General features: G+C 46.4%; 6 protein-coding genes across 12 annotated transcripts in view; 4 read left to right on the plus strand and 2 right to left on the minus strand.

Moving 5' to 3' along the window:
• Positions 1-10,558: 10,558 nt before the first annotated feature.
• On the plus strand, positions 10,559-50,707 carry BOC (BOC cell adhesion associated, oncogene regulated). 5 transcript variants are annotated; one of them, XM_082773339.1, is made up of 20 exons: positions 10,575-10,680; positions 25,231-25,380; positions 33,881-34,054; positions 34,374-34,652; positions 37,497-37,643; positions 38,100-38,243; positions 38,495-38,788; positions 39,470-39,742; positions 40,255-40,553; positions 42,275-42,443; positions 43,199-43,309; positions 43,998-44,204; positions 45,012-45,193; positions 46,259-46,364; positions 46,560-46,682; positions 47,273-47,494; positions 47,894-48,117; positions 48,674-48,753; positions 49,258-49,451; positions 50,023-50,707. In XM_082773339.1, exons 3-20 carry the CDS (start codon positions 33,970-33,972, stop codon positions 50,205-50,207), a joined length of 3,324 nt encoding a protein of 1,107 aa, XP_082629465.1. In that variant the 5' UTR covers positions 10,575-10,680; positions 25,231-25,380; positions 33,881-33,969; the 3' UTR covers positions 50,208-50,707. The 5 variants fall into 5 exon arrangements, with proteins under 5 accessions (XP_082629464.1, XP_082629467.1, XP_082629466.1 ...); XM_082773338.1 differs by lacking the exon at positions 25,231-25,380 and having other exon boundaries at positions 10,559-10,680; XM_082773341.1 differs by lacking the exon at positions 25,231-25,380 and having other exon boundaries at positions 10,559-10,680; positions 42,275-42,437.
• On the minus strand, positions 50,643-94,469 carry CFAP44 (cilia and flagella associated protein 44; the record flags this gene model as incomplete). The annotated part of the gene is made up of 37 exons (XM_082751459.1): positions 50,643-50,657; positions 52,227-52,478; positions 52,849-52,983; positions 54,303-54,463; positions 55,185-55,386; positions 56,320-56,436; positions 57,573-57,703; positions 59,095-59,205; positions 60,172-60,364; positions 60,797-61,000; positions 62,320-62,823; positions 65,019-65,196; positions 65,842-66,004; positions 66,404-66,597; positions 67,578-67,708; positions 68,038-68,200; positions 68,628-68,683; positions 70,556-70,826; positions 71,761-71,906; positions 72,385-72,603; positions 73,462-73,614; positions 75,324-75,434; positions 76,799-77,008; positions 78,786-78,880; positions 81,129-81,228; positions 82,224-82,271; positions 82,642-82,797; positions 84,025-84,189; positions 84,699-84,813; positions 85,644-85,860; positions 86,183-86,285; positions 87,344-87,506; positions 88,531-88,702; positions 89,401-89,502; positions 89,944-90,030; positions 93,917-94,017; positions 94,456-94,469. 37 exons carry the CDS (start codon positions 94,467-94,469, stop codon positions 50,643-50,645), a joined length of 5,658 nt encoding a protein of 1,885 aa, XP_082607585.1.
• Positions 94,470-95,001: 532 nt separating this feature from the next.
• ILDR1 (immunoglobulin like domain containing receptor 1) lies at positions 95,002-110,545 on the plus strand. The gene is made up of 8 exons (XM_082758361.1): positions 95,002-95,057; positions 96,718-96,888; positions 98,219-98,368; positions 99,074-99,193; positions 99,347-99,493; positions 103,776-103,907; positions 105,311-106,119; positions 106,906-110,545. Exons 1-8 carry the CDS (start codon positions 95,012-95,014, stop codon positions 106,945-106,947), a joined length of 1,617 nt encoding a protein of 538 aa, XP_082614487.1. The 5' UTR covers positions 95,002-95,011; the 3' UTR covers positions 106,948-110,545.
• Positions 110,546-112,659: 2,114 nt separating this feature from the next.
• On the plus strand, positions 112,660-114,172 carry LOC309891871 (apovitellenin-1; the record flags this gene model as incomplete). Its single annotated transcript, XM_082784754.1, has 3 exons — positions 112,660-112,720; positions 113,060-113,219; positions 113,889-114,172. 3 exons carry the CDS (start codon positions 112,660-112,662, stop codon positions 113,986-113,988), a joined length of 321 nt encoding a protein of 106 aa, XP_082640880.1. The 3' UTR covers positions 113,989-114,172.
• A 15,708-nt stretch (positions 114,173-129,880) lies between these two features.
• On the minus strand, positions 129,881-131,067 carry GPR15 (G protein-coupled receptor 15; the record flags this gene model as incomplete). Its single annotated transcript, XM_082758701.1, has 1 exon — positions 129,881-131,067. One exon carries the CDS (start codon positions 131,065-131,067, stop codon positions 129,958-129,960), a length of 1,110 nt encoding a protein of 369 aa, XP_082614827.1. The 3' UTR covers positions 129,881-129,957.
• Positions 131,068-137,390: 6,323 nt separating this feature from the next.
• The window catches only part of CLDND1 (claudin domain containing 1), an 8,098-nt gene continuing 4,497 nt past the window's right edge, over positions 137,391-140,991 (plus strand). For 2 of the 3 annotated variants that reach the window (XM_082780626.1, XM_082780627.1), the window contains exon 1: positions 137,546-137,757. The gene's annotated coding sequence lies outside the window, so the exon portion shown is untranslated. Of the gene's footprint in view, positions 137,415-137,545; positions 137,758-140,991 lie in introns of those variants that run through there. The other variant, XM_082780628.1, reaches the window with a different exon arrangement.

Here is a 140,991-nt window from a genome sequence, read left to right on the forward strand (position 1 = left end):
GCCAGGCCCAGGCCCACTGCCAAGTCTCAGATCCATTAGCGAGGTGCCTCGCTGACTGAAGCACAAATCAGGATGGATCCGGGTGCAATTAACAGCTTCTAGCACCTCATCTGGAAGGCATTAGCCTGGCTTTTGGGGGAGGGGGTTATGGGTTGGGAGGAGAAGTGAGAAATAAGAGGGAATGGATATAGATGCCAAACAGAATAAATAAGCTATTTCTGCCCCTCTTAGGAACCACCATCCAGCATCTGACAGCAGCACACAAGCAGATGTGCAGTCACCATCAGCGGGGAGTGCAGTTACTCCCAATGATGTCCCAAAGCAAGGCTTGTGGTTATGGGACCTGTAAGTACACTTTGGTCTACCTTGTCCGCATCTTCCTATGGTACTCTATTCCGTCTGGCTCTCAGTGTACTAAAATCCCTAACAGCATGATGCTCTGGTGTCTCTCTTGCACTAGGAGAGCCAAGACAGACCAGCATATATTGGTTATGGTGGCCCATAGGTGTGTTGTAGACCAAGAAGCCACAGATAATACAATTCTCACCTGTACAAATACATTGGCCTTCACCCAGCCTCATACATACCATCGAGGAAACCTCTGGTAATGCTCTCAGCAGAGACAAAGGCCAGCCCCACTCCTCACCAGCTTGCTTGGGATGCACAAATGCACAAGTGTCTGTGGCTCTCGGGCAGCCTCAGCCCTAATCTAAAGGGATAAGGCAAGCCTACTTGTGGTGTAGCCGTCACGCTCCCAGACAGGGCATGCTGTTTTCTAAAATGGTGTACGCTGGGGGGAAAACAAACACCAATTGCCCTCTCCTCGTGTGGCAGAGCCCGCTAGCCTGCAAGGCAAGGGAGCCTGGCTTTTATTTACACATCTGGGTGCGATCCCAGTGCCCAGGCGCCAACTCCCCTTGCCACAGCTCACAAGGTTTTCCACTTCCAGGGCCACCTGCTGATGGCCAGAGGCTGAGGAAGCCAAGGCGTCCTCCGAGCCAGTGATCTCATGTTATTCCTGCACAGGCAGCAGCTGGAAGTAGCTGGAGACAGCCCTCAGAGTAATTTTTCCTATGCCGGCTGTTGCCAAACGATGGTCTGTGGAGCCCTGCTGGTTGGTGAGCTCATGGAAAGCCATCTGCACCTGGGCTCGGGGGCCATCCGGCCGAAACGGTGGTGACATAGGTGCGGGGCTGCGTAGGGGAAATGTGGAGGGCTGGTATTTGTTGGTTCAAGGAGCCCGGGACGTGTTGTTACAGCCGGTGCTCTCTGTCGTGTTCCTGCTGGCAGACACACGTATGGCAAGTGGATGCAGAGGGCAGCGAGGGGGAGCGGATGCGCTCGGCCGTGCCTTGCTGCCTGCGGAGGAGGACGCATGCTCGCGCTCGGCCGGCGGCTGCCTGCACATATTCCCTTGTTTTCCCGGCTGGGATGGAGGGAGAAGGCCTGGTTTCGGTTAAGCCCTTGGTCACACGAAGATGCCTTTCCTATTACTCTTTTGTTTTCCCTTCCCAGTACTGTTCCTGTTTAACTCTTCCAGCTCTCCCCTGGGGTGCAGCTCACCCTTCCCGAGGGATGGCCCCAGGCAGGGGCAATTCGGGAGCAAGGGGGGGTCGTGGGGGTCCAGGGCTGGAGCCCCCCAACTCCACATACAGGCTTGAAGAAGCTGGTGCAGGGGAGGATGACAGTGCTGGGAAGAGCTGGGGTGCCAGGAGGAAGATACTCCAACGCCACAGTGCTGAGCTGTGGTGAAAATACCTAATGAGTCAGTCACGGTGTTATCATGGCTGAATTTGGCTCCAAACTCCAAATCTGCGAAGGGGGAGCGCTGAGGGGGGGGGCAGAAAAGAAAACATGTGAAGGCCTTTTCAAAACCAAAGACCACAAGAAAAAACTTCCTATAAACAAATCAAATGGAAATATTTTTTTAGTTCTATAAACATTTCCCCTTGAAGCGTTCAACCCAAATATTGCATCACTGTGCTAAGACATAAACAAAGCTTACAGTGAAAGAGATGCACACCAACAATAGACTAGCCTGTTTGCCTTGTCCGGGCTGTGAGAAGTGCAAAAAATAAACAAACAGGGCAAAGAGTGACAAGCAGAAGAGAGAGATGCCTGAGGAGTGCTTGTCTGAGCTTTTGAGGGAGGGGAGACCCCCCCCCCCCACCAATTCCCACTGAAGTTCAAGGAGAAAATTCGGCTCCTTCGGGGTCCTGAGGAAATCCCAGGTCACAGGACACAGGGCAAATCAGCCAGATGGCAAGGTGGCCCCAGGGTTTTCCCCAAATACATTAACCCTTTGTAGGGTTGTTTAAAAAAATGTGTTTTACGCAAATATCTCTTGGGTAGAGATATATTAATTTTGTGGTGATGGTAATGGTGGTAGCACGAACAAAAACGGCCAAGCTGAGCTGTGTTTGATACTGCTGTCGTGCTTCCCTACAGGAAGTCCAGCCTCTTGACCATGGAGAGGTTGTTGTCCTCTGAGCAGCAGCGAGCAGCCTTTCAGAAGGGGGCAGGGTCTGGGGGCCTGGCTTTCAGTTTGGATGCACTCTAAGAGGAAGAATTTGGCACTAAATGAGAAAATCTGACATCCCCCACACACCCAAGAAACGTGCCTGAGAGGCAACAGCGTTGGGTCATGCTGGGGGCCTCAGGGCTGTATTTTGCTCTGTCTTCTTTGGGTATAAGTACCTCTAATATGGCACAGCCTCATTTTTCATGTTTTGGAGACATGCTTTGACCCCACGCGCGAAGATCCTCAGTGATGGCACACAGAGAGACCTGGACAAGGACGGGATGGGAGGATAAGGCAGCAGATTAGGGATGAGGTGGTGAGCACCATAGCACGACCACACGAGACAATTCGGTTATCACTCAGTATCATGGTCTAACTGGGACTGGTATATCACTCACTCCTCACGAGCACGCTGTAGGATCTCCTGTTATGTCTCTCCTACCAAGAGAGACAGGCAAGGAGCTGCACAAGGAGCTGCTCTGGTGGGAGGGGAATTCCCTGTCCTTGCAGCTCACGCAAGGGACACTGTAGGAAAGGCCACAAAAAAAAAAAAGCAAGCTGCCCCGCAGTTCAGTCTCATGGGAAAGTTTCACTACCAGAAAGCTGGTACAACTTGAAACCTCTCAAGCAAACTGACCCTATATTCTGATGAGAAGAAAGGGGAAGGAGATTATGCTTGATCGCTCAGCTGGGGTCACTCTGCTTGGTCAGTGCAATGAGCAGAAGAAACCTGGATTTCCCTGGTGGCTTTATGCCCTCACTCCACGAGTGCTCAGCGACCCCAGCCACGTGGTCTGCAGGCCTGCATGGTACAGCAAACCCTCGGAGAGCATTTGATCTGCCCAGGCTTCCTACAAAAGCTTCTTGATGCGTGCTTTGGTCTCGTCAAAATGACTTCAGGTGCTGCTGCAGGAGGTGATTTACGAGAGGAGGCCAGAAGAAAGGGCCTCACACACTTCTCGCGTTACATTGCCTCCACACCTCTGGGAATTTGGGGGCGCCTACACCCGGGTAGCTGAGGGAGAACTGGGCCCAAACTCAGACTATCTGCCTGACCAACAGGCAGGACCAAAGGGCTGTGAGCACTAAGCAGGGGTGGTCCAAAACAGCAGGCCCAAGTAGGCCCAGAAGTAACGAGGAGAGCTGTTCCTGTCCCACCAAAAACCCGAGTTGTATGAAAAGGATTGCTCCCCTTTTTTGCCTTCCACAAGGAGCCTGCGGGCATGGTCTGTGCCAGGCAGGAGGGGACTGCATGGATATTGGCCTCGGTGCCACCTGGCAGGCTACGCAAGGGTGTTGGGAGCACCGATGGCTTGCAGGGCTTCAGGAGGTGGTCCACAACTGGGTCACAGCATCCTCCTCCGAGTCCTCCCCCCGTACCCTCATGCCTCGTGCAACATCTAACACATGCAGCCAAATGAAACAGCGGCAAATAAAAGCAGCTGGGAGAAATGAAAAAAAAAAAAAAAAAAAAAAAAAAGCAGAATTTCAAAGCTTTGGCTGATCTTTCTTTGGCAGCACACGCTGGCTGCTGTGTGGTATCACTCTGTGAAAGAATCTGTGGATTTTTTATTATTTTTTTTTCTTCACCCAAAGGTTAGTTTGTTCTCTGGATTAAAAAAGGCTCAGAAACACTAAGCTGTATAACCTTTTAAAGTCCATCTAACCCTTGTCCTCAGAAACCATATACCCCTGAGCACCACGGCCTTCCTATCAGCCGTGCTTCTCTTTTCTAAAGGGGGACCTGGTTTCTAAAGTTACAAAGAAATGCCTGGGAGGTGCTTTGCTATCCTGCTCTTTAACATGCAACGGGAGTGTGTGTGTGCACAGCCTAATGAGAGGACAAAACCGGGCAGACGCGCAGAGAGGCACGGAGCTGTAAGAGCAGCTTTCTTTTACACGGTCCGCAGATTGCAGTGGGGTGTCAGCCTTCGGTTTCCAAGACAAAAGTAGCATTTTGGAGGGGAGAGTGTTAAAGGAGTAACGCAGGCAGGCAATGCGTAGCCAGCCTAACCCAAAGGAGAGGCACTTAAAGCAGTTCAGAAGTCAGGGGCTGCAAGTCTAAACACCAGAGGGCTGGGATATTGCTGAGGGTGGTATGAAAGGGTCGCTCCAGGAATAATGAACAAAGATAGAAAGGCAGGTCGGTACCATGATGATATTTTAGGACATGCCTCAGTCTGAGCTGGACAAGAGCACACCAGGGAGCACCCCTCTCCTAGGGCAGTCTCTTGCGGGCTCACAAGGTTTGGCTAGCTGCAGGGACACGGCTGCACAAGATCAGCTTATGAAGGGTGGCATCTCTGATGTTCCTTGAGAGGTGAGTAACCTCCCCTGGCCAGGGGGGCCTCCAGGAGAGGGGAGTTGTCCTCGAAGGACTAGGGGCTAGCCGAGTAGGACCCACCTGCACTACGGGTGCTTCCCCACATGCCTTGTCATCTCCAGGCTGGGCTGTGGGCTCACAGATTTTTTTCCAGGCTGTTTCTCCGGGATCCCTGACAGAGCCCATCAGAGCTGCCTTTTATCAGCACTGCATGCCCTAGCGAGCCTGACCCAGCTCAAAAGTACTCTGTGCAGGGTCAATCCGGACGGATTTCACACTGGGGATGGCAGGGTGGGGGCACGGGGACAGGCAGGGGGCTGGCAGGGATGAGGACTTTTTGGAGGGCTCTTCTAAGGGGCAGAACAAGGCACAGGTGATGAAAAAGAAGGAAGGCAAGGCAACAGGTGTGTGGGGAAGTGGTGGAGGAGGAGAGATTACGGGTAAATAATAGGTGAATAGACCGACTGCCACAAAGAGAGAATGTGATGTAAAGGAGATCTGCATGCCTTAAAATGTAAGCTCCCTTGCTGATAGACATGACAGGTAGCTATTTATCATCAGTGTAATTACTCGGGGACTGCACCCCAGCTAAAGGGGTCTTTTCAGCCTTCAGCATTAACCCAGAACACCTTTAGGATGCCTCCCTATCTTGGCTGTTGATGTCTGTAAACCCCAAAAGACTTACTTCAGATTAAGGGAATCAGTAAAAAGTGTGAAATCCTAAACCCTGTAGTGATGGGAATAAGACTCCTATTGACTATATGGTAGCACCAGATTTCCACGCAGCATCTCCACAGAGAAAAAAAAAAAAAAAAAGTGGTTCCTCTGGCATGAGAAGAAACTGCTTTTTTGCATCACTGTCCCAGCAAAAGAGGAAATGCACGGCCTTGATTTTATGTTCTGTCCCATCAGGCTTATAACTCTGAGGTGGATTTTGGTGATGAAGCCACAGGCAGGAGGGCAGGTGTTGAAGAATCAGCGTGAGCTCTTTCTGCACACACCAGGTTCGTGGTGCTCCTGTGTCCATGCTCAGGACTTCCCATACTGCTCTGTGGTCATGATCATAAACGTGGCTGCATTGGCAGGATCCTGCATTGGAAAGCAGGATCTCAGGGGGAAAAAAGGCTGTTTACTTAGGGTGTTTGAGCTCCTTACTCAAGCAAAAAGTTTTGCCTTTTGCACGGGATTATTTCCAATTAGCAAAGGCTTTGCTTAAAACCCTGTCCCCCACCTAAAATGCTTAGTGGCATTGTAAAGCACTCCCCAAACACAAGATGATCTCTCCAACTGTAGATTCCTGAACTTTTTAAGACGAGGAGACAAATGAACATGAACTTGACCATCTCATAGACCTGGAAGCCCTGGAGTCCAAATATTTTGTATCAATGAGCCAACCACTAACAGAATGATACTTCTTTAGAAAGTCCCCATTATGCATATAATGCGACACCAGGAGTGTAGGCACAGCTATACCTACATGTAACACATTTTATACCAATATAACTTTCACTGTGCAAAAGGAGAATGACACATTTCTGGGGGAATCTTTCTTATATGCTGGTTTTACAGTGTCTGAAATAGGGACTGTACTGATAAAACCACCCTGTTGCCAGCCCCTACCCGAAACCAGGCAGATCTACCACCAGTTTACCCCTCAGGTTACAAGAATTACACCACACACGTATTCTGAAATAACATCTCAGCCAAAGTGGGACATCTCTGTCCGACATCAGGGCGAGCTTCTCACAAGCAAGTCTAAGTCCCTGACTCGGGCCCTAGTGGTGAAACTAAACTGACCTCAGGCTGGTTGAGTTTACTCCAGCACAGATTTCCTAATATAGCCAGGCCCTATCTCTTGTCATCCCGTCCCACCCCCCCTCTTTAATTTGGCTCTCTTGAGTTTTGATGACTGAATCGCTTCCTTCTTTCTTTCTCTGATTACTTTCTTAATCTTCTGCCCCTGCAAGATGCTTAGATCCTGAATCCCTGTACAAATACACTTTCCTTTCTAAGCTGTTCACCAGCCAAACAAGGTTTTATTTGTTTATTTAATTTGACAAGCTGGGAGAGAAATGATCCCATTTCCTATGGATTATCGAAGTAACAAATAGCTTTACAAGAGGGTAAACAAAGCAAAACTCATGCTGAAACCCCTTTGAACCAGGGGCTTCCCATTTTCTTCCCCACTTGGGTTGGAGGCTGCTGCCCTCAGACCGGCCAGCTCCTGGAGATGCATCCTTGCCACTTTCTTGTCCTCTCTCATCAGACTCACCATGAATTCCCTACAAGGCAGCCACATGGCTTTGAGGGGGGCTTTCTGCACCTTGCCTTTGGCTCCATGGCCCAATGCCTCCTGTGGGAACAGAAAAACCTGGGGGCAAGTCCAGGAGCCTCGATGGAGGCAGGAATGCTGCACGGATTTTTGCTGGGAGTTTCACTTGACTCAAAGGCTGGGCCTGGACATCTGGAAGCATCACTGTGCACACACCTCCTGCAATGTGTATTTCTGAAATACACATTGAGAGAGGCACAAATTTGGGCTAAAATTTACAGAGAGTCAGAGTTAGTAGTGCTGATTTCCCCAGGAAAACAGCCAGGACAGCAGCGTGCAGGTCACCATTTTTCGGGGAGCCCAGGTTTGGGGGCTGGGGGCTGCCCGTCTCTCCCCCACCCCCAGCATCCCCGTCTGTTTATTGCTCCGTCCATAATTGGGAGGCATGTGTGGATGAATTAAACATAGCAGGGCGGATGAGAAAACTCTCCCTCTTAGCTGGCTGAATGAGCAAATTTAACTGAGCCTGTTACCCACTGCGTATCGTGCCGACATGCCAGGGTCCGGTTTCCTTTGAGCTCGCCCTTTCATGCGGAGTCCCTCGGTGCCCCCCGCCTTGCTCCGCACAATGTCAAACAGCTGGAGCTCCTGCGGCCCCGAGGAGGAGCCTTTGCATCCGACAGCAGCAGCAGTGGGAATTTTGCCTGGGATCGCAGAGGGCTGGGGCCAAGGATCGGGATGCTCCGGCACCTCCCGAGGGGGACGGGTCCCCCCCAGCCGCAGCTTGCCCATGGTAAAAGCTTCCTTAAACCCTACAGAATGGGGCTAAAGGAGGAGTTTTTGGCTTTATTGCTGCTTTGAACTTCAGTCAGGTCAATGACAACCTGAGGGCAGTTCTGGTGGGTGGTTTTTTAGTAAAGGGGTGCCAGCCTAGAGCCGGTGAGCTTGTCTGTGGGTGCACAGGGGGCATGGCTGCATGAACTAGCTTCCTACTTCATCCCCAAGGCATTTCTTAGAGTGATGTGGGAAGAATAGTAAATGAAGGGTGCTGCTGCACCCCACGTTTCCTCCTCCCTGTGGATAAACAGGGAATGCAATCCTGTGGGGCCGCAATCCTGGCCTTTTTTTTTTTTTTTTTTTTTTTTTTTTCCTAGCACGAAACAAGCCCCAGGGCACTTCTTTGCACGGGGTAGCTTTAATTCTTCTCCCTCACCTCTTTCTTCCCACCTCTGTAAGCCTAAAACTCGTCAGGGCTAATTCAATTCCTGTTTTAATTTAGGACAGTTTACGACTGCTCTAAATTAGGAAACCGCTGCTTTTCAGATAAGGCAGGTGCTAGAGGTCTCAGCACTTGTAAAAATTAGCCCACTTAGTGAGGTGTCTACATATGGATTTAGCACCTAAGGGCTGTGTTGCTGGGCAATGAAAAGAAAAAGCTTGGACTCTGGGAAACAGATCTTTAAAAGATAATTGGACAGCAAAGTTAATGCTGGGGAGGAAGGAAGTTTGTGTTCAACTTGGTAAGCCTGCCCATTCATGTGCAAGTCGAGGAGCCATCAGCACATATTTCCTTGGAACTCCAGAAACCCTGCAGACGAATCAGTTTTGAAATTTTCCGTCATAAACTGTGGAAATGAGAAACTCAAAACCAAGCAGAAACAACATCAACAACAAAAATCAGATTTAAAAACTGTATCACGCGTATCATCTATGCCCTGTGCATGGCAAAGGTGTGAGAAACCTGTTCATAGTTCGTAAACAGTCCTAGTCTGACCTTGCAGCGGCAGCAGATTTGTTTCAAACTTGTCTTTATTGCAGGACTTTTAAAGGATTTCCCAGCACCTCTGGGGTAATTTTACTAGCTTGTGTGTTGTTGGGCACATATACATCCTTTGGAGTGGAGGGAGGCAGGGAGCAGGAGCTGGTTTGGTTTAATCGCAGGGATTGGTGTCTTTGCCTTTTTTGAAGATTTGTGCCTGAAATGATTTACCCAAGGGTAAGCACTTGCCAGGGGGGATGGTTGGAAGAAAAAGTCTTCTTCTTGTCTCACTTTTCTCCACGTCCCCTTCAAAGAAGCTGTATTTGAGGGTTAATTTGTGGAGGAAACTGGTCTGCGAGGCAGCGATGGAGATGTTTGAACTCCATTCACACAACTGGGGAAACTGAGGCACGCAGTGTCGACCAGGACTTGCCCAGTCGCACCCTGCAAGCCATCACCAGAGCCTGGAGGAAGGATCTAACTCTCCTGCAGACATGCAACACGCAGAGCTGAGCATAACACAGAAACCTGGCATGGCTCGGTGTTGGCATGTTTGCCAGAAAGAGCAGGGATGGCTGAAGAAGCTGCCCGGCTTGTGAGGCTGCGGGTCAGGGCATGCCGGGGCACGGTTGCTCGTAGGTACCTCCGGCGGGTGCCTGCTGCTGAGCTGGCAGACCCGTAGGAAAGCCGTCCGACCCCTTGAATTTCAACAGGTGCTTGGCGAAACTTCCACACAACTTTCCCAGCGTGGTCCCTACAGGGCGATGAGGTCAATCAGAAGGTCTACCACAACACCTCATGTGATATCCACCCCCAGAGGCTCTCACAGCCTGAACATCGCCTCCTACAACCCCAAACCCCTCAGTCCCTGATGCCCACGGTGGCACTGCCCGTCCCTCCTGACCCCATGCCGAGGCAGCCGCTCCGTGTGGTGAGCTCTGGCGGCCATCTCCCCTTCGGGCCTGGGGGAGCCATGGCCCTGCCGCCACCATCCCGCTGGCCACCCCGTTGTTGCCCTAGCCGCCACGGTGGCCTCCCTCCTTGTCAGGCCAAACTTTTCGGCCCAACTTTCCCGCTTCCGCCTGCCGGGGGGAGCGCGGCAGCTGAGCGGGCAGCAGCCCCGTGGGTGCCGGCGGCCTCCCTTCGGGGTAGGCAGCGGCCAGATGATGCTGGTTATTGTTATTGCTGGGTGTGTGTGTGTGTGTGAGGGTGAACAAGCGGCCGCTGCCTTGCTTTTTGGGGAAGGGAGTTGAATTTTGTGTTTTCTCCCTCCTCTGGCTCCTCCTCTTCATCCCTCCTCCTCCTCAGGGGGAGGGGAGGAGGGAGAGGCGCTGGGGCAGGAGTAGCCGGAGCAGGGAATTGTTTGGGAGTTCAGTCATCCAAAAGCCGTCTCCCGTATGGAGGGTCTGGCTCCCCGCGTCCTCGCTCCCCTTCCCTCCTCCTCCTCCTCCTCCTCCTCCTCCTTCTCCTCCTCCTCCTCCTCCTCCACCCGCGCTGCTCTCCCCGCCGTGCCTCAGCTCCGCATATAACCAGCCGCAAAACACCGCCGGCAACCCCCAAGTCAAGGGCCCCCACCTTCCCCTCCCTTTTTCCCCCAAAAACAGGCTTTTTTTCCTTTCTCTCTCTCTCTCTTTTTTTTTTTTCCTCTTTTTATTATTACTATTTTTCTTTTCTCTGTGTGTGTGTGCTGAATTCCCCGCAGATCCGGCCTGGAAGTTGCCAGCTCCTGGAGTTAAGCCTCTTTGTTGCTTCGCTCAATTTCGGGCACGGTCGCGTTCCCCCCGCCTGCTGGGCCGGAGCCCCCGGTGAGTGAAGCGGAGGGGAGCGGGCCAGGGGGGCGTCCAGCCAAAGGGGCGAGGGGCTTTCCCCCTCCTCAGCCCCCCGGCTTTGTGCCGGAGTTGGGGAAGTTGCCGTCGGGATGCCGGGAAGGGGTCAGCGGGCGCGCCAAGGAGGTGACAAGAGAAGAGCGATGTCCCGCCGGCCCCAGCCTGTGTGGGGTTTGGGTTTGTGCTGGGGCAGGTGGGATTTGGGGAGCGGGTCAGCCTCCCCCAGCCCTTCCTCCTCGGCCAGGCGGCGTTAATGGAGGGCCCGGAGCACATCCACGCCGCGGTGCTCCGGCGCTTTGCTTAAAACTTCCCCTAAGGCTTGGTCCACGACATCTCCCTGTCCTCGCCACCGGCTGGCCGAGGAGTGCGGTGGAGAGAGGGAGAAGGAAAAGAGCTGTGCAAAAAAAAAAAAAAAGAAAATGTTTTCGTCTCCTGTTGCTCCAGCTCTTGTCAAAAGCAGATGGGAGTTTGCAGGCAAGTCGCGGCCCCTGCAAACACAACCAAATACACTTTGGTTTGTGCTGTGTGAAGGGGCTTTGCTCCTGCAAAGACGAGCGTGGGTGGGTAATCTGTGAGCAAAATTTCAGTCCTTCTCTTGTGCAACGGTAGATTTTTATCGCTGGTGCAAGGACGAGGCGCGATTTGGGTTGGGGGAAGTGACTTTCTGCTCTGCGGCGGGATGCTGGAGGAGTCGTGCGTGTGTGCCTTGCTGCTGGTGCTGGAGCTTTGGCAGGTCTCGGTGGTGGCTGCAAATCGCAAATGTGCTGGGGACAAAGCGGGATGCAGCATTTGTAGCCGTGTCCAAATGAGACTTTTCCCAGTGCTCTGCATATGCTAATCATTACTTTGAAAAGTAACAAGGGGCTTTTCCCAATACCTCCAGCTGGCAAAAGGTATTTAATAGAAATCTGCTGTCTTTGAGCGCTTCCTCGGCTAATTCTGGCACCCTGAGTGTGATTTCACTGGCATTGTGGGAAAGACAGTTCAGGTCTATTAAAGTTTTTTTTTGTCCTTGTTTGTTTTAAAGAAACTCTCTTGACCTCTCTGCAGCATTATGCAAGTGGGATAACAGGCTTCCACACACACTGTGTGCCCGCCCGTAATTCCAGGCATGTCTTAAATTGTTTGATTTCCTTGGTGTCCAGTTCTAATTTCTATATCCCTACCACGGTATCTTTTGGGTACGTTAATTCGCAATCTGCCATTAAAGTTTATTTTCCCATGGGCTAAAAAACTATCGTGGAAAATATTAGAAGAATGTGGGTGCTTTTGCGAGTAGGGCTTTAACTTTGTTTTCTTGTTTTGAACTGCCTCAGTGTGCCTACGTTTGAAGGAGGGCTCCTACATATATATGCATAAATACATACATGCACGTGGTTTTTTCAGTGGGTTGGATATTGAGGTTTATGGCTCTGGCAAGGACTTCAGCAGAAACATTTCACGGGTTTGCAATGAAGATTTGTTCTGTTTATTTAAGTGACCTAAAGAAATGAAGGTGAAATAACTTCCCTCGCTAATGGGAGTCATCTTGGGACCTTCTAAAGTAAATAGGACAATTAGGGAGAGCTGTGAGCTCCCTGCTGAGTGAGTGATATTCTCTGACAAGAAATAAATGGAGTTTTGTTCTATGTACTTTTTTAAACCCTCCCACCCCCTCCCAGCTACAATTACAGAGGCTCATCCCACACTACAACACAGACAAGAGGTGTTTGCTGTGAGGGTTGGAGTCAGGTAGAGAGCAGTCCTCCCTGCTGGGGAAAATGAGGCAGGTTCATCTGAAGAGTGCACAAGGGTCCCGTGGAGATTTGGAAAGTAAGTTCAGTTTCTCCTCTCTCTCATACATACATGCACACCCATGACACCTTTCTTTGAGAGATATCCCAGCACAAACAGCTGACACCACAAACATTTCTTCTCTGCTTGGTGCAAAGGAGAACTTTTACAGGTGAATATATGCACTACAAACTGGCATGTGAGTCTTATGGATGCTCTGTAGCCCTGTGGTCTGGAAAATATAGCTTTTTTGTATCATGTAATGACAGGATATTCCCAGTAAGTACAGGACGAGAGGCTCTTCACCACTGCAAAGTGAAGCTGGGTGCCCGGTGTTTGCAGAGGCCTTCCCAGCCAGTTGGGTGTGAGACTCTCAGTTTGGAGTTTTGCTCTTTTCGAGGACAGGTGAATTATTGCCCAGTGCAGGTGGGGTTGGGAAGCGAGCAGCCTGCTCTGTCCCCACTCCCCCCAGAGATGCTGAGGGGACACTTCCTTCCCTCAGTTAAGAAAGCTAATCTGTTTAGAGCAGACCTGATATTTTACTGTTTCTCTCCTTCCTTACTGGCTGACCATGCTTGACTAAAATACCAGGCAAGGTATGAGCGACAGGGGAGGAGAGACAACCTTCAGGTGGACACAGAGGTTTGGATGTTGAGCTGTCAGGACTGTGACCAATGCACATGCGTTGCATGAGCTTAAACAATTTTCCTCATAGCCCCGTGCCTCAGTTTCCCCCTGCAGGAAATGGGGCTGAACCCTGTGCAGGTGGGGTGAGTTGCCACCCAAATTGCCATCAAGAGCAGTGTCCCTTGTGTCTCAGGGCAGAGCTCAGACACACCAGGGGACACGAGCTTGGCCATGCTCCTCTGCACCTCCAAAATCTTTCCCTGTGTGCAGGTGGAGACAGGCCATCTCCCAAAGGGCCCCTTACCTACCAGGTTGGTAAGTCTCAATCACTCAGCCCTCAAAAAGTCCCAGCAGCAGTAGGCCAGAGTAACTCTGGGTTAACACAAGTTTCTTGGGCAATAAATAATGGTCAGCTGGTCATTTTAGTGCCTGAAACTGTGTGCCTCAGATGTATGAGGAGCAATTCCCCTGGACTTCTTTGACGTGCAAGGGTATTTTGATGTGTTACTGCTTGCGTCTTGTGGACCAGGGATTGCAAACCTCTTGGTTTAAACCATAGCCTCCCAGCCTAGGAGCTCTGCCCTGCAAAGTCTGCTGCTGGGATGGGGTATCCCACAACGCAGAAGCTCTCTTGCAAAACCTTCAGAGACTTCCTGTTTCTGGTTAGACTGAAAACATCCTGAGGGAAAAACCTGCTGCTGTGTACTTTGGTGCTCCTGTGGTCAAGGCTCAGCTTAAAAGGTTGTTAAGTATTCCAGCTCCTAGGCCACAAGGACAATTTGCAGGGTAATGAATAAAGGGATTGCAGGTCCCAGTGAAGACCGGCTTCCATTTTTTATTTTTTTTTCTCCTAAATGTATTTTTGAGCAACTGTTCGACCAAATGCATCGCAAACATCTTTCCTGATTTCCTGGTGCCTGGTTCAGTCCTTCTTGGCCCTGAATCCCACGGCATTGTTCCCGCTGCTCCCTTGGCTGAGCGCAGCGCTCGCAGGACGGGAAGCCTCCAGAATTTGCTTTGCACGCACATTTGCGCGCAAGGCTCCTTCAAATCTGCTCTCCACAGGAGCGTGGGGTGGGCTCCAGCAGCACAGCAGAGACAAAAGGGGCTGGAGCACGGTGGAAGCGGAGGAGCTCGGAGAGTTGTTTGTTGTAGGGGAAAAGCCTGCGGTGCTGAAGCTGCCGCGGGCAGTGCAGGGTTTTGTACGTAAACAGGGAACGACAGATCCCTGCCCTGAGGAGCCTGCATGCTCCTTTTATTAAAAGGGCCCCTTTTCTTCCCTGCAAGAGGACGAGCAGGCTGAGGGGCTCAGCTGTGCCTGATGGAGTTGTTAGCAGAGCACCTGGCACAGAGGAGGCTCAGTGGCTGAGAGGGGCTCTCGGGCTGCTCTTGTGCATTACAGGAGGGCTCGAGCAGGAGCCAGTGCCAATTTATTTTGGCTCTGCCGGGACTGATGGAGGAAAATGTGCTTCGGGGAGCGTGTGGGACGTGCTCGAGCTTCTTCGCCCTCTTTGTGGGCAGCGTGCCAGCGCAGAGGTGAGAGCCAAATTTTACCCTCCCTTTCAGCTCGGCTGCTCCGAGGATGCTGCAGCCCCGTGGCCAAAACTTTCCCCGAGCTCCCCTCAGACGTGGGGCTGGCGACTGCACCTTGTGCCCGTGCAGCGGGTCGGAGGCTGGCTGGGCATCGTCCAAACCACGCAGCAGCGTGTTGCTGCTATGAAAACCCGCTGCCGTGGGGATCACAAGAGGTTTGGGGCCGTGGTGTGTGTCTGTGAGAGCCAGATGGTGGCCTGGAAAGCGGGCACCTTCTGTGAGCTCCTGCTCCTGGCAGAGGGAGCGAGTCTTTCACCCCGAGCCCCGTGATGGCAATGCCATTTTTGCTCTGCAAGGTCTGCGCTGGATGGAAAAGGGATTAGCCAGCCAGTCCTGCACTTGTGCAGAGCTGTGGCCCCACAGCCCTGCCAAGTGCAAGGATGGGTTTGCTGCCTGCCATGCCAGCGAGTCTGAACAAGCTTCTGTGTCTAAAGGCTGTGCATCAGGCTCTTCTGCCCCTTAAATCCTAAAAGTGGAGAGAAAAAGGGTGTGAAGGTCCCTGTCAGAGTTGCGTTGGCAGCTTTCAGGTATCACAGGGAGGTTGCTTTTTGTTTTATTGCCTAATTAACAGAGGACAGGTGAGGCAGAGCTCAATGTTGGGCTTGGTGTGGTAAAGAAAGCTTGTGCAGAAGCAAACCTACTGAGGTAGTGTTTGAGAAATAAACCTCAAATGTGGGTGCACTGGCCTGAAATATACCATTTATATGCAAAAAGCAGCTTCCTTTGGTAATGTCACTCTCACTTATTGTGCTACTTTGAGGAAGAGCAGCTACCCGGCTCAGTGATGCCAGCCTTTTAGGGCAGGAGAGCTGGCTTTGGTTCTTTGCATCCCGATTCCCCCCCGGCTTAGGGCAAGTTTCCTCAGTTCTCCACCTGCACAACCTGAGAGCGGCGCTTCCCTGCCTCCTTGTGGTGCCGAGGGTAGGGCTGCTGGAGATCCACAGAGGCCGTGGCTTTGCTGGCTGCCACAAAAACCCTCTCGGATTAGGACCGCCGTGGGTTTCGGCTGCTGCGGTCGCCTCAGGGGACGTCCACCCGTGCGTGCGGGGTGGATGTGGGCTCTGGTTTTGCTCTGGGGGCAGGCTGGCTGTCCGGCTGGAGAGGAGCCGCTCGCTGAGCAGGACCCGTGGGGAGCCTAGCGTAGGTAGCAGCCCTGCAGCTGCAGCAAATTTATGGCTGCAGCCAGCGGTGGTACAGAGAGGCCATTGTAGTCTTATGTACTACTGTACAGTGTGTATCTCGACAAGCAAAGTGGCTCCTGTTTTTTTTTTGTTTTTTTTTCCCTCCTCCTCTCCATCCCTCCGTGTCTAGCTTTATGAAGTTCCACCCCTTAAATTGCAAATTTGGCCTTATCTTCAAAGAAGCCCTCTGGTGCCAAGCTTTTAAAGGTAGGTAGGAGGCAAGAGCAAAAACATCAAATCCATTAACAGCCCGGTTGCCAGAGAAAATGTTTTTTAAAACAAAATCTGAAAGTTTAGTGTTCGAGATCCAACACCAAGATTGAATACAAGTATGGGCCTTGTCCCCGGAGAGTGGCAGTACTGGGAATATGCTGGCAGAGACCACGGAACGAGGATTCTTGTGCATGCACGCACACAAATAGACAATTATTTGGAAGCCAATGGCGTTCTGGATGCTGAATAATAATTTACTTCAGCTAGCGCCTTCTGTCCCAAGTTGCTCCCTGGGCTGTAGCTGACGTGGAGCCTTCTTGTGGCTCCAGCCCTCTGCTGGATGGCAGTCCCCTCTGGGGCAGGAAGGTGGTGCTTGCTTGCACGTTTCTTGGCCGTGGGTGGTAAAAGGGACGAGCTGGCCCCGCTTCTTCAGAGCCCGCTGCTGTGCCTGAGCGATTCCTTTGGCCCCCCTGAATCTAAGCTGATGGTGAATGTGATTTATTTGTTGTTTTTCCCCCCTCACCGAAAGCTGCTTGTTGAACAAACCCAAGCACTGTCAGGTTGAAGGGGTGGCTTCGAGTCACGGTGTCCGGAGATGTTTTCAGAAACGCGCTGGGTGGGATTTTTCAGGAGCACCTGGCGTGACTTAATGGCACGGTGGAGAGTATCTGCCAGCCTTTGCATCCCCGTGGGGACTTCCTTACCCCTCAGCTGGCCAAACTGGACATCTGGCGTGTAGCTCTTGGGCACCTCTGGAGCCTGATGCTTGTGGGGTGAGTCAGGGCTGTGAGAAGACGGAGCACAGAGGGCTCCTAAGAGAGGCATGAAGCTGCTCTAGATGTGTCCATCATCACCAGGGACACATCCAAAGCTGGAGCTGGCCTTAAGAAGAGAGATCTTTGCTTCAGAGGAGGCGAGGAGTAGATCTCGTGTGCCAACCTGTGCCTGAGCACTTGACCTAATGGTGTAGAGGAAGAGTGTGAGGCAGCGCAAGGCTGACTTGCTCTGGAGGACCTTGCCCCTCTTGCACCACCTCAGCAGTGGTGAACATTGCACGAGTAGCTTAGTGCCTTGGCACCTGAGCTCCAGGTCCTGTTGGAGACTTCTGCCCAGCCAGCAGAGAGGGAGAAGGTCTCAGGTTGGTGGTCAGCCATGCTCGGTGACCGTGCAGCCCGTGGGCTCCACAAACACACAGTACAAGCTGTGGGACCCTGCTGACTGCCTCATGGAGTCTGCTGGCTTTTGTGCAAGCAAGGGTCAACTATTTGTGTTAACACACTAGGTTAAGCAGGAACATACATGCTGTTTGTACAGTGGTAGGGTTTTCCTCATGATTGCCTGGCTGCAGATTTGGGGTGGAGGGAGAAGAAGCACAAAGTGGACAATGTCAAGAGCAAAGTGGCAAGTCCATGTTTATCATTGATGCCTGACCACCTCGCCTGCTCTCTGCCCTCTAATCTGCCTCCCCTGGGATAACTTTGGACACCCCTAACATCCGAGCCACTTCAAAGAACCACCTTCCCAAAAATTTCCCAAACGAGTGACCAAGCAAACAAGCACGGATTTCAGCAGCCACAAAAATCTGAGCGTAACCCAGTTTGTGCGTAGCCAAAGCATTGAAGATAAGTAGAGGTTTCTTAACACTGGCTCCCTGGGCAAAGGCCTGAGGAAGGTCTGCCACGCCACCACTGTATTCCAAAACCTAAATTATTATTTGTATTGTAGTAGTGTCTACAAGGTTTAACTGAGACGGGGACCCAGCCACGTTAGATGCTGTTGAAACAGCAAGACAAAAGCAGGACCAGAGATGAAAATAAAGGATGAAGAAGGACTTGTGTGCCTTGAGATCACTCGGCACGTTGGGGCTGGAGCTTACTATGGACACTGTTGCCTGATACCCAGCCCTGTGCTGCATCCTCCACCTTGCCCTGCTCTTCAGAAGAGCATCACTGGGGATATTTTGCCTCAGAGCTCTCTTCAGCTGAGAGTTGTCCATAGCAGAGTTTCATCTTCATTAGCCCTTGCATCAGTCAACGAAGGATGGTGGCTCCAGTGAGTGGTTGTCCAGCTGGGGCTCCTGGCACCGCAGGTGTTGTTGGTAGTGTCTTGCCCCAGCAGGACTTGGTGGCTGAGGGGAAGGGAATGACTTCGGTTCTCTCCTGTCAGCTGGTTTTTGGTTGTGGTGTGGTGCTTTGAAGGATAGCTGGGAGAGCGGGGAGCCAGCGTAATGAAAGTGCGTGCTGCGAGCAAAACGGTCTCGCTGCATAAATACCGCGTGCCTTCTTTCTCCAGGGGTCTGGGACCGTGCTCCTCCTGCTCTGGAGGCACTTAATTTTAGCACACGAGCCAAGGATGAGCTCTAGCAGACACTGCCAAGGCCAAGCCCACATGCTGCAGCCCAGATGCAAGAGGACGCGCTGCTTGCTAATCTGCAGTCAGCACATAAATACCGTGTGTTGCAGGGAGGTGCAGGAGGAGGGATGAGGAATAAAAGAGCTGCTCTTCCTGAGAGCTCCCGACCACGTTGAACATTGGGCTGGGGACATGCTGGGTGTCTGGATGTTCAGCTCCTGCTTGGTGCAGGTAGCCCAGGATGCTGTGGGGTGGGGAAGATATCAAAAAAAAAAAAAAAAAAAAAAAAAGAAGGGTTGTGCCACCCATCTCTCCTCATGCTTAGTGAAAATAACATCTCTCTTCTTCCCAGCATACGCATCCCTCTCAGTTCTGCTTTCTTCTCGGACTTGGCAATGGGAAATGATACTGGGATTACAGTGGGTCCTGCGAACGCGCGCCCGTTCCCCAAGCACGTGCTGCCTCCTAAAGGATGTGGGGGCTGCTGCTGGGCCCTCATGCCTCCCTCCTTCCCAATTTCCTGGCTTCAATTCACCCTCTTCTGCCTGAGGTCCCTGTGTTGGGGCCGAGCAAGGCTTGTTGGGCCATATCCCGAGCGCCCCTGTCCTTACTTGTTCTGGGGAGGGCTGATAAGGCACCGCTGGCGGTGCCTCCGCGCTGCTGGAGCGCGACCCGAGGCGAGCGCAGGTCGCTGGCGTGTCGGAGCGGGTTTGGGGAGCCCTTGCCCAGGCAGGCAAGGCTGCAGCCTCCCCAGAGGCCGCTCTTGGAGACAGACCAGCCTCCCTGGAAAGGGGAGCCATGGCTCCGCTTCCCTCCTTCCCCTCATTACCCGCAGATTGGGGCCCAGGGGTCCAGAGGTGAACTTATCAGCATTTCAGATCTCCCGACGCTGGGCCTGGAGGTGTTTGTGTGGACCCAGCTCCCTTCAGGTGGCCGGAGGAGAGGCTCAGCAAGGCTGGCAGACACGGCATGTGGCAGGCCAGGAGGCCTCAGCAGGACATCTCTGAGCCATAGCAAGGCAGCCTTGGCAGGGAGCCTGCAGCCTGGAGCCTCCAGGGCTTTCTGCTGAAGCAGTCGATAAGTAAAAGCTGCTGGTAGATAAGGGATAGGAAGGCAGATCCTAAAATAGAGAGCATTGGAAAGTCACGCCTGGGGTGGCCTTCGAGGGATCGCCTCCACCACAGACTCCTCGCGTGCTGTTCCTGAAGGTCTCCTTAACTACTGAGGCCCTTATTGGGGGCTGTAAAATAAATAAATAAATAAATAAATAAATCGTTTTCCATGTAACACTTCTGTAGTCAATAGAGAAAGCTGGCAGAGGTTTCTCTGTGGCTTTTATAGCAGGGGCTCCCCAGGGGCTTTGCTGAGGTACAGAGCCCCAGAGGCTGCGAGGGGTCTGTTCCCCTCTTGCACGAGGGAGGACGCCCCTACCAGATGTTTGTTATCGGCAGGGCAGGGGGGGCTGGAAAACAGACAGACTTCAGCTGGCGAGAAGCACAGAGGGAAATTATCATCCTTTCCCTATTAGGCTTGTAGAGGGAGTTCTGGAAGCTGCTTTTTGTCCCGTTGTTACACTTCATGTTTAGATAGCTTATCTCTTTCATGAGAGACTTAAATCCTGAAGCGTGTTGTAGATGTGACTACCTGAGAGTGGTTTGCTTTATCCATCCCAGAACAGGGCATGGCAGATGCCCAACAGGACTTGAAATCGTGGAGCAGCACTTCCTCAAAACTGAGGGGTACTTCTCATCCTAAAAGAGTTTATGGCATTTTGCAAGTTAACAAATGATCAATGTTTTCCATACTGATACGTCTGAGATTGGATTTCCCTTGTATGGACGAGTTTGCCCAGTTGCTAAAGAGTGAGGAAAAAGTCTTTCTTCCTTCTCAATTCTCACATTGCCTGTGTGGTCTGTAGCAAGTGACGGTATATAGTGTACTTTGGAGGGGATGGTGTTGGGGTAGGTACTGAGCTGGTCTACAGATGACTTTGCACGGAACAGTGAAAGTTTTTTCTAGGGGTATTTGGTGCTATGGGACAGTCACAGACTTCCCTTCTCAAAGAAGGCGTTGACAGGCTCTGTAAGCAATTAGAGAGGCATTCTTTGAGGCAGAGGATGTCTTTTTATTGCAGTTTTGTAGAGTACCTAATGCTGTTGTCTTAAAAGAACATCTGTAAAATAAGAGACTCGAATGTTCCCTATTTTCCTTTACTGGACAGGTAACGTGAGGATCTTTGGAAGACCCAAAGAGTTTTGTTTCTTTTTCCCTAATAGACAACTGAGCAAATACCAGAGGCCGCATCTTTCAAGAATTTCTTGTGCTCATCGGCGTACATTAAGAAATGGATGCTAGATTCCTGCCTGCTCTGCATCTCCCATTGCCAGCCCCCCAGGGCCTGGTGGCTGGTTATGGTGTGTCACTGCTTCTGCCCGGTCTCCTCCCTGGGTACAGTCCTCTCCAAAAGTGACTAAGCACATAAAGCAAGGATTGGGTCATTGGTTTTTTGGTCTATTTTTTTTTTTCTTCCCCTATTCTAGCACAGACATTGACCACAGTCATGCATTTGTTTTTTCTCTCTTACTTCCAAATGCAGTCACATAACAATAGCTTGGAAAAAAAAAAATATTGGAAGCAATTTGGTCGTGGATTTGTTTCCTTTTTTGGGCTAGGAGAAGTGGCTGAGCGTTGGGGTGAGGAGGCCTGGAGCTCCGAGCCATCTTTCTCTGGGTTTAATGGGCTCCATCCTGCTCAAACGAGAAGCGCTGTGGAAAGCCATCCTTTTGGGGGCAAGCACTTCCATTGCTCTGTGTGCAGGGCCTCGGGCTGGGGGCCTTTTTTTCCTCAGCTGGCTCCAAGACATGATTTGCTATTTACGTAACAGCCAAGTCTTGCACAGACGCTGCTGAACAGGCTTTGTCTGGCGGACAGGGGAAGGGCTGGGGGAGAAATGCTGCTTCCCCTGTCAGACTTCTTCTCAAGTGGGTGGCTGTTTGCTTTCCTTAGTAGATCGCTAATAGAAGGTGGTGGGTGTTGTTGTAATCCTTACTATTTTACGTAGGACGTCACGACAGGTGGTGGTTTTGAATATTTATTTTTTTTTACAGCTGTAGAAACAGATTACTTGCTAAAAGAAGTTGACAAGGATGGAGGAGTGAGAGCTGATGAGGGATGGGATGATCTGGTATGAGGAAGACAGGTCAGGGTGCTGGGCGGTACCCTCACAAGGAATGGGAGAAGTGTTTTGCAGACAGGACTGGGGGATATCTTTGGGTCCTGAGAGAAGGCACCACCTTTTGCAAGACAAATAGAAGGCCATCAGGTGGGACAAGAACGAGACCGGCACGCTGGTCAGGAGGGTGCTCGGCTGTTAAAATCCGAAACAATGCAGGCAATGAAATCCTGAAACTTTATCCATGGTTCAGTGGATTTGGTCCTTATGGGAGGGGAAGCGTCAGCAAGCGGAGCTTACACATACCAGAGAGGGAATGCCACTTGCAAAAGGCTAGAGCAGTAGGTGAAGTTCTCGGATCACAGGAAGTTTCCTTAAAGTATTTATTTATTTATGGCTTTGCTGAAAAAAAAAAAAATAAAAATTTGCAACCAGCTGTGTTTAAAAATATACCAGTAACGAGATACTTAAAGAAAAGGAGTCAATCTCTCCCCCTCCTGACGTGTTGACCACGGCAGGGCCCGGCAGCCTCCAGCGCCAGCCTGGGGCTCTGGGGGATCGCCCTCTGGCCCTGCTCCAGGGGCAGCCAGGGCTGGCTTTGCCCGGGCTGCTGAGGAGCCTTGAACTGTCTCTGACAGCCCCAGTGGGGAAATGCGGGAATGAGGAGGAGGAGGGGAAGCCGAGGGCTTTTGTAGTGAGGGAACAAAAAAACATCCTCCGCGCATCCCCGGCTTCAGGATCCGCAGGCTGTCCAAACTGGCTTGCGTTTTCTGTGGTGATTTTTTTTCCCCCTCTCCTTAAACGCTTCTTTAACTGATGTGATTGTTGTGTTTTTGGCTGGAGGGTGTCTGTTTGGGAGCCTGAAGCCGTCTGGGGCTCATCTTTTGGCCCATCCAGCTGACCTTCAAAGTACACACAACCCTCTTCCTCTAGGACTCCCGGTGGCTTTGCTGAGGCCAGGCCTTCGTGTTTGGCGCTGAAGGCAGAGAGGCCACCAAACAGGCCAGCTGGCTGGGCTGCGTCCTCCAACCTTCTTCCCATGAGGTCTCAGGGGGTGGTTTGGCCTTGTGGCAAAACCTTTTGGGGGTAAAATATTCAGAGTGTGGCCCAGGGACCAGCACAAGATAGGAGCATTTGGTCTCCACCAGCCCTGGGTGCCCCTTTCTGCCATCCAGGAGAGCTGCAGCTATGGGAGAGGTGAAAAACGTATCCAGTGGTAGGCAGGAAAACATGAAAACATTTTGAGGAAGAAGGTGCTTCTGGTGACGGTCTGGACAGGCAAAGCAAGTTAGGTTTGGGCCTAGGTGGAGGGTTGCATGGAAAAGTCTTGTCTCCTCTGGGCCCGTTGGTTTTGGCCCCAAGATGACACGACATATCACAAGGGAAAAACCTCTCCCCTCTGTTTCCTTTCTCCACCACTGGTAGCTAATCAAGATTCAGTTTTAATGACTTCCCTCTACTCTCTCTGCTTCCTCTCCCCCTGCCCCACACATGCCTTTTTTTATATTATTTTTTAATGCATTTCTTTTTGGCAGGAGTTAAAACGCGAGAAGCATTTGGACCAAGATGAAACCAGTCGAGGAACATGTTGGGCAGTGCAATGCTTTGTTCTGAGTTCAGGGGGAGAAGAGGGGGAAGCGAGGGGAGGGAGGGATGTCATTTCCCAGATGGGGACCCTGCCAAAGATGTTCTTGCTTTGGAAAGCAAAGAGCGGTTTTGAGGTTATACCAGCTTTAACCCTTTGTCATTCCACTTCTGTCACACAGGGAAGCTCCAAAGTTGTAGTCCTAAAATGTTGGCTGCTTTTTGCTGTGTAGCCCAGGTGACCTGAACAGTCCCAAGCCAAAGTTTGCTCTTGTGACTGAGGACTGACGGCAGCCCCAGGTTCTTACTGCTGGAAAACAGAGAGTGGATGAGAAATCTGCGTTTGTTTATCAACAAGGGTCCAGAAATGGTGTGGTTGCTGTTCAGAAAACAAAATCAGCTTTCTCTCCATGGGGAGTCAGGACCGCTGTGCCGTTTCCTGCCCTGCCAGAAGCACCTGGTGGGATTTGGGATGCTGCTGAACTCTGCTTCAGCTGTTCCCATCAGGGGGCCTCACGATGTGCAAGACGCTTTGGAAACACCTCGTCCTTCAGCACCTGGGGCCAGAGGAGCCCTGCCAGGGGGGCATTGGAGGGCATGGCAGGGTGTGAAGCCTACACAGGCACATTCTGCTGTACAGGCGACTGCCTTGGGCCACAAATACCGCCACGGTACGTGGGCTGCTGATTTAATTGCCCCAGGGATGTTGCCCAGTAGCTGAGGGTGAGAATACAGGGAAGGGAAAGTTAAAGCCACGGGATCTTTTCATTAAGATGTTTTCTTGCAGCACTTATGTCAGGTCTCCAGAGGAGGTCATGCTCCTCCTGATTAAAAACCCTAGGGCTCAAACTGTGGTGTTGGGCAGTTTGATGGTGTGGAGACTTGGACCAATGGCATAAACACCCTGATGATACAAAATGCATAAATGTCCCGTAGTATACACCCAGGCAGATAGTTCGTGGCTGCTAAACCTGAAAGATCTTTCTTCATGGGGACCAGCAGTCTCTCTAGCCCTCCAATCTCTCATAACCCCCTTTCATCCAGATAAGGGGAAAATAACTTCCCTAATCCCCCCACAAACCTCTTGAACATAGCCACGACCTTCATCTCCAAAGAAGGTGTCAGTAACTTTGGTCTGGAGACCATAAGCTTCCTCTCCCCAGCAGCTGTGGCAGCAATGTGTGAATTTTTGGTCTCTTGCACGTAGCTCAGATGGTCCCAGATGTGCCACAGGGTGGCTACAGCAGCAAGGCTGTGGGCGCAGTGGTCACCAGGAGCAATGTGCCCAGTGCTGGCCTTGAAACATGCCTTGTGTCCTGCGTGCTTCTTTCTAGGATGCCAAGAGGGGCCTGATCTGGAGCTAATGAATATCTGTGATATTGGGTTTCACCTGTCGGGGCGGGGTGGAACCATGGATAGGGAGCACTGACCGACGGGCAGGCTTTGGAGTGAGTGGGAAGCAAAGTTTCCCTCCTATGCTCCACTGCACGACTAAAAGACGTTTCCTTTGCCTCCTCAGTCTGCTCTGCCCACACCTACCTGGCTCTCTGACAGTATTTTGAAGGCGAGACTTGCTTCTCGTTCTGCTGACCTAGTGGTGGTCTTCCTCTTGTAGCTCAGCCCCCTGGCTCCACAATGGGCTCGGGTGGGCTGCGACAGCTGACCACGGGGCACTGGCACACGGTGGCACGTTGCCTCGGCTGCTGCTCCTTCCTTCCCTGTTTGCTTAGTTCTTGGCAGCCGGCTGTCTGAATGTTTGTAGCTCAATGTTGTTTGAACGCTGCAGTGTTTGCTTGACAAACACTTTCCCCGGAGTCTGTGATTACGGAAAGTTTAGTCTGACGAGGCCTGCTGAATTATCCTGTTCTCTGTTGTCAATAATCTCTTGGATGTTGTCTCCCTTAACCGCAATATTTTGTGTGTGGTGCAAATTCTTTTCTTTCCCCTTGTTGTAATCAGCCTGCCCCTCCCTGCTTGGTTCAGCTGATGAAGCTGTAACCCTAGGATGCTGACATCTGTACTTTGCTAATCCAGAAATCCTGGGGCTACCAGGAAGCAGGATAAATAATAAGACCGCATACCTGTCTGGCACCTGAGAATCCCAAGCAGCCTGACGCACGTACTGCTTGCACCGCCTGGGGTTTGCCATTCCTGTTTCCTCAGCCCGGGAAGCTGAGGCACAAGGTAGGGCCATGTTTTGTCCAAAATATGAAGTTAAATGTGGAGTCATAACCTCCGTGACCGAGTTGCTGTCCCTCTTTGTCTTCCAAAATGTGAACCCTCAAAAGAAAGCGATTGGAGTGGGCTGCGCGGTTTCAAGCAAGACTTTATTTGCAGTGATCCACGGCCGTTTTGGCACCCCAAAAATCCAATCAGAGAGAAAAAAAGCAATTGTGGGATTTCTCCAGGGTAAGTTGCATTCCTTGGCTGCGGCCAGACATCCCTAACATGGCTCGCAGGAGGGGCGATGTCAAAGCACCGTGTCTTGTGGTCAGCTCGGTGGTTTGGAGAGATGCTGAGGGACAAGCGCTCGCGGCGGTTCTGGGGAGGGGAAAGACCTCGCTGTGCTTCAGGGGAGGTAATGAGACCCCTGGAAATCTGGCTGCAGGGGGCCGAGTGGCCAGGCTGGGCCGCTGCTGGTTTCCTTACCACCTCCAAGCCATGGGCCTGCCAAAATAACCAGGGCTGGCTTACAGCTTTGGGTGGAAACCACAGGCAAACCACGTCGAATCGCTGGACTCTACCCCAAACCAGGCAATGTGCACGGGCTCCTGTTTAGCATCACTTGGGGATGACGGGGAGAGGAGAGAGACGGAGGAAAGCTGGGGTGGCTCTGGCGTTGACATGAGGCCGTAGGTAGCCTGCAAATGCCGTTCCCACGGCTGGATCATACCGGTGAGAGCCGAATAATGCCCCAGCAGACGTCCCCAGGGAGCTGGGGTGTAAGAGGAGGAATATTTTGTCTGCAGCCCTTTCAGAAAGGGACAGTTGGGGGGTGAGGGGAAGGAAAAAAAAAAAGGCTGGCGAGATGAGGATTAGGGTGAATGCGTGCCCTCGAGGCACGTAATCTCCGCTGAGGCTTTGGGGAAGTTGGGTCGGTGATCCCAGCACCGGGGGCCGACCCCCTGCAGCAGGGATAGGAAACCCTCGGGCTGAGCGAGCCCCGGGGGGTAAAAGCGTATTTGTTTTTCTCCTGCTGCATCAAGAATATACATGGCAGGGAGGCAAGCGTGTGCAAAAACACGCTATAGGGAAGGGGGGGATGAGCACGGTGCTGAATAGCTCAGGAAATGTGCAAGAGCTGCATCCACGCAGAGCACGAGAGTGGCACCCTCACGTACATGCCCGGGTTTTTAATGCGTCGCACTCTTCCCTTGGTGCTGGGGCTCCCCCAGCTCTTTTCACTCTGCCCTTTCCTCCTCTTCCCCCTTCTCCCATGTGCTTTTATTCCTCCCGCGAGCAGAGCAGCGTGCGCCAAATCCAACTTCACAGCTGGCTCGGCTCCACGTGTTTGTTTTCTGTGCCTGCACGGCGCTTGCCAGCGCCGCTTGCGCCCTTGCTCCGAGGTGGAGGCAGGGGGGGGAGAGAGCAGGGGCGGTGGGGAGGGAAACAGGAGCAGGCTGCTGCTTTCCAAACCCTTATTTGTTTAAAGCTTAAGCCTGTTTGAGAGCGCCTTTTTGGAGTGAGGGGTAAGTGGCAGGGGCGGGATGTGGGGGAATGGAGAAAGTAAACTGTGTGTCAAGGAAAGCAAACTTTGCAGCTGGAATTGCTGCTGGTGCTCATTGTGTGAAGGGGCCGGGGAGGTGCCTCCGGCTCCGGGGACGTGCCGGCCCTCTCGGCGCGGACACGAGCGTGAAAGGATGAGGATGGAGAGCAGGGAGCTGGCGAGGGACCGGCACCGTGCCACAGCGCTGGCAGCTGGCACGTGGGTGCTGCTGCCCAGCAAGCGCTGGTGGGGGGTCCGCATCGAGCACGGCAGCGTTTGGAGAAGTGTTCATTACTGGGATGATAAATGGGGCAGAAGGGTGCGCAGAAATTACCTTAAACAACAAAAAAAAAGCATCGGGATGCAGGGCAGTGTGACAGCTGGGTGCTGAGCCCGTGCCCCACCTAGGTGCTGGGCACCAGCCGGGGGGTTTTCTGTGGGTGCTCATCAATGTCCCTTTATTTTGCTGCCCTCGAGCTTCCTCTTGTGTTTTTTGGAGCAGTGACATGTTTTCCTGGGGAAATCAGTCCCAGCAGAGAGTCCTAGAGGCTTTTGACCTGCTCCCATAACCAAAATGATGATTGCTGGTGAGAAGCATTTGAGTGACAGCAATGGAGAGGAAAAACTCCCATTCATTACCAACCTCTAAAAAAAAAAAAAAAAAAAAAAGGTAAAACCCCTCTTAAATACGATCTTCAAAGGCCAGGAAAAATGGACTTGTGCTCTTTTGCATCCCAGCAACAAGTCGTTGCTGAAAGGAGTGCAAACGAGAAGGCAGTTTTTCTTTATGGTGGTGATGGGGATGCCTCTAAAGCCAGCCATCTGGGGATTAAACTTTGTATTGACGTTACTGGCGAGCACTTTGTCCTGTCTCTTTTGTATGCTCTTCTGGATTTTGATGTCAACTGTGTTAAACTAGCCTTGCACTTGTTAATGCAATTTCTGGGCCTGCTCCCATTGAAGTTGTGGCAAAGATCACGCCGAGTTTGGAGGCAGCAGGATCAAGTCCTCTGATACGATCATCTCAGTGCGCTGTTTTAGCAGGTATTTCTGACGTGTATTTCATATAGGCTTGGTTGTTTTTTTTTGACTGTTAATGCTGCAACTGTTGTAGGTGCCCTCGCTGCCAAATACACCCAGGACAAAGGCTCAAAAGCTAGGAAAGTAGCCAAGGCTTCTCTCTGCCCCATCAGGAAACTTTCCCCATTGCCACTGCCCCCAAGCAAAACTTAACAGTTTGTCGCTGGCACTTTCTATGGGCTTTTCTGGTTTGGGGAGGGTTGTTTGTTTGTTTGCTTTTTCACTCTGTTATTGTTCCTAATTTGACACGGTGAAGATTTTTCTATTGTTCTTAGACAAAGAATTTTTATTTTAAAAAAAAAAAAAAAAAAAAAGGAGTTTGGAGGTAGGTTCATGCTTAAGCATGTAAAGAAAAGAGGGCTGCTCTCGGCAAGAGGGGTTTGCTCTCTGCGATGAAGATCCCACAATTAAGCGAAGTGTAGGTGAGCCCTTGACTTCCTCGTCGCTGTTTAATTGTCCTGATTCGAGCTTTCTGCCACCTCTGTTCCCCGCTTTCCTTTGGTGTCTCACAGGGCTCTCCCCCCGTGTTATTTTCCCTGCTTCTCGCCGGGCCTGTCTCCTCGCTGACCTCTCCCTAACCCAAGAGGCAATTAAAGCCTCAACCTCAAGACTTCGAGTTTTGTTTTTTTGTTTGGAGAGGATGAGAAAGGAAAAACAAAAGCGGTGGTGCCCTGACTCGTGTAAACTAGCCACAGGCACATCTGTGGCGGCGCGATGACGGCTCCCGGCGGGAGCTGCCCGGCCCTCCCGGCGCTCTGCTCCCCGCGGCTCTTGGCGGAGGGGGGGGGGACGACAGCGACCTGATGCCCCACTCGTGTCTGGGGGAAATTTGGGCTCCGTGGCAGGCAGGTTGTGCATCCTTCCCACCTCGAGGTTGGTACCAAGTGGCTAGGGCCTGGTGGAAATGGCTCGTGGGGGTGCTTTGCAGCCCTGAAGCCCTCCTGATGTGTTAGGAGGTCTGTGCGGTGCTACCAGCAGCTCTGCAGAGCTGTGAAATGCTGGCCGGCCTCTTAGGGCACGCCAAAGCAGAGGCAAGTGCTTCATGCTTGGCCCTGCCTCTCCAAGTAGGAAAAGACGTGGATGGATAAGTTTTTTGTTACCCCTTGCATCAAACATCCTAAGGCGAGTAGTGCTCCTAGCCTGTGGTTTGAAGTCTCTAGGGCGTGGGGTGGTTTTTGCTCTGCTTTGTGCAGCATCTGTCTGCAGCTGTGCCTGCACTGACAGTGGGCTCTGGCTTGAATTGCGACGTGAATGATAAAAACGAGTGTCATTTGCACAAGGCTGGGGTGCCGGGGTTGACCAACAAGCATGCAGTGCAGTACATTCCCAGGCTGGTAGGACGGATGGTGGTTTTCACAGCACACCTGGGGCAGCGGGTGTGCTGTGAAATTCCTGCTCCATCCTCCGCCACAGAGCTGCAATGCAGAGCCCCACATCAGCCGGCCTTCCCTGCTGCTCCAGGAGCTGGATTAACACCACGATAGCTCCTCAGGTTGGACCCAAAACAGGACCAAGCCTCAACCCCAAAGTGGGGCTAAGGCTTTCAGCTGGAGGCGCACCCCGTGGCAGCCCCAGCGAGCGCTCTGGGCGCGCCGTAGCGGGTTGGAGAAGGAGCCAGCGAGCCGCCAGGCTTGTTGCAGCAACAACATCTGTTTCCTGGGTGCACTTTGTCTCTGAAGAGCCCGCTCAGCACGCTCCATCTGCACCCTTCTTGTTTTTTTTTTTTTTTTTCTTGTGCCGCGCTTCGAAGCGCCGGCCGGGACGGGGGCTCTGGGGGTCTGTGGGGCGCTGGGAGAGCCTGGCCGGGCAGCCCCCATCCTCGCCCCCCTGTCCTCATCCCCGGCCATCCCTTCTGGGAGCCCCCAACCTCTCCAGATTAGAGCTCTCCAGGGACTGGGGGGGGGGCTTTTGAAAGGAAGAAAGGGAAAAAGGGGGGTGTGGGGTGGGGAGGGGAGGGAGGAAAAGGGAGAAGGGAGGGGGGGGGGAGGAAAAAAGAAAGAGGGGGAGCAGAAGAATGAAAACAGACCCAAGGGGCAATAGTCCCTCGAGCCATTTCACTGCATTACAATGAATATGGACTCTATTAAGCTCCGTTCTGCCTGTTAGTGTTTCCCAGGGCAACACAGCTCCCATATGGCAAGCATGCAGCAGATTAGGATGGGCCTCCGGGCTTCATTGAGGGCCCGGGGCTTGACTGGCAGTTGAACCCCATTCCTCCCCCCCCCCTCCTCCTCCTCACACTTGACACTGCCTGTGTTTATCTAAAGGGGAAAAAAAAAAAGGGGCCGGGGTGGGAGAAGGGGGCATTTGGGGGGTTATTGTCCTGGGCAATGGGAGAGGGCAGGGAATAGGGGTGGGAGGGGGTCGGGGGGGGGGGGGGGGGAGGTGCAGCCCCTCATACATATGCAGGAGGGGCCGTGAATGGGCAGAGGAGAAATAAAGCAGATGGAATTCGTGTTAAAGAACAGCCACAATCGCCCTCGGAAAACCAGCAGAGAAAAGCGGGCGGCCTTCAAGGAGCGCGGGGAGCAGCGTTTATCCAATTAGCAGGGTTGTCAGATTGAATTTACTCAGGCCGGAGCCGGGGGGGGGGGACGGGGACGAGGGAAATTAAGTGCCGAGGGCATGGTGGGGGGGGTTCCTTGGCTTGGCTTGGCTGCCTTGCTGTGGTAGTTTGGTCTTTTCAAGGGCCTGAGGTGGTTTTGGGGCTCTTCGCGCCCTGCTGCTGCTTCCAGGCCCTGTGATGCCACCGGGGGCTGGTGCGGGAAGGGGTTGCCCGTGGGGCTTCGTCCTGAGGAGATTTAAGGAGAAAGTCCCAGATCGATCACAGTGAGTTGTGTTTGGTGGACGTGAGCAGCTCTGCTCAACAAGTAGGAGCTGTTTTACTTGCCAGATTGTTTTGTGTCCTTTAGGCAGGTGTCTATCGCCACTGAGTTGCTCAGGACTGGCCTGGGGGAAATCTGTGGTGTGTTTTTTTTAGGGCCAGCTGGCGCCCAGGTGTGATCTGCAGTTAGCAGGCCAGCTCGCTGGTTTGCAGGGTGGTGGTGCCGTGCCAGCTTTGGCTCTGGGTGTTTTCCTTCCCCTAGCTGTGAGCACAAAGTTATCCCACAGAACTGCTGACCTGCGCGGCTGTCTCACCTTGTGTGGTGGCTTTTCTCAGAGGAGACACCAGCGATTTGGGGTCCAAGAACCACTTGCCTGCTGGGGTGGACATCCCAGGAGGAAAGCTTTTGGTTTCCAGCCCTGCCGTTGCTTCATGACAGGGCTTTACACAAGGTGGGCTTCTCAGCAGGCCCTCACGTTACCTCAGCTGTGAAGGGAATGGGTGCTGCGGCTCTTCCTTCTTCACCTTCTTTATCAGTGCCTTAAGCTCTGATAACCAAAAACCACCCAGCCCTCTCTTGTATTAGAAACTGAAGGTTACAGGCAACATTGGCATGATGCAAAAAATGCTTCTTATGAGGAGCTTGAATCCCAAAGCAGAGATCTGGGTTTGCCCCTGCCCAACCCACTAGTACCTGGCCTCAGCCCCTTCCCCTTCACCCCATCCGTCCCCACCTGCAGGCAGGCTGTGTCCCCATCCCCCCCGTCAGGTTTTGGCCTTTTCTGCGTCTGCCCATGCTGCTGGGGACAGGCCAGGGGCTGGTTTCTATTTGGGCCCCTTGTAAATCACAGGCGGCGTGGCTGTAACGAGGGCTGCCCGGCCGGCCCTCGTTAAGCAGGAGGGGGCTCGGGGCTGTGGGCAGCGTTTCCTCAGTAAAACCTTCAGCTTCTAATCACCCAACACCTCTCACCCAACGCCTTTAATTCGGGCCCCTTTCCCCCTTCCAGCCTTCGCCTCCGTTCCCTCTCACGGCCTCCCCTCGCCGTCCCCGTCCCGCTCCTCGCCCTCAGCGAGGGGGGCTTCGGCATGGGGCAGGGGGCTTTGGGGTGGGGCGGGAAGCGGAGCCGACAGGTTTTACACCCCCCTGCCGTCCCCCCCATCTGACGAAGCCCTCATTAATTCGGTTCTCCTAATGGCCCCTCCTTTGATTTACTGGGCTGGCTGAGGGGAGCTTCGAGCCTTCGCTCCCCTGACAGGAAATTGTTATTTCAACCTGACAGGAAAGAATTAAAAATAAATAAGTAAATAACTCCCCCCCCAACACCAGCCCCCCTTTGGAGCTCTTCCCATCCCTTTAACTCCTTCTTTTCCTCCAGCAGAGGCTGGTGGCCACAGAAGTGCCAGCAGCCGGGGATGTTGCACCCGGGGCCGCCGGGCGGATCGAAAGCCGCCCGATTAATAAAGTTCCTCGCTCTGCACCACTGCAGGCTGCTTAAGGGCAGCGCTTTCAAAAGGGGTCAGCTCCCATTTAGGCGTCAAAATAAGTTGGTCGCCTATTCAGGAGAGCTCAGCATGTCAAGCACTGAATGCTTTTGAAAATCTGGCTTCAATTGTGGAAGCTGAGAATTTCGAAATCTGGCCCCGGATCCTAATAGTCCTTTTTGGAGTTGATGTTTTCATTCATTTTCCTCATTATTTTTTATGCCGGCCATTTACTTTTTGTCCTTCGCTCAGCTGTGAAAGAAATGGCCACATGTCCCCATTTGGAGCTCATATTCTGCTTGGAGGTTTGGGGAGGCACCGTACACTTGTTGTAGCACACCTTCTCTCCTCGCTCTCCGCTCGGTGCTGGTCCATCCGCCAAATTTTGGCCTTACCACCCCCCACCTATTGCCCTTCTTCTCTCCACAGACCTGGGGACGGCCAGTTGGGTCCTTGCCTCCATGTGCCTGGGTGGTCTTTGCTCGTGAAGAGTCCATCGCGTGTCTGCGCCCTTGGCTCTGCCCCGCTGGCCAGAGGCGTTGCTGCAGGGAGGTCTGGTTGGGAACCTCTTCGCCGCCCCCCTCCCCCTGCATGGGCTCGGAGGAGTCCAACCCTTTTCCGTCCAACATTTTCCCATCCTGCTGCCAAACCCATCCAGAGAGGGCGAGTGAGTCAGCTTTGCTCCGTGGGTTTCTTCCAGCACCGAGGAGCAAGGCTTGAGTCCTACCCCAAAATGATTCTTCTGCTTTGGTGGAAGGCTGGCCGTCCCCGGTGTGCCTCCTGGGGTGAGGTAGAAACCCAAATTTGAAGCCTAACCCAACGCAAAGTCTTTTCTAGGTTAAGGTGGCACATCAGTGGTGTCAACGGAGGTACTGCTGTGCTAGGGGAGGACCTTGGGCACTTCTACTGCCGTGGTCAGTGGTGGCTGAGGCACAAGGGAGGATGCTTTGGTAGCTGCCTTGGGTGGAGAAATGAACTGGAGTGACTCAGATGCTCTCCATGCCGATAGCTGGAGAATCTCCAGCCACAGTTTGTGCTGGTTAGCGGGCAAAATGCCTCAAAGCCAAATTCTTGAGGCTCTTTCCTCCTCAGGGGAGGAGAGTGGTGCTGGGAAGGACAAGACACGTGGGAGGGAGGTTGCCGTGTTATCGCTTTGGTGCTGGTGGTTACCCACAGAGGATTTCCACATGTCAGGGAGCTGTGGGCTGCAGCAGCGTGGCTGCAGCTGCCCTTTCTGGGAGCCTGCAGGGTCTACAGCAGCCCCTAGGGACATACCAAGCGTGACCTAATTCGCCTCTCGGCAGAGCTTGTTATCTTGGGCTCTTTTTGACCGGGATGGGTATGGAAAGAAGGTGCTCAAACTGGTCCTTGCTTGAGCCATGTAGATCTTTGGTCCCTCTTGCCAGCTTTGTTCGCGTTGCTGTTCGTTCCTTGCGATGGGTGGCCTTGGGCTTCGCGTTTTTGGAAGATTGTTGATGCCTTCAAACGTGAACCTGGTGGTTTGTCCAGGCAGGTAGTCAACTCAAAACGGGCTACGCGTTTCAGGCTGAGTAGTTAATCTGAGCTCTGCCATCTTTTTTTGTCACCTGCAGGAAGCCGCTGCCGCACCTCCACCACATCCCTTGAAGCAGCTTATGGGACCCTTCCCTGGGCGCCTCTGCCCCAGGAGACACCGCATGGGATGGCAATGACACGTGGAAAGAAGAGACCCATGTCCCCCGTCCCTTGCCTCCTCCTCGCAGCCGCTAGCTGCTTTGCCCAACTGAGTGAGTGTTTTGCTCTTTTATATCCTGTTTTATTTATGGTTTGTCTCGAGGCAAGCTGAGCTGCTGGGATCCCACTTCTTTCTGGCTTCAGATGCTCCTCAAAGGGAGAAGGGGTGACAGGTGGGGCAGGACATCCCTGCCAAGGAGAAACGAGGCTGTTGTGCATCTCCAAGTCCTAGTAGGGGAGGATGAGGAGCTGAGGGGAGGGTGAGGCACGCGTAGAAGCGATGGGGAATGCAAAATGCAGCAGCACTGCAGGTTTTTCCTTTTACCGAGACTCACGGGGCTTTCCTCCTGCTGTTTCTTTCTCTCCGTGCAGGTGAATCTCTGCAGGTCACCGTGCAGCCCGCCTCCATTGTCCAAAAATTCGGGGGCCCGGTCAGCCTGGGGTGTGTGGTGGACCCACCTGGCGTGAACCTCACCTGGAGACTGAACGGGAAGGAGCTGGCCGGGTCGGACGAGGCGCTGGGTGTCCAGGTCGAGCGAGGGAAGCTCGTCGTGGCAGCCCTCAACAACCACACCGTGGGGCGGTACCAGTGCATCGCTCGTGTGCCCGAGGGAGTCATCGCCAGCGTCCCCGCGGTGGTCACGCTAGCTAGTGAGTAGCTTCGGCCTTCTGCCACCCCCTGCGCTGCCCAGGCCTCTGCTCACCCATCCTGAGAGGTTTTCATAAGCTCCCTCGCTCGCTCTGGCAGGAAAGGAGGGCTCCTTGGACTTCTCAGGACACTTTGCCTTCACGGCAAGGGGGAGCGTGGGGCTAAGCCTTAAGAAAGCACCGAAGTGAAGATGTTTGTGCGGAGTGGGGGCTGGTTTGGCTTTAAAGCCAAGAGCGATTGGCTTGTCACTGATACATTAATCAGAAGTGAAATGTTTAGGCCAGGCTGGGTGGGAGGAGGAGGAGGAGGAGGAGGTGAGGGGGAGTTGCTGCGCTCCGAAGCGGGGCGGGAGGGGGCTGTCACGGGGCCGAACCCGTCGGGGGATTTGGCCCGAGCTCCGCGCCGAGATTAAGTTTCGGAGAACGCATTCCAGAGCAGAAAGGGGGCTGTGTGCGCTGGTGGCCTGATAGAGGGGAGGAGAGGAGGGGAGAGGTGGATGGGGTTACCAAGGACATGGTTTGCATTTAGGAGAGCAGAGCACGGCAGTTTGGGGGTCTTCCTGGGTCTGGCGTCAGTGCTGGGCAGGGGACAGGTCCTACAGCACCAGAAGGTCCCCGAGGTTGTGTGGCTGCCTCGGATGGGGAAGGCTTGGAAAGCTGTGAGTGAAGAGAGAGAAGGGGCAGCCCTGGAAAGAAATAGGGCTGAAGGTGTAGGAGGGGCTGACATTGCCATTGGCACCTTGGGCTTCTCCCAGGGCACCGGCTTCAAAAAGTCTTGGGAGAAAACCCTCTGAAAGTCTTGGCCCCAGCCTGAAATTACTTTTGGAGGTGGAGGAGAGAAACTGGAAGGTGAACGAAAAATAAGCAGGAGGCAGAAAGGAGTGTTTTCCAGCTTATGATTTCAGTTGATTTTGGAAGCGGATCAGGACTCGCTGGAAAAAGCGTCCTGCTAGGTTTCGAGGGGCATAGGTAACATCTGGCCAACTTTGGGGCTCTTTCTCGCCTCCTCCCTTGGAGGAAACCCCCTCGAGTGCCCCAGGTGCTGCGTGCCAGGTCCCTCAGGGCCCCCTCGGCCTCGCTGGCGACAGCCTCAGGGCCACGGGGCAGAGGTGGTGTGAGGAGGGGAGAGAAGGAAAACACAGGTGCTGCCTGCGAGGCCAGGGGGAGCGGGGCTCAGGGATGCACCTGGGGCGCGCAAGCGAGCCGGGGTCTGTAGGGCAGCCCGGGTGTGCCCGCGAGGGCCGAGGAGAGGACTTTCACCTCGAGGGCCTGCTTTTTATTTCCTCAGGCTCCTTCTCCCGCGTTATTTATGGCCTCCCATTCATTTAATCCGCTCCGTCTTGCTGCTTGGCCCCCGGCCGCGGGCCGCAGCTGGTTTCGCTCCCCACTGACAGCGGCGCAGGCAGCTTGCGGGGCTGACCCTCCTCACGCCTCCGAGCGGGCGGATGGATGCGAGCAAGGGCCCTCTACTCGCGCTCCTTCATGCTCACAGACACCAAAATCAGAATAATTGTAAGCCCCGTTAGCCCCTTTGCAGCCGGGAGCAAGTTTCTCCCAGCCACCGGGGTGCGGCGGGGCCGTGGGGCTGCGCAGAGGCCATGTGCATGTGCAGCTCCCTGCCAGCGGTGCTGGGGCCGATGCCTTGGCTCCGAAATCTTCGTTTGGCCGTGATGAGCGCAGACCACCAAGGCGCACATTAATTTCCCCGATGCTCGTTTATATTTTGGCGATGGGAGAAGCATGTGCGATGCGGGCAGGCGGACGCTGGGCTCTCTCTCGTCCCTTCTCCACCTCCTGCCATTTCTGCGGCTCTTGCTCTTTTTTTATTCCTTGATCGAGGATAAAAAACAAAAAGTGAAGAGGGGAAAATGCCCGGCACCCTGCCCCTCCCCAGCGGGAACTTTCGTTGCTGGAGGAGCGCGGGGCGCCGCCAGCTTTTCACAAGTGAAGAGTTAACCTTCATCTGGCTTTAATACCCAGTGGAAACATGGCTCCCCTCCTCGGCCTGTCTTAAAGGATTAATGGCATTGCTGCAGCTCGCCCTTATTCCTTCTTTTTGGTATTATTATTTTATTATTATTATTTATTTTTTTTTTCTTTAATTGAACGGTGCCAAGAAATTCCAGGAGTATGAAAGCATGTGCGCTGCAAATCATTTTTATGACATTGCAAAACCTCCCCTCCCCTGCTCGGCCTCCTCCCCTCCCCTCGGACCCGGGCACGGGAACACTCGCTCCCCCAGCAGCCGCCCGGCAGCCCCTCCGCGCCGCCTTCGGGGAGGCTTTCTCGCCGCCCTGCCAAGAGGGCTGGTTTTTATTTAAACCCCATCAAGGATCTTGCTTTAATCAGAAAGTCTGCTTGAGAAATTTCATGTCACTTTTCCATGACTGTGGGTGGGAGAAGCTCGGAGCCAGCCTTGTCTCTTGCTCTTGGAGCGCTGCTATGTTTCCCAGAGAACAAAAACACATTTTTTTGCCGGCTCGGCTGCCAAAGGCAGGCTGCGTGGAGCCCGCCCTCCACGAGCCCTCGTGCCCCCCGGCTCTCCAAACTGCCCACGGGCACTTGGATGGGTTCGGAGGGGCCGGCCGAGCGCAGGGCGGGTGCCCTCATCCTGGTGTAGCAGCTGCTGCCTGCCCTGGCAGGGGCAGGTGCCCCCTATTTGCACTTTCTGGCTCCCTGTTTCCATATTTCTTTTGTACAAAGGGTGCCCTGAGCAGAGAGGCCGGCTGCTGGAGCGCTGGAAGAGCACAGGGCAGCTCTGGCTGCAAGAGCTGCTCGCTGGGAACAGCTCCCGTCCTCTGCCGGCACCAGGCAAGCAGCCCTGTCGTTGTTTTGTTCCCCGTGCAGATCTCAAGGACTTCAAGTTTGACGGCCAGCACGTGATCGAGGTGGACGAGGGCAACACGGCCGTCATCGCCTGCGACCTGCCCGAGAGCCACCCCAAGGCCCAGGTGCGCTACAGCGTGAAGCACGAGTGGCTGGAGGCCTCCCGAGGTGAGCACCAAAGGGTCTGTCCCCCCGTGTCCCCCCACAGCCTCAATTTTACCTTTCCCTGCCAGCAGCAGCACTGTCTGCCTCCTCCTTGTCCTTTTTTGGCCAGTTTGAGGACGGGCTCTTTTAGGGTGTAACACCAGCTTGTGGAAGGGGGAAGGAAGCAGAATTAGGTGATGTGCCATGGTGCTTTTCATTGGGCATCCCTGTACGTCCGTGCAGCGTTCCTCTAGCCCAAGATGTTTCTGGACGTGGGAAATTTTAAAAAAACTTGAGTCTCGATTCGACAGCTTCACTCCATCTGCTGCAGGCACTTGTGGCGAGCTGGCTTCAGCCGCGGCGCTCTTCCTTCCACAATTGCATCACTGCTCCTCCTGATGTGTGAACAAAAAGGGCACAGTGTTTCTTCTGGGACACACACCTTATGACCATGCACCATTTCCTCTTCTCTCCCTGCAGACAATTACCTTATCATGCCATCTGGGAACCTGCAGATTGTCAACGCCAGCCAGGAGGATGAGGGGACCTACAAATGTGCTGCCTACAACCCCGTGACGCAGGAGGTGAAAACCTCCGTGTCCAGCGAGAGGCTCCGCGTGAGACGTAAGCCGCTCTCCTTTCTTTGCATGTCTGAGCCATTCTGGCCCTGGCTGCACATACAAAGTATGAACACAGTATGCTCCTGGGATCGCTGTGCCTTCCTCAGGATTTATTTTTGGTGTCATACGAGGAAAGGTCCTCAGTCGTTCAGCAAGACTCCTTGGGAAGACTACAAAGTCATTCCCTTAAAGTATGACTTGATCCTGCACTGCCGCCTTCCTTCCCACCTACCTCCTTCCTCCTCTCGTCGCCAGGCTCCACGGCGGAGGCAGCTCGGATCATCTACCCCCCCGAGGCTCAGACCATCATCGTCACCAAAGGCCAAAGCCTCATCCTGGAGTGCGTGGCCAGCGGGATCCCCCCGCCGCGGGTCACCTGGGCCAAGGACGGCTCCAGCGTCTCGGCGTTCAACAAGACGCGCTTCCTGCTCAGCAACCTCCTCATCGACCCCACCAGCGAGGAGGACTCGGGGACCTACAGCTGCACGGCGGACAACGGGGTCGGCGAGGCCGGAGCCGCGTTCATCTTCTACAACGTGCAGGTGTTCGGTGAGTGCTGCCGTAGCCCTCGCTTGAGGAGGGGCTTGGGCTTTCCCCGCTGCTTGCGGGTTCCAGTTCTGAGGAGACGGGATGAATTCTGGCTTGAGGGTGGTGGTTCCTCCTTCCTGGCTCCCAGCGTGAGCTGGAGGTGATGGATCCTCCCTCCTGTGGGGAAGGTTTACTCCAACACTCTCTAGTGGAGGACTGGCTGCTTCTCAGATATATTTGAGCTAGATAACAGCAAAGAGATGAGAGTGTCCTGCTTTTCACTCTGTTCTGTAGGAAAGCTCTCTGTGGGGTGAGAAACATAAGGGGTACCACGCCTTACATGTTTCTACCACACATCCTTCTCCTTCTCATGAGCATTAGGGAGGATAAGCCCATGTTTTGTTAGATTTCGTCTCATCCAAGTGCTGAAGTGTTATTGGCACGAGCACAAGCTTTGCAGAGCGATGTTTCAGCTAAGAGAAATGGGACTCATAGGTGCCTGCTGTCATCATGTGGCTCAGAGGGACACCTCTGTGCGGTCGATGTGGATGCTAAAGGGGAATACCACATCCATGTGGGACCCCTCAAAGCTAGCAGGACTGGCAGGGAGGGTCGAGAACCTACAGAGAACAGCGCAAAGCCACGACGCTGCCGTGCTCCCTGCCAGGCGCTGCTCAGCAGCCGTGCTTTTTCCCCTGGCAGAGCCCCCGGAGGTCACGATGGAGCTGTCCCAGCAGATCATCCCCTGGGGCCAGAGCGCCAAGTTCACCTGCGAGGTGCGGGGGAACCCCCAGCCCTCCGTCGTGTGGCTGCGCAACGCCGTGCCCCTCTCTGCCAGCCACCGGCTCCGGCTCTCCCGCCGGGCGCTGCGCCTGGTCAGCGTGGGGCCCGAGGACGACGGCATCTACCAGTGCATGGCAGAGAACGAGGTCGGCAGCGCGCAGGCCATGGTGCAGCTGAGGACAGCCCGGCCAGGTCAGTCCCTCTCTGGGAGCTTGTGGGCACTCGGTGGTGGAGCCCTAACGCACGGGGAAAGAGCAGAGGGGAGCAGGAGAAAGTTGGGGTATCACCCTCCTGCTTGGGTTTGAGCTCTTCCTTCCTTTTCACCCTACACTCTGAGGGTTTCTGGAGGTGCCACCTGTTTCCTTGGACCCTAATGGACTTCTCCAGGGTATGAGAGGCTAGGAAGCCCTCAGAGAGGTGTAGGAAGCCCTATTTGGCCAAGGCCTGTTCTGGGAGAGTCCCCAGTAAGACATTATGTTTATGCCAGGAGAGAAAGCTTGTTTCTAACACCTTTTGGCGTGGCACAGCCAGCAGCACCACCTGGGACCTGATACCTCTGAGGGACTTGTGGTGCAGCGTGGGGATAGCTCTGGTCTTCGGAGAGGAATCTGGGGGCTTCTCGCAGCTCTGTCCTCGCCACAGGACTGGGTCAGGCCTTTCCCCTGCCCTCACCACCCATTCACCCTCGATATCTTGCCTTTCAGGAGCTACCCTCAACCCTGGGCGAGATGCCCGGCTGGGCTCGGCTCAGCCACCCACACCACCTTCCTGGGAGGGTGCCTTAAAGCTGCCCCTGGATAAAGCTGGGCTGCCGAAGCCTGGGAGCACCCCGCTGGCAGCGGCTGCACAGTGCGCAGCCAGCAGGGAGCTGGTGTCTCCAGCCGAGGCCCCCGTCATCCTCAGCTCTCCCCGCACGTCGAAGACAGACAGCTACGACCTGGTGTGGAGACCCCGGCCGGACAGCAGAGCCCCCATCCTCTACTACGTGGTGAAGCACCGCAAGGTAGCGATTGCCATTTTGCCCTACTCGTGTTCTTTCTTCTGTGCCGGTCTCCAGGTGGGCTGCGAGCCTTGGATTTGTTTGTTTAATACCTGTATTACCTTTGGGTAGGCAGAAGGTTGCAGGGGAGAGGTAGGTTTTGCTCTGGGCTTTGAGTACGTTTCAGATCTGGTGTGTTTTTGATTCCCAGCCACTGCAAGGCACCATTTTGTGTGAAAATATGTATCTATTTTCCTGGAGTTGCTTGACTTCATGAACATACAATGTAACAGAAGGCTTCTATAACACCACCATGTTCTTGATTTCTTTCTCAACAAAACTTAGGCTGAGGGTTTCAGCCATCTCTTTACATAGCCCTTTAAAACAAAGACAGAAGATGCCAACGCAAGAGCACAACAGGGCAAGTTTAAAGAAAAAATAAATAAAAACAACACAAAAAATGCCAAAATCCTCACCAGACTGCAGGGTCTAGTTGTCTGCCAGGAGGAGGTTTGTCCCCCAGTGGTGTATCATGTAACAAGCAGTGCTGCCTGCAATCTTAACTCGCAGGCTGGAGTTTGTCCATATTTTATTTGTTTTTCAGCGCTTCACCTGGAAGGGGCTGCAGGGCAGTGGAGGTCACCATGGGTCACTGCAGTTTGCAGTAATATGTTTTCAGTGTAGTCCAAATTCTCAGCTGGAGACTCTTTCTTGGGACGCTGAAGGATTGTGTGGAAAGGAATTAGTCCCAATAACCCTTAAACTTGTTTAGAAAGAGGTTCTTTCTATGCGATCTGTAGGATCAAGTTATATAATGATCTGGTTTTAACATCTCTGACTGGAAAAGCGTGTTTGTGGAGAGGGAAGGAATCAATTCAGCAACAAAAGAAAAGGCTCTTTGTGTGAAAGATGGCTAAGGAAAGTAAAACCTAATGACAGGAGGCTTAAAATTGTGCCGGGCAAGGGTCTGTTTCTCTTCTGGAAACTATCTGCGGCTGTCTCTTTCCCCTGTTCGTGCGCTGACCCTAAATTCTCAGCAGCCTGCAAGCAGTCAGATGCCGTGCAGCCATTATCTTTGTTTCTTAAGAATTTCTCTTTTTCTTCCCTGGATATTAGCAGTCTTGAGGGCTCCCCTCCCTGGCCTCACAGCTCCGCGGGCTCAGGAATAAAAATAAAACGAGGCAGGCATTAATCAGTCAGTGTCAAATGCTGGGAGAAGATGAATGATACAGCAGAGGCCTGGCATTTCCGTTTTGTTGCATTGCCTGCATTGCTAATGCTCCTTTCGGCACCGGGTCACTTCGGTGTCCTGTGTGTTTGCTTGAAAAAATATTATCCTTGCAGCTGGGGAGAAGGAGGAGAGTCCCACCTTCCCTCCCGCTCCTCATGGGGCAGCGGGACATCACCAGAAAATATTATTTCCATGTCTTTGTGGGAGCTCTGGGAGTACGTGATCTGTTCCCTGCATAAGGTGCTGTGGTTCCACCACAAAATGTTGGAGGAGAGGCTTCAGAGCCTTAACTCTGCCCTTCACCAAGCATCCTCCAGCTTTCCCAAATCCTACTGCGTAATCAAAGCCCGGGCAGGCTTTGAACACTCCCTCAGCTCTGCAAAATCGGGCTGAAAACATCTCCCCCCTGCGCAGACAGGAGGAGGTTTAGCCCCACTCGATCCACGACCCCAAGGGAACGTTTCTGGGCTCGGTGCTGGCCCCCAGCTTTGCGACGCCTGCCTCGGTCTCTCAGCAGGTCACCAACGCCTCGGACAGCTGGGCAGTGAGGGACGTCCCGGCCTCGCAGCACCGCCTGACGCTCACCAGGCTGGACCCCGGGAGCCTCTACGAGGTGGAGATGGCCGCCCACAACTGTGCCGGCGAGGGACAGACGGCCATGGTGACCTTCCGGACTGGTAAAGGTCCAGCCTGGCCCCGGGTGTTTTGCTCTGAGTTAAGGGAGGGCCCCTCCAAGCGTCCTTCCTCCCTCCGTGGCTCAGTTGGACACCTGCAGAAGCGAAGCAAATAGGCCTGGGGGGGCTGTCAGGAGGTTGTTAATCCATCCTGTGCCTTTGGGGGTTATTCCTGAGCTGTCTTTGTCCAAGCTGTTCGTAAAACCTTGTCCTGCACTGAAGGGAACTGCAGGCCCTCCTCCAGCAGCCTGTGTCATGCTGAGCTGGCTGCACCACCGAAAGGCTGCTCCAAATGCCTAAGCTCAGTCTCCCTGTCCCATGCTGCTTATTTTGTCCCCCAGCAAGGGTGGGGAATGGCATTCCCTTCCTTGAAACCTTCCCCATGGTGCTGGGCCTGCTCACGTATCCTCTCAGGCCCCTGCACTGTGCTAATTACCACCTCCTCGGGCAGCAATCTAGCAACAGGATTTCCAGAAAACCAATTAAAAGTTTTTAGAAAATTAAATATTAGCAGGGGCAAAAAAAAAAAAAAAAGAAGGAAAGAAAAAAAAAAAAGAAAAAAGCAATTAACAGTAGAACAGCTCTGCCCCTTTAGCTTCGGTTCCTGGCTGCAAGTTGAGCACGTTGAAGCCCTAGGGCTGTTTGAGTCCAAGGAGTATTTACCTCAGCATCACAGCTGGGACTCTTTTCTTTATTCACGACAGCAACAATTAACTCTGACCTGCATTACCGTGTCCCTGATGCCATCTCTCCTTTCCGTGCAGGCCGGCGTCCAAAACCAGAGATCGTTGCCAGCAAAGAGCAGCAAATCCAGAGGGATGACCCCGGCACGAGCACCCAGAGCAGTAACCAGTCCGACAACAGCCGCCTGTCCCGTAAGGCTCTGCCTGGGCTGGGTGGGCACGGAGGGAGGGCGAGGGGCCCCGGGTTGGTGCTGGGGTCAGAGTCAGTTAGGGTAGGAGGTCGCTGCATTTGGGCATTTTGCTGCATTGGAGGAACACCAGGTCCTGCCTGGTTAATCTAATTTGTTGTTTCTCACCCTGGGCCCACCTCTGGTAGTCACCGGTGTCATCATCCCTTCTGTAATTGATGCGTTCCCTTTGCTTTCATCCCCACAGCTCCGTCCATCTCTTTCCTTCCCATCTTTTGACTGTTTTTGTATCAGGCTTTATTTCTGCAGTTCAGAACTCTTCCATATTTCCTCCTCAGCTGGTTTCTCTCAGCCTTTCTTGTTTTCACCTCCTACACCTGTCTGTCCCCTTCCTGTCCAGTCGGGCCTCTCCCCCTCCGTCTCCAGCCCTGTGTCCACATCTCTCAGTGCTGCCCCCCCTGTGATGGGTATACACACCACAAACCTCATCTCTCCCTGCTCGAGCTGGGAGGGGAAAAGGAGCGAGGTGCAAACAGGAGTAAAAGATGTCTGGAGAGACTGAAAGGAGCAAGGATTTGGGGGTGCCAGCTCTAATGAAGAGGCAGTCCTTCACCCGCTTACCTCTGAGCTACGGGATCCTCCAGACACGGTGAGAGGAGCGTGTTTCATGTCTTTGATGTCCACTTTTGCAGCCCCAGAGGCCCCGGATCGTCCAACCATCTCCATGGCATCGGAGACATCCGTGTACGTGACCTGGATCCCGCGGGGGAACGGCGGGTTTCCCATCCAGTCTTTCCGCGTGGAGTACAAGAAGCTGAAGAAGCTGGGAGACTGGGTCCTGGCCACCAGCGACATTCCTCCCTCCCGCCTCTCCGTGGAAATCCCCGGCCTGGAGAAAGGTAGGCAGGTGTTTTTCTCCCCACATCCTGGGGGGCTGTGGGAGAGCTCTGCGGCCCCTGTAGGATGGCCAGGCAGCTGCCGCAGCTCACTTGGCCCTGCCCTGTGGGATCCGAACAAAGCCGCCCCAGCTCCAGCCTGGGCTGCTTGGGGAAAAGCTGCAGATGCTTCTCCAATTTCTCCAGCTGCAGAGACCAGCGTAGATTTGACCTCCCTCAGGGAGGCTTGCACATGCTTTTCTGCCTTACAGGACAGTTACTGAAAGCATGAGTGCCTTGTCTGTGCCTTTTACTAGACAGGACAGAGCTTTCTTTCCTTAGCCGCAGGCAAGGCAGACGGACACACAATTCCCATTGCACTTCAGATGAGAAAAAAGGCATCGCTGAGTGGGACAGCTTTAAAGGACAAAATATCTACCCAAACTAAAAGAGCGAAAAAATGATGTTTGGTTAAACGTTATTTAGGCTTAGAGCTTTTATCTGAGATTTCTGTGCCTGATTGCCCCGTAGTAGAGGACGGACACCATCCCATAGCTGCTCAGGGGTAAGGACAGCCTTTCAACCACCCCCACATACCTTCCATAACTGCGACCCGGCCTGTAGACCATCCAGACAGGAATTGGGGGAGGCAAATAAAAGCAGGCTCAGTCTAGCACGTGGCTGAAATCTGGTCATGCAGTATTTATATTCAATCAAAGTCTGGCTGTAGTCTCTCCACCTTCTGGAGATGTGGCCTGTGCTGACAGCAGAAGCCTTGGAAGACATCAGCGCTGTCTGGGTCAAACTCTTATCTCCCATTTCCTCCCCTAGGCACTTCCTATAAGTTCCGTGTCCGAGCACTGAACATCCTGGGGGAGAGCGAGCCCAGTGCTGCGTCCCGGCCGTACGTGGTGTCTGGGTACAGCAACCGCGTCTACGAGCGCCCCGTGGCCGGGCCGTACATCACCTTCACAGATGCCATCAACGAGACCACCATCATGCTCAAGTGGATGGTAAGGTTTGTAGGGAGGAAAAGAGCTCTGAAGGTGCAGGCGTGTGGGGGCTACCTGCCTGGCTTACAGATCTTCCGGGTTACCCCACTGGAGCCTGTCGGCAGCACGAATGGATTGGAGAGCTGACAGATCTCACAGACAGCAAGGGTTGGGCTTGGGCCACGTAGAAGTGGAGGAAGTCAGAGAGCCTAGGAAGCTGTTTTCATCTGAATTCAGCGTTGTGCACAGGAGGCATTTCAGTGGATAACCTCAGGGTCTCGACCATTTCATCCAACAAGCACGGTTCAGCCACGCTGGGAGTGGCTGCTTGCTCCCCTGGCCAAATTCCTGGAATCCATTAGCACCTCTGTCTGCTCCTGTAGCTCCCAGCAGATGTGTCCTTCACTGTCACTTGCTGAATAGCAGCTGGAAGTGCTGGTAATCGTTTACAGCAGTCCAGCCCAGAGGATTTTTAGGAGCGGGCAGGATCTTTCGGATCACAAGCCCAGATCTAAGTGCTTCCAACAGCTTATTCAGAGGGGTGCATCACCCTCTTCTCTCCCAACTTCTTCTGGCTCGAAAATGCTACAGGGCAGGATGGGCACTGCTGTTATTGTAAACACAGTAGCTGATATGGTACTGGGTGACATGCAGCACGAGCACATGGAGCTGGGGCAGTACAGCTTCGGGTGGAGGAGGAGCAGAGCTGTCCACACAAACACGAGACTTCTCCAGTCACTGGCTCATGGCAAGAGAGCTGCTGTGTGTCTGGAAGCAGTGAGACTGTTAGAGTCAAGGTGAAGGTGTGTTTGTCCTCGGCCAGCTGAGTCACTGCTGCTAGGTGCAGAGTATGGGATGTTTGGGTTGACAGGGACCAGATTTAAGGCCTGCCTGTTACCTGAGAGCATAAAATAGCAATGACCTCCTGGAAGGAAGCCCTTACTGTGAAAACCAGCGGCAAGACAAGGAAGAGCTCCCTGCAGGTTTTCCTCCTGCCTCATCCCTTTTATCCTGACTCTTCCTTGCCCAGCACAGTACAGCACAGGCATCGCTGCTAATTTCTTCCCTCTCTCCCATTCTCTGCAGTACATCCCTGCCAGCAACAACAACACGCCCATCCATGGCTTTTACATCTACTACCGCCCCACCGACAGTGACAACGACAGCGACTACAAGAAGGACGTGGTGGAAGGTAGGAGATTTTGGAGATTGGTCCTAGCTCTCGATTTCTTCTATAAGAATACCTGGCCAGAAGGAGCCTTGTATACCAAAGGCACGAGGCTGCTGCTGCTGGCTGGTCCTGCTTCGCTTAGCTCTGCTGCAGTAGTGGGCCAGCTGCAAGTTCCCCACAGGAGCTAAAGACACCTCGTGTGTGTTCCCTCCTCAGGAGACCGCTACTGGCACTCCATCAGCCACCTGCAGCCAGAAACGTCATATGACATCAAGATGCAGTGCTTCAACGAGGGCGGCGAAAGCGAGTTCAGCAACGTGATGATCTGTGAAACCAAAGGTGAGCAGCTTCACAGGTACCAGCCCTGCCTGACCGTACGCCATCCACACTCAGGCAAGGAGGTGGAGGTGGAACAGAAGAGCAGGCTCGGCTTGATGCTGGCGCTCAGTTTGTGTATGCACCCGTACCAGTACTCACATCTGGTGCGGCCCTGCGAGTCCATCAGCATTTCCCTCAGAGCAGCACTGACCTTTTCCTAAGTGCCACGCAGATGGTGGCTGGAACCAGAAGGGCTAACTCCCCCTTGCTGGTCTCAACTGCTGTGCTTGATTATAAGCGAGTCCCATCTCGTCTTCCAAGCAGCTGCACTGTTGCAACAGGGACAGCATTAAGTCCAAGTGGGTGTTTTGGTGGCTTTCCCTTTTTCATGTGCTTTAGCAGCCCAAGAGCCTGGCAGATCTGTAAAGCAAGCACAAAGAACTCATCTGTATGGCAAAATGCTTCAGCCCGGGAAATCCTCTGGCATCCAGAAGCGCTTCTTCAAAGCCACTGCAGAAGCCTGTTCACTCCACAGAAGTGCAGACATCCCTGGAGAGTGCTGCTCTTGCTCCTGCCCTGTCTGTGTCTCACTCTGTCTCTTTCCTTCACAGCTCGGAAGTCTCTTGGTCTGCCAGGTCGTCTTCCACCCTCAACGGTGGCCCCCCAGCAGCATCCCCCGCTCAGCGGCGGGCACAGCGGCCTGGGGACAGGAGCCATGGTGGCCCGTTCCAGCGACTTGCCGTACTTGATTGTGGGCGTCGTGCTGGGCTCCATTGTGCTCCTCATCGTGGCCTTCATCCCCTTTTGCCTTTGGAGAGCCTGGTCCAAGCAGAGTGAGTGTCCTTTCTTGAGGGCTGATGTACAAGATGTGCTCACCCTGTGGGTTAGATCTGATCCTAGGTGTAATTGGGTCAGACATAGAATGTGAGGGCTGCACCTTCTGGGAAGCAGGGAGAAGGGTGGGCAAAGGACAAGTTCCAAGTGTCCTGTAGAAGTCCTCTGTGAAGAGAAAAGATACCGGTCCGTCCCTTGTCCTTGTCCAGTCCCAGAAGGAACCCTGGGACTAGAAGAGGCAGCACTGCTTTTACTTTTGTCCGGGGTCTCTTTCCACCATTTGTCTCCAAGGGTGTTTTGAGTGCCCGATACCTGCCTGACAGGACAGCAGCTCACTTCAAGAAGCTCAGCTTTACCTCTGCTTCTGGCCTCAGAGTTCCTTTTTCTCCCCTCTGCAGAGCAAACCATCGACATGGGCTTCCCGGGAGCTGGGCTGCTGGTATCATCCTGCCAGTACACCATGGTGCCCCTGAGGGCCATCTCTGCTCCTCGTGCCAACGGCCACCCCTACGTCAATGGGCAGCCCTACGCCAACGGGGCGCATCTGAATGGCATCTGCCCCTCTGCTGGAGTGGGCTATGCGAGCACCAAGCCCCGGGACTACAGCCCAGACATGCAGCAGGTACGGCCGCAGCTGCAGTTAACAGCTGATTCGACTTGAGCTGGAGGCCATGGTTGCACTGGGAGGTTTGTAGCATGCAAAAGTGCCCAAACTGGCTCCTTTCTTACATGCGAGTTCCCCAGAGACCTAGGTTGAGCAGGAAGGTCTCCAAACCACTCATGATGAGGTGGTTTCCTGGGGCAGTGGCTCTTAAAGTACAGAAGAGGCAGTGGGCAAAAGCTACTCTTAATGGAAATGGTTCCTGTTTCTCCTAAACAAAGCTTAGAGGGACTGGCAATGTTGAGGATTCTGTGTGTACATGGTAACATAAAGCAAGGCAGTGCCACCACTGAGACTGTGCATTGGTTATCATGAGCCAGTAATTCAGCAGTAAGCATGAAGTGAGTTTTTCAGCTCAGTTCTGCTCTATCTGCTATGGCAAAAGAAACAGTTTTGGCTTTACCTACTAAGCAACAGCTTCACCATTCTGCCCCATGGCTCTGGTTCTGCTGGGGATCAGCACCTACCTCTTAATGCTGCTTTGTGGCACCACTGAGATTCTTCTCTCTCATTCCAGTCACACGAGGAGACCAACGCCTTGCTGCAGGCACGAGTGCTGCAAAACGGGAGTGCCCAGCGAGACTACCAACCCTCCAGGTTAGTCCTGGCTGATGGAGGGGGAGGACGGAACGATCCAGTGGGGCCCACCAGAAAATACCTGTTCACAGAAGTTAGCCCTCAGCGTGCTCTCTTGTCTGTCCCAGTTCATTTGGGAAACAAAACTATGCTTCTAAGCAGGAGACTAAAAAGTACAAAGAGAGAAACCAGCATCTGTAGCTGGATGCTGATAAACAGATGCTCAGAATCTGGCTAGTCGCAGGCGCTCTGTCTTGCTGTTCACACTTCAAGTCATTATTTATTCCCCCGCTCCCTGGGAGGCATTACTCCTCCCAGCTCCTGTGGCACTCACCAAGTTTGGAATGGTTGATACCAGTTTCCATCACCTCATTCCCATCCCACAAGTATATCCCAATTTCCCCTCATTTATGAATGTTTTGTCATTCCATTGATGCAGCTAGCTGCTACATAGATCATCTCTTTCAAGGAGGAAACATCTGTGCATAGTACTAAACTTCTTTCTTTGTCTGTCTGCCTCCCCAGATTGCCCAGTTCCAGACCAGAAGACAGCTCTTTCCTCTACAGCCTCCCAGATGACTCCACTCACCAGCTTCTCCAGCCACAAGACGACTGTCCTCACCTTCAAGAGCACTTCATTGGCCTGCATCATCCAGTGATGGGCAGCAAAGTTGGAGGCCCTAGTTTGGATGCTCGGCGGGATCCGCTGTTCCACCAAGGTCAGTGGGCTGGAAAACTCAGTGCTCATTGGTTTAGGCTCATCTTGAGGGGAAATCTTACCAGAGAGCCTTTCTGATGGCTTTGTTCAGGCTCATTTCTATAGTGCAAAGACTTAATAATGTGTAGAGCAGCTTAAAAAAGGCCACACCAGCAGTTGGGGACTGTAAATTGCCTGGGACAGTCGTACAGAACAGATTTCTCAGTTCTCTGAGAACATGAAACTGTATGCTGCTGGAAGGACACACACCTACCTGCAGTTGCAGCAGAGGCACTGTCCCTTAGTCCTTCATCACGCATCTTCCAGACCACCAGTCCAGCACCAAAGTCCCTGAAGAATTACAAGAATCCCTTCCCCTAGGACATGATCCGTTGATCCACCCCTCCTGTAGCGTGGATTAAACTCATTGTGTGCAAGCATAGGTTTAAACTCTCACGTAGATAGGCCTTTTAGAATGCAGCTCTTTGTCTTTGATCAGAGCACCTGTCCTCATAAAATGGACTGCTGAGAAGACCACAGCACCTCTCATTTCTGCGTGCATTTTAAAGATCTCTCGCTCCTCTGTCTTTCAGGAAGCCCTTGCTGCCTAGGCCTAGTGCCAGTTGAAGAGGTAGAAAGACTAGACTGCTGCCAGTCCAGAGGAGACCTCCACCCCCAGAATCCAGTCATCACATCCTTGAGTCAGGACCTACCAGGACATCTGAACAGCAGCCCGCCACCGCTGAGGCCCTTAGAGACTCATTCTCCTACCAGTTAGGGACCAAGCTGCCTTTTGCAAAGACTTATTCTAAAGAGAAAAAGAGAATGGGTATTTATTTTTGTATAACACCCCTATTTATATATTTATGCACTTGTATATAGATGTATATGTGCCTTTTATAATGCTACGGAGACAGAAGGTATCCTCAGCAAGGCAATGGGAGGGCTGAAGGAACAAGGCCACAGCTATCCGTGGCACGGGGCTGTTGGTCAGAGCACAAGACTGAACCAGCAGCACGAGACATCGCAAGACACGGGGCCAAACAGAGCTGCCACCACCGAGATCTAGCACCCTCTTGCAGCGAGGGCTTCACGCAAGATAATGCTACCAGGAAGGTCTTTTCTCCTCACCCACAGGACGACATTTCCCAGGAACACGCTCCTGCGGGTGGCCTGGAGTTACGCACTCTGCCTAATCAACTTAAACAACCCTTCACATAGACGCCATCTGTAAAGACAAACCCACGCTTTAACACCTAAAATAAAGGCTTAAGTCTTTTCTGGGGCTGGCTGTACGCTAAATCCTCCCACAGAATGAACCTACGCTTTTTTTTTTTTTTTTTTTTTTCCCTTGCAGGAATATAGCAAACAGGATACCTGGGGAAAGGTGACATCTCCCTGCAGCTAGAGTTTCCAGTAGGCCAGCCAAGTGAACCTTCTCAATGCTGAACTCAGGAGAAGAGGGACTGCCAGTGCCTGTGCCAGTTAAGTGATGTGAGACCTGTAGGGGGAGCAGAGCTAGAGGAGATTTTAATTCATCTCCAAGGATAGATACATAAAATTTAGGGTGGACACCCAAATCCCTGACCCCCCAACATCTCTGGGGTTTTGTTGCTTCAGAAACTTCCAGCATCCAGATTTGGGGATAAGGCTGTTTTCTTTTTCCCCTCCCTGAGGAAACAAAATGCACAGCACCTTCATAGGGACCACTGAAAAGGCTGCCAGCACGAATGCCTTTCACTGGGTTGTGCTGAAGCCAGCGGGGGCAGTTCTTGTGCCTGGCAAGGATACGGTTGGATCCTGCCTCAAGGTATACCTAACAGAGGAGTAATGACCAGGGAAGGAGCAGGGAAGAGGAGCAAGAGCAGCTGTGGGTTGTTCAAGCTGTTTAATTTAAAAATAGCTACACTTCCAAAACCTCCCTGTACATTGTTAGAAACTTTGCAATGTTCTTACGTTGCAACAAAACCGCTCCACTTTGGAGCTGAAGGAACTCTTCACGGTAAGACAAGGTAAGTGCTATAAATGGTTGCTCACTGTCAGCATCCCAAGTGCCAGAGTTAAAACATTATTTTTATATATATTATATATATATGCATATATAAAAAAAACTGAAAATAGACAAAGCCTGGCTCTGCTCTCAGTCTGGTGTACTGCTGCAAGCCAGAATTAAAGGCTAACTTCACTGCCCACCTGTTGCTACAGCCTCTTCATGCCAAGTAAGTCTGACACCTGCACTGTAGTGAGTTTCCCACTTCTGTAGAGCGGGCAGGTCTCTAATTGGCACCATACCCATCTGAGGACGCACTGTAGGCCCAGGGACAAAGGTCTCCTTGCCTTCTCCAACCACACAGCACTTCCCATCTCAAGAAAACTGCTGTTGCTGCTAGGATGTTCAACAAATAATAAGATGCATGCCCAAGACAGACATCCGTTACCAGTTCTGAGAACACAGGTACCAAAGATAGTTTCAGATGGACAAAACTTTCTCATACCCAGCCTTCCAAAGCCCCTTTTTGTGCTGAGAGCTACAAACAGGCATACACAGCTGCACATGCAATACACATACACAGAGCATCTGTCCAGTGCAGAGCTCTGAATGGATTGATAACACCATTTACTGGTTGCATTTGCCCATTTTTATTCCACATCTGCCACTATAGTCATATTTTGACAGGGAAAACCCTTTACAACTAACCCCCTGCTTAGCCAAAACAATACATTTTGCACTTCTAGGTATTACTACAGCTGCAGTTAAATACATCCATTTTTAAGGGACACTGGGGCTGTTAGTTACCGTACATGGTGTAAGAACAGGGAAGGGTTCAGAGAGTGTCTCAGAGTCCTGTGGTGATGAAGGCTGTAGAAAGAAGCACCCATCTTTTCTGGCTAGGAGACTGAATTGTTCTCTCACGCATCCATCTTTTCTTCTGAGAAGATTGATTTCTTCCCGTAGGAGGGCAATGTCATGAGCCCCGTGTTTCAGCAGTGACTCCATCCTGGCCTTCTCTTTGATGTCCGTACTTCGGGGGCCCTGAAACTCTGCTCCCTGTAAAGAGAGAAAAAATAGCTCCTATAAAACACTCAAGAATTAAGAGTGGAAACATATTTCCTTTGGGAAAGTGAGGCTTTCCAAGACCCATGACAGCTTCATGACTATGCCCCAGTCCAAACTCTTCCAAAGTCAGATTGATGGACTGTCAACTGAGGCTCAGTCTGACTTATTCCCTAATACTTTGGTCTCAAAGAATACACCTTAACTCATTTGGCTGTTTGCATGTATCAAAGGAATAATTTTGACTTCATGCAAGACATTTTCTAATTAGAAATAACAGGAGTTTGTTTTGGTATCAGAAAGCATCTAAGAAATTACCAGAGAATTTAAAATATGGCCTACTTTAGGGAAATAACAAGCTTACTAGATCATCATTTAGTGAATCCAGCATAGTTTCAAGTTGCTGCTTTTCAAGGCAGAAGCGGTTCAGCTGCTGCAGCTTTCTGGTATTTTCCTTTGTCAGCATCATCAGCTTCTGCTGCAGGTCAAAGGTTCTTTTCTAGAATGATTAAAAAAAAGTTGAACTAGGTTGAGAAAGGATAATCAATGTGAATGAAATAGGGAACAAGTGCTAAGCAGAATATGTCACAGAAAGAGGTAAACAACAAACTGATCCTACATACACCAATGTGATCCCACAATATGTTTAATGCAGTATCTTTTTTTTTTTTTTTCCTATTATTGCAAATAACTAAGCATTTTGTTTAAAGCAGTTAGGCAAAAACATGGGAAAGAGAAAACTGTTAGGTACATACTATGCCATATGCATGTGAGGTATTAAGCTGCCTCCTACACCTGCCACAAACCAGCATAAAAGACACAGAAGTCTGGGGCTATGACTTTCCACTTTGAAATCTGGCTCTCGTACCCAAGTCCAGGAGGAGGAGGGGGTTCTTTGCATAGCTACAAACACAAGACAAGCAGGAGAGCAAGGAGCTGCTGGAAATCTGAACACTCTGCCTTCCTGAAAATGTGTCATGCTGTATAAACATGCAAGGAACGGACAGGACAGTTCATTACAAACCAACTTGTGCCCTTCTGGAGTTCATTACAGAAGCCTTAAAACACATCTAGATGTGTGCTGTGTTGAATGACACCAGACTCACTTCCGTAAGGAGCAATGTATATCCCACATCAAGGCTAACCTCAAAACATGGTAGCGATTTACATGAACAGAAAAAAAGTAGAAATCATGAAACCTATTACGTACATACATACATACATACATATATATATAAAGGATAAAGGTGATGATGCTTTACTGCTCAGGAGGGGTGGGGGAAGATCTCAGTCAAACAATTTAAACAAGACATGATACTTGCTCATAGAGATAGTTTCTGGATCTCTTGAGATCATCACATTTTCTGTTTATTCTCTCCATATTTTTAAAAAGACAATGACAGCACTCTGTAAGGCCAGCATAAGAGCGTTGCCTGTTTGTACTACAGTAGCTGCGCCTTAGGCCTCCCAGACAGGGACAAGCACTTTTCATACTGCACAGTCTAGTGTCTGAGACATAAGCCAGCACTGCCCTGCACTCAAATAGTTTGTCACCAGATGCGATGGGAGGAGGCAGTAGGTACTGAATGCCAGCTGAAAACCAAAGGAAAGCTCTCTGGAAGAACTGAAGGATGCATTTGAGGAAAGTGCTGTTGTTTAAAAAAAATAATAATTAAAAAAAAAAAAAAAAGTGTTGTCAAGACAATAGGATGAATACATTCACAAAAAATGTTAGTGTAGCTATTCAGCCCCAGCAAATGAAGCCCTAATAGAATAACAGAGTCAAATATATGCCCTCCTCCTATTCCTGCTCCTTACCTCCCACTCTTTGAGTTCCTGGGAGTGCTCATATTCTTTCTGCATTATTTCTACTTCCAATTCTTCCAAGCATATGTTAACAGAGCGTGCTTGAACTGCTTCAAAATCAACCATCCGGCCAAACTTCAGCATCATTATCCGATTGCACTCCTCTTCCAGTTCTAAAAGAGAAGGCATGGCACAAATGGTAGAACTGCTTTTCATTGATTAATAAGAATTTACCTCCAGCTTTCTGTCTAAGCTTGGTGGCATACGCTATAGAATAAATAATTCACACAAAGCTACACAGAAATCACAACAGCATATTGCCATTGGTTCTTGCCCGTGATCACACCTGTGTTGTCACAAAGCCACACTCTCAGCCAGTCCTAGTGAGCCACCTCCACACCACGGACTTCATAAAAGGCTTCAGTGGGCTGGGAGAAGGGGGTTTGGTGGTGGTAGACACCAGAACATCTCTGGGTCTGTTTCCCCATTTTATGTTTGTAATTGTTTTGAATAGAGCTTTTATAGTTCTTATGTTACACGGATAAGGAACTTGCATGAAAAGCTTATGTGGCTTTTCCAAAAGAACTTTTTTCTAGCAGCTCCTGCATAGAGCCAGAAATAGCAATTGTGTGTCCTGATTCCCAGTGTCTCATCTCAGTCAGCTCTCCTTTTACTAAGTTCCCAAATTATTTAACATAGCCTAATGACTCTGCAGTGCTGGAGAACTACCAATACTTCATCAGAACAATCCACCCGATCCCCTCTGGTTTATTTTCTGCAGTAACCAGCTGTGACATTTGGGTGAGAGTAAAGACAGACATCTGCTGAGTGACCCACACCCAGAGAGGGGACAGCATAAGCACTAGAAGGCTGTGTTTGGAGTCTGTTACTCACGGCGAATATTTATCTCCATCTCCTTTTTGTCCTGGATAAGTTGCTTATATTGCTGCTGTGCCTTCTTATACATCTCTCTCTGCATTATTTTTTCATTACGTAGGTCCACAATTCTCTTCTGCAGATACTCTAAGGACTGGTTGGTAAATACCAGGGCTTGGGAGAGGTCACTGGGTATCTCCCCATTAACGAAGTATTCCACCTGTCAGAAGCAGAAATTACCCATAAACAAGGCTAATTTGACTTGTTAAGGGCACCGATGATCACTCTGGACAACAAATGTATAAGAATTTGAAAACTAAGGAATGAGATAATAGCGTGGGCACAGTTCTCATGTTTTGGGCCAGGGAATTACTACCACTCAGCAGCTCAAAGGCCACTTAGACCTGTGATGATTCCCTGTATACAAAGCTCTCTTCCTTTCTGTAGCACTGGAAATAGAGTAGGGGACTCCCTGTTGAGTGTCTCTGTGCTTCTGAATGAACTGAGACCTGCAGAACTGCACAGACAGAAGAGTGACAGGCTCTGCTTTCTTACCAACATTGTAATGCAGGTAGGGAGAACAAATGGAGAGAGCTGAGTTTGCTTCAGAGGTGTATGAGCCACAAGAGGCAAAAGCCTATGTTTTGTCTCTGAGGACAAGATGCAGCCCAGAGGAAATAACAGTATTGTGTTGAGTTTTCATCTTCATTTTCTACTAATCATCCCTGGGATAACAGCTGCACAGATGGATACATTTTTGCATACAATTCAGCATTCTTGAATTGGGAAAAACTCCCATGACTTTCAGTAGTTTGTTGTTGGTGGTTTTGTTTCTTTGTTTTATTGGTTTTGTTTTCAGGAGAATATCAGCAAACATAGACCTGAAGGAATATTCCATGCCAAACCTATAAAACACTTGAAGGCTGCACACATTTCAGAAACGTGCTGCCCCTACCTGTCCTTACTTGAAGGAGAACAAACCTAGAGGAAATAGTGTTATGAAGTTCAATTAATGACACTGTCACTCCAAGGAGACTATAGTAAATTAGGAAGTAGAAGCTCAAAAAACGAATAACACTACTGTTTAGATATACATAGGCCATTCTGCACCTGTCAAAAGTAAAAGTAATAAACACATGAAATCTTGAATTACCTGATGAAGTTTTAAAGGCACAACTGCGTATAACTCATTAAGTTTCTGCTGCTTTTCCCACTGAAAGGTGTCCAGTTCCCTCTCTGCTGTGTTCAGACTGGCTTCTACTGCTTTTGCCTGCAGAAAGACAAATTGTGGACAGACAAAAACCTTACAGTGCTCAAATACACAAGACAGCAAGGATCTGTGTTAGAGTCCTTGATCTGAAGGAAAAGAAGCATGGAAAGAATGCTCTTTTTTTCCATGTATTATGACAGATGAGTTTCATAGGTTAACATGAGGTTCATCTATGTATTCAAACAAAATTCTATGCTGAATACTTTTGTACACATGTACACTTACATATATCTCCTTACTTGAGAAGCCCTGTATGTATCAAGAGACAGTTTCTTTGTTTAGTGTCCAATACACTTCTAGATCAGAGTCTGCAAGATATTTTTTTATTGTTTTATGCCTGGAAATGCTTATTGATTCTGCATGAGAAAGAAACAATTCAAACTCAGATGTCAGACCCCAGGGTGAATATGTGGCAGCTGGCACTTAGGAAAGCCTTTAAAAACTAAACAAAAAACGTTGTAAGTTAAGCATATTTGCTGGGACATTTTTGAGACACAATAAAAGCAAGCCTTGCATAATGGTATTTTGGCAGAACTCTCCCTCTATCCCAGAAAACCCTTTAAATTAAGATATTTTTGAATTAATATAAATCAAATGTCTTGATGAATGCAGGAGCTCAAAAAAGCTAAAAGGAAAACTTGCACCAAGTGAGTTTATTCAATAATTATTATGACAAAGAGCAGAAGAAAATAACTAAAAGCAAAAGAAACAGATGGAAGGATAGCATTTTTATGGTTTATTTTAGTATGCATGTGTGTTAGGGTGACTCTTTATATTCTCCAACCCCATACACATGCACACGGGATGGGCCAAGCTGCACCAGGCATTGCATCTGAATCAGAGTCTTGTTTCTGCTGCTGCATGTGGTTAGACAGTTGGGAAGAAACTGGACCAAAAACCTGGATCCAGCCCCCTACCAGCTAAGGGCAGACCACCTTGATTGATGCTTTCCAGGAGGATGGGTGACCCATGGTGAGCTGCCTCCTGCCTGGGTGCTAGCATGGTTATCTCTACCCAAACTGAGGCCACGTAAAAGGTTATGATTTCCATTTTAAATCTTAGCCAAAACCAATAGCACAACATTTTCATTGTACTGGAGCCAGCTCATGCCTTCTGAGAAGACAACAGCACCATACCATTTTGACCAAGACGTTATATTTCTTTCTGAGGTTAGCAGCAACTCTCTTCTCCTTCGTTAAAGACTCTTCAATGTCTAACCACTTCTCCCGGAGCTTGATGGTGTTTTGGAAGAGCGCCTTATCACAGTCTGAGAAGAAAAGGGTCAGAGGATAGCTTAGTTTCATTACGACTGTACAGTAGCTACAAGCTTGAGCTACTAGCTTCTCCTAATGTGCAGGTTGCCCAGCATTTCCCATAATAAGACCATGTTCTTGATTCCTTAGAGCTTTGTCAACTTAAATGTTATGGGCCAAATTCCTCCATGAGAGGATAGGTGTCTTGGATGGATCTTTTTTCTTTATATTCAGTCAAGACAGTTTGTTTCCAGAAGTAAGACTAAATGCATCAAATAAGGCTAAATGCATATTAAAGCCAAGTGCTCAAAAGTTAGCCTTTGTAACTAATTCAGTCCCAGTAATTAATACATGTTCCAGTACAATCTTTAGTTACGTGAACATGTAGTTGTTTATCTGTGAATTTCTACCTGGTGCAGCAATTTCAGTCATACTAATTAATTCAGCACTATTAACACAAATTAATTCACATTAAAAAAAAGGCAAGGCAAATTACACTTAAAGACCATATATGGAGAGGCTGATATAATGTCATTTCCCCATTAAATCAGTAATTTGGATTTTTTTTAATAAAAAGTAAAAAATGTTCTATATTTCTTCCCAACGTTTCTCTGAAAAAGGAGATGGACAAGGAGTTAAGAAAGAATTCAATTTATGAAAATGAAAAAATCCAATATGGAAAAAAAAAAAAAAAAAAAAAGGTAATTTACTGGTAAATTCTAGCAGGAAAAAAAAAAAAAAAAAAGCAGTGTTGTTAAGTGGTCACTGATATCTCACTCAAAGATCTTAAAAAAACAAACAAACCATAAAATAGTTAAACTCCTACAAAAGAAAAGAAGAGCTTGCTTGCTTTTACTGAATGAATTAATTAATGAATTAATGAGTGAAGAGGATTTTGCAAAGCTCCTACCTTTTCAGATGATTAGAGAAGCCTAGAAACATGCAATTACTGCATAAATCCACGAGGTGGTAACAAAGAGCTTAATTTAACATTATTATAGTGTCCCCACAGATCTTTTCTGAACAGGGATCCAGCTAGGCCTGGCGGCAGGTTTCCAGAGAGCAGCTGCAGCCTCACTCCAGCTCCGCTTCTGTGAGGAGCCTTTTCTCTCCAGAAACACAGCCATGAAATGCTGAATGGTGATTTACATAAAATAATTAATTTTTAGCACTTAGAGAAGTTTTATTTTTCCAAACTTTTTAATTACTGTACCCTCTACTGTCAGCGGTTCCATTATCTTCACTGAGATTTCCTGGGGACAAATACTGCACCCAGGAGGACTGGGCACATTCTGGCCCTTAATGGCATTTATGTGAGGTGAATAATGAAAAATTCCTTTTAAAAATACAATATTGTCCCGAAAGCTCAACAAGTACTCAACCCAACGAAATGATATCTTAGTACTCTTTGGACAAACGGAGACATCAAAGACTTCATCTTCAGATCTAGAATCTTCTTCATCACTCCCCAAGGTGGACTCTTCATCACTCTCCCATTCACTCTCATATTTCTCATCTGGAAGAAAAGGACAGTACTGCTGATTTGCAGAACACCCCTCAAATTCACTAGCTGTGCATTATGTGAATGGGCTGGTGAACACATCCCCAACAATCAACAAAAAAGCACCCATTTTGCATTCATTTGATAATTTAACAGAAAGAAAAAAAAATGTGGAAGAGAGAAATCACCTAGTAGTGCCAAATGCACAAACACATGCAATTTTTTTGAGACTTTCTTCAATTTTTCCTCTCTTTATGTGTGTTAAGAATTTGGAATTTAAACCTTGTTGGTTTACCATTCTTCTACAGAGATTAAACAACCAAGCAAAATGCACAGAAGCACAAAACTGTCACAAAAGCATCACTGTTGATTGCACTTTTTGCTAATCATGTCCCAGTAGAAATCAAAAGCCAAGTCAAAGAGAGGGTGCAAGTGTTTTAGTCCAGTAAGACTGCCTGGCCTTAACAATTAAAACCTAGTCTCTAAAATAAATGAAATCCTTTCATAATATGTTTAGTCGTGTGACTAATAGATGATAGCAGATTAGGTCTGTGATCTCTCATTAGTCAATGGACAGATTAAAGGAGAATGTCACGAATATGGCAGACTAATCACTTATCCATAGCTCCCATTGGCACAGCACAGGAAGCAGCTATTTAAAGCTTTGCCTCTTCTTCATACCAATTATCAATCCTCAATATTGACATACAGGAAGTAGGTTGTAGGAGCTGCGATCAGACCAAATATAATCATGTTAGAGGCTGAATTACACCGTTATCATCATTCAGGTTGGCTTCCATAGAACATGGGGTGGTACAGAAACAAAACCCAGGTAGGTGAGTTTTGTTTTTTTTTGTTCTATTTTTTTGAACCGAGTTCAGCATTGGATGTATCTGGGGATCCAGCTAGACTGAGGCACGTTTACTTTACTGCACAGAAGTATGCGCAACAAATCCAAACAATTAGAACAGCATCTCCAACCTGCTTCTCTTTTTACTTTTTTTTCCATGCACTTGATTTTCTTCTTCAGAACCTTGGTCAGAAAACGGGCGAACTTGTTGTTTTCTCCAAGGGATGCTCGGAAGCCGGCATAAAGAGCTTTCTTATGTTCCTGAAGCTTTACAATCTCAGAATTTGTATCCTCCATCAGTGCAAGGTAGCTGTTCACTTTTGACTAAAAACAAAACAAAAAAAACCTTCTTTAGTCAACAGGCACACAACCTTTGAACTTTTATGTAGGTAAGACGTATCAGTGAAGATCTGGAAATGCAAAACTTGACTTTCTCTCTTTGAATTCCTGCTCCGATCAAGCAAAACCCAGAAGTATGTTCTTAAATTAAAGTATATGATTTGTCATTGACTCCAGATCATGAAGAAACTATAAAAATACGACTACTTAGACTGTGAAAAGATTAACTATTGGAAGTTAAAAGCAACCATCCTAGGCTGATCACCAAGAGTTTCTTGCTTTTCCAAATTTAGCACTAGATATTAGATCAGTGCTAAAAGGAAGCAAAGAGAAGCCACCATTTATCTGATGCCTTACTTTCTTTTCAGACCACTCATCAGCAGTATTTTTAAGTCCAGGCACACATGGCCTACATACCTGCGTGGCCTCCTGCTCACTGCGGAGGGTGGTAACACGCCCCTGGAGATCATTCTCAGTTTTCTCAACATCATTCAGGATAAGCAGCTCTTCATACCACGTGATGTAGCGCAGGTCAGCATGCTTCATCTGCACATCCAGCTGCAGTTTCTTGTGCCGCAGGACACGAAGTTCAGCGTCAAAGTTTATCACCAGTGCATTGATCTGGAGTGAAAGAGAACTGCAAATGAGGAACGAGAAGAGTATTCGGAGTAGAGTTAAACATGTAAAGCAAGAGAAAGGAGCAGAAGGGAAAAATTCTTTCTGTCAAGTCAACAACTTTGTCATGCTATCCACTAATGATTACTGAAGCACTTAAAAAGACAAAGTTAACTCCAATTATTTCTATACTCTCGGTATAACACAAAAATCACCAGGGCTTCACAGGGATGTTTCACTGCATCTGTAGTCTGTAGTACATTTAAGGAGTCCATGTAACAACCCAGACATAGCAATAATTACTGTCTTCTGCCTTGGCACACTTCTCTCAGAATACCTGACAGCTCTTCCCTTAGACATTTACAGTTAAATCAGTACTAGCTGCTGCCATCGTGGCCATATATATGTCTATGTGATGGTCATAGCAGCATTTGTATATTCTCTCAAAACCTCCATACACATGAACATAAGGGTATCTGTGTCAGATTAAACCAAAGAGTCAATGACCAACAACAGATATTAGAGAAAAGAAGGTATGAAATGGAGCCAACAACTGAATGGTGATACACCTCTGGCAAGCTCCTCTCTGTACCCTCCTAAACTCTGATTTATGGACATCCTGAGCTTGCAGTACTATGTTTGCATTTAACATCTTGAATGGATTTTTTTCTTCCAGAGTTTATCAAATTGTAGCTACACCCACATCCAAAATTTAGTTATTGGTTGCATAGGAACAACAAGCTTTCCACCTCACCATTTCATTTGGTCTCTCTCCTTCTTTAAGAGCTGATTGCCACTCTCCTTTTCTTATGCTATTCATAATTTTATCACCTCTGGTACATTCCTTTCAGTAGTCCTTTTTCCAGACTAAGGATGTCTTATAAAGAAGCTTTCTCATGACTTTAAACCTGGCACTTTTAAAATTATTAAGACTACAGTGTCAGGACTAGTCATGTTACTTAAAAGCTGAGAACTTCATGAATCATAGCAAAAAATAAGAATCAGATCTATTGCTTGGACTCAAAAAGTGATGAAGAGAAAAAAAATCTAACGTGTTATTTGCCTTTTTTTTTTTTTTGGCCACTGAGCTCATAGTTTCACATAACAATCAATAACAAATTAGAAATCTGATTTTCAATTTATTATAGTTAGCACAGAGGTCACTCTTACAGATTTATACTGATTTACCCTGTAAATTTGTACTAGATATCATTTTCCTGAAATTCTGAAAGGCGTGAGTATCTGCAGTCCTAAGACAGGAGGAAAGGGGTTCATTTCTGATTGAGATTGTTCAATATGAAAAAAAATAACTTCTGATTTCCTACCTTTTTAATCAAGGAATCCTGCAAGTATAGGTTTTTTATCTTCTCCCTCTTTAAAATTTCCAGTTCCATTTCAGTTGGCTCTGCCTTCTCAATCTCAAAAAGCTTTTTCTGCTCTACGACCACAGATGGCGTTATTTTCACTGGGTGTTCTCTTGCAGGCTGTGTCACGGGGCCAGACTCTTTAAGGGAAGAAGGCTTTAGAAAACTACGCCTAGGTGCACCAGATGAGGGAGACTCTTCCAATGGTTCCTGGAACTTTGCCTTGGCCTCCTGCTCCTGTTTGAACTTAAGGAGGATGTCAGTGTCATATTCAAATCTTTTTTCTGGAACCTCATCTGGGTGTAACTGAGGGATCGGGGGAAGAGGGAGATGTTCTGATAAATCCAACGCTGCCTGTATGGATTTCAATTCTTGCACTAAACACTTGATTTCATCAATAACAGAAACCTTGAAATCCCGCAAGGACAAGATCTGTTTGTTCATATTCACTTTCTTCTTATAAATCTGTAAAGAACAAAAAATTTAGTAGGATTTTCCCAGTGATATTTACATAATATGAAGTCTTCCCCAACACAGGTTATGGAGAAGAGGCTTGTCATACTGACCTTCCTTCTTTCCATACTAGCTTTCTTTACTGTACCACCTCCACACACGTGTTTTTAACCAGCTTTCTCTCTCTGTTTTTAAAAACTGTGGAACCACCTCTCTAAATCTTCTTTAAAAGAAAATCTTAGAAGAGTAGAAATGAGGCTTCCCCTCTCTCTCCTGACTTGATTGTCAATTTTCTGCACTGCTTCAACATCTCACGTCAATAAATTCACAAGGACTGTGATAATTAGCTGTGGGTTTTAGAGGATTAGTCATTTGGGCTGTCTCTCATTAAATACAGAGAGCATCTCAGCTTTGATACACGGCTCTCTTCTCAGGCATATTGTACAATTCATATACCAACAAAGAGAAAATTAGATCTCTTTATTTTGTAAAGCAAAATTTCCAACCCAAGAGCAAAGGAACTACACCTGAGAAGACCTTTAGCACTCCTAAATGCACAGCTGTACAGAGATCTAGACTTCTTGGACAGTCCTTGAAACAAAGCAGTTATCTCATATAAACACCAAAGACACTGAAGCAGTCCTTCACAAACATAGGTTCTGGAATGCAGATGTGATTCTCGTCAATAAAATAAGTGAAATTGAAGCTGAAATTACAACCACTGCAGACAGTTAGAAATGGAACAAAGTTCTGAATTTTCAAAGTATAGTTGATAGCAGTATTAAAGGCAAGAAAGTAACATCCTTTCAAATGCTTTTGGATTTGATAAAAAGCCACTAGATATCCAAAACAAATCCTTTCCAGGCCTTCCAGCAATCTGGAGTGCCAAAGTCAACTCAGAAAATTTTGGCATTAGGTGAATATTTTTCCCCAACTTGAGGTGAAGATCTACTAACCCGAGAAGTCACACTTGAATCAGATGTAAAAACAGAATCATAGAATCATTTAGGTTGGAAAAGACCTTGGCAGAATCCTCTCTAATCTTTATAAAATAAAACAATCTTATACATCAGGCATCTGAAGTAACTGGAATACTTCATCTGTATAAATTAGGGTTTTAAAACTAGAACTACTCCTTTTGCTTGCTTTGGCTTGTCCAACCAAGTCAGGTTAACCACTGGGTATCTAGTAACATCAGCACCACAATCTAGTCCTGGAGCCCAAGCATGAGATTAAAGCAACCCAACAAATTCCCTAAGACTGTGGCATTGCTTCTGTAATGCTGAGACCTCACTGCCAAAGCAACCCAGGCTAAAAGGAGCCTGAGACTAGGCAACATGTTTGAGAGGATAAGACTATGGAAGATTCATGGCCACAGAATATGATGATATGATGCAGTGAAGAGGCTCCTCTGTCAGTAGGAAAGCCAAGAAATAAGCCTCCATACCAAAAAGTAACTTGACAGTTCCAGGTTAAATGAATACATTTCTTCATTGTCGTTTTTTCTAAAGAAATTCATCATCCCTCTTTTACACTCCAGATAAATAAAATGAGAAATAGAAGCTGGGAGTGAGAAAGGGTGCTGGCAGAAGTCGCAAGGAAAGCGGCAAAGTTACTGCACAACGTTTGAGCTTGTTGGGTCTTTCTGGTTAAAAGACATGAAGTAGCTGTAGGAGTTCTGTTGCAGGAAGGCAGTTCCAGAACATCTAGTTTCCCAGAAAGCTCCAATATTTAGTACCCAGAAGCAGTGATTACTGAAGCGCATATATGAAGAGGCTATGCTAAAAAGACCTATCTTTGCTCATACCTCCGTTTTTGTAAAGGTATTTCATAGCAGGGATTAGCTCAGTGTTGTAAGGAAAGCATCAGTCACTAGATGGTAAGACTTTTAATCCTTAAAAAAAAAAAAAAAAAAAAAAAAAAGGCATCTTCCTGCTGAAATACTGGAAAATGTGGCTTTTTTGCATAAAAAGAGCCATCTGAGAGTTATCCTGGATTGATTCAGTTTTGAGTTTGGTGAAGCACTAACAGTCCACAAGAGAAAGGCTCGTTTGTAACTAAATCTGAATTGACACAGTCTGTCCTTCAATGGCTCTTCCCACAACCACTTCAATTTCCTTTCAAAAAAATGTATTCAGCATTTAATCAACTATCCTCCCTCCCGTAAAATGGCAGAAATATCCACATCAGTGAATCAGTTTACATACCAACACTTCCAAGGATTCAAGCTGCTTCACCTTCATTTCAGTTTTCATTTGTTCGTGCTGAGGGACTCTGTAATCAGTGGCAGTCTTCAGCTTATAACACCCCATGTTTTCCCGTGCTTCTTTAATGGCCTGAACATCTTCGGGGTTTTCATAGTCATCACTAGGCTTGCTCTTGTATCTGGTAGGTACAAAACGAAGATGAACTTTAAGACAGAAAACATTCAGATGGGGACAGAAAGCATACAGTATAAAACAGGGTCACTTCATACCTTCTGATGCATGCAGAAAGGCTCAGGAGGATCAAGAAAGAATCACATACCTCTTTCAGAAAACAGTGACTACTTTGGAAAGGATATCTTTGCACATTTGAAAGAAAAATTCAGACATTTCCCTCCTTCCCCCCCAAAAAAAAACCAACACACTAGTAGGTAATGGCCTTCATGTGTAACTAACTTAACCCACAGCTCTTGCAGCATCTGGTATATCTGGTGCTGGTAGGGTTAACTGAAGAGGCTGACTGTGATGGTCTAGGTGTCCCTAAATCATGATTGATTTAGATACCCTCTTAATCCCTATATGAAGATGCAGCCACGTAGCTGAATTCAAGTTGTTTAATGTTTTAGAAGAACCATGGAAATTAAAAGATTTCAATTGTCTCTTGAGACCCTAAGGTACACAGAGCCTCATGTATTTTAAATTTCACCCATTAGGAATATAAGAAACTAGGCAGAGATTTGATAGTGCCATATAACAGCTAAATAGCATCGTTTGACCTCAGACAAGATGCAGAACTAAAAGGACACAGAGTCCAATTAAGACTCACAGTTCTTCCCACTCCGCTTTCCTCTTCATTATCTTAGCTTTCACCTTGTTGGATTTCTCAGCAATTCTTCTGATTTGCTTACGTCTGTTTTCTATAAAACGTGCTGTTGGCTTTTGGACCTCTGATTTCACCTTTTCGGCCTCCTCCTCAAAAACTCTAGCATCTGAACAAAAAAATAACCATGTGAAAATGTAAATACCATGCAACACAGTACAATCTCAACTACTGGAAACTCCCTGGGACAGCTTTTGTAAAGCTGGTGTCCACCAGGATAGTTCCACTGTAGCGGATGTTCTGAACATATTCATGCTCTTTGAATCAGCTCTTAGTCGAGTTCTACCCACAGTGTTGACAGATGATTGCTGACATTGCATTAAATGTGGAAAACTACGTATGTATGTTATAATGTATGTAGGTACTAAAAAACAACAGTTATATTTCTTTACCCATACCAGGAGGAATTATCATTTCTTTAGCCTGGACTCAGGAAAACAAAGTGAGATGAAAGACAAAAGCATATTACTGGGAATCTGTAAAAGGCCATCATTAACCCTATGCTTACGCTTTGCCTCTTTGATGGTCTCCTTTTTTTCCATCTTTTTCCATGCCCGCTTAAGTACTGTCTTCCTCCAAGATGGATGTTCCTTATCTTGGCGGTACTTCTCAGAGAGTGTTAGAAGTCTGTAGGTGGAAATCTGATGATTGCTTTGAATCGCATGAACAACAACAGTGTCAAATTCCAGTGAGGACCGAAACCTGAAGAGGTAAATTAGACAAAACTGTCTGGTGTCAGTAGGTGCAAGCTACCATTTTTCCTTCAACAAAAGGACCCGAGTAAAGCAGTTTACTTATTACATACGCAATTGTTACATACAAATACAGTAACTACGTAAGAGCACGATGACATCTGACACCATCTATTGACTTTTATCTGATGTAGGAATACAGACGCTCAAGAATAAATACAGTAACACTGCTCCCAATATCAAAACTTATACCAGGTTCTACATGAGAGTATCTTTCATTTTCCATGAAGGGCTGCTTAAAAATATGTTCATTCAATTCTCCTTTCCAGTTGTACACTCTGTTTTTGTACACTCTGTGTACAACTGTGACTAAATGGGTTTTGTTATTGTGTATTATTTCTATTGTGCATTTATTTTTATGAATTCATCTTTTGCTATAAGAAGAGCAACCAAAAACGCACTGCTTTGTGCTTTAACTTGCGTTCTTGAGGAAGTTAATTTCATAACTTTAAACTGTATAGAGAATATTGTGTTAACAATGACACAAAAGTATTTGACAGACATGCAGCGTACTTGAAAAATGGGAGTTTGTTTCATAGGTTGCACTTCAAAGCTCCAATAAGAATTCCTGGTTCTTACTGACATTTACTGGCAAAACGCAAGCAAACTTATTCTCCTCCCAACAACAACAACAACAACAACAACAAAAAAGACCACTTTTCTTCTTAAAGAAGTAAATCAGAATTAAGCTGCTTCCTTGATAAGAACATCTGAATTTTGACTAAGGATTCAAAAGAAGCACACCCAAAAATCAATGTATACTCTTGTGTATGTTTCAAATCAAATAAGGGCATAATCATAAGAGAAGAATATAAATGTTTATTATATGAGTGGAAAAAATATATATTTTTCCTTGTGGTAGGTACAAATCAGTAAATAATAAGCCCCGTGCAAGGTCAGTGGGAGACGTAGAAGAAAAGAGGTACTTACCAATTTCGTAGTTTCTGCAGTCCAATCAAGTTTTTCTCATGCTCCCAAGCTAGTTCCTTTTCCACTAACTGGATTTTCTGTGCTGTCTGCCTATTCAGATCCTCAAAGATCCTATGGTCCATCTCGTACTGCTGCAGAAGCACAGAAGACCCAGCATCACACTATCTTATCTGCTAAGTTTTGCTAAGAAATATTTTGGACCTGATGCCAGCATTTCATGCACATTGGCACAATTATTTATTTCAGGAGCTATTCAGATCTCCACAGAGAATCACTTTTTTTTCCCCACCATATGCTTCTTAAATGGCACAAATCATCAGCTATGGTTTAGAAATCTTGCAAAATTACACAGTCAAGTGCATTAACCCATAGCACTAGACATCTTTGGCCCCAACACATAGGGCAGCACCATTTTAGAAGGTACCTCTTATGGTAAATGATTTATGAAAAACAAACATACGTCTCTGTGCAGCTGCATGTGCTTTGGCAATTCCTGATTCTTCTGAAGCAGAAGAAGAAACTCTTCTCTCAGAGCAGTTAACTCCTCTCTTTTCTTGCTTTTTTTGTCTTCAGCTTCCTTCATGATCCGTTCATACTCCTCTTTCTGCTTGACTTCCTCAATGCTGAAAATGCAAGTAGGAAATTGTATTATCCCAATGGAATAGAGGAAAGATTAAAGTTTATGTAACCTTCTAGATTTCCTTGATGGGCTTAAACTTCCAGTGAACTCAGCGGCCCTGAAGGTAACTTTGGAAGATGCCACTTACTGTATATTTATACAGCCCTAACATAATGGGACTTTGACCTCCACTTTGTGTTGTCTCTGTAGTCTCAAGTTAAATAAGTCTCACAGTACCATATTTGAATTAGTTCCACAGAAAAGTAGAAGAAATGGAAAGGAAGTCTGACAAAACTTTGTGTGTAATGAGGAAATAATCCAAATTCAGTGTGATCACCTCTTCTCTTAAAAAGAAAAAGGAGGTATGTGGTCTGAAGAAAGAGCTTTCAACAGTTGGACATCTCTTTCATCATTACCCAAGCATCTCTTACTTGTAGGCATTGGGATCCTCAATGTCTTCAGCAGCTTTCTCCATCTCAAGACCACTCTGGAATAAAAATGTCTTGTCTTTAAACAAGCAATAATAGTTTCAACAGACAATAAAGCTTTTACAAACATTAAGGCAGAGTTTCCATTGCCTCTCAGAAAAACAAAAGAACCCTTCACGATCAATATTGCTCTACTGGTCTTAAATACCAGGCTTTGATGTTTCAAGAACAAGAAACAATTAAGTTGGCTTACATGTAAAAGAACAAAAAGAAGAAAAAAAAGAACAAAAAAATGAAGCTGAGTTCTTGGGGACAGAGAACAGAAATTCTATAATCTCCTCATCAACATTAACCCCTAAATCACTGCTTGTCCCAACTTCACTCTGTCCCATAACATCTTTGATTCTCCATCCCACAGACCCAATTCTCTTGCCTCTTCTAACTGCCAGACTGACAAGAGACATCATATCCCGGGCTAATTCCAAGTTACACGTGTAATCCATCTGGTTTGCTTCTGCTGACTGTGTAATGGGTTCACAATTATTAGCTGTGAGGAATGACAGATGGATGGACAGTGCAGTCATACAAGCCTCATTTCCTTAGGAAATCATGCTCTAAGACAAGAGGGGGGTCTATCACCCTACAGTGAATACAGTGGTACTAAATTGATCTGTAATTTAACTCAATTAGTTTCAGAGGACTTGTATTTGATTCTCTAGGAATCTCATTAAGTTTAATGATGATGGAATTTTTAAAATCTTCCACATGACTTAAAACTAGAATAGATACTTAATGAAGATTTACTTTGATAAGGAAAAAACTCTATTAGGGTGGTCATTAAGCAGCGTTCCTAGCCTGCACAATAGCAATTAACTGTAAAGATCTTTATATAGGGCTACTTACATATTCAAAATGATATAACTGTATGTATGCTTTATAATTGTATGTTAATTACTACTTGTAATACAGGAGCTAGCAAGGCTCTGATACCACAGGTTTCCATCATTCACTTAGTTTAAAAAAATACTTTGGAGTCCACTCCTGGTGTTATATATTCTTGTGATACTGGAATTGCAACTAGCCTTGAACAATTTAACCAAATTACTAAAATCCCAATTTCCTCTGTCTCCCTCACTATGCATCTTTCAAAAACTAGCTACTGACTGATATTAAAAATATTTAAAAGTTGCATCTATTTTATCTTGACACTTTAAAATTTTAACTGTACCAAATGTATAACCAATACAGATTTCATTGCACATGACAGTACTTCTTTACTCAACAGATCTCATTACTTTTTTCAAGTTAGATATGTTTCATTGTACAACACTGAAACAGTATCATCATCATGCTACGCAATTTTGCGAATTTAAAAAAATCCAACTTATGAATTGTACAATAAATGGTACCAAAAGCATTGAGAAACTATACATTTGGTATTCTCCAATGTTATTTCTAGAATCCCCATCAAGAGCAGAATCATACTCTACTGGAATAAAATCAAAGACAGGTATTAATTTTGCCAAATCCTTGTGGTATTTCCATCCTAGGTATGCCTATGATTATACATTTGAGTGAGAAAAAGATAGTACAACATGATATATGAACCACACATACTATGTGTATTTGGAGAAAAACACAAAACATTGAGAAGGAGCAATGCAGTTATTGCAAAATATACCTTAATAAACAAGCAATATAACTCTTCTCCCAAATCGTTTGGGAAACCTCAGCTTTTGCTATAAAAGATCTATGATGCCAATTAATTGAACCGGATTTTGGCCATATGCTGTAGTTTCATAGCAAACAGACCTAGTTCAGTGAAAGAAGGTAGCACAGTATGTATGTATTCAGAGTTGTTCTATAATCAGAATTATAATTCTCCATATGATAGAAACAAGAGTTTGGGAGATCTTCATTTAGTGACTTACCCTAGGAGAGGGGATTTTGGCTTTCAGCTCTTTGTGAACATCCTCTGGAGACAAGATGTTGAAGGTAAAAATGTTTCCATCTTCACCACAGGTAATCAGAAACCTATCATCATAACTAGAACAGATCCCCCGGATCTGGCCATAATCATTGTCGTGTACATTGAAGGACCAGTATTCCTTCAGGGTATTTGCTGAGAGGTCTTTATCTTGAAGAGCATAAACACGCAGTGCTCCATTCTGCATCCCACAGAACATCAATAGTCTGCTGGTACTGTCAAATAAGCAACCAGAAACAATAATAGAAAGTAACTCGCAACAAGTAAGGCCACAACTCAAAACACAATGCTTCTAAAGAAGAGCTAATCTAGCTGAATAAATGTAGACTTTCCAACTTTTGCTTTGTGTGTGCAAAGTATTTGGACCATTTAAAGTATGTGTGGTACTACTGCAGCCTTTTTCCCAGCTGTTTGCTCAGTAATGTTCTAGCATCTACTGGCTATCGCGGAACTGGACTCAGCCCTCAATTGGACAGTGTAGAAGACACCAAGTTTAGAGATAAAAAAAAAAAAAAAAACAGTTTTCCCTCCCCAGTCCTCATCTACTAGGGATGGTGGCCAACTGGAATGCAGCCAGCTGTAGATTAAAGTCTGAACTAAACCTGCCTCCTTAGAATCAGCTCATGCCTGGTCTTACAGGAAACACTGGGAGACTGAAATTAGCTCACTCGTTTCATTTGTGCAGTTCACAGAATGTCCTGGGAAGCCTCTACTCTTTAGACAAGAGAGAAAGACTGATCACTCCATGTTCTCCTCAAGGACTAATTGTGTCCCCTCTTTGCTAGCTAGCAAAGAGAACCAGTGGTCTGGTGATCATAATTTGCAATCCAATTAAAAGGATAGTGGAGACTTCTAATGGTTCTTCTGGAGATCTTCAAGCTAGGATGTGTGAGCCTTAATCAATACTTAATTAGAAATCACACATTTTCATCTTGAAGGGCTTTTAAAGATATTCTGTCAGATACACTGTCCAATTGCGTTCATTATGAATTTTAAGTGAAACTCGGTGCCTGAGGAACCATGGAGAGTACCTGCGTACTAGAACTGACCCACAATTAAAAAGGGACAAAGCAGTGTACCCTTCTCCTTTCCAAGTTCAGTATCATCAAGCTTTGTAACAAAGCTATCTGTTACACTAAACTGTTTTACCAGAATGAGATCCGGTGGATGGGATTGTTGTCAGTATCCTCAATAGGAATAACTTCAAAGGGTTCATCTTGCCTTTGTTCAGGGTCCTCTTGGTGCTGATTTGAGGAGAATGCACAATGATAGAGGAATCCTGAGTCATATCCACCCTGAAGAGAAGGACCATAAAGAAATGTTGACAGAAGAACAAAGATGCAGCTGACCAGGTAAATGCAATCTTCTAAATAATTTTTCCTTTCTTAAGGATCTACTGTGGGATAAGAAATGTTACTTCCAAACAACTAGAGATCTTATTTACCCATAGAGAAAATCTATAATGATCACTAGCAATACAACCCATCCTACCAATATGTTAAATTCTACCTTCTGCTAGTGAGGGGGTAGGTTAGCCTTTGTGCCCAATTCAGGCATCACAAAGAATAGTACCTATTAGAAATTTACTGAGCAATCTGAGCTGGAGTGGCACTACTGATTTAATTCAAAAACATCACTGAAAACATCAGCTATGACAGGAAATCCATGTCCTAGAGATGGCAGGTTTCAAATGAGTTTTCTAAGATACCCAGATGTGAGGGGAAGGTTGCCACATCTTGCGATCCCATCAATATGAAATAAAAATTGATTTACCAAGGAAAGCCAAAATTTCCCTGGTGCTGAATAAAAACCACAGAGAATGGGACTGGGCTCCTCTGGTATGTAGAGAGGTGGCAATGGCTCTTCTTCAGGTTCCTCTTCAGGTTCTTCTTCTATGTCCTTTCCCATCTCCTGTTGCTGCTTTATCCATTCAAGCCTTGCTTTCTCCTTCTCCTGCTTTTTTTTCTCTCTCAGTGCAATCTCCTCTTCCAGCTGTTAAAACAAATAGTGAAACACAGAGACATGAAACTGACTGGAGGAGCCTAATAAATGCAATCCAAGAAGGTCCTGGCATTATATACACAGAATATCCAAAGAAATCTCTTTTCCTTCAACTAATTTCAGTGCTTCACCATCCTTACTGTTAAATAGCTTTCCTTTCATTTTATATAAAACATCCTTGTTGCAACTTATTAATTATTGCTCTATTCCCAAATGGGAAAAAAAAAAAAGTAGGGGGACAATTAATATTCTTTCTCTCTGTAGAACCCTTTTCTATTTTTTAAAAGAATTACAGTGTCTCCCAACAATGTTACCTGATTTGGACCAAAAAGCTAGTTCTTATTCAGAAATACATAAATCTCAATATCGAATGTTTGTTTTTCACATAAAAAACAATGCCCCTCTTAAGTTATAGCAGCATAAAAAAGTCAGAAATATATAACTGCCAAAAATAAAAAAGATTTCATGGTTGCCTTAAGAGAGACCACATAGGTGTTTTATGACTGCTCAAAGGAATTTCCTACAGGGCTACCATCAACCACAAGAAACATACTTTTTCTGAAAATTACCAAAATGAAGATATTTTAAAAACTAATGTGCTAACTTCACTTTCACTAACATTATCTTCTAATTCCAATAGAAATACATGTCATGCTGACAGTTTTCTACTTGAATCAACAAACAGTAACTCGTAAATCCAAATGTTGTAACACAACCACAGATGGACTCTATCTTGCCTTCCTCTCTAAGAAGCTTAGCAAAAATCATATGCTTTAATACAGGGAGTAGAATTTTTTTAGATAGTTTTGTCCTCTGAACATGAAATTCCTCCACAGGAGAGTGCTTTACCTTGATTCGGGATTTAATGCTATAAAAATGAAAGTACTGTGTTGGCAGGTTTTTGATTTGGTAGGTGGATGCTGTATCCTGTTCCTCAGGGACAGGAGCAGGAACCTGGAGAACAAAGCCATTCTCACAAAGGATGAGCAGCATGCTCTCCACCTGTACAAAAACACATAAAATACAAGTATGGGGCAGGTGTACAAATGGAATTGGGAGAAAGGGAAAAAAGTCAGTAGATGAACAGGCACAAAACCAAACTCCAGCCAGGCAGCATTAACTCTTAATTGTGGTGTCATTTAAGTGGACACTTTTAAATGGACACTAGAAATCGCTGAGCCTTTCCTATCCTGTGTATCTCAGGCAAAGTTAAGGAAATTGAAGTCCTTGCCATTATACAAAACAGCTATCATTCTGACACCATCTAGCAAGGAAGCATCACAATGGTATTTTGGGAGTTTGGTTAAATTGAAGGCTAGATCTGACCCATAAGTTAGGAGGTGAGATTTTATTTTGGTAATTGCTTGAAAATTTGTATTTTTCTATACTATCCAAAACCCTTAATACCTTCAAGACTGGGCTGGGAATCTTGCCAGATGCTATTTACCTTTCAGTTTGTTTGTTTGGGTTTTTTAAATTTCTGCTACCTGTCAGGTCCCTTAAAATACCAAGTAAGGAAGAATAGCCAAGGTGAAGGTAATAATTTTTCAGCGTTTTGAGATTTTAAAAGGCAACTCTTTATGTAGTTTCAATTTTCATAAGCTATCTGGAGAACAGAGAGAGTCTTATTTATCTGAACCGTCACTAAAAATGTGCAGAGGGGGTATATTAGAGTTGCTATGGAAACCTTAGCTAGGAATTATATGGTTCTTGTATAAAATTTCAGCCTCACAAACACATTCATTAGATTTATAGTCTTTAATTACCATGGTGCTCATTTTAAAGAGGGAAAAAAAAATACTTAGATGCGTTAATCATGTTTAGCCAGTGTTCATATCCAGCAGTGGAGACCTAATACTGATAAACACAATTACTAAGAGGAATCTGAAAAAATCAAACACACATTGTGTGATTTTTAGTAGTAGGGAGTATCTTGTCCTCAAGGAAAGGACCCAAAATGTAAATGTCAGACCAAGATCTGTCATTTTTATAGTAAGACAGAGTTCATATCAGCAAGAGTTCTTTTGCAGCACAGTTTTTATCTGTTCTCACAAACAAGTAATAGCTACAGTTTGCTGTTGCACACCATTTTAATGCATCCTGGTGGCCACTTTGTCAGTATTAAATACAAATAACTATCTCCCTTCTAAATAAGATTACTGGACTGAAAAAAAATCACAAGTTACACTAACCTCATCAGACTTTTAAAATAAGTATTAGCAAGAATCTATTTGAATAATTTTGAACAACTTCAAATAGAGAACACAAGTTCTGAGAAGTACCCAAAAGTTTTCTGAAAGCTTTGTCTGCAATTGCCTGTTTTAACATCAGCAAGAGGCATAGGCAAAAATACTCAAGTAATGCTTTTGAGGAAAAAAAGGAAAGAAAAAAGAAAGACATTCCAAAAGTTAAGGCACCTGTCAGCTCAAGGCAGCGACTCAAAACAGTGACCGAAATTCTGTGGTTTACATGTTTCTGCTCTTGATTATCCAAAGTCCAAACTATGTCCAAATTAACTGAATCAGACATACAGCTACACACAATCTATCTGTCATTCTGAAGCAGCATGCAAAACAAAGCAACAAAACATCTTTTGCAGTGTCTATAGAGAACATGGCTAGAGTGATAGATCTTTGTTTTCAATGGAAATTCTTTTCAAAATGACATTCTGACACTGTAGGAAAGGAAAAAAACAAACATGTGTTACTCACATGAGAAGGTGGAGACCACTGTAATGCCTGCACAGGCCCAGGAACGTGGATAAATCCAATTGGCTCATACTTGTCTTCAACAGCAAAAAAGAAAACTGTTTTGTCTTTACTCTGATGAAGAAGAGAGAAAAGAAAAAGAGATGATGACTGAATGAAAGCTGACCAAAAAACCTGTAGTACTGCATGAAACACATACTTCAGATGTTTTGTGGTTAGACACGAGGACCTACAAGTGCCTTGGAACTTAGAATTGGATTTCCATACTGATTACAGTGGGAGAGGGAATAAAAATCCTGCTCATCTTCCTCCAGGGCCCTGACTGCACTCATAGGCTTTAACCACTGTGATGTGCCTCTGCTGGTATCTCCATCTATGCATGTTCTGCCCATTGCCCCAGGAGCTCACCTAAACCTTGGGCCCAGGTCTTCAGCCCTGGCATGAACTATGTCATAGGCATGCCTGTTTCCAGCCCGGTATCCTGCTCTTCCCAAGCAATACTCTGGATTTCCTCCTTTGATTTCTTACGTGTCTTGTTACTTTGCCTTTGACTCATGATTGCTGGACTGTTGGTGGAAGTGTTTGCTGTCACCAGCCCTGCTCTGCTCACCTAGCTCAGGCCCTGTGGGATTGTGCCCTGTGTTGGAGCACTGCTCTTGCTTGTGTTGAGGCCACCACAGTGGAGCAGCCCCACTGTTCCTGCTCCCAGAAAACCCTCATATTAGGAACGGCTCTCTGAAGTACTCCCTGAGTTCTTCTCTTCACCTTCTGCTTTCATTTATATTTCTCTCATCTCAGTATCGCATATATTTACAGTGCAATGCTGTCATGCACCTGCTTGTTACAGAGGTGATTTGTAAGACATGACAGCACAGGCTGATCTCAGATACTAAGAAAATCCAGAACTGGTGCACAAGATGAAGCACGGCAGCTTGAATTTTGCACTAAATGAAATACATGGCAATCAAGGAATATGAAACTGCAACTGAACTGCTCATGGCTGAAGGCCAGGTTTTAAAAAGAGACACCCCACTGATTAGAAGTCATTTCAAAGCCTAGCAGGCACACTGACAACCTGATCGGTCAATCATGCTGTCACGCAAACCAGTGTTGGGTAGCAGCTGGAGTGCTGCCAAGGTGGTGTACAAATGAACTTGCTTTTACTAAATCCAAAGTACTACTAAACTAATTCCAAAATAAGCCAAATACATCTTCAAAATGGATTACAGAATTCATACTAAACAGTCTAGTAATTCACAGAATGATGGTATGGATTGCACGGTTGGTTTCCTTCATGCAACAAAGGTATGTGCAAACAGATCCATCTCTTCCCCCAGCACTACAGAGAACTACAAGAAACGATCAACAGCAATAATGGAAGCATAACTGCATTGTCAGTAACCAAACTTTGCCTTATTTCTTTAAATAATCTCTACAGTTGTGGACTAATAAAAATAACCAAATGAAGTGATACATACCCCTGTGGCAAGGACATCTCCATTTTGTTCATAAGCCAAGGCTGTAACTGCAGCAGTATGAGGTTTGAAAGCTTGTTTCAGATTTATCTCTGCGTTACCTATATTGGTCCGTCCTCTGAGAGCAGCCAGTCCTTTGGGATCATAAATTTCAATTATGCGGACAACGCCATCTTCAAAGCCCACAGCAATTAGACCTCCTTTAGGATTTACCTTTGAGTGGAAGAAGGAAGAAAAAAAAAATCACAACGTACATCAGTGAGTTTAGAATAAAGATCTGTGTCACGTCTTTTGGTGTTAAACTCTAACTCACCTTACACAAACACAGCGTTAAAGCACAAAGAATGTTCCATACATGGGAAATCTTGTTTATCCTTTCTAATATGCTACCATAAAGGGAGGGGGAAGACTAGGGGTGGGAGGAGGTTGTTTTAATTTTTTTTATATATATATTTTATTTTATTTTTTTTACTCATGACATGCCATTGGGACTGGCAGTGTCAGTGAGGATGTCTTTGCAATTTATGAGCAAAAGTCATTTCATACTGATATGCATATATATCACTATCTTCTTCGTAAGCAGAAGAGTTGGAAGTCAAAAAGGAATTATTATACTACCCTGAATATACTATTTGACATTGAATGTGAGCACGATCTATGAAGAGATGAGGGCACAGATTTTGTGACATCCAACAGGATCCCAAGATCCTTCTCTGCGGAACTGCTTTCCAGCTGGTAGGCTCCCAAGCAGTACTCATGTCTGTGGTATTCCTCCCCAGATGCAGGACTTTGCATTTTCCCTTGTTGAACTTCATGAGATTCCTCTCAGCCTGAATCCACAGCCTGTCCAGGTTCCTCCAAACGGCAGTACACCTATCTGGTCTATCAATCTGGCCTCTCCTTTCCAGTTTTGTATCATCCGCAAACATACTGGCACCCTGTCCCAGCATCCAGGTCATTAATGAGGAGCATTGGTCCCTGTAACAACCCCTGGGGTACACAACTAGAGACTTGCTTCTAACTGGACTTTGTGCTGCTGATCACTACCCTCTGGGGCCCGGCCATTCAGGCAGTTTAAAATCCATATCACTGTTCACTTACCTAACCTGCACTTTGCCAGCTTGCCTATGAGGATGTAACAGGATACAGGTGTTTCAAAACATGTGGGACAAAATTTTCTTGGCACAAGTTTTCATTCAAGCACTTTGAAGTATGGGTAAGTATCTAAGGGGATTTTAAAAGAAGCTAGCTAGACTAAGTACTTCTGATTTTTTCAGCCTATGCTTAGTACCAACTTTTGTAAAACTGATCTGAAACAGTTTTGTAATGTACGCTTTATTGTGCTGATCAGCTTACCTCTTGAACGTACAGGTCATCACCTAATAGCATCCCTGCAGGTCTGCATGACAATAATTATAGTCACAAGACTACAATGATGACTACCCTTGCCTTGGAAATTCAAGTGAAGCACTTTCCTCCATAAATTTACTTACAACGAAGCTGCCAGGCTTGCTATGTTTCCTTAAGAACATAACTAGACACTATTTTAATTAAAATTAGCAAATATGTCTAGAACTGATAGACCCCACACTCTACAAATGATCAGTTCTGGTGACATTTTTTTTATGATTAATCTCCAAATGTTTGTGGATTGTCTGTGCTGTCATTTTGAAATGTGTTAACTAACTCATTTTAATTGACAATTACTTGGCTTGTATTAAATAGAAGCTGTTAGCTTATAAACTATCATTTCTTCCTGGACTGCATACAGAGATCTGATTTTAAAATCTCACGAAGACACAAAGTTGGATACATGACAATCCACAGTAAAGCCAAACTGTGCATATATATACTATATACACACATACTACTACAGTAAATTCCAACACGGTCTAAACAGTAACTTATTTAAGGTTCTGTATTCTGAGCATCTTTCTTTATGCTTGTAGGCTCTTTATGAATTTTTCTTAACACACAAACAAAATCTTACAACACGAGGTGCCCATGTCAGTGCTGTTCCTCCTTGTTTAAACTGAATTTCACTCAGCTGCCTGTTGCTGATGAAATCATAGATACGCACTGACCCTGTGTGGAAAGGAAACAATAGGGATTTATTTCTTGCAGTGCCGTTTCCGTTTTAAGATTCATGGTAAAACGTCTACATGTATTTATTTGATTGAAAAGCAGAATGGAAAGTTATTAATTTTTCTCTTTGAGTACCAAATGTCCATCTGGAAAGACATTCCTGGTGGATACAGAGTACCACAGCTATCATGGTGCTCATCAACAAAACAAGCTTTCTTCACTCTTCAGCTTACACACTCCCATGAGTTGTCACGGCTGAGGGGTGTAATAAGAAGTCCTGTGCTGACCACCATGTGCAGTTTTTGAGTAATCACAGAACTGTGGCCTACTCTAAGGGAAATTTGTACTGTCAACAGAGGAAAAGAAGATATGCTATGAACTGGAATTGCCTAAGGAGCAAACTATTTAAATAGATGAAAATGGGAGATTGTCCAAAAAAATCAATTTTCAAAGGTGAAATTAACAGATTGGTAGATATATACGTTGGTCTGCATAAAATTCCATTCCAGATGGCATATATCTTAAGTATCATTTGCTCAACTGGTACAAGTTTGTCTTCAGGCTAGAGGTGCATATATATTGTATAACACAGGCAAATTACAAGATACAGAATCACAGAATCACAGAATTTTCTAGGTTGGAAGAGACCTCAAGGTCATCGAGTCCAACCTCCAACCTAACGCTAACAGCCCTCCACTAAACCATATCCCTAAGCTTTACATCTAAGCGTCTTTTGAAGACTTCCAGGGATGGTGACTCCACCACTTCCCTGGGCAGCCTGTTCCAATGTCTAACAACCCTTTCAGTGAAGAAGTTCTTCCTAACATCTAACCTAAAACTCCCCTGGCTCAACTTAAACCCATTCCCCCTCGTCCTGTCACCAGGCACGTGGGAGAACAGGCCAACCCCCACCTCGCTACAGCCTCCCTTGAGGTACCTATAAAGAGTGATAAGGTCACCCCTGAGCCTCCTCTTCTCCAGGCTGAACAAGCCCAGCTCCCTCAGCCGCTCCTCGTAGGACTTGTTCTCCAGGCCCCTCACCAGCTTCGTCGCCCTTCTCTGGACCCGCTCAAGCACCTCGATGTCCTTCTTGTAGCGAGGGGCCCAAAACTGAACACAGTACTCGAGGTGCGGCCTCACCAGAGCTGAGTACAGGGGGACGATCACCTCCCTAGCCCTGCTGGGCACACTGTTCCTGATACAAGCCAGGATGCTGTTGGCCTTCTCGGCCACCTGAGCACACTGCTGGCTCATATTCAGCCGACTATCCACCATCACTCCCAGGTCCTTCTCTGCCTGGCAGCTCTCCAACCATTCCTCTCCCAGCCTGTAGCTCTGCTTGGGGTTATTGCGCCCCAGGTGCAGGACCCGGCACTTGGCCTTGTTAAACTTCATGCAGTTGACCTCAGCCCATCGGTGCAGCCTATCCAGATCCTCCTGCAGAGCTTTCCTACCCTCAAGCAGATCGACACACGCACCTAACTTGGTGTCATCTGCGAACTTACTGAGGGTGCACTCGATGCCCTCGTCCAGATCATCGATGAAGATATTAAAGAGGACCGGCCCCAGCACCGAGCCCTGGGGGACGCCACTAGTGACTGGCCTCCAACTGGACTTACGGCTGACAAGAATTGAGTTAAAGACCTTGTGGCATTTTCTGAGCAGCATGAATGACATTGTTAATGTTCTGGCCTGTGGTTCTTTCAAACCATGGTAAAGCTAACAGTAAGAAGCCTAAATAGCTGTATTTATATAAGTTAAACTAATCTCTGTAATTACACATTAGCTGTTGTTGAGAGCAAGATAGTTATTGCATTTTCTAAGAAAGCCACAAATATTAATTCATAATGACTTACACAATACTAGAAATGTATGTAATTCCTTATAAAATAAAGACCCCAACACTTATCAATCCAGAAACTTCAATACAAATGCTGTTATTCAATAAAAATGTCATCTTTCCAGCTGTTCCTTCAAATCAAACAGAATTTACAAAGCTTCCCATTAAAAACTTCTCTCTTTAATATCCCAGGCTTATAAGATTAAGCATTCCCAGTGTATTATTTCAAAACTTTGATGATTTGTCTTAACTGTAAAAGAACTGATCCAAGAATAACAGTTGATGGTAAATTGACTTTTCAAAAGCAAATACACAACTTCAGTTCAAAACGGAATAGTTCCAAAACCAAGCATCGTTGCTCTGCAAAAACAGCGATGACAGTGGTATCAGAGGAAAGGAATTACTTACGATCGAGAGCAGTGGTGGCCATAAGGTATGTCACAGGAGAGACACTCACAGCCTCAATCCTTCCGGAGTGAAAGGTATACAGGCACTCTGGATCACGGGTCTGCAGTGCAAAACAGAAACCCAGAAATTCTGCTATGTGCTTGAGTTGCACTTATTACCAGCTGTACCTTTGGCAGGCATGAGTTCCTTGTTTTAAAAATCAAATGTTCATAAAAAGATCATGAATGAATTACTCTAGGAACATTAAGCTGTTTCAAAATCCCATCGTTTTCTATGTGTAAATAAGGGGAAATACAGGAAAACCACTTCCATTAAGTGGTTTCAGACCTGAAATGAGTATTTTCAATAGAGTTGTTGCTCTAAAGGCAAAGAAAATGCTCCCAGTCCTAGGCTTATACTGCCTTGGAAATCTTTTCATCATCCAAGGAATTCTAGTATTTGTCATTTATCTTTTATGTTAGCTTTTATATCATGTTTTACACATCTCTTTTTACCATGAAATTCTTGGAACATTATTTATCTGTTAGCCCAGAACTTTATTCCAATCAAGGAGAAAACTCCAATTTACTTCAACGTATTCTGGAATGAAAACTAAATGCCCCTATTTTACCTTTTTCATTTCTTTCTTCATCAAAAACATCTCCAGCAGTAATACTAGTAGCCAGCTGGATAAAACATATCAAGTGTACTTCATCTTCTCCTTTTTTTCCTAGTTCTTCATGTCATTTACAGGCAACAGTAATGACTGTCTCAAATACACCTAACTAGATAGGGTATGTAAGTACTCCTTGAACTCAATTCCTGCACTCATACAACTTCTATTTCCAGTTTATGAAAATAACATTCCTTTAAGATAAATTTTAGTTGCCAAATTCAAATTAAGGAAGCAAAAATCAATAATTACTTTTGATAATCCTGCACAACCATTATTGTCAATAATGTTATGAAAATATTTTTTGAAAGAAGATCTTATCAATGCTAAAATTTCCAGCTTGCAACTTCACTAAGCACAAACTTCATTGTAGATGAATCCCATATAGTTAAATGAAGTAACTGCAAAGGAATTGAAATAAATCCAAAGAAAAATGAACTTACCATATTTGAAAAAGTCAAATCCAGCTTCCAGATTGCTCCATTGGCATCCTGAAGAAGCAAAACCAAAACATGTAACCTGAATATTTTCAAACTCAACATGGAAGTAAAATTGCCCACAAGGACTCCTCAAAAGTTCCTCAATGATTATCACTGTGATATGGAAATAACTGAAGGTAGTGCTATTGGTCCTATCAGTTCTATCCATCAGTTCAGGAGAATAGAACTCGGATAATAGATTTTGACATTTTCCTACTCTTACACAGCTCTGGCTCTGCAAGTCATAATCTCACATGTTACCGGGATCGAAATCTACAGAAAAGAGATATACTGACCTGTAAGGTACTCCTGCTATAACTAAGCATTACTTCTCTCATTCTGTGTTTCTCCACAGGGCTGTATGTACTTGAGTGCATCTTACCTGAGCATACCAAATGGGCTGTCCATTGTCAAGAACTTTTGACATGAAATTCAGACTGACGTTCTTGCCAACCTGAAGTTCATTCATAGGTTCCACCTCCAATAACCCTGTGTCATCCACAGAATCAGCAGCATCTATTGCCTCAAAGTTCCACACCTTCATGGAATGAAAACAAAAAATTAGAAAGAAAAGAAAAAAAAAGAAAAATGACTGGGCTTTTATCAGGTCAGAGCATGTTTTCATATACAATTGAAATGGAAATCCAAAATAATAAGAAACCAGGGGAGGGTAGAATCTACAGGTGAAGATGACACCTGTCACATATGCCTCACTGTTCTGAATCTAACCTGAAACAGAAATCAGCAAATATTATCTCATACAATTGGGTGCAATGCAAAATATATGCAAAAGTTCCCTTTCCAATTCTGATATAACAGTAGATTAAATACAGCCCTGGCACTGGCAGAACTATATACATGGCAACCTCAGAGCTACAGAAATTAAGTATCTGACAGCTCTGAGCATTGCTCATACTTAGGCAGCATGGAAGAAAGAATGGGAAATCCAATGCATCCATGTTCTTCTCTGTGGTATAAGGCAGTTGGCACCTTGGAATCAGGTGAATTTTCCTAATGGGCTAAGATTAATTTATGAAATACAACAACAAAAACAACAACAGAAGGTGTTTGGAACCTTCTGTTGTCTAGAATAGCTTCCTGATGATTATCTGGGTCTATAAAACATGAGCAGAAGACACGTCTTCCCTTAAGGTGCAAGTAAACAAGATAGCAAAATCCTGTACAATTGACAGATGAGATCAGAAACTGGTATAGATACATAAACCATTTTGACCTTAATTTATAGAATTGTGTGTTAACTTCAGGATGCCTGATGCTTTTTCTTTTGATTTTTCCTCTATTTCATTGCATGGATCTCAGAGATAAAACGAAATAGAAATTAACTAATAACTTTAATAACCTCAGCACTAAAATAATCAGAAAATTTATTTCAAGTATTGCCATAGTTTATAATTTAAAATAACACCAATGTATTACTAGGTCTGAAAATTATAAAGATTAACCAAAACAACATATGAAAAAAAAAGTGTTAGAATGCAGGGAAGACCAAAGCTTTTAGATAATCAATAAATATTATTTTGATTTATTTTAGTAGAAGGTGATTTTTTTTAACCACTGTGAAACAGAAAATGTTGTGTAAACAATACTTGAATCAAATATTTACATTGGAGATATGTCTGACTTTTTTTTTTTAAGAACAGAATACATTCTCATAAAGCAACTGTAATGCAAAAATGCCCCTATAAATGAGCTCCACCTCCTGACCAAAAATGTGCACACCTAAAGGCAGAGCAAAAGAACTCACCCGAATGAAGCCATCTTGCCCAACAGTGGTAAGTTCTCCTTCATCCAAAACTAACTGGGTGATAGGGCCACTGTGACAAGTCTTGTGTCCAGCTCGACAGAGCTCTACTTTGATGAGGCCCCCTTCCCAAAGCAGCAAGTTGCCCCACTCAGCCCCTGAAATAACCTTCAATGCAAAGGAAGAGAAGCACTTAAGCACCTGCACTTAATCATACAGAAATATATGCAAAAATATGATTAACATTTGTGGCTTCCTTGTACGAAAGCATGTACATAGCAATGTACAGATATTTCCAAGAGAAGGTGTAAAGGGAGACACGATTCACCTTTTTAGGAATATGATATCATTTACATGCACTGAAATGGTTGAGATTAGGGCTAACACACTTTTTATTTCTGTTCATTAAGGTTTTCACTACCCCATTAGAGAAGCCCCAGCTCTAAGCCAACAGAGATCTTTTGTCTGGGAACTACAATATTAACCGTACTTTTCAATTATTACAATGCAAGCATTTTCTTTGGCAAATTAATGTCAATATTAGCTTATCAGAGCAGTACACTGAGGGTCTAATTCATATCACTTAGAAGCAAATAGTAATTCTCCAACTAACTCAGTAGACTTTATATCAAAACCTGAGAGGGAACACAAAATCAATTAAACTTGTTCTGACTTACCTTCCCATCAGGTAGCTCCACATACCCTATAATGTCAGTCACTGATGTTTTTCCAAACCTGCCCAAAGCTCCTTGCAACTTGAGACCACTGAATGTGAGAGCCATCTTCCAGAACCTGAGTATAGAAAACACATTCTTCTCTGATGCAAGGCTTCTTAGACATGCTCTTTACTCTCTCAGACATTATTATAATCTTACCAGGCATTCCATTTTATTATGTTCATTTATTATTCTTTTTCACAGGAGACCTTGGGTTTTTCTTTTTAAAATGAGATATAAAACTTTGTAACCTCACAAACTTCCATATCCTACCTCTATGAAAAACATGGGAGGAGGATTTGGCATGGATAGAATGAAGACTACGCTGTTATTTAAAATAAGTAAGTGTAACACCCATAGCTATATCCTTCCTTATACAACCAATACATGTAATTATAATAACATCTATTATAGCCTTGCTATCTCCACTGTATGATGTTCAACTTTGTAAATCCAAGGGACTAAGTCCCTTGCTAAATTTCATACAAGTGCCACCATGAACTGGGGCATGACTGTAAAATCTCAGTGAGCAAAAACTTTTATCATAGATCTTCAAAGCTATTCCTATTTATTTTATAAATAGGAATATATATTTTATTTATTTTATAAATAGGAATAGCTTTGAAGATCTATGATAAAGTTTGAAGCTCTCATTTATTTTTTTATTAGAAAAGAATCTATGAATTTACCAAAGGAGGCAGTGTGTGGAAGTATATCTTTCATAAAGTTCATTGCGAGTTTTTAGTGGTATCAGTGGCTTAAAGAACTTTCTTGTTTTTGTAATCGCAATAGGTAAAATAACATTCACTGCTGGTGCACGTTTGCTAACAATACATTCCTGCTAGTCACCATCTAGATATTATGACTTTAGAGTTGATACGTATTAATCATAATTGGCAAACCTACCTGATGTGTCCTACTCCCACTGTAGTTAGCTGTTCCTCATTATCAGGAGAAAATGTGACCCTGTAAACATCCTGTGAAAAAGCTTTTGACCTTAACACAATCTTTTCTTGTTTCCAGTCCCAGATAGTCAACATGTAGTCAGGGCTGCTTCCAATACTGGCCAACAAAGTGCCAGCACGGTTGAAATCGCCAAAAACATAGGCTTTCTCTGTTCCACCTGAAGAAACATACAAGCCCCAATCCACACATGCATGGAAAAGAGGAAAAAACAATAGGAAAATATGTTTAAAAGGAGCTCAATGTTCACTGCAGTTTTTTTTTTCCTACTACTTAATAGTTCTCAGTTGGCTATTTCTACTGAATAAAGGCTTTCTCCAGTCCAATAATGAAAAAGCTGGAAACCAGTGTTTCCTATTCTGCTGGGAAGTACAAAAGGGTTGTAATTCTTTCTAAACTTAAAGTGGACCACTACTCCATCTGCTGGGATCTATAAACACTGGCCCATTTGCGTAAAATGAAAATAGTTCTTATTACACTACCTCGTAGTATTCTGTAGGGCCTCAGTGAAGGATAGTCGTAGACGATGAGGTTTGGTTTCTCTCCTTTTTCTCCTACTGCGAAGTACTGCTTAGTAGGGTGTGCCTTGAAAAAACAAAAGTCCTGTTGCATGTTGTAATGACATCTTTGTCTTTATTCTGACAGTTAAGTCATTGTATTTGCTCACACATTAGTCAAAAGATATTGCTTTAAGTACTAGGTTGCATTTTTCTGTATGTTTGTCCTGAACAACTGCCAATCTATTGCTCAATACCAGAATCAAGTTACTATACAAACACAACGGTAAAACCATTATGCACACAAAATGGAATTATTGTGCATATACTGCAGAATCATGATGAATTGTGAAACTGTACAATAATCTCCTTTATTATACATCCTTTTGCTATTTCTACCTCACTCAACCCACCGGCTGATTATACCATGTGCATCATTTGGGCCAGCAGCCATCTATGTGGAAAGCTGCAGAAAAGCCATCCTGAATTTTGTTCTGAAGATAGACAGATGTACCTTAATTCTCCATGAAAGGCTGCTTACAATGGAGCAGAACAATCTGAGGCTGGTATCCTGAAAGCCTTGCTCATATGGAATACTACATGCACACATGGAATACAACTGAGAGATGGCAGAGCTGTTCACAGGGAAACGTGCCACAAAACCAGAGACAACGTTTGAGACTCAGGCTTTTCAATGGAGTTTTACTGGAGTGAAACAAGATACTTCTTCTCTTCATTTATCTAGGTACTTAATTTTCTAAATTTCAACTGCAGGCAAGACACTAAGTTAGTATCAGCTGTGAACAGGAGAAGTTCAAGTGTTCAACAAAAAAAGTTGATGAGCCAAAATATTAAAATAAGAAAATATGAATGCAATAGGGGCTAAAATGAATCCTAGCTGGCACATGTCAGTCCTTTAAGGTACCTGGGCCTGAGACAGGTACACAGATATTTGTGCTCTGCCAATCATACTGACAGGCTGAGTAGCTTGCAATGCATGGTCCACACATCCCTTTAATCCATACCATTTTCCTATGTATATGTGCAACTACAGAATATTCCATCAAGCAACCAAGAGACCATGCCACTTTATAGAGAGGGACTAGCATCCTAAAACAAGAAAAGAAAAAAAAAAAAAAGCCATACCGTTATAAACCCAATTCCACCTCCACTGCTGCTCCGGAGATAACTTTGAGATTCAGTTCTCAGGTCCAGGAGCACTACCTGGTTGCCTGCTATATATAGCAGTGTTTGGCTGTCCATCGCCATCAGGTTTACGCTTCTTTTGCAGTCATATCCAAAAGAATGTCTGAGAAGAATGTAATAAGAAAAAGCTTTGACACTGGCTTTCTAGAAAAGCTTACTAAGTGGACAGAAATGCTTAAATCAACACTGAGACGAATACTTAGCCTGGTGACTAAAAGGCTGATGGCAATAGTTTTCTTCAATATACAGTGAAGGTAAACTATATCAAGTCTCTATAACTGAGGGGAAGGCAGAAGTGTAGACCTTCTAAAACCTGTGATCCATCCTTCCATCTCCATTACAGGGTACACTTCTTGCCTCTGCTGGACTCTTTGGGGCTGTAAGGAATTCATATTCTAACAGTTCAGCAATCCATTTTCAAACGAAGTATAAGAAATGTGCATCAGATTACTCGTAACTATTGTACAGTTGAGATTTCAAACCAAGGAGCTACTCAGGCTCACTTCTTTGATGTCTACAGGCAGATGTAGAGAAGGGGAAATCCAGTCTTCAACAGCAACTTCTCTGTGTCTGCAGAGAAACCCACCAACACTTGCGAAAGTCACATATCATATCCAATTTGACTGTACCTAGCAAAGAACTTATTATAGCTCTCAATTGATTGGCATCACTTCCTTCATTCCACCAGCTTAGGTCTTTTGAGCAGCAAGCTACAAATCTACATAGTTTCTTCTGCACTTCTTCCTTAGCAGTTCTGTGAAGAAATACGAGGTACACAGCTGTGTACTCACCCCAGCTGCTTGGGGAACAACAGTATATAAAGGCAGAGCTTTGCTGGGGATATTCTTACCCTAGTTCTCTGCCTAATCACATTACCTTGACTGATCTAGTCCTATGGTATTACTTACTAAAGTAATAATTATGCCTAATAAGTAATATTTATGAGGTCTAGACAACGTTGAAGATTAAACTCATCCAGGACCATGACTGGTCAGGATTCCTAACTGTTTCAACCAAAGGTATCCTACGAACACCACACAGGTACTCCATATTATACAATTTTAAAAACACATATTAAGAAATCCTTAGCTTTAAATCTGCACAATTTTACTCAACAGAAAGGATACTCAAGAGTAAGAAGGTTAATTGGTATCCCAGAGTCTTCAGTGACAAATGGCCGTGAATGTACATCTTCACTGTTATAGAAGAAAGTTTCCGATATTTTCTTTTCTATCTTCTCAGGGCCTTTTTCTGCCTCCGGGGCTACTTCAGTACTATCTTCTTCTTCCAAATCATCTGCTGCATGTCAAAAGTGGGAATATAAAGAAAATTTATACTCGGCATAGATCAGCATAGCTAAAAATGGGGGCATTTTGTCTTAGTGACAACCTGTCCTGAACAGCCTATAGCAAGCCCTCACTCCAGCTTTTAAAGACTTCACTGTAAATAATCAAATCTGAAGAACTTTCAGGAAAAAAAAGATTGAGAATGTTTTAAAAACATTGCTTTTAATACTGAAGTAGTTCAGCTTTCTTTGGTGCTTAGGTCTCTGCTTTAGAAACCAAATAGTATTGCAAATATCTCTTTTCAGCAGCTACTGAATGTACATAATCATAGAAAATTAGTAAAAGCACATATTCTGCTTTTTTCACATACAGCAGACCACCATAAGATATAATTGTTCCAGAAAATGCATACTTGATAAAAGTGCATTCAAGTTAGATACCTCAGACTGAATTCCTATTACCTATTTTGCAAGCTTTTAATCTTATCTATTTTTTTTCCCTCAACCAACAGAGGTGTCAGATACCAGCAAGGGGAAGGAATAAAATGAAGTACATGAGGTAAGCCAAAGAAAATGAGCAGTGAAACTCAGCTGCAATATGATGGCACCAGTCTGAGATGCTGTTTATAACAACAGCAGCCAAAGGAAAACTAGAAAGCAGTGGGATATTTAAGTTTAAGCCAATGTCTCTTCAGTGGAAAGCAGTACCCACCAATGCTCTCTGTGTCTGATACCCCTTCCTCCCCTTCCTCCACATCTTCCTCCTGTTCCTCTGCAGGTGGTGACTCCTTTGGAAGACTAGTTCTGCTTTCTTCTGCAAAGGAAAATTGGGATCATTGTCTCTTGGGTATGAATTAATTTGACTAATTTAATACAGTTCTATAGTAGTAAAAATTAAAAAAAAAAAAATCCCTTCTATCAAAAAATGGACTTCCTGCTGTTTAACATCAAGTATAGGCAGAAGCTTGCTTTCTGATAACTGTATTTTAAAACTTAGGAGGAGGAAGGAAAGAAATACATCCCATAACAGGAAAAAGGTATAATAGAAAGATCAAACAAATGCCAAAATAACATGCCAACGTAAGCATCAAAAATCTTTCAAAGATCCACAGGAGACTCGCTAGTGGGTTCTGTTACCCATGCTATCTAAATCTAGCGTGTTAGATGACATGCAGGGTGGACTCAAATAGACACTGGACAGAAGCAGCTGTAGGTTCACTACTGGAATCACTGTGTAACAGCAGAAAATACTCACGCACACCACTGGGATCTGCCTGTGTACCTTCTGCTGGCTTCTCATCTGCTCCCTCCTGTTCACCTGGAGATGACATGTCTTCTTTACCTGGTGACAGTAAAGAGGAATTTCTAGTATTTTTGCCTTCATCTGCCAGGTAGACTATTTTCATTTCCTCTCAAATGCTCTGAGATTCCCAAATATAATTGTGCTCTGTCTGTATACTACAAATATGAATAATCCTAGGAGTTGTCCTACTTTACAGGGTGAATTCGTTTTTTCAGTTTTTAAACCTCTGGGCTCTGTGTACATGGCTACAGACAGACTTTCATCTAAATACTGTGTAACAAGGGAAACGAGAGATTCACACATTTTTGGGCTTCTATTTTGGGTACTGGGGTGAGATTTGTTTCTGAGAGAACAAAGCTGTTCTTCCACCTTTCTGGTAGACTTCATAAAAATGTCAGTAGACAGATATTCTGGAATCATCAGACATCTTGAATGGAGAAGCAGGAGAGATGAATCCTTAAAAAAAAAAAAAAAAAAAAAAGACTTTCTTCAAAACATTCTATACTGAGTTAATAAAATTAACACAGTTAAAAAAAAAAAAAAAATGCTTAACTAACTCCCTCCATCAATTCTTCAGCTTTCAGACTATTATTTTCAGAGTGCTACAATTTCCCTAGTTACCCCTGTCCTCTGGGGTGGGAAAATTGGAATTTTTCAAACACAAACCAAGCACATTGATCATTTATATAAATTTCTCTGAAAGAAGCCAAAGAAGATAAATGTTGTGTTTATTCTAAATTTGTTCACTTTTTGATTTCAAATATGGTCTCTATTACAAAAATAAAAATAAAAAATAAAAAAATAAAATGAACATGGGAGCAATTTTGTACAAATACTAAAGCTGTAAAATATGATCAGAATTCAGGAAATTCATTAGTTGAATGAAAAGAAATCTAAATATTTAGAATAGCCAGAATGAAAGTGAATTTCTTTGTACGTGTGAGTTGGACTTCAATAGCAAGAGAAAGTCCCTAAAAATGCATTTCCCGTTTCCGGCATTGAGTCAGAAGCCATTTGAAAAAAAGATCTTTCGAGGTGTCTCAGTCTTTTCAGGTATTTAATGAAAAACAAAGTGTCCAAACATAATGCCACCCTCCAGAAAGACAGTGAAGGCAAAGAAATATTGCAGATGTGTTATTCATGTCACTACATGGTCAACCCACCCTACACAATCTTCATCTGAAGGCTCTGAAGCTTTTCCAAAGTCTGACTTGGCTGCATAATTTCATTTAAGATTTAAAATGAGCTTTTACCGCTTGGGAATGCCGAGAAAGACTTGAAAATAGCCATGCAGAAAGTTTTAAATTCAGAAAACAAATCAAAAGAGAACAATTCCAATACATCTCCAAACATTTAAATGAAATTCAGGAGTTTTTAGTGAGCTAGTAGAACTGGTATCATTGCAGTTGAAGGAATAGTTTCGCACTAGTTGCATAAATATATGGTGGAGTGTTCAGAGACCTGGATTCTCACTCCAAACCCTGTAACGATGTGAACAATTTGCAGCAGCCATTTCACCTTTGGCTGTCTCGCTTATCTCTTGTGAAAAATGAGATAATAACACTTACCCTTCTTAGCAAAGTGTTTTGATATCCATAGAGAAAAGTGCTATAACATTTCACATTATTGTAACTAATTAGCAATCATTTATCTTCTAAAAATTAAGACTAGGAGTAGCTTTCATTATAAATTAATTCAACTCTGGAAAATGCTTTAGGCTGAAAGGGGATCTGAACATTTCTGCCTGCATCGATATCTGGGTTCCAGTCATAGAAAGCTACTGCAGTGTTCACTGTGCATGTTACTGTGACGGCATTCAAACACTGTGCCAATAATTATAATAATTTAATTTGATTTTAAGACTGTGGGGAGGTTCAAGAGAGAGATGTCCACTTTTGTTGCAGATTCTGGGTTTCATGGATTGACTGATCCAAGAAAACTTCCATGCACGTTCACTGTGACAAAGGCATGCATCTCTCTGAATGCTGATTTTATTTTCCTGTATATATTTCACAAGAAAGTTTTCCTAAATAGCCTCGAAATAAGACTTTTGATACTGAAAACCGAGACAGTGGAAAGTAAAGCGACTATGACAGTTCTAGTGGGGAAAAAACAGGCTGGTAATCAGAAATTTTTGTCAACCCTAATCATACCGTATGCCTGACCACAACGTTTTTATTTTTTCCCCTTCCAATCCTAGTAATTCAACAAACTGACTTAGAATGCTGTACCAGATCCATATCAGTTCTACTGCCTTGCTTTCTGACAACTCACTCAGGAGTGAATTCAGGTTTTCTTTGATTCAGTGACCAGTGCGACAAACTGTGAACTCAGGCAATTTAAGGGAAAATGAAGTTTTGCTGTTCTCTTGGCTATGTTCTCAAAAGCCGTAGATCACCTCAGAATGGAGAAATACGTTCATTTGGGTATGTTCTCTCAGTTATTTCAAAACTAAGAGGGCTCATTGGTAATTTTGCTGCCACACAGAATCCTTACACACAGAAGCTTCTTCACAAATTCTCAGTTAACTTGGACATTAAGAGAACTCTCTTTTCAGGCAACTGTTTCATTTATGCCTTTATTCATCGTGAAGGAACTCAGCTGATCCTAAGACTCTGTTTCCCTGTATTGATTCCAGTCCTGACTCCTTTTAGCACAGTACTATAAGCTTCATGGGCTGGCCACTGCTGTCTTTCTGGCCTGGAGGTAACACTGACCTAAGGATTGAAACGCTCTGCTATCGTGAGAGTTGTCTGCCATGGGGAATTACATGCTTTTCATCTGTCCCAGGCTAAAGCATCTTCCTCAAGTCTAGCTCTGCTTTGGAAATGTCAGATTTCTCCCTGTCTGTCAAATCATGCTTGTTTAACTCAAGATATAGTCCTCTCAGCAATTTTTTCTGCCTCTTCCTTCCTTTATTTATTTTTTTTTAAATGAAAATCACACTATTCAACAACTAAGAATTCCTTTTAGCCTTCAGACCACATCACAGCACATCAGCAGTTTACTGGGCCAACAACAGAACACGTGCAAACAGAGTTTTGCAAATCTTAACTTCACTCAAAAAGAAATTAAAATCTTTAAAGTGTTCATATACACAAATATATGAGGCTTTAGCTATCCAGTCCCGTCGGTGTGTCACTATGTGTCTGCATTACCAAAAATTTACTATTAAGAGTCAGTGCCAGGCAATCAACCCAAAATCCCAAGGAAATCATTTTTCATAATAGAGTAGTGCTGTCTCTTATAATACGAGACTTGAGAGAGATGAGACTAACAGACAACACCAATTCTTGCAGCAATTAAGGTGAAGCATATAAAATATTTACTAGCTAGAGACTGAGGCAGCAAGGACAGGGCTACAAAGAAGGATTGAGACACATCACCTTTATTACAGCCTCGTTATCTCTTCTGATACCCAACAGAGAGAGAAAAGAAGGGGACGGGAGAGATCTGCTTAGAACCAGGCTGTTGTTGCGGATATTCAAAGCATTTTCCTACGCAATGGGAGAAATCAAACCAAACTCTTGATTTCCAGCCCGGCGACTAACCCAGCCCTTTGCACGATCACGCAAGCAGACGTGCCGAGTCTATGAGAGCCTGCCCCTGCGAATAAAGGTTAGTTACTGGTTTTCTATTAAAGGAAAACACGGAGCGTGCGGTATCACCGCGGCTACTCATTAACTAGGGGAAAACCATAAAAACGAGCTGCAGCGGGCAGTAAAATTAACTGCCCCTTCACACCCAGACAGGCAAAACCAACAAAGCCCACCACTCTTCAGCGGCAGGGGGTTGCCCACGCCAGCTGCAGAGCTCCCCTCGTGTTTTAATGCCGGGATTTTGGGGCCAGGGGCTCCCTTCATGGCAGGGGGGTGCCCACAGGGCAGGGGGGGCCCCTCACGGGCCCAGCCCCGCCGCCCCCTACCTGGGGCCGGCTCCAGCGCGGCGTCCGCGGTCTCCAGGCAACGGCCCGGCGGCGCGCGGAGCACCATGGGAGATGTAGTTCGGGGGGCGGCGAGGGTGGCGCTGCTCCCACCATGATTTAGAGAGGGGTTTGTGTGGGTTTGGGACTTTTTTTTTGGAAAAGGAAGATACCTTTCAGGCAGCCTTTTCAAAAAATAAGCGGAAAACCTACTTGATTCCCCAAACTTTCAGCGTTTTCAAATATTTCTTGAAGTATTCGCATGCACGAACGCAGCTGAAATGAGGCGAGCTTTACAGCTGGCTTCCTACCTGCTCCCACACGGTGGTCGGTCTTTCTGAAGACAGCAGAGCCCGTACAAAAATCTATATTGAGGTCTCCATCCGTATCCATTTGTCCCATGGATAATGGTGGCTTGAGTTCTGCCCCATGGCTGCCGTCAGGAGGGATGCTGCTTGGCGTGGTGTGGGTGCAGAACCCATGGAAGTCATTTCACACCTGTGCAAAGTGCCTTGTGGGCACAGTTCAGCTCAGCACTCAACCCCATCCTCGCCATTGCCTCCAGAAACAACAGCCACTAAAGATGTGACCCCAACGATGGCCCTACGAGAGCCACTAAGAAGCCAAGACCACACCAACACTCCCCTGCATCCCACAGCTCCCACATGGGGCTGAAATGCTCCTGGGCACAGGTGGGAGCCCTTCCACACCAGATTTCCTCTCACAGTAGCTTCTGGGGAAGAAATCTGCAAACGCAGATCTCCAGGAGCAAAATGCCTCCACCTGAGCTCCAGGAGAGCAGCCACCTGCCACCTCCCGCTGTGGAGGTTGGCTGTCAGCCACCACCACCTACACACTATATATATATATAAATATATATGCGTATTATATGTATATGTAATATGTATATATTTTAAAGCGGTTCCTGAAGCTGTGAGGCCAGTATCTGCCCGCCCAGGTGCGGAGGAGGAGGAGGAGGCGGGGGCGGGCGGCAGGGAGGGGACAGGTGGCACGGGAAGGGGAGGACCCGGGCCAGACCCGGCCGGTGCTGGAGGAAGAGGAGGAGGAGGAGGAGGAAGAAGAAGCAGCAGCCCCGCCATGGCCCTGCTGCCGGCCTGCCTGCTGCTGGCCTGCCTGCCGGCCGGTGAGTGCAGCAGGGCGGCGGGATGGGGGCTGCCAGCCTCCCCTTCCTCCCCCCCCCGCACACCTTGGGGCGAGCGGGCTGGGGTTGAGGGCGTGGGGTCGCCCCCTTTTTGCCCAGTTTGGGGTTAGTGTGGCCTGGCCCCGGTCCTGAGCTTTCCTTGGGGCAGGGCGGAGGAGCAGTGCCCGTCCCGGCAGGGCGCACGGGCTGGTTTCGGTGCCCTAAAGGTGCGGCCGGCTCCCGGCCCAGCAGGAAGCGGCCTCGCCTTGGGGCAGGGAACAGGCATGGGGGGAGGGCTCTTGCACCTCGGCCACATGGGGTCTGGGAGCTTGGGGTCTGCTTTTGGGGACCGAAACTATCGCTGTGCCTCCGGGGTTTGAAAGGAGCCCTTTCAAACAGAGCTTTGGTTTCAGTAAGTGAAAGTTACGCAGGGGTTTTGCGTTTCCATGAGCCTCAGCAGGTCACAATTCTTATGGGAAAGATCTGTTTGGTTGCCACCGACATCAAGGTTTTGAGGGTTCGGATTTTGGTTTGGTTTCTTGTGGTTTCCCACACAGATCCTGTGCATCAGCTGCTTCACAACGAAAGCAGAAACAAAGTGCATACAACTTAACATACAATGCAATTAAACAAGAGCCACTGCAACTAATCACCAGCCCTTGTCTTGCTACAGCACTGTAAAAACTACATTAGCCTTGCTTTTGCTGGAATTCTGCACAGCTGCTGCTGTTTCTGTATTTAAGTGTCTGTGTGTATGTTTTATTTTTCAGAAAAGCCTTGAACTCAGAGTTTACCAGGTCCTCTCTGTGTTCACATGGCATGTTTTAAGCAAAAGAGCTCTCTCTGCTGTGCTTCAAGTTGGCTCTCCAAGAGTCTTACTTCAAGCTAGAAACCGAGCAAGCACTGTACTGCCAGTATCCTACTGCAACGACTTGTTGAGGCAATGCTGCACCTCCAGCTATATGGTTTCTACCTGGTAGAAACTGCCTGGAGCATACTCCATGCAGCCTAGGAGTATAGAAGGATGCTTGCAGATGCGATGCAGATGTTATTACATATTCCCTTATCCCTGTGCTTATCCTAAATATACGGAATAAAGGGAAAGACTTTGCGTACACAATACAAATCAAGTGCTTGTTCGTGACCCTTTTGGTTGGTGCCCTCCAGACCTCAACCTTTCCTTCCCTGCTGTCATGCTCCCTGGTCAAGAAAGCACCTAGCATAGTACTATAAGCCATGCCTTGTTCTCTGGGATGAATTCCAAACAGGGCATCCTACACTCGCTCTGCGCGGTTTGTATTGCCTTATCAAAGGCAACTGGTGATAACTTCACTATTGTTTATGACAAGCACAACTTACTCTATTATCAAAGTTTAAACAAGATAGAAATGTCTCTGGAGTGTGGCTAAAATAAAGCATAGCTTATGAGAAACTTCGTAAAGACTTGCTCAGTGGATGCTGTTGCTTGGGTAGAAAATGCTGTGGAAGTTTTTGTGAATAAGTTCTAACCATGCACAACAACAGCTTCGTTAAAATGAGGTGTTGTAGACGCCTGTGTGAGGTAAAGAGAAGCACATTTCAGTTGTGGGTCTGGTCCAGAGTGAAAGTTGTGATGTGATGTCTGCTCCTGAGGGCTGACTGCCTTCTGTTTTCTTGTTTGCAGGTTGTCTCTCCCTGCTGGTGAGCGTGCAGGATACTGAGCGTTACACCACCTTATTTGCCAGCGTCATCCTCAAGTGTGATTACAGCACCTCAGCACAGCTGCAGGATGTCGTGGTGACCTGGCGCTTCAAATCCTTCTGCAAGGACCCCATCTTCGACTACTACTCAGCCTGTGAGTGTCAGGGGTGTCCTCCAAAGACAATGGAAAAAGAAGGGGCAAATGGAGATTTTCAAATGGAGAAGAAGGGGCAGGCAGACTTACTGCGGAATGCAGGCTTTTGACCTCTTCCTAACCACAAGCCAGGTCTGGTTGGTGGTATTTCCCCAGGCTCCAAGAAAAAGAGGTTATGTCTGTGATTTTCTCTGCAATGTCAAGGTTTTATGATCCATAGATCCATTGGTTTTATGATTCATAGAAATCCCAGCCAAATCAGTTCATCTGTCCTCCTTGTCATCATACCAGCAGGCAGTGAGATTCAGCTGTGTTTGACACATCTCAAACTTGGCAGCCCCTCCTGCTTCTGCTTATTTGTCCCACAACAGGTGGACTTGATGATTCCATGATGGGGCACAGGGTTGGAGCTAGAGTCCAGTTACTGGGTGTTACTGATTTTAGGAAGAAATACATGCGTTTTGGAGGGCAGAAAGACTTCTAAGTGATAGCATTTAGTACCTGCAGCAGCGCTCCACGTGCAGACATTGTGGTGCGTGCAGCCTTGTTTCAGGGATGTTTATGGTTCTTAAGATGGTAGGTTTAAGACGGTCAACCTTAGCTTAATTTTGCCCTTAAAAATGAATTCACAGTTTGTCCTTTCTTCTCTTCATTGCAAACAGACAATGCTGTCTGAATGAGTAGTCTCCTCAAATCTCAGCTCCCAAATGCCTGGCTGTTAGATTATACCATGAATCTCTCAAGAATCTCTCAAGAGAGAGACAGAAATTGCCTCTAGTCCTCCGTTAATGCTGTTGGACCTCTCCACATAATCCTGAACTGGATTGGAACCCAGATGATGGGTTCTTTTTTGTCTTTAGGAGCCCCACAACATGTAATGGCATACAGGAGGGACAGGGAGATAATTCCTACGGCAGTTCATGTATGTCTAGATACTTTGTTTGGTAAACACATTTACGGTTTTATTCCAGTAGTCCTGGGAGTTCTGTGACTTTTTTCTTTGCAGTTTATCTTCACATTGGTACCTGCCCTTTTCCCTACCATTATTAGCTTCTTTCCATTGTTCTTTCTGTTGTGAGCACATGAGCTATCTCCACTGCAGCTCCTACATTCTCAAAATCTGCCATTCCTGTGGCTCTACGTTTGTTTGCTTTTAAGCACCCCAAAGCAACTTGTCCTTGCCGTTTTAAAGCCATGCTTTCTATTACTGAACAAAAGCAAATACACATGCACATTCAAGAATTTTCAAAAAGTTTTCATACTGGTTACCAAGGGGATAAAAAAATAAATTTGAGATAACTTGGCATCTTTTCTGGTGATATGTTTATAGCGTACCAGGCCGGTTTAGCTCTTGGCCAGGACCCTTCTGATGACTGCAACGACAGCCAGCGGAAGGTGCGCGTTGTCATCCAGAAATATGGACAGAATGAGCCTGTGCTGGGCGTGGACTACCGGCAACGGAAGATCACCATTCAGAACCGTGAGTGGCTTGGCCTCACAGGCAGGCAGTGAGCTCAGTAATTATCCCATAGCTGGGCCTATTAAGTGATGAGAAGCATAAATGGGGCTGCCATCTGGAGCCATACGTACTCTGTGAGGTGGCAATGGAACAAGAATTATGAAGGGCCAGCTCCCTTGTACCCAAATGGCCCAAGGGTGCTGGGGGTATTACAAACTAAGGCTGAGTTGAGGATGTCTGAGCATTTTGCTGAAGGGCAAAGGTAAGCTGAGGAGTCTGGAGGCCAGAAAACAGTTTTCCTTTAAGTACTGCGTGGTTCTCCACTCCATGCTGCCCCTGGAGCAATAGCTGTTGCTACTGCCAGGGAGCTACTGGGATGTCTGACCTAATGGGGACCGTGATCTCTGTTCCAAAACCAGTGTTGGCAGCATCCATTTTAACACCCATCACCTGGTAGCACTCTGGTATTTTCATGGCACAAAGAATTAGCCACACTTGTAAGTATCATTGCCTTCCAGCAAGATGAAGAGAAAAGAACTGGCAGTTACTGCTATTTACAGAAGTTCTCAGTGGTCTCAGAGGGGATTGTCTGAAAGTGATGGCTACCCTTGGGGAGAGGGGAGATGCAGTACTGAATGTTGGCTGCAGGCAGAGGACCCTCCTAGAGTGGGGTCTGAAAGTGTCAGTCCCAAATAGTCTGCTGACCTCTCAGTCCTTCTTCCACAGGGGCAGACCTTGTCGTCAGTGAGGTCATGTGGTGGGACCATGGCGTGTACTACTGCACTGTGGAAGCACCAGGAGATACCTCAGGCGATCCAGACAAAGAAGTTAAGCTAATTGTGCTGCGTAAGTGCCAGTGCTCTGTTGCCTGGGTAGCAGGTATCTCCTCCTGTTCGCTTCCTCTCCACCCAAAGATTTCTCCAGTGGTGGAGAGGTACTTTGTAATTTTCTGTGCCCAGGTACATAAGGATCCTCTTTCTCTCTCCGTTTCTCCCACAGACTGGCTCACAGTACTCCTCATCGTCCTCGGTGGCCTCCTCCTCCTCCTGCTGATAGGAATATGCTGGTGCCAGTGCTGCCCCCAGTATTGCTGCTGCCACATTCGGTGTGTCTGCTGCCCAACCCGGTGCTGCTGTAATGAGGAAGGTGAGGTACCAGCAAATATGTCTATTCATGGCTTCTGCAAAGAGAAAAGCCTGAGATGCAGCTTGCTCAGTTCCACTTTCTCCCTCCAGTTCATTGTCCGTATAGACTGAGACATTTATTTGGGCAATGTAACATTCCTAACAACTTCGTTTGAGATTAGAGACAGAGAGAGAAGGGGAGCTAGGGACGTGGATCCCATCTTGCACCTCCACATCCTACTTTCAGGAGTTCCTCCCCACTGCCACCTCATTGCCAGCTTTGCCCGTGTCATCCAGGGCATGAAATCAACCACAGTCTTGAGCCAGACTGGCTCTTTTGTGAGTAGCTCAAGACTGTTTTCATCTCTGTTTTGTGGTTCTCATGCCTGTGCACACGAGGAAGGCAAGCAAATACCTTGTCCTTATTGTGATGTTACTCTCCAAACTGGCCTAATCTTGAAGTGTGTTGCTCCGAGAGGTACTTGTATAAAAATTGGATTTTTGTTTCTTATTGTCATTTTTGGAGATACCTCTTTCACGAGAAAAAGGTGTTTTTTTTTTTTTTTTTTTTTTTTTTTTTTTTGGGGGAAGGAAGTGAGAAAGATGGTCTGTCATGGTGGTCAACACTGCAAATGCTTTCTGAAACTTATCAGCAACACAAGGTAGAATACCCCCGCAGTTTACACAATTTGATAGAAACAAAATACAGCAAATGCATTTACGTACCACTGAAATCATCAGTTTCTTCCCTGGATGCTGCAAGAAGATTTGTGAACAAGGAGCTGTGTTTCTGGTTTCCTTTTAACTGCAAAAGAATTACTTGGTATACCTTGGGTGTTAGTAGGCTTTCTAAGAGCTAAAAGAAGCACCTGTGAGAGGTTTAGATGGAAGTTTAATCTGTTTAGCCTTTGCAAAGAACCACCAGATGACCTCATTTGCTAAAGGCAAAACCAAACACAATGCTTTCTGGGGCTTTATGGGCTGTCAAGTGAAACATATGGTGGTGAGGACGCTAAGCAAATTTGGCAGAGAAATTACTTTCCATGAGGGGAGAGAGGTGATAGAGATGAAAGACTCACACCTCCAGACTTCCTAGTTTTCATCAAAAAAGGATTCTGAAAACACATGAGCTTTTTTGGAGGGTTTCCTTTTCTGTAGGAGGTGATGGCGTGCTCCAGGGTGATGCTTTTGTCTTGCCTGCCTCCTGCTTAGGATAAACATGAGATTCTTGTGCGGTTCCCAAAACCTCACCCTGCTCACGAGAGAAGGTACAGGTTCAGCCTCCTTGACTGGCTGCTGGATTCTGTGACTGTAATTTCCATCCCAGATGCCTGCCCTCTTTATCATCCACTTTGCAAGGGATCCTTATGATTGCTCCCTTGCTTCAGTGCTCCTTCACTTCATCCTGCATCTGACTGACTTTTTGGCCTTCAGAAAATGAATTGGAGACTTAAAAAACAAGAGAAGATTGAGATGGGAAGCATCTCAAAAACCAGTGCTGAGGAATAACAGTTCCACACAACTGAAGAGAAGGCAAAAAAAATCCTCAGTTAAATCTTAGAATTACAACCCAAGTTGTGGTTGATTTCTTCCCACTTACTGGCCACTAGAGGGTAGCCTAGGTCTGCTGAATGGGCATAGAATACACTGAGGCAAAGTAGTTCTGGATGTTTTAAGTCAGGTCATCAGCTAACGTGATTTTGAACCTAGTAATAGAAGTGATTTGTTTGGGTAATTCAGAATTGGTGTTACAGAAATATTAAACATGCCCCAGGGGCAAACCAATTATACTCCCCATGGAAAACACTGTGAAAAGTCTGCTAGTACAGATACTGTGGTAAATACGTGTTTGACCTCCTTCTGTTCCTATTAGTTCCTTTTCTCCCATGGACTTCTCCTACTAATGAATTGGTGCACAAGGATGTATTTGCACCAGGGTCTGACGAAGTTGGAAAGTAAATTTTTAGAATTGGATTATTGTCCTGGCAGCTGTAAAGTCTGTCAAAGGTAAAGAACAAACTTTCTCTGCAGGGAATGGGTGGAAGAAACAACAAAACATCCTGCCAGCATTTTTCAGCAGGTATGTTTTGAAACTAGGGTGAAGATAAAAATGTTCACAAGCACTTTAGAAAAGAGATCTGTAACTTTACCTCCATTTTTTAAGTTGAGGGAACCAGAGTGCATAGTTCAGTGAGTTCATGCATCAGCTTCAAACTGGAAGGCAAAGCCTCTGGAGGAGGGAGAGAAGATGAGGTTATTGGAGTAAGTCTAAGATAATTCTGCATTTGTTCAACTGTAGGGATAGATCAGAGAATCACGGGCACAGAATTACTTTCGTCCTAGCGAGTGCCTTCATACCCTAAGGAGGAGAACCTGCAGTGCAGTTGTTATGCTTGTAGCTGCTGGGTATTTCACTGCTCAGGCCAGACTGCATTCAAAACCCAGGTGCTAGAACATTCTCAAGGTGATAACCAGAGGAGTGGGAGAAGAACACAAGGCCTTTCTCTTCCTTTTCTGCCTCTTCATTTTCTTTTTTCTCTTCCTTCCAAGTTTGAAAGCTGAACTGGAGGAGAATCCCTTTGGGAAAAAAAGTAATGATTGAAGTTTGACATAAAAGTCTTGAAAACTGCTACCTCAGGCCACACTGCTTTGAAGAAAAATCACAGTATTTGGATTAAACCCCCTGAAGCCCCCAGCTGTGTAGTTCACTCTGTTTGGAGGCAAGCTGGAGAGGGGGAAGTAGCATGGAGTGAAGAACAAAGTGGAGCTGCATGAACTGGGGGGAAAGGAAAGGCTGTGTGGAGAGGCATGATCAGTCCCTGTTATTCCACAGGTGATGCTCTGTGTAAATTTAGTGAAACTGCTAAAGGAAGGCATATGTACCATCTGTTTAAGAAATGAAGTGCCACGTGAGATGAAGGGAGGAGTTGAGACCCAAAGAGCACGCAGTCTAAATGTTGCTTGCCACAGATGAACCCAGGGGGCAGAATTAATTGGAGCTTAGCTGTAGCCTGGTTCCTTAAAGAAGGAAGACTTATGTAGTCAGCCTGTCTATCCCCAGTCTCTTCCCCTCCAGTAACTTTTAATTTTGTCAACTTCAGCCAGATTTATCAGAGGGATAAATGTCTCAAAGGCAATTACATTCCTGTCTCCTGAAACGTATGGGCAAGAATGTTCTGTTAGTGCCTTACAGGAGAAGAGGCTGCAGTGAAATTCTGCCTCTTCTGAGGCTTCAGAGAAGCCATATAAGAGAAATTTTGCAGAAGTCCCAATTACAGAAAAGTTTCACAGAGTAGTGAAAGACAAACCATGCAGAGTTGGGCTTTGTAAGGTCTGGGGCTTGCAGAATTTGCTGTACACTTGAGTTTTGATTGTACGTGGTAGAAGGAGTAAGATGTTTTTAGCTATTCTCCCACCCCCCAAAAAAAAAAAATCATCGATGAGTGATGGTTTTGAAGACAGAGGTGGTAGGATTGTCTCTGTAGAGATGGAAGTGCTGAAAAGGTGAAGTGGGATTGGAGCCTGACCCCCTTGGTATAGGGGTCTGGAGTTTAGTGGTGGAAAAACAGTGAGGGAGAGGAATTTCCATAGAGTTTGCTCTTTTGTCTCACAGGACATTGCAGCTGAGAATATGAAATCTAGTTTGTTCACTAATTTGACCACCCTGTCCAAAGGGGTTTAAGTTTAGCAGTCAATGCTGAGGTAAAACAGAGAGAGGGACAACAAGAGCAGCTGAAAGACTAGGCAGGGAGAAGCTGAGTGCTTTGTCTGTGGAACAGAGAGGAAACAATTAAGGCTTCTGAGTGTGGTGTGGAAGATAAGATCTGGATAAAGCCTACATGAAGGGGGCAAGAAAGGTCTCATTTAGCTCTGGAGGACCGATGGAAAACTGAAAGAGTTTTAAGAGAGAAAAGTGTGCTATATGTCCTGCTGTCTGAGCTGTTATTTCACGCCTTTCTACGACTGTACTCATAATGAGATGGCAGGCAGAAGCCCTGCATTTGGTTACGTGCTGTGTACTTAATCATAGTGCTATTTGTTCCCAGTTCCTGGAAATGTACCCTAAATGTCTGGCAGTAACCCTTTCCTTCAGTTTTAGGTATCTTTTTGAAGCCATACAACTTCGTGTTGAAATTTCCTATTCTTTATTTTTAACCTTTGTCACCGGTTGGCAAGGGCTTTTCATTCTGTGAATTTTACGTACCCGATCGCATTCAAAGGCTGTAGTCTTGTCAAGCAAAACGGCATGTGTACTGCAAGCTGGGCAAGGGGGAGTTGCTCTAAGCTTTCTTCCTCTTTTACAGCCCTGGAACGGCATCGGTTCGTGAAGCAGGCTCAGGCACTCGCGCCTTGGATGTCACCTAACGTGTTCTATGAAGGTGGCGATAGGAACTCGCAGCTTTCCTCTTACCAGCTGAACCCTCTACTGCAACGAGGTGAGGTCACGGGCATCATTTCAGAGGGAAGGAAGTCGGGATGAGAAGCAGGACACTTCTCAGACAGGTTCAGCCGTGAGGCTTCATCCTCTCTTGCAGAAGTGAGGAAGATGTTCCTAGCATGACAGCTCTGCAACATCTGTAGTGCTCTTTAGACTTGCCTGGGTGGATAAAGACAGGATATCTGTCTTAAGTGTCCTGCTAGACTCAGTGCCAGAGAAGTAGTTTAATGCTAACTAAGGCATAGCTTGTGCTACCCCACAGTGACTGCAGGGTAAATATACCCAGCTTATCTCCCTTCGTGTGGTAGAGGAGGGTACTGTCTCTTTGTTCTGCTGTGCTGGTCACGGTCAACTCCTTATAGCCAACATTGACATGACAAGAGAGGTGCAATTTGTTTGAGTTCTTATCAAATGTCTAGTCTTCATATGATTGAGGGCAAACTCCCTCCCGTGCAATAGATCTAGCCTGCAAGCAGTGAAGAATAAAGGACTCGTTGCTGAACGTGGAAGAACTTGCTAGATGTTCTGCCCCAAAATCCTACATCAGTGGTATATGTTTCTGCCTTAATGGAGGAGGAAAGATGGAGTATATGAAACTGTAGAGAAATAAGTAATAAAATAACTTACTCATTTAATAATCCCAGAAAATTAGGGGATTTCAATATAATTGTAAGACAGAATGCACTGAGACTTCTGAAGGAAATGCATGTGCGTCCTGGCAGAGTGCAAGGAACAACTAAATCGCTCAGGCTGTTTCTTAGCATGTTTCAGGTCAACTTTGAAATTTTAAAGGTGCTGAGTGGAAGGGAACTCTAAGGTCATCTCGTGCTGACTCTTGCTTACAGCAGGACTGACTCCAGACTCAGTCATATTAGCTGTGGTTTTGTCCAGCTGAGCCCTGGAAACCTGCAAGGATGGCGATTCCATGGTCTTTTGGGGTAACTGTTCCAGAGCAGCACCAGCTTCCTAGTGAAGAAACGTGTGTGTTTATGTGCATTTGTATTACAAAAAAAAACTTTTTCAGTATTGATCCATATTACTTCCAGTTCAGTGAAATCTAAGAGGAAACACCGCACTTTCTCTAATGTAAAAAAATATATTAAGAAAAAAATGGTGTCAACGCTGTAGGAAAAAACCATGTTCCTCTCTGAACGCGTTTCTTGGTGTTCTGGATGACTTTTATTTCTTGCCTCTGTGCTGCTCAAAACATAGATCCTGGCTGCAACTTACCAGTTACTACACTTTACAACCGCCCAAGGTAAGGTGTAGTGCTTGAGTTTGAAGAGCTCTTGCAGTGAGGAAGGGAAGAGAGGCTCAGAAGGGATTTAGCCAAAAACATGAGTTTTTTTTCTTTATTGCTTCTCCTTGACTTGCTGCATTCCCTTGTGCTTTTATCCCTAGATGTGTCTCTGCACAACAGCCTCCCGCTGGCGCAGCCACCAGCTCAACTTGCCCCTAACAAGGGTGTTTTGGACTACCTGGAGTCTGAAATCCAAAAGCTGAGCCTGTCGCAGCCCCAGCCACCCCCCCACCAGCGGCAGGCCGTGCAGCCCAGCCTGCTGTCCTCCCTGGGCTCCGATGTGGTGCCACGCAGCCTAACAGGACCTCCTCCTCTGCTCGCTGACCGCGTCCCCTCCTCCCATGGGGGCAGCAACTCCTCACGGCCATCCAGAGATGCCCGCAGCCCCAGGCCTTGGGATTCAGCAGCAGAGAACAGGAGGGAAAATCGGAGGTGGCCCTTGGCGTCCAGCGGGGATTCTCGTTCCAGCTACAGTCGGGAGCCCCGGGACAGGCAGCGAGAGGATTATCCACAGCGGCAGAGGACAGGCGGCTACACCAGCAGGCCCCAGCACTCCAGGCGGGATGCGTCACCCCCCCGCCGGACTGAGAGGGGCAAGAGCAGCAGCAGCAGCTGCAGTTTTTATTCGGAGGAGCCCAGGGAGCGCCCTGGCCACCATCGTGGTGGGAGGCGAGAGTACCAGCAGCACGCCGGGAGGAGCAATAGCTCGGGTCAGCGGAGGCACAGCTACTCTCCTCCGTCCCGCCGGGGGTCCTGGAGCTCCTCAGAGGAGCACGACCACGTCCCGGCGGCCAACCGCAGGCGGCGCAATCGGTCTCGGGACTGGCCAGAAAAACCCCCCAGTTACCGCTCGCTGGAAATCATCCCAGATCGGGACAGCAAGCACAGGGACGGCGTGGGACTGCGGTCGGTGAGTCAGCTGCCCTTTTTGCCCTCCCGCCGAAGGGAAGAGCTGGGTTCTGGGGTTGGGAGTGAATGATTGTTACTTTCTGCAGCCTGTTTCCTTGCCTTCAAACGGGTGTTGTATGGCTCTAGTGTGTTCAGGGACAAAGTGAGAAGCTAAATAAAGTAGGTCCCCTATCACATCCCACAAAGGATGACATGTTATACCCTCTCACTGCTGCCCCTACTTAGAGCCATTTGGGGTTCTGTGTGCTAGCATCAAGGTAAGATGCCTGAAGCTGCATGAAATAGGGTTTTAAGATCACGGGTGGCTGTAGTGGTGGGAAATGCATGATCCTTCAGGCCACGTGGGTGAGAGTGACTTCCTTGTTGTAGCTCCTGAGGACTGGATTTGCATTATATGGGCAGTGAATAGCTATTGTTCGCATCTCATCTTGTCAGTTCATGCTGGGACTATATTTAAATCAGCATCCTGTGTGTGAGAAGTTTCATATCTAATTGCTAGCTTCTGAGACGCCACATTCTCCCTTTTAAAAAATGTATTTTTTTTTAAACAAAAAAAAAAGTTAAATGTCCATTACTGCCTACATGCAGTATTTTACCAGGTGGCAGCCTTCAAAAACAGCTGCATTTTGCATATAACAATTTTCCCCTCTGAATTTTTTAAGGAAATGGAGCTCTAGAACCAGCTGGGATGTATGGGTGGTTTTGTTGTGGTGCTCAGAGCAGGTAGGAAGAAGCGTGTTTTCCGTCCATCCTTCCTTGTTCCTGAATCTTTTATTTTCTCTTGCAGGACAGAGGGAGTTCCCACAGTGCAAGAAGCATAGTCATTTAATGCCACTGCTGAAAGAACTGGGATTCCCAGTGGACTCCTCTTAGCTTTTCAGCTATGTGGGTTGGAACGGCTGCTTTTAATTGAACAGGCAACCAGCAAACAAGACAAAAGATGAAGCTACTTCCCCATAAACTTGTGACCCTGAAGAATTTATGTCTAGTGACCACGAAAGCAATATGTAATGCCTTTTTGTTACTGCTTTGATTTGGAGACTTAAGTTTTTAATGGGCTGTGGTCCACTGAAAATTTTCTATTGGAAACAGCAGAATTTTTTAATAAACAGTGTATTCCCAGACTTCAAAGAGAGACATCAGTTGCCTTCGTTAGGTACCCTGGCCCTACAAGGAGCCCAGTCTGTAGAATGCTGGTCCTTTGCACACCAGTTACTGGAGAATGACTCAGATAATCGCAGAGCTGTGAAGTCACAGAACACTAGAATAATTTTAAGTTGGAGGAGGCCTCTGGAGCTCATCTGATCAGGCCCCCTCAGAGTCTGGTGCAGGGAAGTACAACATCTCCTTTCGTAGGCCCTCTGTTATACTTCAGAATATGTAACATTTCTGCTTCTGCCTGGCTATTCAGCATAGTTAGGCGTTTGCTTCCTTTTGTCTCTGGTAAGCCTCTCTCCCGAAAAGAAGAATCACAGTGATAGAAGGATGTACAACTGCCTTAATAAGGGCTGACAGGCACAATTGAAAGTTGCCACCTCATTCATCCTATATTGACTGAAACACCCTATCCTAAGCTTAGACCTTGATACCTATAGTGATGCTTGTTCTAGCCTTCAAAGCACACTTGATTTTATTTGTAAATATAACAGGCTAAATTTACCAAAGCTTGGTTGACCCCACAGGGACTGAGCAGGGTATGACTGGTGTCCCTCTGGTGGACCAGAACTTCCTTCAGCTCTAGGAAGCATGACTTTGATGGTTGTATGCTTCCTGAGCTATCTACTCTTTTTTTATGCGTTTTATGTTCTCCCTTTGCTCGCTGTGCCATGTATTATATACATGGGGTGGGATAAAGTGCTCCGACGAAGTCTTACAGTCACAATTTTTACTGTTGTCTCCTTGATCTTTACCTCGACACACCAGTTCTGAATACATGGTGTATCTGATCTACAGCTAGGTTGTAGGGTTTTCTTATCTCCTACCTTGCAACCTGAACACAGGATTTCTCTGTGCTTTGAGACCAGCTGCAAAGGGGAACGGCTTACCATTTCTCTTTGTGATTCATCCCTTGTTTTCATTTAAGATGTGCTGGAAAAATTGATGTTCTCTGGGTGTTGTAGTTGCATGCTGGCTGCTTCCACAGGAAACTAGCTTGCCAAAGGCACTTCTGGATTCAAGACTCAACTGTTAGCAAGGAGCTTTAGGAGCATCTTGTGAATTATTGTGTAACCCAGAGGCACTAGAGATTGGCCAGTGTTAATCACTGTATCGCCCAGCTTATTTCCCAACCAGTGCCACATGGGACGCTTTCAATTATTTGTTCTTTTATGTCCCTGTTACTGGTGTCCCTGGAAGACTGACTTGGGCATGTTTTCATTTTGCCCACCTCCCTTTTTCTTTTCTTTCAACAATGATGGGAAACATCATGCTAGAAGCAAGCACTCCTAGCTGGATATCTGATGCAGTTGCTGATCGACCGAAGGCTACAATGGAGAGCACCCATTTTCCTACAGTTCCTTGGCTGACACTGCTTATTTCTGATGCCTTTGTATGGAGATAGAACAGCAGGATCCACTAGCTTCTCAACCCAGCCTAAATGTCCAGGCTTCAGGGAATGCCCCTTTCTCCTTCAAGAGTAGAGCCTATTAGGACATCAGTTGTGATCCTGATACGGTAGTGTGGGGAAGAGTTTCCTTTCCTTAATGTTTAACTGTGTATAAGCCAACACATGTCCAGCAAGTTTTACTAAGAAAACCCAGATGATTGTGTGTAACAGCAGCAGTGGTTGAAGCGTGATGCACTAGTGTGAGCACGACAACTGCAGAGGTTGCATTTTTTTGATCTAAATACCGTGAAAGAGCCTTCCATCGCTACTTGTCACCGTGGGCCCCATGCTTGTGCTAGGGTGACTAACTGTAGATTGTGTGAATTCACACAATTCGTGCTGTGTGAAAGTCTGAAGAGTTTTATCTTCATCATGCTTGAGCTGCTCTTCAGTCACTTCGTTCACAGTTACAAAAATGTTAAACAAAACTCTTCAGGGGAAATTATATCTCAGACTTAATTCTGTGACTTAAACTGCAGACAGAAGTCGATTAGGTTTTCCAGCAGGGAAGCAGAAATGGTACCAGGTTTGTGAAGATCTGGTCCAGAGAACACTGTAGTTCATAAAGCACCAGTCGGTGAGCTGTGAAACAATTAAAAAGGGAATCTATAAATGCATGCTTTGCAACTGACAGCAGGCAGAAAAGCTGGAAGGAAATAGGCTACATTTTAAATGCTCATTTCTCTTTTTAATTGGCTATAAATGAAAGTCTTTGCAACAGCACTGCTCAATGCTATGTATATTCCTTTTTTTTTTTTTTTTTTTTTTTCCCAGTAAGATTACCAGATCTTTGACTTTTTTTTAAAAGAGAGATTGAATTGAGTAGGTCAAATACTACACACTGAAAGAAGTAATGGTAGGAAATGGCCTAGCCTCATTCTTTCTAGGCTGTAACTTACTGGTGTTTAATTTTTTTAGCCATTCCAAAGAGCTGATGTTCATGTGTCAGCCCATTTGTGGTGAAAGAAATTGGACGTGTTTCTTATTTGAGAGTTACTGTCGCTCTAGGCTTTTGTTTCTTCCTGTCACGCAGCTGAAGGAACGTACCTTACCATCAAGAATTAATTTCCTTTATCAAGAGTGCCTTGATAGCCACAGGAGTTATCCTAATTAAAATAATAATGTAATGAGTGAGTGACCATGCCCCATGGGGCAGATAAGAACACCCATGCTGCTTCTTTCAGCTGCTTTCTACCTCAGGCCAGAGATTCATCACAAAAGATTTTTTTTTTTTTTAAAGTAATAAATTATTTTTTCTTTGATTCAGAAAGGCCTTGCAATACCTGGCTTTCTTGCTTATTTGCAGAGCACCCTGCCATTCCAGGATGCCATTCCAGGAATGGGGGGCAAGGGCTGCTGCTTGTGCAATCATTGATCTGGGCTTGGCAATTGCCTGTTTGGCAGTAGAAAGTGCTGAAAGGCCCAGTTGCTATCTCTGGGGTTGTGTTCATGATAGCGCTAGGTAAAGTTAGGCTAACTTGGTGGGGAGGGTAAGTTGCCTCGTGATAGCAAGCACAATGCGAAGCTCCACGGTTGTACATATCCCTACACAGGGCAGCTAAACCCCCTTGGTGTTACTACCTCGAGCAGCACATCAGTATAAAATACCCCTTTAGTATGGTCAGAGACTGCCATTTATTGACCCGACGGAGGAGAAAGATGATGTGATGTTAATTAACACCCATAGTAATAACTGCTCGTTGCTATTTCTGTTAAGTTTAATGCCTATAACGTGCCTCGTACTGGTGTTCTCAATGTTACTGCAGCTGCAAGAACAGATGGTAAATGTGTAGATTCTTTTCAATGATTGCTGAATGTACCATTAAAATATAAGGGAACTTACAAACTGTTGCTCCTGTGTCTTCTTCCTAGACCCTAAATTGCTTTTGAGTATTTTCACCAGAAGTGGAACTGAAAATTCTCTGTTCTGACTTCTGGAAATAACCTCGTTAGACATTAGTAAGAATTTTCTGTTGCTATTTTTTGGACAAAAGTGCAATATGATTTGTTTCCATGAGTTTTTTTGTTTGTTTGTTTTTTGTCAATGTTTGTAATAGTTGTTTCAGGCGGGTTTTTCGTATTTTCAGGAGTTTTTTTTTTTTTTAATTTTTATTTAAAAAAAAAATAATAATAAATCTTTTCACCAAGAAAGTAGGAAAATTGTCTGGGAACCCACTGGCAACCCTCTTGAATTGATGTGCCCTGAGTTGTATCGCTGCTGCAATCGCTGACTTGGCTGCCCTGGCTGTGGTAGGGGAACTCTTGCTTTCTGACTGGGCCCATTTCCCCAGGCAGCCTGGGGAGGAATTATATTTCCCAGTCCATGTTTTGACAGCTGGCTCAGGTGCATGCCCATCTCGTCAGCCTGTGCAAAAAGGTTTGGATATGGGGACAGAAGAACTGCGAGAGTGCTGCATGGATGTGCGCGCTCACCTGCGTGCCTCAGTTGGTTAATGGATGTGTTGGAAACAAAGGGTGAAATATGGATGAGTGTAATAGCCACAAATAATTTGCATCTGTCAGTGCAGTGAGGTTATGGCATGGGCCTCCCCACAGGAGCACTGGAAGCAAAATTCAGCCCAGCTCCAGCTACTGTTAATGTGGAATTTGGTCAGCTTATGAAAGGGGCCTCCATGACATGGTTGCCTGAAAAGTAGGGGACTCAGTGACCCAGGAGCTGCCTTCCACGTCTCCTAGGCTCGGGTCAGACTGACCCTCCGTTACCAAATCCCAACAACAGCAAAAGAGCAAATGGGGAAACAAAGCAGGACCTTTGACCCCTTGCTATCTCTATATTAGCTCTGCATAAATGCCGGTGTCTCAGATGAGCATCTACCTCAGCTTCGGCCTGAGAGAGAGAACGCAGGACAGGTAAGAGCTGCACTGCCTGTTCTGGGTGGCATGGACTTTGTGACTGGTGTACGTAGGATGGAGAGAAGCGAGTGGAGGGGGAAGAGGGTGGGAGTGCTTGAGCAACCTGGACTGAAGTTGAGTGATGGATGCTTCATAGGAGGGCCGAGCCCATGGTAGAGATTACAGAGTTTCAGTGTTGGAAAATGTCTAACTTTTTTCACAGCTGCTCTCAACACAGGGTCTACAGGCTTTAAAGCAGGTGAGATCCCCTCTTTACGCTCCTGGGAAGAAGATTTATAACTTTTATCTACAGAGGGAGAATTTGTCTCTAGGATTAACAATCAAGGGAGGGTGGTAACTGAGGAACTGCTGCCAGTTGGCAAATGTCTGGTGAAGATGGAGATGTAACTTTCTGAGGTAATCTGTGCTTAGAAGGAGAACAAAATGGGAACAAACTGTCTTACTGTGGAATAAGAGGGAGTGCTGACTAGTGCTGCTGAAAGAGAAGAACCTGGTTGAGTCTTTTGTAGCTCAGGACAAAATACTCAGATCACTGGGTCATTCAGATCATTTTATATGAAGCACTGACTAGCACAAGATTCCTTAGAGCCATTTGCAAAAGATCAAACCAAAATTCCCTTAATAGACTTCTTGCAGTTGTACCTACGTGTAGAAGTCTATTCTGACCATTGCCAGTTTTAGTTGTTTGCTCAAATACCGAAACAAGGAATTTTAGTTCTCTTATTTAAAAAAAAAAATAAAAATCAATTATATATATATTTATAATAAAAAAGTGATTGTAACTGCCACAGATTCCTTGGAACTCTGAAAGCTATCATTCGTTGTGGATGTTTGCTGTTATACAAATAAAAGAATACTTTTCTTTGTGCAATCTTTTCCTCACTCCTTCAAAAGAAATGCACCAAATGATCTTTCCTGCTTCCTTTTTCATTTATTTGTTAGGTTTGTTGCACGAATGTGGTGTTTAACAGACGTGTTTTATTTCTCTGAAAACAAACAAAGCATTGTGTTGTGATTCCAGCAGGTCTCCAGGTGTGCGGGGCTGAACTGGGACCACAAACCATGGTGCAATACAGGGCATTGGTGATAGCTCTGATCCTGCTCCTTAGCACCACCGTTCCCGGTACGTCTGAAAAGCTTTTGTGACGGGTTTTAACTTGCCTTAGAGAAGTCTGTTCCATCCATAAGGTAAAACCATGAATTTACAGTGCTAGCTAGAGTGAAACCAGACAGTAGGAGCTTGGTGTACAAACCATCCATACCTGGTGCAAATATTCTAGCATGTAAAGCCTATGACTCAAGTACCCCCAAATTAGCAATGAGGTGCTGCTGGATGCTGCTAGAGCAAATCAAATTCTGGGGGAGTGTGAACCTGAGAGTTTCATGTCTCTTCCCATTGCGTGTGGGGGAACATATCAGAGGGACTGGAGAAACCTCATGTTTTTTGCCTCCTCCTTCGCAGAAGTGCACTCAAAGTCCATCTTTGAGAGAGACCGTCGTGACTGGTTGGTCATCCCCGATGCAATTGCAGCTTACATCTACGAAACTGTGAACAAGATGTCCCCTAGAGTTGGTCAGTTCTTGGCGGATGCTGCCCAGACTCCAGTAGTTGTTGGGACCAGGTATGGAGAATCTGCGCTAGCATTGCAATAGCCGTGGGTGGAAAGGGAGAGGGAGGAGGGGGAGAAAGAACAGATTAATGCACTATCAGTAGAGGGAGACCCAAGGAGCAATGAATCAACAACCAAAGCCTGATGTGACTATAATGAAAAGCGAGGTTGATATGGCTTTGTATCACAGTGCAACCTCTTCCCAGGGATGCACATTGAATACAATACTCATGGGGATAGCAAATACTTATCTTTAGACATGGGTAGTGAGAGAGAGGCCACTGGCTGGTGGGGCATTAGCTCCCCTGGAAGGAGCTGGGTAGGTGGAGTGGTGCTGTCTGGGAAGGGCTGAGTACTGAAGGTGCCAGCAAACACTGGTGGCACTCAGTTCACAGAGTTGGCTCTACCTGTAAATACATATTCCTCAAAGAAGGGGAAAGAATTTCCTCCTGAAAGGAAAAGTAAGGTGACCCAGGATATACAGTTTCATCTAAGTCACAGAAAATACAGACTGCCTATTCCTATCTTCTGAGGAAAGCCCCTCTAGGAGTGCTAAGGAGCATTGCACTCTCAATGAAAAAGGCAGTGTGAAAGAAGGGTAGTTTAATAACTACTGCAGATGCAGACTGCCCTCACTCACATACGTGTGTATCTTACCACATATGCTGTTGTCTCCTGCAGGACCTTCCTCATCAGAGAAACGACCAAACTCAGTTTACTGGCTGAACAGCTGATGGAAAAAATAAAGAACCTGTGGTATACAAAAGTGCTAGGCTACTAGTCAGAAGAAGACAAGTCAGTGTTTCCTGATGTAAGTTGGTAGCATCCTGCAGTGTCCTCTTCCCCCTGCCCCTTCTACGGACCCAGATCAGTCAATAACACAGAATCGATGCTCCTGTTAATGCCACTAGAGGGAACCCAGCGTCAAAGACCCAAGGATGGAAGAAACCTGCTGAAGTCTCCCCCGAAAAAAAAAAGTAGTAATAAAAATAAAGCTGCTGGGCATGGGGAAGGCAATGAGATTGCAGAGCTCTTCTGTAGCCAAATCTTGAAAATTAATTCCTCCTGAATGACTTGGCTATTGACCCTCTAATAAAAAAATTCTTGTTGTTACACTTCCTTAGGTTTCCTACTTGTATTGATTGTTATTAAATCACATCCATCCACCTTGGCACTGCATTGTGCTGAGAACATAGCTGCGATTCGTAATAAGTCGTTGCAGGCTGTAGTAACAAACCCTGACAGTACAGGCACATTTAACTAAGCTCAGGCTCCTCTTGGTGGGTGGGGGAACAGGACAGGATGGGATGACTACCTGAACATCTTTTCAGGTAGCCACAGCATGGCAATCATAACCTCACATCAAGACAGACAATGGAGTGCTGAGTCCTACTGATTGGGCTCCTTGGTTAGGTAAGAAGCAAGCAGGTGCACCTCCATCAAGTGTCTGAAGATTTCAAATCACTTGGGAAAACAAGTGCCAGTAAACCAAACTGTGCCTCAGTTTGAGTAGGACTCTGAAAGCACGATTCATCATCCAAGCAGGGAGGGAGCCCTTCCAAAGGAGAAAGGAGGGGAAAATCCCTCAGTAGGTTCAGGATGGAGGGTGATCAGTTTATGAGATGGGCGCCTATGCCCAGAGCTGTTTTTGAAGACCTAGAAGGTCCTTGCCAGCCCTGTGTAACTGTGCCTTGTCTCAGATACCCATGTTCAGTAAAGAAATCCACCTACCTAGGTGGATTTTAGGAGAAACAAGTAGGCGATGTCTGAAATCACAGCGGGAGACCGCAGCAGAAGCTAAAACAAGACACTGCTAGTCACGAGATCTAGCAGTCACAGGCATGTGTGCAGGGCTACTGCTCAGAAGGGAGAGCATTTCTACGGCTGACAAAAGGAGATTTGCCTAAAAACTGCAAAGCAGCACTGCTGTCCTTTAGGGCACATCTCTGTTTGGTTTCCACTCGCTGGGGTCAGAGTTACAGGAGTGTCACTGCCCATACTGCGGTCCCTGCTGGCTCTTGGCTTGTCCTCCCTCTTGGAGAAGCCCAGCACTTGCTGCTCCCTGACACTATTTCTAGGTTATCTGGTAATCAGCAATAAGTAAAGGAAGCAGGAAAAGCGGGAAAGCCCGAGGAGGAACTGGGAGACATTAATGTTCAGCTGTCATGGACATATGGAAGAGAGCAAGGGGTGAAGTAAGGGGTGACAGAGAGGAGGGAGAAGCAGTAGACACTGAAGGAAGACAGAACAGCAGTCTCAAGACTATCCCTTCCCCGGTTGAGTCTGACTGTAGAAATGAATTCATATAGCTGACAAAAGGCTAAATAACAGACAACAGGTATATTTCATCCTGTATCTCTGCTCCAACCTCCCACTAGCACCGGTGGAAGAGCTGCCCTGTCTCTACAAGCACAGTTCTAGCCTTGGATTTTACCCCGCAATCCACAATTTACAACAGCATTTGACCTTGTCAAGAGACCAGGCTTTGCCATTGTCAAGCTTCAGTACTTGTATTGTTTGGGCAGCCTTATGATGGGGGAAAGAAAGTCCTAATCAAGCAGGAAGGCTTTTTTTGGCATGGAGCACTGGATACTGAAAATGTACCTATCCACTTTCTTTCTTATGGGTCAGAAAGACTTATTGGCAGCAGTACCTGATTCTCCAAAGTCTCCTGTTGTCCCACTCTTCCTCTTCTAAGGTCTCCCGTACAAAAGGAGTTTGCTTCAGCACAAACCCAAACGTGCTCTATCTGTTGTCCTGTTGGAGCTATTTGGCAGGCTGCAAATAATACAGCACAGTGATCTTTTGGGCAAATGGGACTCCTGTGTTTTGGGGGTTGTTTGTTTCTTAATTATTAGTTGGATCAGCTATTGATGTAAATTTGCACTTAACCAGTTGTCTTGAATAACAAATCTCTTTTCACATTTTCTGTGTCTCAGCAGGTACGTGGCACCATGCACAGTTGGAGTGAAATCTGTCCCTATGCAGAGCAGCAAGCTCTTTCACCTTTAGCTACTTCACCACTTTTGCAGACCTATTTTGCAGATTTCTTTATTGCTGCCAGTTTTGCTTAGACAAGTTCCGCTTCCCTGGTCACGCATGAATGTGCCACATGCATATATAAATTACAGTAATGCACCAATACTGAGAAAAAGGCTTAGAAAATTGCAGTTTGTGCTGATAAGCATATTGACCACATGAAAAAAAAAAAAGAAACTTCAGTCCTTTCTGCTACAGAAATAATTTCCTACCTGCTTGTTTTGCATGTCTGTTCAGCCTCTCTCTTTCTTCCCAAATGTAACCCTTGCAGGCAAAGCTCTGTAGCTTAAATCTGCTCCTGCATTCCCCAGCCTGCAACTTCTCAGGACATGGCTTGTTCTTGCTGCTTGGGCACTCCAGGTGTATTTCCTTCTTAAAAGAATGAAAGTCATGAGTCTTAAGAGCCTGAATGTAGAGTTGTGAGTAATGGGAAGTGGTGCTTCAGGCTTCTCTTTGTATGTGCTGCTAAAAAAACAAATGGTAAGGAAAAGTTTGGAAAGTAGAGGGGAATTCACCTTGTGTTTTGAGCTGGTTGTATTGCTTTGTCAATGCAACCCGATGTCACTCTACTGAATTGTGGCATAGCTGAAGCAGAGCAGCACTCGCTGTGAATTCCATGCTAAAACTGAATGAAGTTTTTATATTTTGTTAAACACACATGTAACCTGTTCATTCCTCTGCAGTGTAACCTCCAGAAAATCTTAGCCAGCCACATTTGATATCTGATCAGTTTTCGTATATGGGCAAAACTGAATCAGCACGGAGATCTCTGATTCTCCCGAATCTCACAATCACTGAGTTATCTGAGCACTTGTGTCCTTTAAAAGAAGTAAACAGAAAACTTCTCGGATGGCTAATCTGCTGCATAATCTACAAAGTAGGACAATCTACGAAATAAAAAACCTGCCACTGCCACTTGTGACCCTTTTAATCAATCTTTTATCTTTTTTTAAGGATTTTTTAATCTTTTGGCAAGTTCTTTAAAAGCGGAAACTAGAAGCTGAGATCTGGCACAGCATTCAGGCTGGGACTAGGTAGAAAAAAAAAAAATAAAAATAAAAGCATTTTATCCCAACAGGGATCCTGGGGCTAACTGATGGGACTGGTAGTGAAGGGGTCTTACATTTTACTCTCAAATTATTTCACATCTGCTCAGTGGGAATAAACAGCTTGATCTTAATCTGCCTGTAATTTCTTTGTAAAATAGAGGTGGAAAACGCTTCCCAGGCGATGCCCCTGAAAGTTCACTGAGTGCCCCGACATTCTTGGAGAGACTTTGTGAGGAAAGTGTTTGCTTGGGTTGATATTCACGCTACAGAAACTTTCTTTGTGAGTAATCATCATTCACTTACCAGCTTTGGGAAGGCTTGTGGTTCAACTGAATCCATTGAGATGAAACCTTCAGAGCTGTCCGTTTGCTGTCGTTTCTGAGAGGGATGAATAACACCTCGGGTGTTCCTGATCTCTGCAAAAAACAACACCCTTTCTTGGTAAATACCTACCCTGCTGAGTGCTTTATGCTGTTTTCTGTTGCTCAGCCTGCTGATGGCACGGAACTTTTTGCTTTTTTATGTATCCCAGCTCCCTTTACCTGCAGGACATGGCAAAATCACACCTTGTTGCTGACAGAGCACTGCTGCGCAGGGGGAGGGCTGACAACCAGCGGCAGCCCTTGGGAAGCAGCAAGCCGAAACATCAAATTTACCCCCTCCGACGCCCCTTTTTGCCACCTTTCTCCCCTCAGGGCTCGGTGGGCACGGTGTGTGTGTGTATATGGAGGGGGGGGGGAGCCGCCAGCCCTTGCGTGCCAGGCGCCGGCCGGAGATCACTCAGCGCCGCTCTCTCTTTCAGCCGCAACCCGCTCTCCCCCGCCGCCGCGGCCGGCCCTGACTCAAAGCAGCACCGCTGCCGAGCTCCCTTCGCACGCGAGGCCGCCTCCCCCGGCCCCAAACCCGGCCCCAAACCCGGTCCCGGTCCCGGGGTCGGTCCCGGATCCGCCACACTCGGGTCCCGATGCGGCGGAGCGGCCGCGGCGCTCAGGTAGGGCTGGGGCGAGCAGCGCTCTGCGCCATGCCGGCTTCGAGGGGGGAGCGGGCATGGGGAGAGTGGGGTCAGAGCACGAGGAGGAGGAGGAAGGAGCGGTTCTGCCCCAATCTCCCTCCTGCTTTATGGCCAGGCTGGGTGGGGAGGACCCCCTGGGGTTGTTTCCACGCCGAAGTTGGGTTTTTGGGGTTGCGCTGCGAGGCGGGGGCTGCTTTCGGTTGGGTGTGACGGCGCTGTGGGGTGAGCGGGGAGCCCGGCCAGCCCCATAGTGCAGCATCCCGCTGTGTCTGCTTTGGGTTTTGGGGGGGACGCGGGGCGAGGCGATTCTGCAAAGAAAAATGCTTCGAGAAGCATTTCCGTTTTCGCTATTCCGGACCTAAACAAGCACAGCGTAAGGGGCTGCAGGTGTGAGCTAACCGCCCTAGAGCTGTAGGATATCGAGGTGGCAGGGACCCACAAGGATGCCCTGAGAGTAGCCGAGATAAAACTGGCTTCATTAACGTGCCATGAACACTGTGGTGTCTGAGCACAGGCCATCGCATCAGGTACCTCATCATGCCTCGTGAGAGGCTGTGTCTCTGAAAAAGACTTTGCAGAGATGGTTCCCTATAGCCCCAAGTGGCACTGATTGTGCCAGCAGAATAAATACACACAGGTATAGCTGAGGAGTGTGTCAGCGAAGAGCACAGCTCTGCCATTTCCACAGCCACTTGCACCAGGTCTGCAGCAGCACCCCCAGCAAACCTGCTTCAGACACTGCGTTGGAGGCTGCTCGGGTCAGGGCCTGCAGGGGACTGTAAAGAGAAAACATGCAACTCATCCTTTGCGAACGGCTTTATTTTAGTCCTGGCTTTTATTTTTATGGTTTATATTTTTGTCCTGGCTGCTCCGTTCCCTCCAGAGGTTCCTGTGTCCCTGGCCTATACCAGGGACATCGCGCCGGGGTCCACAAAATGGCGCACGTGGTGCCGCGAAGGCGGCGGCGGCATCTGCAGGACCTGGCTGCTTTCTGTTGTGGTCAGTAAAACGCTGGGCTCTTCTTTTGCGAATAAAACAAAAAAAAAAGAAAAAATAGAAAGGCCTAGTCTTGTTAATAGTTAGAGGTTGCACTGGTATTCTTAGTTTCATGCTGTCTTTTTTGGGAGGAGGAGGGGAGGTGACGCTGCCATTGTTGCTGTGAGCTAATTCAACATTTTTAGGTTTCCCCTGCTTCTAGCTTCTGAACTGCTCTGCTCAGTGCAAAAGTGTGAAGGCTCTTGTGTTTCTCCTGTTTGGGTGTCAAAAACTGCTGGAGTTATGTGCAGGTGCTGCTGTTTTAGCTATTTAAGCAACTCATTGAGTCGTTTAGCAGGTAAAAGCGTGCAGTGGTTTTAGATTTAAAAGGAGCTTGTAGATTTCTAACAAAGTTGACTTGAAATTAGTTACATTTCATATGTAACAACTCTGGTAGATACCACTTGTGGGAGAGAATGCGAGTTTTATTTTTAGTTAACCATTCTCCCAAATAACAGTTTGATACCTCAGAAAAACAAAGATCATTTGTGTAAAACCAATGCTCACATGACATTTTATACTCTAATATTTATTGAGAATCAGTTCTTCATCCAAAATAGTGCTGAAATGATTCCAAATGATTTCTTTAAAAAATGTGTCACATGAAAGTACATTTTCTTGCCTTGACCCTAGTGATGGGGCTGATCTGCATCTGCTCAGAAGAGGCTAGCGCTGCAAATAGGGCAGAAAATACCAACTTTCAGCTTCCGTGTCTGTAAAAGCAACCTTTGCCCATGTAAACTCTGTCCTCATCCTCCTCAGCGACTTCTTACGAGCAGTTCGGTTTAAATTTTTTCCACTTGAATGGTGAGCTCCTTTTGCTTCATTACACGTTATTGCCGAGGGTGCACTGGGTGACAGACGGAGGGAGGAAAAAAAAAACGTCTGCATCGCGTCGCCTCAGCGGGTGTCTGTAGCTTTTGCCAGCCCACATGCAGTGCTGGAAATAGGCTGGAGGCAATTGCCTTCACTCAACCTGGAGAAAAATGCTTGTGGTGAAAGGCAAGATAGAAGAGTACCAGGCAGTGCTGCAAGTTTTTTGGGTGGCTCACTGGCTGCCAGCCCCCATGGAGGGTTGGTAGGCAGTACAGGCACTGCTAACTCATGTCATGGCCAGACATGGCATCAAAATCCTGTGCGTGAAGGGTTTGGGTTGGAAGGGACCTTAAAGAGTATCTAATTCCAACCCCCCTGCCATGGGCAGGGACACCTCCCACCAGCCCAGGCTGCCCAAAGCCCCATCCAGCCTGGCCTTGAGCACCTCCAGGGATGGGGCACCCACAGCTTCTCTGAGCAACCTGTGCCAGGGCCTCACCGCCGTCAAAGGAAAGAATTTATTCCTACAGTCTAATCTAACCCTGCCCTTCTTTATTTTAAAACTACCCTTTTTTGGTTTAGAAGTACTTCCCTGCTCCGCAAGCACTTGCTGCCACAGGGTGGGGATGTTTGTGGTGTCACTGCCATGACCCAGCAAGTGACAGAGCTGGCTGGCACAACCCAGCGAGCTGGCGCTTTGCTGGGGCTGGTGGCTGGGTACGGCCTCACAGCCCATCAGCTTTCTTTTTAATCGGAGGTTTCTTTTCATTCCTGTTTGCAAAGAAAGCACGTGTGGTTTGAGGATAAACCAGCAAGTTCAAGAGCGAGGAAAAGGACTTTCTAAACAGATCTGTGTGGGATTTCATGATTTTCAACGCATTGATTGAATTCTGAGAAGTGAATTGCTACCAGTATCATTTTTTTTTTGTCAGATACTTGTCAAGAACAGTCGACGTGTATTTGTTGGTGATCTAGACAATTGCCTGAGGTCTCCTCCAGCTGTGCTGCACTGGTAATGACACTGGCATTAAAACATGAGTCAGAAAACACGGTGACTTTCTTAAAATAAAAGGAAGGCTGCCTTTGTCCTGCCTGCCAACAGGAGCCGTTCTCCACGGCTGTAACCAGCAGCCGTCGACAGCTCTTGGCAGGCACCAACACTACGGCTTCTTACCGTGGCACCACGTGTGTCTCGCACACCAAATAAACCCTACCCACCGTGGGGCAGGAGGCCCTGCTTTATTTTCTGGCCTTGTAAAAACACAGACACTGCCATGCAAAGGCCGGGTTCAGCACGAGATAAATCGACAGCTGCTTGCTGTTGCTGTTCTAGTTTAATTATAAGACTGAAAACGTATACTTTGGTCGTCGTTCAGTCTGTGCAGTGTTTTGGAAATCCTGTTTTTATTGTAATCTTCCTTTTTCACTTCCTCTGGACCTTTTATTGATTTAGGGCAGATGCTATCCTATCAGGTCTTATGACAAATACAGATTTTATTTATTTATTTACTGAGATGCTTAGCTTCTCTTTCCAGCTCTGGCTTTCACGTCTGGCTGAAGTAAGCATTGTCCAGGGACGTGGCCCAGGGAAGGCATCCGGAGAAGGGAGACCGAGCCTTCAAACACATGAAGCAAACTCATGGACCACTGGTGTTTGGCTGGGTATGAACTGGCTTATGTGGACTGTGGGTGAGGACATGGGTTTAGGACACCTGAGCTGCTTTCAGCTGGCTGGTTCGCAGGATTGGTGTGGTTGAAGAAACGCCAGCATGCACTTTAGTGTCAACTTGCAGCCCAAGCAGATAGTCGCAGTCCCCCGGGGCTTGTTCATCAATCACTGAGATTCCCATCACCATCATCTGCTGAATGGCAATTTGGGGAAGTTGTGGCCGATGCCATCAGGGAACTGAGCCCAGCAGCACAGCCCCGAGCATCTATTCAGATGCCTCTTGTCTTTGTGGGGGGCTGTGTAATTATAGGAGTTCCATGGGACCTCAGGCTGTTTGGAGATGAATCACTAGCATGAACTCTGAAAGAGGGCACGCTGATCCCTCTGAGTTCACTGCTGGCTGCGCAGTCTGTGGGTTAGGCTTTCGGTCTTATCATGCAGCCAAACCCCAACTCTCTTGAAGTTAGCCCGATAAAACTCCGGATGATTCCAGTGAAAACAGGAGTTTCCCCACCGACTTTAAGTGGCATTTATTTGTGTGACAGTGGGGTTAGGGATTTAGAAGCGTCACAAGTCCAGTTGCCAAAGTCCTTGAAAAATAAGAATAGTGGGAGGGTTGCATCACCTTTCAGCAAGGATTTTGGATGTTTCTAATAGCCTCGGGATGGTTGCAGTCTCTGCAGGAGCTGTGCAGGTGGGAGCATGCTACACTGCTATTGCTTTATGCTCTCAAACCTTTAGCCCTAGATGCTGTGGGGTTATCAGGGTTATTTCAGGATTATCCTTCGCTTCCTCCAGCTAGATCTTCTCCCTTTTTGCACAGCAACCTTGCTCTAAAATGTCTTCTCTTCTCAGGTGCCAGCCTAGTTTCTCATGGGCACCTTGTTTTAGCACACCTCCTGTCTGCTGCATGCCCTGCTCTGCTCCTGCAAAGAAGCAGGTGCTCTCCAGGTCTCTCCGTGCCCTTAATTCTCTTGATTTTTCTCTCAGCTGACTTCTCTGTACCAGCAAGGTGTGCACATGTTTTTTTTTAATTACCTGACTATTCCTAAATGCCCTGAGGTGCTACGTTCTTTGATGGGAAATCAAAATAGCTGGGTGCCATTCACCTCACCTCCAGCTGAGCTGCTGGGAAGCCTTGGGCATGCAATTGCACTTTTCGGTGCAGTCACCTGCCTTCTCTTTGCCTCCTAACACCCCTCCATCTGTACTGTCCTGGCCGGCTATGAGGAGGGCAGAGGTTTACGTGCATGTATTTCTTGAGAGCTGTCGAGCTCCCACCCTTACCTGCAACATTTCCTTCGGTGGCATGATTGCACGCGTGGCGGGCAACTCCCACAGGTTCAAAGCTGTGCAAAAAAAAAAAAGCGTGCATCTCTTCTTTTCTTTTTTTTTTTAATGGTTTTTATGTTTTGCTGCATGTGAAGCGTGGGTAGGTATTTCTGTGGTTCCCAGAGGAGGGAGGGTGAGGAGGGGGTGACGGGGGAAATGGGTGGTAAGGACCGGGGCTGTGTGGTCATGCAGGTGTTTCGGCAGCGCGCGGGGGGAAGTCGAGCGAGTGGTCAAGTCAGGTGCGTGCGACTGTATATGGCAAATATATCGATTTATACGTGGTGTTCTTCAGTGCAAAAACTCTTCTTTGCATTTTAGGTCTGTCCTTCTGGTGATTTTGCCCGTCGGTTTTGAAGCTAGACTGAAAATCTGGATGGCTTTTAAAACCGCCGTCCAAGTTTCGTGCTCAGAGCAGAGTGTCACGCAGTTTCATGCTCGCTCTGGTTTTCTTTGCCTCAAACTCAGGGTAAAACAAAGGGCATCCTTCAGGTGGCAGCTGTCATTTTGTATTAATAGTAGCTAGTTTTATCTACAAACAGAAAAAGACCATCAAATTTTGGGACAAAGGTGGGTTGCTTACGGACTTGACTAGTGACTGTTGGACGCATCCAGTTATTCTGTGTGATTATCTAATTGATTTATTTATGAAGAACCAGCTGTTTAGAAACCGAGTACTCAGCCCTTTCTGGAAATCAGTGCTTTGCAAAGGGTCTGAAGCTAGACATCCACAAACGAAAGCCTCAGAAGTCACCAGTCACTTCGTGGGAAGCGTTTTCTTTCAGCACAGATTCTGGCCTTGCCTCCCCCGTGCCCTACCCCAGCAGCAAAATGTAGTCCAAATTTCCAGAGAACCACTGGTCTCTTCTCTTCTGTTGCAGGGATGCCTGTGGTAAAACCCCAAGTGCTTTAGAAAATGTGAAAAGTAAACAGTAGAGGAAGTAAGTTCACTGACTGGACTTAGTGGGAGCTTCTGACTAAGAATACGAATCTCTTACTAAGAAAGAAACTGTTTTGAAGTTTGAAAAGATGTATTTTGGTTACAATGCATTATTTAGATGATTGATACTGATAATGTTGCGTGCTCTCAAACACAACACGTGACCCCTATTTCTAAAGCTGCATTTATCTGTTACAGAAACACAGGAGCGGTGAGTTGGGAAAATAAGACCTGCAATTCAATTCGTATTTAAAAATAAGTAACAGCCCTACCAGCATGGCCTTTGTAGGGCTTTCCTTCTGAGTGATGAATCCTCTTCACTTTCTCATCCCCCATATTTCACGTTCTTGTACTTGATTATGAACTCCTGTCTTACATGCCTAGGTGTTTGGGGCCAGATTCTCTCTGGACTTTACTGAGCATCGTGTGGGAACTCAGTTCCCACACGTGGGCTCTCCAGAACCTCCTGTCACGTGCAGTGGGACTCCAGCAGGGCGCTGAAGACCCACATCTGGAAACTGAGCAGGTGCTTGGGTTGTTACTGAAACCTCGAGTGCACTAACTGCAGGTTTTGTGGTACGGTATTAAAATGTTACGTGAGGTAATGTGGGCTGCTTCTGGCTTTCTAGGGCTACCTGTGTGTGTGACATTAGGTAGCATAGTAATTACTTTCGAGTCCATTTTAATGCATTGTCAGTGCGTATTTCCACTGGGCAGGAATTTAGGGAGCTCTTCCCTTGTTCCTGTTCATCATCCAATCTCAGTTTCTTTGACTGCATGCAAAATGCTGGCATATTTGGTAACCAGTCTGTGTGGATCTGTTTCCCATTGTAGGAGCGTCTTCAAGCCATTTGCTTTAACTTCTTCCTGTTCTTCCTTTGCCAGGCTTTTACCTCAAATAATGTTCCTTAACTGGGAGCCTTTTAAACATGAGAAGAACCAAAATTGTTTTTCAGTTAGAAATTTTGGAGCACGCAATGATTTGTGTTCACTGCTTGCAGATCTACTCACGAGTCTCTGCTGACTCATAAATATAAGTGATTATACAAGAACAGCAAATTGATATTCCAGCAGTATATAACTGCTAAAAGTGCACGTAAGTGTCCCCACTCGTGAGTTGGCATCCACTTATAATATATGCTTTACTAGCACCTGTAAAAGAAACCTTATTTTCTCCTATTTCTTTTATTTCTCTATTTTCTCTTACTGTTCCTGTGCCCAATCAACAGATTTTACTGGATGTAGCATGGCAGCGTCTTTGTGCAGCTGTCCACATTGGTGCATCTGGTGCTGAGATGACGGCTGCGTAAATTCCTTGCTCAGTTAAGTAAGCATCGATTCTGGGTACAATTTTCCTTTGTGTTGAGATGAAACACTTTATTTCTGGAAAATGTTGATTTGTTGAAGCCAAAACGGAGACCAAGAGATGCATCTGACCCGGTCTGACTTACGTCAAGAAGCAGAGGCACTTGACCTTCAATTGTGTACACCTCAGGAAAGAGCACTAACCTCTAGATTGTTTTTTTTATTATTATTATTTGTAGTTGTTTTCATGAAAACCTCAGAGGTCTCGATTTCATTCCAAGGCAGTACAAAAATATCTCTGAAATCATGAAAAGCTCTGTGGGATGGGCAGATGCACGTTCCCACCCAGAGCTGCGGACAGCTTTCTAGTTAGTAATACCGTGCTACATTTCCATGACAATGAAAGGAGACGTTAGATTGAAAACAAACAAACAAACAAACCCCATGTTTCATAGCTGGAATCATCTCCAATTTATTAAAAAGAAGTCCAGATTGCTTACCAAGATCCATGGTAGGTGTCATGTCAGAATCGCAACTCTTCCATGTCACACAGCAAAGCACTCTGGAGTCAACAAGCTCTTTGAAAAAGGATAAAATAGGCAGGCTGTTACCTTACTCAAAACTACCAGGTTAATTACTTGAAATCACGATAATTTTGGTACCATCCTAAGCAGTATTAGTGCTATCAAACAAATAATGAATATTAACATGAAGTAGTCAAAATTCCAGAAGCTTGTTCAAATTACTTCTGTTGTCTTACGCTTGTAAGAACTAACTGAAAGTAACGTTTACATTCTAAAACAGATCTGCAGTTCACAAAAATAAAATAAGCACCTTCGTAGGGTATGATATTTTGGATGAAAGCCTAAAATAATCCTGAGAGTTTTGCTTTGATTGATTAGTTGCCTCCTTTGTAGGTTTTTTTGACTCATTTGAAACATTTGCTGTGGCATTGCATGTGATTCTCTTCAAGCCTTGAAATATTTAGCAATTTCGTTGTTTGATTTATTTTTTTATTTATTATTTTTTTCAGGGGACTAGTGTGAAAGGTTTAGGCAGTGCAAGGAGATCCTGGTAGATTATCTAGGTCAGTGTTCCAATTTGGTCTGGTATTTTGAAGCAAAACCAAATGAAAGCAGCAGCACTAACTTAAAATAACTGAAATTCCTGTAGATTTATTCTATTCCAAAGAGATTGTTCCGCTTTGGATGGGATTGAGGCTGAGGGAAATAATAAGTGAGTCTGACTCACTAAGAAAATGCTCTTTAAAACAAGATGTGATATTTTTTCAGTAATATAGATCTCAGGTTATTTGGAATGTAAATCAGAGATTTCTTTTCTTTTTCAACTAAAAAATAAGCCACTTGTTAGATACTAATAAAAGTATACAGAGGGTAAAGGGTTGGCGAGAGGAGACAATTGAGACGGTCGTTTTTGAAGGTCACTGCAAACAAGACTGAAATTTGAACTGCAGTGCTCTGATTTCCAGACACAGGAAGGTCTGAAAACGCAGTCGTCGTTCTGCGTGCCATCTGTAAGCCTGAAGCAGGCGGGTGGCAGTTAGGTGTGGGGAGTAAAGTTTCTCACGTGGAGGAAGAAAAACAAAACCTTTTAGAAGAGGTAGTGGGGGAGGAAAAAAATAAAAATGCATGCAGTGAAGGGAGGGGAGTGTGAAAAGCTGGTGTGTCTCAGGTACTCCCTTGCAACCCAGGCACACATCCCAGCATCTCTTTGATGATCCCCTCATCTCATCTCAGCCACCTGTGGATGGCTAGAAGATGCTTTTGCCTGCACTTACCCTAGCAGGGCTGGGGTCTATGCCTTGGTTGATGGGCTTGTGCTGCCATGGGGTGAGGTTTGCTTTCGTGTCTCTGCCTTCATTAAGCAGCTCTGCTGCAAGTCTCGAGAAAAAATGCAAATACCAGAATTTATTCATAACACTCACAATACTTATCCCTACTACGGATGTTTAGAGAATACAGAGGAAAGGCAAGGCAAGGGAAAAGCTGTAATGAATGCAGTTGTGCTGCAGTTGCATCAGAGACGTACCTCCTCCATCACCCAGTTAGCACATTTTTTACCTTGTGACCAGACAGTGTTCAGGGCTTTGCCCGTTTCTCTCTGGTTTTGATGAATTGTGTTGGCTGCTGTGGTATAGCTGTCTTCTCTTTGAAGCCTTGCAGCCCGTCTGCACAGGTGCCACTGTTCACCCTGCAAGTTCTTGTGTCTTCTTCCTAGGTCGGAGGTGATTGCTCTTTTTGTTAATCACCCTCTTTAATTAGAATAAAAGTTATTTTCCACACACTTACAAAACATCTCAGTGTTACTCCAGGAACAATCTGCTGCGCCTCGTTACCTAGAAAACAACTCAGCTTCAATGAAATGGAAAAGTCTCTTCTCTAACACTCAAAAGGATCTCAGGACTATGGATGCAGACCCTTTGTTCGTGAAGGAGCCGTGCCTGAGCCGCTCGGGTCAGTGATGGCACTGGTCTGTTGGCCAGCTCATTCCTGCCCTGGCAAAGCTTATTCCCATCCCTACAAGAAGGGAACAATCACAGAACCAAATTCATATAGCTTAGCTTTAAACTCTGCCCCCAGTGAAGTGGGAAGGGGTTCCCCGTGTAGCATCTCATGGAAGTTATCACCACCTTATTTTATTTTATAAAAAGTAGAGCCAAAGATGTATACTTGCTGACTTTTTGGTTTCAGCTGGCAGAAGTGAAAATGCCTTACTTACAGGGCTGTAAATATCATTACATATCTTTTAGTTATTGCAGTTCAAGATTTGTTTCCATATATGTTGCTAAATCACTTTGTGATCAGATGTCTTCTGCCTCTAAAGTCAACACGTTTGCGGGTTTTGCGAAAGCTAGTTCAAAAACTTCAAAGGCTAAGTGTAAAAGAGAAGAAAGATAGAAATCTCGAAAAATCAGGAAATACAGAAGGAAAGTTTCTAACAGTCTTTTGACTCAGTCACATTACACACCCTGGGTGCTTTAAGGTATTGATTTATTGTATTTATGACAAGCAGCAGCATGTTAAGCTAAACAGTTTACAGGAGAGACGACAGAACGTGAGACATTGCAACACAGCCAAGGTATCAGTGCTGTTGGAAGTCCAATTCATATTTTAACTGTGCGCTTTAAAACATTGTACCCTTTGTTTTAAGAAAAGGTTTCTGTCACTGCCATTTAGAAAGAGAAGTCCATTACCAGATTTCTGATGAGCTGCTTCACGCCGTATTTGTTCAGCTTGTTCTTCTACGAGGTGTTACAGCTGTTAACAATGAGGAGCTTCTCTATTTCCCCATCCCATTTGCTGTCAGACTTGACAGCAGTTGGGCAAGTGGTATCTCCTCCGCAATATATAAAATGCAAGACATCTGCATTTCCCAGAGACTGCTAAATAGGAATGGAACAGCTTCTTAGAGCATTTATTATTATTATTACTATTTATGTACAGAATTTAACTCGTATCAATGAACTAACAGAGTGAGGCTTTTGAATTCCTTTTCTGTGAGCATTCCTGCACCCAAGGTTTCTCAGCATTCTCTGTTTCACTCAAACGTTTGTGAAACTGGCTAATTTTGCTTTTCAGGCACATTTGCATTTGACTTTGCTTGTATCTTGACATAAACTGGTCCCAGCTAAACTCAGCAAACCTGGACTTCGAATGGTGCACAGCATCCTGCTGTTATCCAGCAACCCAAGCAGTCAGAAATTGTGTCAGATAACCCAAAAAACATCTTAAAAGCTGTGAAGGTGTTGTTTTGTTTTTGTTTTTTTTTGGTCTTTGTGGTTGGGTTGTTATTGTGTTTTTTTTTTACTTGTTCGTTTTTAAGAAAAAATGTTAAATGCGGAGTCTCATTGGCTTGTCTTCTGGTTTCTCTGCCTTCGACCTTTTTTTTTTTTTTCTGAAATCATAGGGGCTAGAAACTTATCTTAATTACTGAGATTAAAACTGAGATTAAAACTGAGATTTAATCCCATAATCAAGAAGCTGACACTTTTAAGGAAAACACACAAGGCTGAAGTTATGACAGCAGGTAACACAGTAATTCAGTAAAACATCGCATTTCTAAACTCAGAAAACCTCCAGAAAAGGAGCATCGATCAGGTTGTTTCCAGGACGTTGCGATGCTTTTGTGTGTAGGCTAGGAACCAAAGAGAAGCAATCCTTGTGTTTTTCTTGCTCCGAGCAGAACGAAAACCCGCATTTCAGTTCAAAGCCTGCCTCGGGGTGGCTCTGACTGATCGGCCTCCCCCTTGCCTGTGTTGGGAGGGCTTCGTGGATCTCTCTCAGGGCGGCGTTTTCAGGCTTGCACGGTGCAGCGACACAGCACTCACCGTGAACCATAGGTCAGCGGTTAAGGTTTCCTATTCCATTTACCAGTCTTTAAAGGGAAGTGCTGCTCCTTCAGCCTGATGTGCCGGCTGCACTACAGCTGCAGCTCTGCCTCTGTCGCTCGTTTCTTTTTTTCCCCTTTCCTTGCTTTAGTCTTTTCCTGCCGTCTCTGGAGAGAGAGGTCCCTTCCTGCGCGGTCCTGGCTCCCAGTCAGAGGGACACCGAGCGCTTCCTCTTCCTAGCAGCGTACTCCCCCGCGATGAAATTGGATAAGGAGTGGCTCAGGCGGGTGTCCAACGTGTCAGAGACGCTGCCGCTGCTGCTGACTTTCACCCACGGGCACAGGCACCTGAGCATGGCCCTGCGGATGTAGTTGTCAAAGCAGTAGTAGATGAAAGGGTTGGCACAGCTGTTGGCGAAGGCAAAGGGGCTGCTCACCTGCATGCCCACCTCGGCCACCATGTCGGGAAAACAGTCGGGCAGCTTCCGCAGTCCCAACAGGATGGCCATGAGCTTGAAGAGGTTGAAGGGCACCCAGGAGATGACAAAAGCAGCCACCACGATGAAGACGATCTTGATGGATTTTCTCAGTTTCTTGTCGTGTTTCCCGGACCTCTGGTAATGCATGCAGAGCCTCCTGGTGATGGAGCAGTAAAAGGTCAGGATGCTCAGCAGCGGGAAGAAGAAAGCCAGGATCAACATCATCAGCGACATGATCTGTTTGGATTCTGTCACGGCTTTGTCTGCGCAGTACGTCTTGCCGTAGCGCTCCTTCAGTTCCCGGGACAGCAGGGTCGGGATCCCCAGGCAGCAGGATAACACCCAGACGCAGATGCAGAGGCCGGTGGAATAGGATCTGGTCCTGACCCTTCTGGCGACAGCGGGGTACATGATGGCAAGGTAGCGGTCCGCACTCATGCAAGTGAGGAGGAGGATGCTGCAGTACATGTTGACGGAGATGACAAAAGAACTGGCTTTACAGAGGAAAGATCCTACCCTCCAGCTCCCGTCCGACACCTCCTTGTCCACCCAGAAGGGCAGCGTGATGAGGAAGATGAAGTCAGAAGCGGCGAGGTTGATGATGAAGATGTCGATCAGCCTCTGGACCCGGCGCTTGAAGACCAAGGCCGCTATCAGGATGGAGTTGCCGACGATGCCCACCAGGAACACGACGGTGTACAGGATGGGGAGGAAAGTAGTCATGTGCTGCAGATGCTTGTACTGGCAGTTGTCCTCGTAGAAGTAGTCGTCGTAGTTCAAAGTGACCATAGTCACAGGCGACAGCTGGCTGAGGTCCATTTCTGGCCAGGCCGTCCTCATCATGGTGCTGAGGAAGGCTCCGAGTTCCCCCTACCCTTCCCCTCGAGGCCTGCTTTAAAAACATGTTCACGATAAGGGGGGAGGAGAGGGGGAAGGAGGAGGAGAAAAGTGGTTTTGGGGGGGGTAATTCTTACACTTTTAGCCAATCGTGTAGGAAACCTACAAGCGGCGAGCGTCTCTGATTAGTCAAAACCCTGTCCTATGAATAAAGAGCTGCAGCTTTTTTTTTTAGAAAAAAAATCAGGTTTAGTTTTACTGATTTTATCTTCATTTTATGTTTGCCTACAGAGGTGAACGAGGTTTGTGTATTGCTTTTGTTTTGGGGGGTGGAAGGTTGTTTTCAAGATTCTGAACTTTTTATTTTTTTTTTTTAGGACAGGATATTACTGGTTTGCAGAGGTTAAAGATTGTAAAGAGTGATGAATTCAGGTGCCACGTTATCTCTTTCGTCAAGTTTTTTTTTTTTTTTTTTTTTGCCTAAGTTGCCCTTTGGGGCAAGCTCAGCTCTTCTGCAGCTTGGAGGCTTTTGTACTTTGTTCGTTTATGATTGCTGTTTTCTGTTGAGAGTAATTCTCTCATTTGGTGTGCTTAGGCCAAAAACATTTAGGGTCCGAATCCTAACGTGGTGTTCCCATCCCTGCACCAGCTTCCTTGTAGGCCGCACTCCTGGTCCCCAGAATGGTGGCGTGGTCCTTCTCCTGCTGACCCCAAAGCCTCCATCCCTTTGAGCCATTCTTAGATTTGCTGCCCACTTTTCCTAAAGAGCCCTAATTTCCTCCGTCATTTGTTCGCAGTTTCGTGCACGGCTCCAGCTGTAGCTTAACCGTACCGTCAGCTCTTGTGGTGTTGCATAAATCAAGTGAAAATTCTCACTTTTTGAGGTACCGATGTTACTACGTCTTTGTCAGTGTGTACTAACTTGAAACAACCTCTACTATTGTTCTTCATCATCCTTCCTCTCTTCTGCAGATGAGTTCGTCTTCCCCTTCCCCTTCCACCTGCATGTTCACAGCCCCGGCGTGTCCTGGGGCTTCTCAGAGCTTTGAGCAAATCGTTCCTGGAAAGCTCTCCAGTCCCAGCCAGGTAGGTCAGGACCACATACGTCTGTCTCCACAAGCAGAGAGAAACTCTGCATCGTACAGGCAGCAAATTTGTCCCTTCCAGGGCACTCTGGATGCCCTCAGGCTCACTCGGAGGTGCTGAGGTTGTGCTCTCCGGTGTGGCAGGTACCTGGTAGACTTCCAGGAGCCTGGACAGGCAGACAGCTGCTATTAGACTGATGGATCTAGGGGTATTAGATCCATTGCTGTCCACTGCAGATATTTTGATGATTAATAAGGAGCCCGTTATACATGACAGCCTTCCTTTCCATGGGGCACTACTGAACTCCTCTCTCACAAGCTTTATAAATCAGGCACAGCCTTCTCTCCCTCCATCTCACATCACAAGATTGAAATTCACTCCTTGAAATTCACTCCCTCCCTCTCTTCATCCCAAAGTACACAAAAAAGCAAGTAACTTTTAAAGAAGCTTAACAGAACCATGAGATAAGCATATACCCATGCCCTCTTGTGCTTGTGCTGCCTCACCGTGTTGTCTCCGTGCAATTTAATAGCCTTACATAGCAAAACAAAAAATTGGACAGTAAACCTTTTCCAGCAGGGATCAGTTCTGCTCTCTGGGGTGAGCTCTGTACTTTGTGAATGCGTCAGAGAGGACAGAGGATTTGCAAAAATGCTATGATGTATTCTTGTAAATGATGAAGCTGTCCGTAGTTGTCTCAGTGAAGCAGCAGCAGGTGTGTTTGCAGGTGGTCTGTAAGCCTTGTCTTTTTTTTAATGTGGTATTGATTTGCTTAGGGCTTATCTTCGCACAGGATCTGCGTCTTCCAGAGCTCATTTCCCTGACGGAGAGCTCTCAAAAACACTCAGCACACAGAAATGCCCCTCACAACACTGCTGTACAGATAACCCTAGAAAGCACGACATGCCAAGACCCAGAGATGCCATGAGAGTTGTTGTCACCAGGAGGACAACTTCCACCCCTCCTCACCACCCTCCTGGACATCTACAGCACCCTCCTCCTCCTCCCGGACCTCCCCAGGTAGGTCTCAGTCCTTTTCCTGGACAAAAGGCTCTGCTGCAGCAGCAGCCACTGGCTGGGTTGCAGCGTATTTCCTTCCACCCGGGGTACCCATCCTCTCCAGCCCTTGCCACAGTGCTCTTGAGGCAATGTGAAACGCGCAGCCACCAGGTGCCGAGTTGTTTTGAACCTGAGAGTGAACCTGAAGCTCTTGTGACCACACGCGACAGATGCTGTTGTTGTGGCCCTGCGTGTGGTCAGAGCCACTTCAGCGCTTCTGCTTCTCTGATGGCCCTGTTTTTTTAAAAATGCACTTGTGAAGTGCGTCGTGTCGGTGTTTTCGCCGTTCCTTAAACCTGCCTAATAGGAAATACTGCAGTCACTGAACTGCAGGCAGCTGCTTGGTACGGCAGGTACAGCTCAAAACATGATCACACTCTGGTAAAGCCTCAGCAGCTTTTCTGACAGTAGCGAGGGAAAACATTTAAGATTATTGTTCTCAGTTGGGTAAAGCTTGTTGACACGTGCTATGGTAGCCTTATAATGTTATGGCAAAAAGAGTAAAAGATATGCAGCAAAACTATCTGTACAGGAAGTATGTGGGGTGTTGATTTAATTTGTTGATTTAATTTGTTTCACCACCACCCCTTACAGATCTCTACAATTGAAGCATTTCTGGTAGCAAGGTGGGTGTTTTTTTTTTTTTCTTGATCTGTTTTACTGCTAGGTTAAGTGTTTTATTGTAACCTGTACATGTGCTTTTATATAAGCACAAGCATTTAGATGAAATTAGTGTGCATCAGTAAATTATTAATGATGATAAATGCTGCGAAGGAACAGAGCTTCATTTGGCCATGAAGGAAAGTGTAGTAGTTTCTAAATGATTGTGCTTCAAAAACCTTCTGTAAGGAATAGAGATTTGTAGACCAAATAAAAAAATATTGGCTGAAACTGTCCTACTATGCTACAACTGTGGCGAAGGCAAGCTCAGAGGAAACCAGATGAATGCCAAATAACAGAAGTTTCATCCCAAAATGAAGAGGAGAGGGTGGAACTGATTCAAGTAAAATTGTAGGTGCCGAGAAGTGCACCAGGATGGGCTGAAGTAGTTTCCTACCTAGAGGAAATGGTCTTCAACGTGGGATGTGGGAAGAAAATATTTTTGGTGCAATTAGTAAATAAAACTATTTTTGAAAAAGTGTTTATTTCTTTCCTCTTTTTCTCATCCTTTTTTATTTTCTATTTTTGTGTTTGTTTTATGATGTGCACAATATGTTAGTACAGTAGTAAGTGTAATTGATTTATAAATAAATGTACATATAATGGAGGTGCACGCTCAAAATCTTTCACTAATTGGTGTCCACGATCAAAAAAGTTTGGAGACCCCTGACGTGGAGGTTGAGTGGGTATCTTTACAGAGAACCTGTGCTATTCATCGTATTTGGAAGAAGCATATCTGGAAGGTCTTCTTTCTGTGAAAAATGTAATTAGGGTAGGATTTTCTTTGCCCACAGTCTTCTGTGCCAAAGATAGAAAAATACAGAAGGCAAAAATAAAACCAGGGTGACTATATAAAGGTTTGAGGGGAATCCATGGGATTTCTGCTGCATTGTCTGTGTGAAATGTTCATAGATTGTGCCTAAAACACGAAAATTAAAACTGCCATTTTTATTACAGACGATCTGTTGGGAAAAGCAATATCTTGTAGAAAACAAGCTAGTAATACTGAAAGAAATAGGCAATCTTTCAAGCACCTTTTTCAGGTCTGAATCAGTAACTAAAGAAGTGAATGTGGTATTTGAACAAGTCTTTTTCATTTCTCATCCATTACCAATTCCATTTAATACAGATAATGCCTCCTCCTCTGAGTGTTTACTTATTTTCCTTAATGTGCAGGAGCTAGAACACCACAAATTTTGTGTGAAGATTTTCTTTTACAACACAGGAGGTTTTTGTTGGCTTGTTTGCAACACCGCTGTAAAACTGTCAGTGCTGGAACACTCTTGCTGGAGGTACAAGACACGATGCAGGTCTGCTATCTAAGAAACTACAGATCTGCACAAGGCAGGAACAGCTTTTAATCTGTAGCCATCAGCATTATTCACTTTGCGCTTTCATGTGTGAACTACCGCAGTTTCTAAAGCAAACTTTTACTTTGAAAATCTTCTGGAATAATCCTATTGTGTAGCTGATCTGATCTAGCAGAGGTTCTGCTGAAGCAGATTAAGGAGGTGTGAAAAGAAAATGGCAAAATATCGGTGTTAGCAGTGAACATTCGTTTGTAATGTTTTTATTGGGTTACCCTTATTATATGAAGTGGTTTTCTTCCAGAAAAAAAACAAAAACAAAAACAAAAACAAAAAAAAAAAAACAAAAACAAAAAAAAAAGCAGGTGAAATTAGTTGAGAGCATTTTAAATTAAATTAAATGGACATGCACCTCTCTTTCCTATGGTTGTTTTTAAGCAGCTGCACATATCACTGATCAGGGCGGATGATGAGTAAGAAGAGGCCAATGTAGTCTAATTCAATAATGGGAGTAGCAATGACTGACGAATTTTCCAGAAATGATTCTCATTTTTACAAGATTAGATCTTTTAGGGAAACAAACAAACAAAAACTGTAGGCTTGCCAGTGTTAGATTATTCGCTATGATTTATAATGATTGCAAGTCTTCTTATTCCATAGTTTACAATACAGAGTTGTTTAGTGTGTGTGTTTTTTCTTTAAACATTTCCTAGCTTCAAATTCTGATAGTTTTGCCACGAAAAATTATAACTGATTTTTTGTTCCCTATTGTCATTACTTGTATTTTATGATCTTGTAACTCCTTAGCTCTCTCTTCAATATACTGTACTGGCTAACCTTCTTTGATATGTTTCCCTGAAAAAGGCTTTCTCATTGCACAGTGATTTTCATGCCCCTTTTCAGGTTCATCTCTGCTTTGCCAACATGTCAAAACTAGACACAGCATGTTAGCAGCCAGTGGCAACTCCGGAGCTGATATAACTCCTGTCCTCCTTGTGATTTCTCTGTTTGTACACCCATGGCTGCAGGAACATGGTTTTTTTTTTTGGCCACAGCCACATCTTGGCAGCTGGTAATCCACCATGACTCATTTGTCCTTTTCATTTTTCCCAGGATAAAGTCTTCTGCCATGCAAGTATAGCCTCCACTCTGTGCTCTTAAACGAACGTGCTCATTGATGACCCTATTGACACATATGTTTGCTTGCCCCCAACTTCCAAACGACCAGGTCACCCTGTACCAGTGCTCTACCCATTTAATTATTTACCCTTCCCTCAGGCCTTGTGTCATCTGTGAGGTTTATCAGTGATGATGCTCTGCATTCTTCCAGGCCATCGTTAAAAATGCTGAATATTTTAGAATCCAGCCTAAATGTGGTTAGAACCCAGACAACTTCCTAGCTTAGAGTAACGAGGTGCTGGTGAACCAGCAACATGATCTGGAAAGGTGTGCCATGCTGGAAAGGGTTTTTTTAACTAAAAATACCCATCACTGATGTCACCTTTACCATCCTAGCCTCTTATCCCACTGAAAAAAATGCTTCCTGGCCGCCCGAGAAGAGGAGCTGGATGGGGTCCTTTCCCCAGAAGTCCCCAGAGACATGAAAACCTTGGACGTGACTCCGTTTGCTGGGTGTGCGTTTGCTGGTTTGGAGGTTGGTGAAACCAAAACTGGGTGTGGAGGTCTCTCAGCGGGTGGCTGCTAACTACTGTTAGGAGACCTCCTGCAGCTTGTATGGGTACAGGGACCAGGGACGGGGGGCAACGTCCAACGTGGGGCATGGAGTCAGTGCTGCCGTTTTTTGTAATTTTTACTAAATTCTTATTTATTTTTTTTAATGTGGTGTTTTCCCAAGTCACACTGCCAGGATATCGCAGCACCATTTTTACAAGAAATGGAGCAGAAAGGGACGAAAGTTGAGCTTTGTGGCTGGAGAGGGAGACGAAGTAATGACATTGTGGAAGGCAGAAGGGCACTGCGCAGTGTTTTTGGGGTGATTTGGTGGGATTTCGTGGCTGTTTAACCCAGCAGGGGCCGGCTGACTGAAAGTGCTGTCACTACCAGCCCCCAGCCTGAGCTGAGGGCACCAAGCGAGGCGGGTGTGCGGGGGGAACTACAACTCCCAGCGTGCCTCGCGGCGGGCCCGTGGTACCACGGGGCTGGGCGGGCGGGCGGACTACATCCCCCAGCGTGCCTCGCGCGGTGAGGGCGTGGCATGGGGGCGCGAGGCGGCGGGCGGTGGGTGCCGCGCGCCGAGGCGGTTGCGACCGTTGGGGACCGTTGGCGGGCGGGTGCTGAGGGCGTGAGGGGAGCGAGGAAGAGGCCGGGGCCGTGTGTGGGCGGCCCGGGGCTGTGAGGAGGGGGAGGAAGGGGTCCCGGGGTGGGTGATGGCCGCCGCTGTGCTTCCAGGCGGCGGAGCGGGCGCGGAGGGCGCTGCGCAGCCGGGATGGCTGCAGGAGCCCAGGCTGGCGGCTGCGGGTGCTCAGGGCTTTGGCTTCCCGCAGGACGCGAGGCAGGCGGCGCGCTGAGGTGGGCGGCGGTCACCGGAACCCTGTGCTGAGGGGCGGCGGGGAGCGCTGAGGTAAAAAAAAAACCTTCGCTGCCGTCCTTTCCTAACCCTGCTTTTACCCTCAGTGCCAAAAAGAGGCTCCTGTGTATCAGTGTTCCTCCCCACGCTCGCTTTTTTTTTGTTTTTCAGCCCTTCCTCCTCTTCTCTTCTACCCCACAGCAGCCCAGTCGCAAGCATGTTTTATGTAAAAAAGCCAGCCCTCGGTAGGCTGCCTTTGTGGCCTTCCTCTGTTGTGATGGCAAGTGAAATGAGCTTCCTACGCGTGGTGGCCTGCTCCTGGCTGAGGGGAGGTAGCGATTGCTGCCACAGGAGAGAAGTGCTTTTATTTTTGTATTCCCTTCCCCCATCGTATAGCGACTTTGTAAAATGCTTGTTCATTTCCTAGCCTTGTAGTTGTTTGTTTGCCACAATACTTGCTGTTGTGCTCCTCTGTGTTATTTCTTTTTCAATTATACAGCTTGTCCTTTTTTTCCTTATGTGAAGCATATGTGTCTTTCCATTCCTTTGTATGTTGCTGCTGGTTTGGACTTTCCCTTCTCTCTTACGAACTGATGCTTTGAATTTTTTATATGTCTCCTTTTTAAAAAAAATTGTAATTACAATGTCCTGTGAAGCATTTATGCTTGAGTGCCTGTATACCACTGCCTTGCGTTGTTTTATATTCATTGCATAGTTTAGTTTCAGGAATAACTCGTTTGAAATGGTGTCTGCTGTTGGGATGAAGTGTGCTGGCAACGCTGTATGAATGTATATACCTCTCCTAAAACGATGAAGTTTCTTGCTGACAGTCTGTGATGGCAGGAAGTATTTCTATTTAGTATCAGTCTTTGTCTATAATTACTGTCAGCTCTGATAGTAGTGATGTTGGCGGGTGTTTTTTTCTGTAAGTAGTCTTATGCTAAAGCACCTCCTACATGTTTTTCTGCACAAAACCTTTTGGGAAGCGTGTCATAATCTCAGAAACATGCTACGTCTTTCTTCGTGATCTTTCTATGGTAACTCTCTTTGACTGCCACTGCCTACTACTCCCATTGAGTTCTGCCTGGGGCTGGAAGCGTGATTCTGTCTGTAACAGAGCAAAGGACATCTCGTTTAAGTGGGCGTGTGTCTGCTGCAAATGAAGATGCGCTGGGTACGCACTGCAAATGAGCAGGATAGTCCAGTCTTCTGGGGTGTTTGCAGTGGGAAGAACTTCTAGTTCAAAACTGGCCTAAAGTGTTGTTGAGTGCATCTCTTCTGTAATTCTTTTTGTCTTCTGAAAGTACTTAAAGGGCTAGCAGAAGCACTGAGAAGTCTGTTATTATAGGGAAGTGGGGGTGTGCTCTTTCCTTGGCACAGTCTTGTACATTCTGCAAATCCATGTGTGTTCTTTCTGGAGCAAGCTGACACAAACCACCTGCTAATTTTTAGGGACTGTAGCCACCTCGCCTGCTTCTGCCTGTCCCCAGAGCTGTGCATTACACAATGATCACTGGTTGGCCATGTCTCTTTTGGCCTGTGAGTAACAAACACTGAGCAGTGCTTGCATTTTTTCTTAACTCTTCAGTTGGCTTCTTGGTTGTCAGCTGCCATAACTCTGCTAAACCTGCTGTACTTTTCCCAATGCTTAGCAAGCTGGCCAGAAGCGTGGTTGCATTTTAATGATGCCATGATAAGCATGTTTCCAGTACCAACGTTCTGGAGCTGGCAGCAGGGATGTCGTATCTGAAAGTACACCTTATTGAGCCAGTTTTCTTTCTGTATGCTAGCTACTAAGGACTTTGTAAGCATTTATAGCAAAAGGCTGCAAAACAGTGGCCTGGTAATGTCCTGCTTACAACCTTGTTTCATCAAATACAACTTTGAGGATAGAGCTTGTAGGCTCACTTGTGCTTCCTCCTCCCAGAGAGAGCTCTCTGAAGAGAGGAGCCCAGTACTGAGGGCTCCTCTTGCAGTGGCTGCAGTGTAGTGGAAAATCCAGACCGGCCTGCTCGCCAGCTGGTTCTGCTGCTTACCTGAAACAGTTCCCAGGGATCTGTTCAGCTCAGCGGGGCAGCAGCCAGGCAGCACGACATTAGCTGCGGAGATGCCGCGTGTGCTGTTTGCTTTGTGAGAAGTTTGTGAAGGGGAATAAATCTCCAAGTGAACTCGGTGTGGAAGAAAAGAGGGGCGGCCCTATACGGCAGCTTGCTTGTCCCTGTTCTGCTCATCCAATGCCCTGTGCGCTTTGAGCTAGATGCTGGGATAGCAAGGGAGAGTGCAAGCGCGTAACCAAAGATGAAACAGTGCAGAGCATTTGCTTCTGAGTCTGGACTTGGTTCTGCGTCTTGTAGATGAATAAGCCCAGGTATGGTGTTTTCTTCCTCTTAATATGATTGCCAGGATTTTAAAATCACAGCTTCTGGATTCACAGTTCACAGAGTTGTAGTTTGTGAACTTTTTAGTGCTTTAAATGGGTGCTATTTGTCAATTCACCAAAAAGCAGTTCTATTCTTGATCTTTTCTAAGGAAGCAGTTAAATGAGGCATACTCTCTAACAATCCCTCTTCAAAAATAGAAATGAAACATGGGATAATATGAGTATATATCATCTGTCCCCAGCCCTGTTAGTCAGTTTGAACCAAATAGAGGAGCAGATAGGAGGGAAAAGGAACAAGAAGGGCACTGTTATCAGCAAACACTGGTATGCCTTTGAAACTCTCTGCTTATTTTGCACTTTGTTTCATAGTTCAGAATTTCTTACTGGCAGGTCTGACTTGAGCACTCATATTTTCCCTTGTGAATGTTGCATGTTTAAGCATTTGTTGTTTCCTGTTCCACTCCATTCAGCTGCAAAGAAACAAGACTAAAGTGTTTTGATCAGAGTGTGTGGGAGAAGGAAGGTAAAACAAGCAATAAAGAAGAATTGATTAGATAGTAGCTCATGCCACCAGAACAGCTCTAGCTGCAAAGGTAACTTTGATTAATATTTTATTTGGCAGGTGCATAAAGCCTGATTTATCATAATCCATAAACGTAATCAAGCACAGCAAATGCACCAGCATAACAGGCATTTGGAAGTCCTCTGACGCATTGCACTCTCTGCAAAACATTACGTGTGTTAGCAATCAATTACTCATTAAAATCACAGTACTGTCGAAGTGTAAGTGCATGTGGAGTCTGTGGTTTTTGTTTTTGTTTTTGTTTTTGTTTTTTTTTGCCATGTCTTCCTTACCCTGAGTTTATGCTGTGAGTACGGGCCTGTGAAGGAGGGAATTAGTGACCTCC

This window comes from Aythya marila (genome assembly GCF_965140915.1).
Source record: "Aythya marila genome assembly, chromosome: 1".
Classification (NCBI taxonomy): Eukaryota; Metazoa; Chordata; class Aves; order Anseriformes; family Anatidae; genus Aythya; species Aythya marila.

What these genes read in the sequence shown, in the direction of transcription:
- BOC (XM_082773338.1), top strand. Translation starts at nt 33,970, where the DNA reads ATGGCAATGACACGTGGAAAGAAGAGACCCATGTCCCCCGTCCCTTGC. An exon ending in CGAGACTACCAACCCTCCAG is followed by an intron (nt 48,754 to 49,257) that starts GTTAGTCCTGGC and finishes CTGCCTCCCCAG; the next exon opens with ATTGCCCAGTTCCAGACCAG. An exon ending in GGATCCGCTGTTCCACCAAG is followed by an intron (nt 49,452 to 50,022) that starts GTCAGTGGGCTG and finishes TCTGTCTTTCAG; the next exon opens with GAAGCCCTTGCTGCCTAGGC.
- ILDR1 (XM_082758361.1), top strand. Translation starts at nt 95,012, where the DNA reads ATGGCCCTGCTGCCGGCCTGCCTGCTGCTGGCCTGCCTGCCGGCCG. An exon ending in CTTCGACTACTACTCAGCCT is followed by an intron (nt 96,889 to 98,218) that starts GTGAGTGTCAGG and finishes ATATGTTTATAG; the next exon opens with CGTACCAGGCCGGTTTAGCT. An exon ending in AGTTAAGCTAATTGTGCTGC is followed by an intron (nt 99,194 to 99,346) that starts GTAAGTGCCAGT and finishes TTTCTCCCACAG; the next exon opens with ACTGGCTCACAGTACTCCTC.